At 43.4% G+C, this 142,942-nt stretch overlaps 1 protein-coding gene across 1 annotated transcript; it reads right to left on the bottom strand.

Moving 5' to 3' along the window:
* Positions 1 to 23,865: 23,865 nt before the first annotated feature.
* NOTCH1 (notch receptor 1) lies at positions 23,866 to 107,926 on the bottom strand. The gene is made up of 34 exons (XM_040324109.1): positions 107,652 to 107,926; positions 94,809 to 94,881; positions 71,486 to 71,748; positions 69,998 to 70,330; positions 58,201 to 58,323; positions 56,566 to 56,799; positions 55,324 to 55,479; positions 55,035 to 55,220; positions 54,831 to 54,944; positions 53,785 to 53,898; positions 51,104 to 51,337; positions 49,940 to 50,050; positions 48,622 to 48,814; positions 48,283 to 48,428; positions 47,660 to 47,773; positions 43,206 to 43,325; positions 42,730 to 42,882; positions 41,842 to 42,070; positions 41,012 to 41,213; positions 40,734 to 40,887; positions 40,047 to 40,231; positions 39,800 to 39,932; positions 39,287 to 39,544; positions 39,085 to 39,197; positions 37,238 to 37,806; positions 36,575 to 36,994; positions 34,620 to 34,768; positions 33,815 to 34,034; positions 33,418 to 33,508; positions 32,461 to 32,626; positions 31,950 to 32,248; positions 30,559 to 30,706; positions 30,346 to 30,443; positions 23,866 to 25,411 (listed from the first exon to the last, which is right to left on the bottom strand). Exons 1-34 carry the CDS (start codon positions 107,707 to 107,709, stop codon positions 24,023 to 24,025), a joined length of 7,548 nt encoding a protein of 2,515 aa, XP_040180043.1. The 5' UTR covers positions 107,710 to 107,926; the 3' UTR covers positions 23,866 to 24,022.
* Positions 107,927 to 142,942: the final 35,016 nt, after the last annotated feature.

Below are 142,942 nucleotides of genomic sequence, written 5' to 3'. Positions count from 1 at the left end.
TGATGTAAAAGGGGGTGCTGTGATGTAAAGAAAGCTGTAATTTAGAATGAGGGCTGTAATGTAAACAGTGGGACTGCAATATAAAGGGGGGCTGCCATGTAAAAGGGGGCAGTGTTGTATATTATGGTTGTATTGTAAAGGTGTACCATAATGTAAAGAGGAGCCCTGCGACTTGGGACTGGAAAGTTGCAGGATAAGTCGGACCCAATGAGAACCGTTCATATCTGTGCAACTTCAAGTCACAGCGACTTCGAAGTAGTCCCTGCATTACTTTTGTCCCACTTTGATGTGACTTGAGGTCCATAGACCTCCAGAATACACAGGCATTGCTTCAAGTCGCTGCAAAATCACCGCAAAAAATTGTGGCAGAATCTTGCGACTTTCAGGCTAACACAGTCTGAAAGTTTGATGCAACTTAAAGCAATGCCTGTGTATTCTGGAGGTCTATGGACCTCAAGTTGCATCAAAGTGGGACCAAAGTAGTGCAGGGACTACTTTGAGTCGCTGTGACTTGAAGTCGCACAGATATGAACGGTTCTCATTGGAAATCATGGGGTACGACTTGTCATGCAACGTTGAAGTCCCAAGTCGCAGGACAAGTAATGCAGTATGTCTGCAGTCTCTGGTAATCTTGTGCTGTGTGACCGCAGTCTCTGGTAATCTCGTGCAGTATGTCCGCCGTCTCTGGTAATCTTGTGCAGTATGTCCGCAGTCTCTGGTAATTTCGTTCAGTATGTGCGCAGTCTCTGGTAATCTTGTGCAGTATGTGCGCAGTCTCTGGTAATCTTGTGCAGTATGTGCGCAGTCTCTGGTAATCTTGTGCAGTATGTCCGCAGTCTCTGGTAATCTTGTGCAGTATGTCCGCAGTCTCTGATAATCTCATGCCCATTTAGAGTCCTTCATAACTAACAGTGTAATTTTTTAGTTTGTTTGCGCCGATCTGTGCTGTGATGCTGAGCTGTATACTCCTGACACTATGAGTGGAAGCAAGTGGAATACAGGGGACAAAGTGGGTGTATTCTATAGGGGGTGTGGCTTATGAGAAGTGGGAGGTACCAAATGTGGAGGGGCGGGGTCTTGCGCCCCCCCATCCTAAAACTTCACCAGCCGCCACTGGCAGGTTCCCTATCTGTTCATGTTATGTGCAGAGCTCAGGACCCTATACCAAGCCTCCTTATGTATAACTCCCAACTTTCCCTCACTGTCCTCCATTTAAGAACCAAATCCCCCCCATCTGTCTTTCCCCCATGTTGTTTCTTTTTCTGGTCTTGGATCTTAATAGAAAAAATACAATGTAAATCAGAATTAAGGTCTATCTTTAAAAGACTACGAGCAGGCAGGCTGTTTGCAACAGACATAAGCTACAGTATTTCTCTTCTGTAATAAAATAAATGTACCTACATGCACACAGTCTTTTTTAAAATGAACACTATATATTCCAGCACCGTACCCAGAGCCACCGTTAGAAATTATGGGTCCCCTTCAACCCCCCCTGGCCCCTCCTCTGGCACTGCCTCAAAATGATAGCATGGGCCATGACAGGTGACACCTGGACAACTGGATGCTGCCGGCTGTTTAGGGGGGTGGTGTCAGGACAAGTCTGATCATTGGAGAAGACTAGGCTGAGTTCCCAGCATGGCTGGAGAACTGACCATGTTGTTCTTTCATGCCTAGTGTGGTTTGTTTCTAATAAAACAGAGGGACTAGCAGAACAGAATACTTTTTCAAACAAGTACATGGTACAGCAGGCACAAATCAAGAATATGAAATCTTGGGTTTACATATTCTTTAACCTCTTCATGTTTGCCGAACGCACAAATGCGGCCTCTTGATGTGTGGGCCTTCATGCTGAGCGGCTGTATATATGCGGCCCTGTGTAAAACACTTACCATGCTGAGCGCAATCCCATGTGCTCCCAGCAAGGTATCCACTGGTTACCAATGCATACTAGCGATTGGGAGCTTTACGATCATGTGATTGCTGTGACAGACAAACACAGCGGTCACATGACCCGAATGCTCGCCTCTGCCTCTTGGCATTTAGAGCCCTTGAAGGGCCGGGAGGGGGTCGGCGGGAAGGGGTTAAGACTCAAGCAAGATGGAAGCTAGCATTCTTTTCCTCCATTTAGGGGGCAATTAAAATGCTATGCTACGGTCCTAATGTGATCATACTGCTGCTTTAACAAACACACCTTTATAAATCACAGTGGTATGATTTAGGCCTCGTACACACGGCTGAGGAACTCGACGTGCCAAACACGTCGAGTTCCTCGTCGAGTTCAGCCCTGAAGCCGCCGAGGAGCTCGGCGGGCCGAGAGCTCCCATAGAACAACGAGAAAATAGAGAACATGTTCTCTATTTTCTCGACGAGTTCCTCGGCGGCTCCAACGGGCCCGAAAGTGTACAGACGACAGAGTTTCTCGGCAGAATCCGGCTCTGACCGAGTTTCTCGCCGAATTCTGCCGAGAAACTCTGTCGTGTGTACGAGGCCTTACAAATGCATTCCACTACCTTAGGGAGCTTTTAGTTGGTAGATCACAACAGATGTGAATGGGTGTAGGGGGAAGAAAAGACTGAAGGAAAGCCCAGTCATATGAAATATCAAAATTACAGAATAAAAAAAAAACGTTACCCTTGCATCCACTCCCCCTTTAAGCTGCAAGGCTTAAAGCGGAGCTCCACCCAAAATTGGAAGCTCCCCTTATCTGTCTTCTCCCCCTCTCCGGTGCCACATTTGGCACCTTTCGGGGGGGGGGGGGAGGAGCGGGTACCTGGTTTTGGCAAGAGGCCATGGTGAGATCACCACTGGAAGTTCGGCCACCCTCCTCCTTCCCCCCGCCGCCGGGTCATTGAGAAAGCACACATGCTTTGCGCATGTACAGTAGGGAACAGCTGTGAAGCCGCAAGCAATGGCGGCGGCAGCATCCGAGAGCCGATGGAAAAACTGGCAGGGGGGCCAACATTGCTGGATTTTAGAACAGGTAAAAATCCTTATATTAAAAGTCAGCAGCTACAGTATTTGTGACTTAAATTATTTTTTTCTGAAGGAGGCACACAGCGGGTGCCCTTGAGGAGAGAATGGGGGCAGGGCCAAGCTGTGGCTCTCTGTCTGAATGGACACACTGAGCTATGGCTCGGGTGCCCCCATAGCAAGCCATTTCCTGTGGGGGCACTCGATAGGAGGGAGGGGCCAGGAGCGCTGGCGAGGGACTCGAGAAGAGGATCTGGGCTGCTCTATGCAAAAACACTCCACAGAGTAGGTAAGTATGACATGTTTGTTATTTTTAAAGCCCCCCAAAAAAAACAAGACTTTAGGATCAATTTAAGGTAAGAAAAAAACAACAAACCCACTAACTGATCCCCCTACCCCCCTCGTCGAAACACTTACCCGAGGCCTGTCAGTGATCCAGTGCTGTCCACGCTGCGGGTCTTCTCCCTTCACTTGCTGGTGTCACAGGAGACTCAGACAGCAGCAAGATCCTATGGTCAGTCAAATCCTGTGAGCTGCTATTCACTCTAAATGAAATACAGTGTATCAAAAGTGACTTCAGAAATAAAAATGTTTACTCTAAGGCCCCTGAAGAGGATACACAGACAAGATTTGAAGGTAGAAGAAAGGAGATTTAATCTTAGATTGAGTAAAGGGTTCTTTTCTGTAATTTGCAGTCCAGGGACCTCGCCTGTGGAATGCACTACCAACCACCATCCGACTGGAGTCGGACCACTTGGCCTTCAGGAGAAAGATTAAAACCCATCTCTTCTGAGGCTTTTGGCCGGGAAAACTGGCTGTGTGTATGCTCCATGGCAGTTTTCCCGACAGGAAAACCGCCGGGAATCGCGGCAGGAAAAATTAGAACATGTTCTCTTTTGCGCTGCTGCGATTCCCGGCGGTCTTTTTCCCGGCAGTTTCCCTATGGGAAACACTGCGGTGGAGCATACACAAGACCGGGATTCCCGGCCAAAAGCTGTCATGGCAGTTTTCCCGACGGGAAAACCTCTGATGAGTACACAGGATAAGTGACCGAGCAGGTTCTCAGTTTTTACCGCCGGGTGTCCCGATCATGTGTACCGGGTATGAGAGAAGATAAAATATGGGACTTCCTCACCCAGGAAATGGTACTGACAGTGTGAACAGCTTTAAACTGATTTAAAGTAAATCTGTTATTTGCTCTAGAAATAGTTCACTTCAATGTTATTCAGCAACGTAATTTTTTTCATCTATTATCTACTAAACTAAACTATATCGAAATATATAAAATACAAGTGGATCAATCAACCTTGGTTAAAAAGAATCCTCTCTCCCAGCGCACAAAACATTTAATTGTTACTCCTATATGTTATTTCTAAAATATTTTATACACAAAAAGCAGCTACTATAAATATACAATCTTAAAAAAACTCATATGATCTAAAATATACTAAAAACACTTAATAGAATATTCTACAACATTAGCAGCGCTATGTGGGCTAAAAACTTCAACCCAATGTATCCTAAATTAGTCAAGATAAAATTATTCAATGAAGTTCAGTCCATCAAATATATGTTTCCTCAATGCAATATCTGAAACAATCCATGGTTCCCGTCACCGCACCTCGTGAATCCACTCCCTTAAGGTGTTCGCACTCACCAGAAAGATAATTATTATTATTATTATTATACAGGATTTATATAGCGCCAACAGTTTGCGCAGCGCTTTACATCAGGGAAGACAGTACAGTCACAATGCAATTCAATACAGGAGGGATCAGAGGGCCCTGCTCGTTAGAGCTTACAATCTATAATCAAACAGTGCTTGTATAGAAATCCTATTGGAACTCCGGGATCACCATTCAAATTTTAGAAGCCCTCCCAGCACCCTAGATGTCCCAATTTCAGAGGTGCTGTAATATTATTTCTGTACTGGAGACAGTGGCCAGCAGTGCAAATACTGTACATAGGGTGAATCTGCACAGCAGGGACACAAAGAGAAATAAAAAACGGACAAGAGTTCTAATTGTTCCATATTCCATGGAAACCTAAAAAAAATTGAACTTTACATATTGCCTAAAAAACTCATTACTGCTAATTTACTACTAATAATAATTACGCTGTAGGGTACAGATACTGTCTGTGGTAGTTCCCCTGACTGGCCACTAGATGCCACAATAGATGGTGCATGGGCTATGATGTTAGGAGTCACTGGGGTGAAGTGGCAACCCTGCCCCTGCCAGGAGAGGGGCACTATGGAAAGACGGTGATAGATGTATTGCTTGGAGGGAAGCTGGTAGAGTACAGTCCCATCACTGGGAAAAGAGGTCTTCTGCATTCCCTGTGTTCAAACCATCAAGGCTTTTACTGCAGTGCTTCCCCTGAGAGGGGGGGGGGGGGATGCCGGGTGTTGCGAAAGGACTTTATGGGATTACCCGCATTCTTCTGTTTTGTGAATGCTAGACTCTGGGAATCTTCTATAAAAGTAATTCGCACCATCGTTGTTGCTCTTCATTTTTTTTTATGTATTGCAAAATCCACAGTGTACACATCACAATACAGTAATGCCCCGTACACACGATCGGAATTTCCGTCGGGATAAACTCAGATGGATTTTTCTGACAGAATTCCGTTTAAGCCGTCTTGCATACACGCTGTCACACCAAATTCCGACTGTCTAAAACGCGGTGATGTACAAAACTACGACAAGCCGAGAAAAATGAAGTTCAATGCTTCCGAGCGTGCGTCGACTTGATTCTGAGCTTGTGTGTTTTTTACAAATGAACAGAATTTCCAGATCGAAATTTTTTTCATCGGGAAAAAAGAGAACATGTTCTCTTTCTAAGTCCGCCGGACTCAGATGGGGCACACACACGGTCGGAATATCGGATGAAAAAATTCCGTCTGACTTTTTCCATCGGCAATTCCCATTGTGTGTACAAGGCATACGTTGATGAGTTTCAGTCTACACGGCTTTAGTCATAACTAATGTGACTGTTATGACTAAAGCCATGTAGACTGAAACACGTCAACTCGCTGTATGGTGATTTGTACACCGTGGAATTCGCAATGAATTATACGATTTTTAAGAACGGCAACAGTGGTGTAAATTACTTTTATAGAAGATTACTAACAGCCGTGTGACTGCAGATTGGACACCTGTAAGCTCTATCACTATTGCGTAACAAATTGGATGGGTAGTAGCACTATACACGTGGCTATAGCTGGTAGACTCCGGGATACCCCTTCCGTAGATACGGTCCTCTGCTCTTATCTATAGACTCTCTGGACTCTACTATGGACTGTTTGTAACCTTAAACTTTGTGCCATCGCCCCTCATGGAAGGCTGATCTGTACTTTAAGTTAATGATTTAGTAAACCATTGAAAATACACGTTCTGGTGTGGACTGCACCTTCTTCTAACGTACAGCACATAGGAATATCTCCTGGAAGTGGCACTTTCCATTGGGATCAGAGTGGACTGCATTTCCGGTTAAGCCTAGAACAGATGTGAGACTATCTCAAGGAGAGCTGGTTAGGCCAGGCTGGGTTGTCCTACAGGTGTCCCCTGAGTGACCAGTGTTGGGATCCTAAGGATTATATTTAGAAAGTACTCAAGTGGATCAAGGTAATCCAATGTGGGCCCAGGCAGGAATAGGATAAAGAGCCCATGTGCTCCCCTACTGCATAACATTGGTTATTATATATTTTTTTCCAAATAACTCAATGGAGTTTTGTTATTATTACTAGTACACACTCTCTGATAGCACCTGAACTAAGTAAGTTATACAAAAAAATCACAATGGCAGTTCTTTAAAGAACCACTAGAGGGAGATAATGTAATACAAATAAAAGTTATCACTGCCCATAACACAAAATCTGAACTCTACAGCAAGTTTAGCGAGCGTTGAAAAGTTTGGTGTTGTATTGGTACCAGGGTTGCCAACCTCCCGCATCATTTTTTTTTACTGACAAAACATGGAAAAAGTACTGGCGGAGCAAATTTTTTACTCAGAACCTGAGAAATTACAGAACTCCTATTAAAAACTAACACAGTGAATATTTGAACAGTATAAACATGATATGGAAACACTGACAATACCTATAACAAAGTAATTTACTGGATTTACACTTAAAAAGTCAACACAGCGTGAAATTATCAGCCCCTGATATTTACTGGCAGTTGTAAAAAATCACAGATTTTTACAAACGGTCAGTAAATGTACTGTCGGTTGGCAACTCTGATTGGTACATGTAACTGCTTGTGTTCTAAAGTTGAGTTGAACAAATGTATTTTCATAAATTCCAGCAGACTCTTCCTTTATGAGAGAACTTGTGGATTCAGAAAGACTTAGGCTGGCGTATCAGTAGATACGCCAGCCTAAGTCTGAATTTGCGCCCGCGCTAATTTAAGCGTATTCTGGTAACCAGATACGCTTAAATTAGGCTCAGATACGAGCGGTGTAAGTGTCTTACACCCTCGTATCCTAAAGTGTAATTTTTAGGCTGACCGCTAGGTGGCGCTTCCATTGCGGTCGGCGTAGAATATGTAAATCACTAGATACGCCTATTCACGAACGTACGCCCGGCCGACGCAGTACAGATACGCCGTTTACATAACGCATTATCAGGCCTATAGTTATTCCATCAAATAGCTGGAATAGTAATGTTAAGTATGGCCGCCGTTCCCGCGTCGAAATTTGAAAATTTTACATCGTTTGCGTAAGTCGCCCGTGAATAGGGATTTACGTAATTTACGTCCACGTCGAAACCAATAGGACCGTGCGGCGTACTTAGCCGCAATGCACACTGGGATATGTAGGCGGACGGCGCATGCGCCGATCCAAAAAAACGTCAATCACGTCAGATCAACCAAAATTAACATAAACCACGCCCCCTCAGCCTATATTGAATTAGGCGCGCTTGCGCCCGCCGCATTTACGCTACGCCGCCGTAACTTAGCAGGCAAGTACTTTGTGAATCATGTACTTGCCTCGCTAACTTACGGCGGCGTAGTGTAAACACGATACACTACGCCGCCGCAAAGTTAGGGCGGGCTTTCTGAATCCACCTAATAGTGTTTTATTTTTTTAGAGTTTTAGGCAGCATTGTTGTAGTAATACACTTTACAGTGCTTTTTTTAACCCTTTTTTTTTTTTTTTAAGGCACTGTGTTAAAGTGGTGGTAATCTAAGAATAAAAAAAAAAAAAAAAAACGCAAGGCAATATCATAATGTGCTAGTTAGTATGCACGTATTTGCAAATGTGTGCAATCTAAACCCCTGGTTTTAATGCATAGTCTTAGAATAATCCGGTTGGTTGCAGGCTGGTCGGTAAATTGAGCCGGGAATTTCTTTGGTTTTGTTTTGCATGCGTTGCCTTTCCATGTGCTCCTTCCTGCAAAGGCCATAGGTGGGGGCGGTGGCCATTTGTTTGTACTTAGATTGTAATCTCCTTGAAGGCAGGGACTGATGTGAATATACATTATATACTATATGTAAAGCGCTGTGTAAATGTTAGCACTATATGTAGTACCAATAATAAATAACACACTCCCAGCTGCTGTAGAAGTTGGAAGTGTGTCTAAATTTATAGAACAGGCAATAGGCTCTAATGCAGATTGCTGTAAAGGCGTCCAATCACTTCTACAACCTATCAAATGTAGCACTTTGCACTCCACCTGCCTAACTGACTGGGAATCAGCCCAGTGGGGTCATTAGATAGAAGAGAGGGAGAATAGCTGATCTCCCCTCCAGCGAAGGGCTAAGGAAGCAATTTGTATTGCGTCACCTCTGGGGTCAGTTGTCATTTTCCTTAGGCTGCTTTCACATTGCAGCGTGGAGCCGCGGTGACGGTATAGCCATGCTATTTGTAGCGCGGCTATGCCGTCGTGTTTACCGCGATATTCGGGCGCTAGCGGTGAGGTTTTAACCCCCGCTAGCGGCTGAAAAAGGGTTAATACCGCCCATTGCGGGCCGTATTACCGCGCTTTCCCATTGATTTCAATGGGAAGGCGCGGTATAGGAGCGGTGAACACACCGCTCCTATACCGCGGTAAAGATGCGGCTAGCAGGACTTTTGGAGCGCTCCTGCTAGCGCACCGCTTCAGTGTGAAAGCCTTCGGGCTTTCACATTGAACACTACAGGGCATGATTTTTCATGCGGTATAGCAGCGCTATTTTTAGCGCTGTACCGCATGAAAAACGCCCCAATGTGAAAGGGGCCTTAGCTGCTGTGGCCAGGGAACAAGCTCATGCTGCACGATCTGTGCTCCATTAGCTTAAAGTGGAACTTTAATCAGAAAATTAAGTCGTGCTGGATCACTTTAGGCTGGCCCCTTTTGCAGGTATAGCTATGTGAGGCATTAAAAATACAGTTATGCCGCGTACACACGACCATTTTTCGGGTTCTAAAAAATGACGTTTTTAAGGGTGTAGAAAAAACGACTTTTTTTTTAACTCGATCATTAAAACGGCCTTGCCTACACACAATCGTGAAAAAATAAATGCTCTAGCAACGCGCTGTGACGTATAACACATACGACGGCACTATAAAGGGGAAGTTCCATGCGGATAACGCCACCCTTTGGGTTGATTTTGTGTTAGTAAAAGACGATTCGCGCTTTTCAGTCTGTTACAGCGTGATGAATGTGCTTACTCCATTACGAATGCTAGTTTTACCGGAACAAGCTCTCCTGTCTCATAACTTGCTTCTGAGCATGCGTGGGTTTTTCACGTCGTTAAAGCCCACTCACGACCATTTTTTACGACGTAAAAAACAACGTTAAAAACGACTTGAAAAATTAGAGCATGATCGAAATTTTTAATGGCCATTTTTAACATCGTGAAAAATGTTCTGGAGCCCACACACGATCATTTTTAATGACATGAAAAAAAAACGTGATTTTTTAAAACCCGAAAAACGGTCGTGTGTACGCGGCATAAGTGTTTATACTGTTTAAGATCCAGTAATACACCGTTTTACCCTGCTCTGCACATGTTTAGAGCATGTGCAATGAGGAGAAGCTCTGCTGTTTTTATTATCCAATCATGTGCAAGCTAAAATACTGTTTTTTATTTTCCCTGCATGTGGAGCCAGTAAAGAGAACCTATCACAGCAACATGGCACCACAGTGGTGTAGTGGGTAGCACTTTCACCTACCAGCAAAAAAGGGTCGCTGGTTCAAATCCCGACCACGACTCCATCTGCCTGGAGTTTGCATGTTCTCCCTGTGCGTGTTTCCTCCAGGTACTGCGGTTTCCTCCCACACCCTAAAGACATGCTGGTAGGTAAATTGGATCCTGTCTAAATTGGCCGTAGTATATGTACGAATGCGAGTTAGGGACCTTAGATTGTAAGTTCCTTGAGGGAAGTGACTGATGTGAATGTACAATGTATATGTAAAGCGCTGTGTAAATTGACAGCGCTATATACCGTATTTTCCGGCGTATAAGATGACTTTTTGGATGCAAAAAAAATGCATCCAAAGTCGGGGGTCGTCTTATACGCCGGTGACAGTCTCCGTCTGCTGCGGGCGTCAATGATTTGAAAGCCGCGCCTTCTTCTCAGACTGTCCTGTGATTGGCGGAACACAGATTTTCCCAGCAGCGCCTCTGTTCTGTGTTCCTCCTATCACGGATGCCTTCTCATCCTCGGACGAGAGGACGTCCGTGATAGGCGGAACACAGAACAGAGGCGCAGCAGCTGGAGACTGTCACCGGCCTGGAAGCCAGAAGCTGCAAAACGTGAGTGATGGCACAGTGGGGGGGGAAGTGATGGCACTGTGGGGGCAAGTGATGGCACTGTGGGGGCAAGTGATGGCACTGTGGGGGCAAGTGATGGCACTGTGGGGGCATGTAATGGCACAGTGGGGCATGTAATGTAATGGCACAGTGGGGCATGTAATGTAATGGCACAGTGGGGCATGTAATGGCACAGTAAGGCATGTAATGTAATGGCACATTTGAAAAAGGGTTGTTTCTGTCAGCGGTTGTTCTGGCTACCCTCCAGAAAGACTAGAAGGAAGGGGGTAGTCTTATATGGCGAGTATATCCCAAAACCAAAATTTTTCCTGGAAAATTAGGGGGTCGTCTTATACGCCGGCAAATACGGTAAGTACCTGAAATAAATAAATTACATAAGGTGCTATTTCCCCCCCCCCCCCCTTATGTGATGGCAATTAATTTCACTGTAAAAAAAAAAAGAAAAAAAAGAAAAGATTAAAAAAAAATGTAAGGGCACTTTGACACTAGTTCGCTTCAAAACTGCCAGTAAAATGCTTATGCGTTAATGGTGATTTTTTTCACCGCAATGAAAGCGCACTGCACCAGTGTGAAAACATATATTGATTTAAAAGTGAAGCATTTTTTTTAGGCGCTCAGTGTGTAAAGGAGAGGAATCGTCAGAACCGAAATATTCTTCAATCGCCCACAGGACCAATCGTATGTAGCACTTAGTCCCAACTACAAGTACCATGAGACATTGCAAGACCCTGAAAATCACAGGCATGACTCCTAGAGGTAGAGGCATGATGGGATTTGTAGTTTCACCACAGCTGGAGGGCTGAGGTTGCCTACCCCTGCTTTACTGCATATACAGACTGATTTTACTGTTGTGCGTTTAGTAACACGTTAGGCACTGGATGACCTCCTGCCACCCTATGCGCCTTCCTGTTGGTCTACAAATGCGATGGGTGGCCTCAGAAAGGCCGGCTACTCAGGCCATAGCATGACAGCTGTGGTCAAATCACATGCAATACAGTGCCTATGTTTTTGTGAACTCTGGATGATAATCTAAAGATGGAAGCACTTGGGGGTAAATTCTATGGACCCAGAGTCATATTACAAGGTAAAATTTCACTATAAAGCAGAGCACCAGCCAACAATGAATAGTAGAGGTTCACCCAAAAAATAATTTTTTAACCACTTGAGACCCGCGCTATTGACAAAAGACGTCAACAGCGCGGCTCTCAAGTGCCAACTGGACGTCTTTGGACGTCATTTAAAAGCATTACCCGTGCGCGCCTCTGGGGGGCGCGCAGCGGGTAAACACTGTCCCGGCGCATCGCTGGGAAGCCGATGTGTGTACCTGGCGGCCGCGATGTCCGCCGGGTACACGCGATCGTCGGTAAGACGTTAACGTGGTAAACACAGAGCTCCACGTGCTGTCAGAGGAGAGGAGACCGATCTGTGTCTCTTGTACATAGGGACACCTCCCCCCACACAGTTAGAACACACCTAGGATACACATTTAACCCCTTCCTCACCCCCTAGTGTTAACCCCTTCACTGTTGGTCACATTTATACAGTAATTTGCATTTTTATAGCACTGATCGCTGTATAAATGTGAATGGCGCCAAATTTGTGTCAAAAGTGTCCGCCATAACGTCGCAGTCCCAATAAAAATCGCAGATCGCCGCCATTACTAGTAAAAAAAAAAAATCAATAAAAAAAAAATCATAATTCTGTCCCCTATTTTGTAGGCGCTATAACTTTTGCGCAAACCGGTCGCTTATTGTGTTTTTTTTTTGTTTTTTTTACAAAAATATGTCGAAAAATACGTATCGGCCTTAACTGAGAAAAAAAATATTTAAAAAAAAAAAAAAAATTGAGATATTTATTATAGCAACAAGTAAAAAATATATATATTTTTTTTAAATTGTCGCTCTTTTTTTGTTTATAGCGCAAAAAATAAAAACCGCAGAGGTGATCAAATCTATTTGTGGGGAAAAAAGGATGACAATTTTGTTTGGGAGCCACGTCGCACGACCGCGCAAATGTCAGTTAAAGAGACGCAGTGCCGTAAGCTGAAATTTCGCCTGGGAACGAAGGGGGTTTATGTGCCCAGTAAGCAAGTGGTTAACATTACATTCAGCCGAGTTGTCCTAATGACAATCGGCTGTTTTTTTTTTTTTTTTCCTGTGCATACCGTATTTTCACCGCCGCTTCCGGGTATGTCTTCTGCGGGACTGGGCGTTCCTATTTGATTGACAGGCTTCCAACTGTCGCATACTGAGCGTCACAAGTTGCCGAAAGAAGCCGAACGTTGGTGCGCAGGCGCCGTATAGAGCCGCACCGACGTTCGGCTTCTTTCGGCAACTCGTGACGCGCTGTATGCGACGGTCGGAAGCCTGTCAATCAATTAGGAACGCCCAGTCCCACCGAAGACATACCCGGAAGCGGCGGTGAAAATACGGTATGTACGAAAAAAGAAAAAAAAAAAACAGACGATTGTCATTAGGACAACTCGGCTGAATGTAATGTTAACATTTTTTTTTTGGGTGAACCCCCACTCTAACCGAAAGATGTGTCAAAATCTGCCAAAATGTGTTATTCCTGTTCAGCAAGTCCCGACATCTACACAACCATACCATACTGGGATGACACTAATATTCATAATTGCAGCTTCCTATGTTATCTACATGCTTGAAGGATAAACAAAAAAAGGAATTACAGTCAGGTCTAGAAATATTGGGACAGCGACACAATTCTTTATGGCTCTATACACCACCGCAATAACTGCAGACTTCCAGATTTAATTTGAGGGTATTTACATCCAAATCAGGTGAATGGTGTAGGAATTACAACAGTTTGTATATGTGCCACAAATCCATTGTGGTGGTGTATAGAGCCAAAAAGATTAGAATTGTGTCGATGTCCCAATATTTATGGACCCCACTGTATGGGAAGATACTATTTTATGGCAGTAATACTACGTAACAATTGGGTGCTAATTATGACTCCTCGTGTTCTCTCAGATCATAATGTGATTTACAGTATGTTTCTAAGGAAATAATGTTCATTATCTCACTATGGGGTGGATTTACTAAAACTGGAGTGTACAAAACCTGGTGCGCTGTAGCCAATCAGCTTCTAACTATAACTTGTTCAAATAAACTTTGACAAATAAAAAAAAAGACTGGAAGCTGATGGTTTTCCATTTCTATGCAGAGTTGCACTCTCGGCTTTAGTAAATAACCCCCTATGTGACTGTAATGTACTTTGCGATTGCAGATTCCTGGTTACGTAACGTATGTATGGATCCATGGCTATATCGTACAATCCTGAAAATGTTTCTCAAAAAAAATAAAATAAAAAAAAATACATTAAGGTCATATTTATCAGTGACATTCACAACAATATTCGCTATAAATGAATTTTCCTGGTGCACCTGTTTCAAATTACAATTATTAATTAAATTCCAGTGAATGTCACATTCACTGCTTTGTAAAAGAAAAAAAAAAGTAGATAAAAGAACCTGAACATACTTAAAAAGGTTAAAGGACATGTGTAAGTCACTTACACTGTCGGATCTTAAATGTAATTCGCCGCCGGCCACTATGTGGCGTTTACGTTCAGGTCTCATTTGTTTATGCAAATGAGCCTGATACGCCGATTCCCGAACGAAATCGTGTCGCGTAACCGTCGTTTGCGTAAGCGTAAGGTTACCCCTGCTATATGAGGGGTAACCTTACGCCAGTCCCACGTATGCCATGTTAAGTATGGCGTCGGGTCCGCGTCGTGTTTTCCCGTCGGGTACGTCGTTTTCCTAAGTCGTTCTTGAATACGACTTTACGTCAATGACGCACACGTCGGCGTCCTTGACGTTTTCCGCCGAGAACTGGTGCATGCGCATTGGGCTATTTTTAGCCTGGCGCATGCGCAGTTCGATCGAAACGGGGGCGCGCTTAATTTAAATATACGCCGCCCCCTTTGAAATACGCGGGGATACGCCGGGCCTTTTACACTACGCCTCCGCAAACTACAGAGCAAGTGCTTGAGGAATACGGCACTTGCTCCAGTAAGTTGCGGCGGCGTAGTGTAAATAGCTTACGCGAGGCCGCCGCAGATTATTGGAGAATCTGGCCCATAATAGTTAACTGATTCCTTTTAAAAATAGATAAAAATCAATCATATAATGTACCTGCAGTTTAGTTTCATTTTTGCCTGTTGCTTCCTGTCTCTCTGATGTACAGAGCCAGAGAGCCAATAGAGGGCAGTGGTGGTTTGTAAAACGAAACTGATTGGTGCTGTGGGGTTTTAGACACACAGTAATCACACCTCCTTGATTAGTGACCACAGAGAGAAATCTCCCAGTACTGTGGTGATCAGGAAACAGACAACCAGGAAGTGTCCAGAACAGAGAAGAATTACAGCAACATCAAAGCAAAAACGAACAATGAGGACATGAAACCAGGACTGCAGTAAGGTAAAGGAAGCTATTTAGCAAAAAAAATGTTTTCCTTTAGTGACCCTTTAAGTCTGAGATGTACGACTGAGAAAAAAAAAAGGTTATTGCGTATGATGCAGCCATCGCTGCTCTGGTTGTTTGTTGCATCACATGATACACATCCCCTTCTATATCAATCCTGTGGCTCACTTCCCCAAAACAGGATGTTTGAGATTCCGACAGAAAACAAAAGCATGGAAGGACCAAAGTTCTGTGACGTTTTATTAGCACAATGACCCACTACATGCCGCGGATCTCTAGCGAACCTTAAAAGTAAAATTAGCAGGTGCCGTATCCTGTAAGGAAGAACAATACAACCTAAAAATTTACACGATCAAAAGGTTTTGTCATTCTAGAAGTAATTGATAGGGCCAGTAATATCAACCTGGCTAAAAACAGAACTGACCAAAACAGGAAATGACACACAACGCCCAATACAAAACATCGAACAGGAAGTGGTCAGCAAGTGCAGAGCAAGAATGAAATCGAAATCTTTTTGAACTGTCTCCAAGATAAAGAAGTAAAGGTCAATCTTATGAACAACAGGATATCATTTTGGTAAGACAAGGTGTTGGGCAAGCCACTTTCCTCCAAAGATTTAGTTTCCCATGAGAATGGTGTGTGCTATTCCCATTAGCACTCAATCATTACTCCATTTGCCACATTCAGTAGAACCTCTATGGAATATGAAAAATAAAAAACAAAAAAACACTACACACTAAAATGAGTAAACTACAAATTTATTGAGCAATGGGCTCAAGATCCACAGCATAAAATACCCCAACTTTCCTCATATAATCCTTGATTCTCCCAGATGTTCTTCCTCTAGTGCAGTGGTCTCCAAACTGCGGCCCGAGGGCCGGATGCGGCCCTTTGCTTGCCTTTATCCGGCCCTTTGAGCACTATCCCTCCCAATGATACAAGACACTATTCTGCCATCTGACACCAACTATGGAGCACCATTTCTCTCAGTGACACCACTAATGGGGCACTATTCCTCCCTATGATACCAGCAATGGGGCACTATTTCTCCCCCTAATACCAGATGTTTACTCCCACTGATGCCAGGAAAATTTTCACTCCCGCTGGCTAAAATCCAGCCCTCCAAGAGTCTTAAAGCGGGGGTTCACCCTAAAATACAACTTTCTACCATGCCATTCAGCATACTAGCGTGAGCTACAGTATGCCTTTTATTTATTTTTTTTGGGCTGTACTCACAGTTTAATCCGTTAGTTAAGTTTCAGACTCCCCGCGGGGAGTAGGCGTTCCTATGAAGAGGGGAACATGATTGACGGCCGGCTTTGGCGCGTCACGCTTCCAGAAAATAGCCGACTCGGCTCTTCACGGCGCTATACGGCGCCTGCGCATAGACTAGGAGCTGACTGCGTAGGCGCCATGAAGAGCCAAGTCCTATTTCGGCTATTTTCGGGAAGCGTGCCGCGCCATAGCTGGCCGTCAATCATGTTCCCCTCTTCATAGGAACGCCTACTCCCCGCGGGGAGTCTGAAACTTAACTAACGGATTAAACTGTGAGTAAAGCTAAAGAAATAAAAAAAATAAAGGCATACTGTAGCTCACGCTAGTATGCTGGATGGCATGGTAGACAAAACATTTTTTTTTTTTTAGGGTGAACCCCCGCTTTAAGGACAATAAACCGGCCCTTTGTTTAGAATGTTTGGAGACCCCTGCTCTAGTGTGTAGCGTGCATTCATATTTTTAGCACCCCAGTGCATTACTTGCATTTCCCTATATTGAACCTCATTTGCAATGTGTTTGCCCACCCCTCTATTTTTTCAAGATCTTCCTGTAGCGTTGCCCAATGTTAAATGGTCCGTCTCATCTCTCACTGCCACTTTTGCTGGGCAGCTTGGTATAAAGGAAGTTGAAAAAGACTTACTGGCCAGATCATCAGGTAAAAATAAAGGGAAAAGGCAAAAAAACTAAAAAACAAAGCTACCTAATTAATCTAAGGCTTGGCATACATTATAAAATGTTCTTGTACATTTTCCCTAGATTTACTAAAACTATATAATATAAGGTCAAACTTAAACACTTTCAATTTGTATGCAGTCAGGCAGGCAGGCTTTTGCACTACATAGTTGAAGGTAAATCTAAAGGAAATTGAATAAAAAAATTATTGTATAAATGTATGGCCAGCTTAAAGCGGTAGTTCCCCCTCTTTTTTACCCTTAGATTGATGCTCATTTTGTCTAGGGGAATCGGCTAGTTGTTTTAAAATCGAAGCTGTACTTACCGTTGTAGAGAGCGATCTTCTCCGCCGCTTCCGGGTATGGTGTTCGGGTATGGGCGTTCCTTCTTGATTGACAGTCTTCCGACAGGCTTCCGACGGTCGCATCCATCGCGTCACGAGTAGTCGAAAGAAGCCGAACGTCGGCGCGGCTCTATACGGCGCCTGCGCACCGACGTTCAGCTACTTTCGGAAAAGATGCGACCGTCGGAAGCCTGTCGGAAGACTGTCAATCAAGAAGGAACGCCCATACCCGAACACCATACCCGGAAGCGGCGGAGAAGATCGCTCTCTACAACGGTACGTACAGCGTAGATTTTAAAACAACTTGCCGATTCCCCTAGACAAAATGAGCATTAATCTAAGGGTAAAAATTTTTTGGAGGGGGAACTACCGCTTTAAAGAGGAAGTAAACCCTCTATTAAAAAAAAAAAAAAACACACCCTGCAAGGCAAAAGGCATAATGAGCTAGTATGCATACTAGTTCATTATGTAGTACTTACCCGAGATCGAAGCCCCTGCAGCGGTCCTGGGTGACCTCCTCCGTCACCACCATGATACCCAGAGTGACTTCTGAGTATCGCTGCTCTGGTGCTGTGACTGGCCGGAGCAGTGACGACGTCTCACTCGCGCGCAGGTGCCACCACTAACGTCATGATTACCATTAGAAGCGGCACGCTCAGTGCACCCGATGTCTACGGCGCATGACATCGGTGCCCGTATTTTCTGCAAATATCTCCTAAACCTTTTAGGTTTGGGAGATATTTGTTGCACCTACAGGCAAGCCTTAATCTAGGCTTACCTGTAGGTTAAAGTGGTTGTAATGGATTTACAACCACTTGAAGAATAGGTAAGCTGCAATATCATTTTTCTGTTTTGGGGTTAAATACAGCTTTATTGCCATTTTATGAAATACCTTTCCATTTCAATCTGCAACCACTGTTATTTTCTAAAACAAAAAACAAAAACACTGCACTTCCTTGCACCAAGGTAGACCTCTGACATTCTGTACAGCATTCTGCATGATTAGAGGTCACCCCCAGTCCACTAATCAATTTTACAACTATTCCCAAACTATTATTCCAAGAGGAATTACCATCATCTTTCAGGACTGGTTCACAAGAGCAGTGCCTGACAAATCTTTACACTGTCACACATTTCGAAAGGCATTACAAAGCAACATTATGCATTTTTAACACCTTTTAGAGGTTTTATTGGCGAACAAGTCTACAAAGCGTGAAATAAAACTTGCCATAAGAGAAATACGAGTCTGCCATTGCTGAGCTCTTTGTAAAAAAAAAAAAAACACACACACACACACACACACACACAGCCTGCCAACTAGCATTTTCAGAAGTTCCCAATGGCAACCTCCACACTTCTCTCATGAGCCATTTCCTTTCAGATAAAATATCAGTTTCCCTCCTCTGTTTATCTTCTGTACTGCTGATCTCCTTCCTGCAGGCACTTCTTATGTGCATGCAGTCCAGCATTTCTCAGGGCAGGTTTTCCGATTGTGACAAAACATGTCTGCGTAATGTGCAGTGAAACCAACACTTGTAGTCTCCCCTAGAAACCAGTGTCAGGGTGACAATACAGGAGCACAATTGGAAGACAGGAACAGGGTGTTATCCTATTACAAAGCAAGGGCTTGAAGAAGGCAGGATCGCTAGGTATTAATGATAATGAAAACAATGCTGTAAAAAAAACAGATTAAAGATTTTAGTGACAAGGTTTTAGTTCAGTTTAGTTTAACCCCTTCCCTCCAACAGTACGCATATATGCGGCCTTACTGGACTTGGATTTTTTCCATGGGGCTGCATATATGCCTACTTCTTTTAGAGCCTCGGGTCTCGTATTAACGGTCACCTGATCACTGTGATAGCTGATCATTAGCTACCACAGTGATCACTAATCAGTCACTGTGAGCCCATGCCTGTGTTTACTTCCCTTTCTAAATGAAGCAGTGGCAGCTGGTGCTTAAAATTTTTAGGGGGGCGCAAACAAATGAAAAAAAAAAAGACAATTGCAGCCTCGCTGTGCCCATCAAAGGCAGCCACTGTGCCCATTAAAGGCAGCCACTGTGCCATCAATTGTCACCACTGTGCCATGCCAAACACAGTCACTGTGCCATGCCATCAATTGTGCCCACATCAATTGTGCCCACTGTGCCACCATCAATTGTCCCCACATCAATTGTCCCCCACTGTGCCCACATCAATTGTCACCACTGTGCCCACATCAATTGTCCCCACTGTGCCCTGTAAAATGCTGCCAGCCAGATTCCCCCCCCCCCGCCCGGCACTTACCTTTCTGGGGTTCGCCACCCTCCTTCCACGGTCCCTCGATGTCTTCTGCCGCCCTCGATGACGCTTCAGCCAATCAGGTTACTGATGACCAGAATCAGTGAAGGGGGGGCCCCTCGTTTCCTGTTTTCTCTTTCTTTTTCTCAGTTTCCTCCTTCTCCTCTTCCTTTCTGATATGAAGGCCATCAATGTAGACCACTGTACTCCAGGGTACAGAGTAATAAAGTCTATGACATATGTCTAATTTTCAACCTGGTCCTCTATGGCCCTGGTATTGCTTTACTTTAATGTTACTCATTACGCGTTCACAAGCTGCTCCTTTACATACCTGTTCGAGGTCGCGCTGCGTGGGCAAACCATGGTTCGTTATGACTTTTGAAACTCCCCAAAAAAATATTGAAACAGAAAGGTTGCGGTCAGAGTCAGTATATTTTTTGGCAGCATTTTTTTTTTTTAAGGGCCAGTTCCTACCAGTCGCAGTTCCGTACAGTTTAGTGTGCATTTTTTTTTACTAAAAAGGGGGGGGGGGGGAATGCTCACCATCGCTTCTGGACCTTAATATGGGTGCAAACAAAAAAATACACACACATATGTGATATTACTGTGATCACCAGGAGCAGCAGAATTGATTTGGGTTATTCTTTGGTGGGAAATTACAGTAATAGCAAGAAATATACAGCTAAATAAAAAATGTTTTACCATCGTGGGCTATTTTTCCTTTGATTATAAAAAAAAAAAAAAAGAAGGAGGAGAAGATATCTGTTACCATATATCAACAAAAGAAACCCTAATTTGTCATGAAAAAAAACAAGGTATAATTCACCTGGATACACAAACTAGTTGTAAGTATATTTACAGATTTACTAACACATATCTAAGTTGCAAAATTGTGTTCAGGCATTAACATTTGTTTTAACCTCAGGCACTAAGGGGTTAGGCATTGCCAGTGTAGGCTCCTAAAGTTCTTGATAAATTAACTTGGTGAATCAATGTCTGAAAATGTGTGACGATGCACAATTTTTGTGCATTTAGGTCTGTTGAGCAAAGGCCAACTACTTTTGTTACATTATTGCTTAAAGTGGATGTAAACCCCTCTCATCCTTTCTAAACTACTGTCATAGTGCTGATCTATAAGGATATACATAACTCCTGCATGTATCCTTACCTATCAAATGTTTCCCCTCGGTCTGTTATAAGAACTAAAAAACTGCAGATTCTGTGGCTGGATCTGTTGTCTGGAGTTCGGTGGGTGGAGTCGTGAAGTCAGTAGACTTCCCACCCACCTCTACACTCCCCTTGTCAACATACATTTTTTCTTGTGTATTCCTTACACTAAATTCTGCTATGATCACGAACATCCAGTCAATACCCATAAAAGTAACCACATGGCTTCAGAAAAGGAGTGGGGGTGGGAATAACCTGTCACTCACAGCAAGGGGGCAGAACGGACTAAGGTTTTTCTCTGTAAGTCCGTTTTATTTCACTGAACAATAAAAGAGGATTGCTCAGAGCTGGATTAACTCTGTGTGGCAAGACTGGGCACAGATGATAGGAAATCTTATACTGTACATTGTGACATCAAAAAATAAAATAACATTTTTCGGGTTTACATCCACTTTAAGAGCCGGTTCACACAGGGGCAGCACGACATGCCGAGCGACTTTGCAAGGCGATCTGCACACGATTTCAGAGGCGACTTGCAAAATGACTTCTGTATTGAAGTCAATGCAAGTCGTCCCAAAGTCGTACAGGAACCTTTTTCTAAATCAGAGCGACTTGAGTCACTCCTTTTAGAACGGTTCCATACAGGGCTGGACTGGGACAAAAATTTGGCCCTGGACTTCATCCAGACCGGCCCACTTTAATTCAATAATATGCTGCCCCCACCCCCCCGAAAAATCACGCCCACCAAAAGGCCCCTACATCCATTATTGTATATCATGAGAGGGTGAGAAAGAGAGCGAGAGAGAAGGGGGTGAGTGTAAGAAAAAGAGTGAGTGTAAAAGAGAGGGGGTGAGTGTAGGACCCCTTTTTACACTGAGGGTTTTTTAGGCGCTTTTGGGCTAAAAATAGCACCTGTAAAGCATCTGTTTTAAAAAAATGTCCCACTGAGCCATCGGCCCACCAGAAAACTCCCTGTAGTCCCTATGGCCAGTCCATCCCTGGTTCCATAGTACAGAACGGAGCGCGACTTGTCGCCCCTGTGCAGGGCTGGACTGGGACAGAAATTTGGCCCTGGACTTCATCCAGACTGGCCCACTTTGACAGGTCTCTCCCATGGTGGCCAGATAACTCCAGCACCCCCCCGGCCACCCAAGCCCCCTTTCCCCCTTCACTAGCCATTCTACTTTATTAGAGTAGAACAGCTGGTACTGGTACTCTTATAGGCAGTACCAGTGGGGAAGCTAGACATTATTTCACCCGGGGCAAAGAATCAGTTCGGTGCCCCCCTTATGGGAGAAGATTAGGCAGAAGGGAGAAACTCCCAGGCCATAGCTGTTGAGTCAGCTGTCTGTCCCCTCCCCCATGCTCCTATGTTGCCCCCCTGCTCCTCTGGTCCTCCCTCTGCTTGTTTTCCCCCCAGGTGAGCGCTGCGGGAAGGGAGAGACAGAGGAGCGGAGGGGGGCGGCGGTCCCCTGTCACTGAGGCCGGCCCACTGAGCCATCGGCCCACCGGGAAACTCCCTGTAGTGCCAATGGCCAGTCCATCCTTGCCCCTGTGTGAACTGGCATTAAGTTGTAAATTCATGAGGAATGGGAAAGCCTTTGGATACCTTTTCTAGAATACAAAGTTCTGTATACATTTCTTAAAATTTTGTTTTATATTGTTTTTATTATAACAAACATCCGTTTACAAAGCATATTAAAACAAAATACATTGTATTTGCAAACTACAACTTTGCAGGTAAATACATTTGGGTTTTTTTCAGCACTACAATCTAGAATTACATTTTTTGTCTTTTATACAAATATGACCCCTGGTCCTCCTGATACTTATCAACATATCACATCAGATGTGTAGAAGAGATTGACAACTGCTGCCAACATTTGCATTTGTACGCAATGTCCTAAACTTATCCGGTGCAAAAGACACAACTGAAGATCTTGTCGCAGTTTTAGGTCCCAATAAAGTATTTGCTGAAATTAGCATCTGATGGTTAAAAAGTCTTTGGGTTGGAGTAATGGTTTTAGGCATCCTCCTTCTATCCAGAGGTGTTGAGCACATCCAACCTGATAAGCGATATAAATCAGGACATTCACAAAGATTTTTTAAACAAAATCTACCATAGATATGTACAGAAATTCTCATGCCACAGGCTTGTACCAAAGACCACTTGTCTTGTGTTTGTCTTGCCGAGGCACCAGCCCCAATCGGAGGGACAAGAGCTTCGAGAAAATGATGACACCCATCATAAAACAAATTAATAATACACATTTCAAAAAGGTGACAAACACAACCTGTTTTAGTCCTTTTTTTTCCCCCCAAGTTGTGTTATTTTTGCTCTTTACAATTTACAGTATAATAAAAAAACAATGTATTTCGGGCTCCAAACCAACTTGTCTGATGCAAACGTTTTCTTTTTTTTTTTTTTTTTTTTTTTACTTGGCAGCATGTCCAAAATGCAATCAGAAATAGTTTGTGTTTTGTGACAACTATTATTCTGTATTTATAAAAAAAAGGGAAAAATATTTGAAAGACATTCTAGTTTACTTAACAACCTGCCATAATACTGGAAAAGTTGATAAAAAATCCATAGGTAAAACAAAGGTCAAAGAAAACATGGTTACATTTTTTTTTTACAGTTTATAAACATGTACACTCTTTTCTTTTATATATTTATGTATATATGTCCAAAATATTGCTTTGCCATGTTGTTTTTGACTCATGGATAAAAATACAGAATAAATAGCCACATTTTTTTTTATATCAGGAATCTCTGCTAAATTTCTGCCCAGTAAAAAAACAAAAAAAACAAAAACAAATCTAATTTCTATTTTATTTTTACTTTAAGGCAAGAATATAATAAAATCCTAAAAAAAAATGGAATAAGAAAAAGGTTAAATTTTCTTTACAAATTAAAAAAGGAAAAAATATATAAATAAAAAAGGGCAGTGTCACAAATTAAAAGAACATAAATAAATAAAAAAAGCTGCAACTGTTCAATTCTCTTATATATAAAATTGTATAAAAATGTCCTTCAGTCTATCCCAGTGTCTTAAATTTGCCCAAGTAAAAAAAAAAGAAGCTGTCTTTAAGATCTTAGTCTTTGCAGTTTATTTAAAAGCCTCTGGAATGTGATTATGCTGGGATTGTATATTTGTAGGCGGACTGGATATTCCTTCTGACCAATCAGACATATTGGAATGGGGGGAGGAACTTGACCACTGGTCAGGTGACTCAGGAGACGGTGTCAGAAATGGGTGATCTGGCACCTGTAACTGGTGGTTTGGAGAGTTGTCCATTGGGGAGGAGTAACTGTGCTGAGACGGTGGCGTTAAGAACTGAGTGGTTGTCATAGACTGTGTGAGAGGTGCTGGCAGTGAGCCAGTCAGTATTTGTGTGTCCTGGGGGATTATAGAATGTAGGCCATTGCCCGTCATCTGCTGCATTTCTGACTGGGTCATATCACTTCCACAAAAAGGAGCACTAATATGACTGCTGGATGCAGAGTTTGGATTGTGTTGCTGTTGCATACTTTGTTGCTGCAGCTGCAAATTCTGTTGCTGAATTTGTTGTATCTGCTGAGCTTGGAGAAGGTGAGGTTGGTTTGTCATTCGTGTGTTTGGCATAGCCTGGTAGGTCATCATTTGCGTCAAAGCAGCTGGCAAACCATTGTGCAAAGACGTCATCAGGCCATGCTGAAGAGCCGATGCTTGTTGGTGGTTGCTCCTCATGGGATTATACTGGTTTACCATCCCACTCTGCAACCTTGTCAGCCAGTCACACTGCCCATTCATGGCAGTTGCACTGCCCACAGTAAACTGCATGGAACCACTGTTTAGAACCGCACTGGGACTGGACACGAGATGAGTAAGACGGGGTGCCATAGCCTCAAAACCCATTCTGTTGGAACCAGCATTCATTTCTTGCTTGGCAGTCATATTTAAATGACTGAGGCCAATGTGAGAATCTGACATATTGGTGAGGTGGTTGAGAGGCATTGACGGAGACTGTTGAAATGGAGAGGTCATCAGAGGAGGAGAAGAAACATCTGACAAATACCCATGCGGTGACTCCAACGAGTCAACTGGAGATAGCACCCCAGAGCTTCCTGAATCCAGAAGTCCATTTTTCCCATCCTGAGACTTTTTCCTCCTAGCCTTCATATCTTTGGAATCTTTGCATCCAAGAGCCTTGGTGCCAGGCTTTCGAGTCTTCTTCCCTTGTATCGCTTGTTTCATATTGCCAACATAGCCATTTGGGGAACAGATGGGAGGTGATAAGGTTGGACCGCCCATTGGACCGTTATGCATTTGAGGACTCCTCACTAGGTTGTATTCATCCAGTAACCGGACAATGTCATGATGCATGCGTTCCTGGGCGATGTCACGGGGAAGCCTATCCATATGGTCAGTGATGTCTCTATTCGCAAAGTGATCCAACAGCACCCTAGCAGTTTCGTAACTTCCTTCTCTTGCTGCCAGGAACAACGGAGTCTCCTCCTGAAAAAATGGATAGTAAAAATTACTAACATGGCTGTACTGGATATGTCTTTCCTTTATATGTATTCAGAAATGTATTAATGTTACAACAAAATTTTATTTTAAAAACACCATTTTGTCACAAGAAAACAAACGCAAAACAAAAAAAAATTGCACTGTGTTAATAGGTTGAATGGCAATTAAAGGGCCAGTCCAATTACCCCCTCACATTTTTGTAAATATTTTATTACATTTTTTTAATGTGACAACACTGAAGAAATTACACTTTGCTACAATGTAAAGTAGTGAGTGTACAGCTTGTATAACAGTGTAAATTTTCTGTCCCCTCAAATAACTCAACACACAGCCATTAAAAATTATCTAAAACCACTGGCGGCAACAGAGTGAAAATGGCCAAATTGGGCCTAAAGTGTCAATATTTTGTGTGGCCACCATTATTTTCCAGCATGGCCTTAACCCTCTTGGGCATGGAGTTCACCAGTGCTTCACAGGTTGCCACTGGAGTCAGGGGCGTAACTAGAAATCACAGGGCCCCATAGCAAAATGTTGTATGGGCCCCCCCCCCCCCCCCGGATTTACTTCCTTTGCCGCCCCAAGGCCGGGTCCTTCAATGACGCCCCCCCCCCCGCCCAAAAAAAACTAAAAGTCCCCCAACCCTGAAAGCGCACGGAAAAATCATACGGGTGGACCTACATATAAAATGTATAAGGATTGAGGGGTGAGCTGTGTATGGGGGAATTTAGGGGTGATCTGTGTACGGTGTGCAGGATTTAGGGGTGATCTGTGCACATGCAAGTACCCTCCTTCCCAAGTACAGAGCTCTCCACTTCCCAGATTAGTTTGGAGCCCACCCTCCATCAATACACATTCCTCTGGCATCAACCCCCCTTCTTCCCCCTTTCAGTAGTGAGCATTCCGGTCACCCAACTAACATCAGAGATGGGCTGCAGAAGAGAAGCTGTAACTCACTGCATGTCCGTGGAGCATAGGGTGACCACGTGTCCCGGATTGCCCGGGACAGTCCCAAATTTTGCAGGTCTGTCCCGGGCACCTTCATTCTAGGACAATACAGTGTCCCGGAATGAAACTGACACAGCCGCCTCCCGGGCCAATCTGATGACCCCAAAAAAGGCCGCCACATCACCGCTTTACTCACGGACGGTACTTGCCCTGGCCGGGAATGCCTGGAGGAGCACAGTCCCCGCCCCCCTCTTGTGATTGGAGAAATCATAAATCCCACCTGATTTTTGGGAGGGGGGGTGTCCCTGAATGGTAGTTTGGAAATGTGGTCACCCTTGTGGAGCAGCTCCTGTCTGTGTATACCCCCCACCCCTTCCCCCGTCCCCTCTCTGCTTTCACATAGAGATAGATAGACAATGTGTTTTGTAGAGCAGAGAGGGTTCTAAACGGCTGTCGGGAGGAGAGCGCTGTCACTTGTAAATACAGCAGCGCTTCTGTATTGACAAGTGACAGTAGAGGATTTTTTCACCCCTGTGTTGCCGCAGCGCCCAGGGCTGCTGTTAGAAATCACTGGGCCCCGTACAGCCTACCTGACAGGGCCCCCCTAAAAAAAATCAAAACAAATATTTTTGCTAACAATACACCACAAAAATCATTTTTAACATACACAAGCACAAAAAAAACTTATAAACTTACAGGGGAACTGGGCTAAATATACAACAGGAAAGACAATTCCCCTCTTCCTTCACCATCAGAGTTTCTGGCTCTCTTCTGGTGCTTTGCAGGGGTTAAAGAAGGATCCCGAGGTGGAGCATCTTACTACTGCTACTTGTGTGGGTCAGGGATGTGTACTGCGCCAATCACATGGGATGAATAGGAGAAGAGGGTCAGCAGGGATTGGCGCAGTACACAGTACACATCTCACCCACACAAGCAGCAGTAGTAAGATGCTCCACCTCGGGGTTCTTCCTTAAGCCCTAAAAAAAAAAATGGGGTGGGAATGAGAACCATGGGGTAGGGGAGAAAAAGGGTGGGGGGTATGAGATGGGGCAGATAGATCGCTGTCAAGGAGACTGGAGAGGGATAATCAGAGATGGGCATGGGGCATACTCTCAGCTGGTAATAAATAGCCATAGTATAAAAAGTAAATGGGCTGTCTGGCAGGAAGGGGAGAGGGAGTGATCTCTATTGCCTAGTAAAGAAAGTGTTGGGGGTGTGCAAGGTGGGGGGGGGGTTCCAGACATTTGTAATGTTTGTAGATCCTGGGGGGGGGGGACACACACATGTGTGAAGGTAAAGTGTCCGCAGGGGAAAAGTCAGGGAAGGGAGGGGGAGAGATAACAAGCATCTGAGAGGAGCAGTGTGACAGGCAAAGATGAATGGATCTGTGTGAGGACGACAGGGAGCAGGACAGCCAGATAGTGTTTGAGGAGGGGAGGAAGATGCCAGGGAGAGAGAGCATTGCAGACACAGCCAGATAACAGAACTGACCTGTACACTGTAGCAGAAGAGAGCCAACGTGAGGAGATGTTACCACTGCTGCCCGAACCTGCTGGGAGGAAACTTCAAAGGCCCCCCATGCACCTAGGACCCCTGGGCAGTTCACAGAAGTGCCTGTGCATTAAGACAGGCAAGCCCTCCCCCGCTCTCACAGTGTCCTGACGAATCTCCCAGCTTTTAGGGAGAGGAAAACAGGCAGCGCTGGGGGGAGACCAGGCACCTATAGGACATAGGAGGATCACATGTGGTTAGAACAGGGAGGCAGATCGGTGCGCTGTGACAGAAATATTGCCGACAGGAGGGAGAGAAACACAGCATCGGTTCTGTAACTGTCACAGCGCACCGATCTGCCTCCCCATCGGCGGGCCCCACTCGGCTGCGGGCCCCATAGCGCCTGCGTGGGTCGCTATGGCGGTAGTTCCGCCACTGACTGGAGTCCTCTTTTACTCCTCTGTGATGACATCACGAAGCTGGTGGATGTTAGAAAGCTTGCGCTCCTCCGCCTTCCGTTTGAGGATGCCCCACAAATGCTCAATAGGGTTTAGGTCTGGAGACATGCTTGGCCAGTCCATCACCTTTACCCTCAGCTTCTTTAGCAAGGCAGTGGTCATCTTGGAGGCATGTTGTTTGTGGTCATTATGTTGGAATACTGCCCTGCGGCCAGGGGCATTGCTAGGTCTATAAAAGATCTGGGGCTAGAGCCCATAGCAGCAAAGGGTCCCCAAACAACTCACCCTTGTCTGTAGCAATTATAAAAAAAAAAATTCTGCTCAGCTGGGGGCCAGAGGAAGCAAAATGGCCGTTTAATCCCTTTGTTCAAGTGTTTACCTTGTGTGGTGATCCAGATTGGACCGGGCTCTGTGCTTCATCTGCTCAACTGGTGGCCGGGGGAGGAACAGGACTAGTCAATTATCAGGCACGCGGTCATATTTATTATTTTTATTCAGCAGTTCCGACAATTTAATCATTGTCCCGACATCCACTTCTTTACCAATCTGCCGACAATGTAATTCCCGGGAACCGCAGCACAAGGATTACTCCGTCTGAGCCCAAAAATAAATCAAATTCTCCCTGTGGAGTAATCCTTGTGCTGTGGTTCCTGGCAATGTAATATGTCATTTACATTGCCCGGCAGATTGGTATAGAAGTGTACGTCGGGACAATGATTCAATTGTCGGAACTGCTGAATAAAGATAAGAACTGTGCGCCTGAAATGTAACTAGTCATGTTGGAGACTCTAGGTAGGAGACTCTGGGTTTTAACTCCAGTAGCCACCCCCTAGCGACGCCACTGCCTGCGGCCCAGTCTCCAAAGGGAGCTGATCATGCTTGGCTTCAGTATGTCACTGTACATGTTGGCATTCATGGTTCTCTCAATGAACTGTAGCTTCCCAGTCCCAGCAGCACTCATGCAGCCCCAAGACCATGACACTCCAACCACCATGCTTGACTGTAGGCAAGACACGTTTGTCTTTGTACTCTCCACCTGGTTGCCGCCACACATGCTCGATACCATCTAAACCAAATAAATTCATCTTGATCTCATCAGACCACAGGACATGGTTTGAATAAACCATGTCCTTAGTCTGCTCGTCTTCAGCAAACTGTTTGCAGGCTTTCTTGTGCATCATCTTTAGAAGAGGCTTCTTTCTAGGAAGACAGCCATGCCGACCAATTTGATGCAGTGTGTGGCATATGGAATGAGCACTGACAGGCTGACCCCCCGAACCTTCAACCTCTGCAGCAGTGCTGGCAGCACTGATACGTCCATTTCCCAAAGACAACCTTTGGATATGATGCTGAGCATGTGCACTCAACTTCTCTGGTCAACCATGGCGAGGCCTGTTCCGAGTGGAACCTGTCCTGTTAACCGCTGTATGGTCTTGGCTACCATGCTGCAGCTCAGTTTCAGGATCTTGGCAATCTTTTTTTAGCCTAGGCCATCTTTATGTAGAGCAACAATTCTTTATTTCAGATCCTCAGAGTTCTTGAGGTGTCATGCTGAACTTCCAGTGACCAGTAAGAGAGTGAGAGCGATAACACCAAATTTAACACACCTGCTCCCCATTCACACTTGAGACCTTGTAACAGTAACGAGTCACAAGAAACCAGGGAGGGGAAATGGCTAATTGGGCCCAATTTGGACATTTTCCCTTAGGGGTGTACTCACTTTTGCTGCCAGCGGTTTAGACATTAATTAAATTCACACTGTTATACAAGCTGTAGAGTCACTACTTTACATTGTAGCAAAGTGTCTATTTTTCAGTGTTGTCACATGAAAATATATAATAAAACATTTACACAATATGTGAGGGGTGTACTCTATATATATTATACACACACACACATACATAGAGATATATATATATATATATATATATATATACACACACACATATACACACACACACATATATATATATACTACAGACCCCATTCACAACCAACGGCAAGCTTTCACGGTTTTCTTCATACCTTATTATTTTGCATGTCCTTATTGGCACCATTTTTCAGCAGGACTGATGCAGCATCCACATTATTTACAGCTGCAGCCCAGTGCAAAGCAGATTTTCCTGAAACAAATTGAAAGAAAAACTAAATAAATAAAATAACATTTTAACATTACTCAGAATGCACCAAATCAAGTACTGCAGACTGGAAAGAGGACACAGATCACCAGGTCCTCACCTAACTCGTCAATTGCATTCACATCAGCATGAGAGTTGATAAGTTCTTCAACCATGCCTTCCACAGCCAGGCGAGCCGCTAGGATTAATGGCGTCGTACCATCACACATACGGGCATCTAGATCTGTTGCTCTGTTCCGAATAAGAATCTGTTCGACAGAAAGGAAGATCGAAAAAAAAATGAATAACTTGAATATCAATGATTCCACAAGAGTTATGCCAATCATATGGCTGTTATGCTGACTTTCAGGATTTATCAGAAATCTTAAACAAGTATGCCCTTTTGGAAGTCCTGACTTCCCATGTTGCATGCTTGCTCTAGGCCACCCATTCAAAGTATTAGGGCAAATACAGCCAATAAATTTGGTTTTTAGAGGGCATTTAGCACTGGCAACCTTCATACTGCTCTCATTACAGGTTTTCTTTACACAAGAATGCTAGACTTTTGAAAAACCTATTAGACATAAGAATATGCATAGCTTCATGTAAAAAGTCTTATCGTAGAGAAAAAAAATTGTTTGTAGTTATACGTGAACATAAAAAAAAAAGACATACACAGTAAAAACCTTGGTTTGAGAGTAACTTTGTTTGAGAGCATTTTGCAAGACAAGCTAAATTGTTTAATACATTTTGACTTTGATATACAAGCGATGTCTTGATGTACAAGTAGCATCATGTCACAACTGAGTATAAAAGAGAAGAGAGGCGCCTCCAAATGTAGCAATATGGTTACATTTAATGAAGGTAAAACATTTAGAAACATATTGCTACACTTGGAGGTGCCTCTCTTCTGTTTTATACTCCTGTAGCTCCTGATGGATTTTGCTTCCAAATTGTGGAGGCTTCCATTTGTGGATGGACATTGTATGGTAGTTTTATGGTTACACAACCTATCACATTGCTATAATCTTTTTATATATAATATAAACTGAAAGACCGATGAATAAATAGTTGGAACGAATCATTTGAATTTCCATTATTTCTTATGGGGAAATTTGCTTTGATATACAGTACGTGCTTTGGATTACAAGGTTTTACTGTACAAGTTAAAACCTTGGAGAGCTACACAGTGATTGCACCTTACTGTTGTTCACCCTGCAGGTCTACCAGTCTAATTAGAGTGACTACCGACAACAGGCCTTCCATATTTATTGTCATCGATTAACAGGGTTGCAGCGCTAACTCCCCATATACACGGAGAGACTCTACAGATCTCAACATGAGAGAGCAGCATGAAAACATGGCCATAGCAAAATCACATTAAAAGGTCAATTTTAAATAGTCCTAGTTCAATATGACAATTGCAGCTTAAAAATTGCACTCACAAAAGTACACCTTTCCTTTAATCCAAACAATAAACCAGCCATTATGAAATATAATAGAATTATCTACCTGAAATACGCCTTGGGCATCTGCAGCCACAGCGGCATGAAGAGGAGTTCGCCCCATGTTATCTTGGACATTGGCATCTGCACTGGATTCCAGTAATCGTTTGGCAGCGTCTGCTCGGGCATATCGGGCGGCCAGGTGGAGTGCCGTTTCCCCGGTGCGATCAGTTTGGCTATGTAAGCTAGCGCCCTGTCCAATAAAGTCCGAGATCATTTGGCCAGAGGCATCTTCATCCTCTTCGCTGTTGCCAGTTTCCAAGCCTCCTCCACTGCATGCTGCTATCATGAGTGGTGTGAAACCATCTGAAATGGGTTAACAAACACAGTTACCTATTAGATTGATGCCAGAATTCATATCTTCACATTTCATCCATAGGACTGTTACATAAAACTGTATGCCATGCAATGGACCAATGCGAATAGCCAAAAAGGCAAAATGACTACCAAAGCTATTACTTTGGTCTGGTAACCCTTATACTATATAGAGGAAAGAATGGTCTGAATGGTCATCATACCTGGTCCGCGTACATTGACGTCCATACAGTCAGCATCAATTTCCCCCTGTGGCGGTGTGGGTGCCATGGAAGGTGCTCGGAGGTCAGCTGCATCTAGATGTTGTTGGGTCCACTGTCTGTGATCAGTTTGATCACCGACGTCAGGAAGCATCACTTGATCTTCAAACTTAGCAGAACAAAAAACACGGGTTAAAAGGACATCACATTACCAGAATGCTAGCAATAATTTAAAGGTCAACTACACTCAAAGCTAGAATAATGCTTGTAAGTGAAAACTGCTGTGTTGAAACTTCAGGTTGTTCCAACTCTTAAAAACTCCAATGGCAATATTTCCCTGTGGCAGTTTGGGTCTTTGGCTCTGCCTTAATGGTGAGATTTGGGATTCCCCCATAGTAGTTTGTATCTTTTCCCCCTCCCACAATTGGGATATTTTCCTATGCACTTTGTGTTTGCGCCACTCTTACAATGTCAACATTTCTCTGCAAAAGCCTATGTCCCTGCCCCACCAGCAATCGCAAGGTTCCCTTTAAGTAGTTTGTGCCTCTGCCCCTCCAACAATGCTAGGGTTCCCCTTTAGTAGTTTGTGTTTCTGCCCCTCCCACAATGGGGGGGATTTTTCCTGCAGTAGTTTATGTCTCCGACACCCCCCCCCCCCCCCATGAAAAAGGTCTCACACTGTTGTTGCTCCTCACTTATAAAATGTGTTCTATATTACAGAGAATCCATCAGGAGAGGGTGACACCAACATGGTTGGTCACAGTGGTTGAGCAGATTTATGACAAGCAGATCTTACTACTGAAGGTTGCCGAGTAATTCGTACAGCTAATATGCAATTTAACTAGCCAACAATCATGCAAAGACTGAAAACAGCTGCTTTGTGTTTAACTGAACTCTGAACGTGTGTAAATCTAAACATAGTATCGATTTGAACAATCTGCAGAAGTTAAAAACACTTACTCTGAATCTCTTGCTGTCCAACGTTTCTTCATCACCCCACTCATTCTGATTGTCATCCATCAGGGAACCATCTGCACTATTCTTCAAAGGCCTTTAATGTTCAAGGGGGGGACAAATTAGACAACATGCTGTGGTCGCATTAACAGATTAAGCAACAGAATAAACAAATTCTAAATGATAACTGTGAAGAAAATAGACTTTATTCTGTATTTTCTCATAGGTTCTGTTTGTTTTTTTAAGAACCCCTGGACCGATCTGGGTGAAATTTGGATATGTTGGTCCCCCAGATCGGGGCTATGTAATTGTAGGGATATGACAACAAAACATCCCCCCCCCCCCAATGTCACCTCTCCCCACCCTTTTGTTAAAAAAAAAAAAATATATAGTTCTCACTTACTTTAAGCCCACAGAATCTTCCCCAAGGGGCTCTCTCCGTTTCTTTGTCTTGTTTGACTCTTTCACTGCGTACCCCTCAGGGAACCAGAGGTGCCCGTGCTCTCTCCGTCTCTTCTTGTTCACGATGACCCCGGCCACAAGGAAGATCAGCAGGAGAGCGACGGCTCCAACAACCAAACCAGGATACAGTGGAGAGGTGGGTGGCGGAGGTCCAGTTTCACCTGAAGGAAAACAGGACAGACTTGGTAAGACAGACATTAAAGCTGCATTTCACACCGCAGACACAAGGAAAATGAAGGGGGAATTTGTTAATAAAAAAAAGAAAAAAAAAAAAAAAAAGGAAGGAAGGAGTACTTCAGAAGAAAAAAAAACTAAAAATAATGTTATTTTCTCTTACTCATCAGAATTGCAAATTACTGTTAAAATTCTCTTTTGCCCCAGCAGGCAGTATCAAGAGACAGGTTTGCTTTACTCCTTTAAGAAAACGGATTAATGAACTTCATATCACTGCGCTCTCATTGAGCTGTTAAGTCAGAGGATTTAAGTGGGATTTTAGAGATACCGTTTCCACCACCTCATGTATGCGATTGATCAATTTTTCTCTCTTCTCCTCCCCCCCACCCTTAAAGCATTAATGATCCTGATATAAATCTAGGGAAGCCAAAAAAAAATAAAAAAAAGGAAACATAACAAAAAGGTATACGATTTACTCGGCTGGATGAAAAAAAAATACGTTTTGGTATTTTAGGTCATTAGATTTTAAAGAGTATGAAATATGTTCTTATCTATTTTGGCATCCCACTTACTTTTTACAGCTTCGATCTTATACGGGATGTCTAGATTCCCAAGAGAGGCCAGCGCCCCAAGGAAAGCTGCTACGTCTGTTGCGCTGTTAAAGCACTGGGATGAAGCCTGGAAACATTGGCGATTATCGATTTCCAAGTATACAATTGACCTGTTAAGAAAAAAGGAAAAGGGTTATTCACACATAGCGGTTTCTAATTCTAAGACATACACTTTTTTATAGTATTAGACAGGCTAAGAACAGCAGTCAGGTTTCTAGTGTCATGTTTACACTGGGGAAAGGTCTCCACCAGTAATCCCAGTCCTTCCCAACTCCACCGTTATGCCGCGTACACACAATCGGACATTCCGACAAGAAAACAGTGAATTTTCTTCAGACGGATGTTGGCTACAACTTGTCTTGCATACACACAAATGTTGTCGGAAATTTAGAACGTCAAGAACGCGGTAGCGTTCGACGAGCCGAGAAAAGTTAAGTTCAATAAGCAGTGCGGCTCTTCTGCTTGATTCAGAGCATGCATGGAATTTTGTGTTTCGGAATTGTGTACACACGATCGGAATTTCCGACATCTTTTGTTGTCAGAAAATTTGAGAACCAGTTCTCAAACATTTGTTGTCAGAAATTCCGACAGAAAATGTCCAATGGAGCAAATACACGGTCTGATTTTCCGACAACAAGCTCACATAGAACATTTGTTGTCGGAAATTTTTAGACTGTGTGTACGCGGCATTAGGCTATGAAATTTTAGCATTGTAGGAGAAGCATGAGACAAATTACTCTGGGAAAATCTCACTATTGTGGGAGGGGCAGAGACAAACTACTGTGGGGAAGCAATGCAGGAGAATCAGACAACTATGACAAGAAAATCTCACCATTGTGGGAGTGGCAGAGACAGACTCCTGTGCAGAATCACTGCAGGAAAAATCAGAGACACCTATAGCAGGGAAATCTCACCATTGTGGGAGGGGCAGGGACACGCTAGACTCTGCGAAATCACTGCAGGAGAATCAGACACACCTATAGCAGGGAAATATCACCATTGTGGGAGGGGCAGAGACACGCTAGACTCTGCGAAATCACTGCAGGAAAAATCAGAGACACCTATAGCAGGGAAATCTCACCATTGTGGGAGGGGCAGGGACACGCTAGACTCTGCGAAATCACTGCAGGAGAATCAGACACACCTATAGCAGGGAAATCTCACCATTGTGGGAGGGGCAAAGACACGCTAGACTCTGCAAAATCACTGTAGGAGAATCAGACACACCTATAGCAGGGAAATCTCACCATTGTGGGAGGGGCTGAGACATGCATGACTCTGCGAAATCACTGCAGGAGAATCAGACACACAACTATGGCAGGGAAATCTCACCATTGTGGGAGGGGCTGAGACATGCATGACTCTGCGAAATCACTGCAGGAGAATCAGACACACAACTATGGCAGGGAAATCTCACCATTGTGGGAGGGGCAGAGACACACACACGACCCTGCCAAATCACTGCAGGAGAATCAGACACACCTATAGCAGGGAAATCCCACCATTGTGGGAGGGGTGAAGAAAAAGTGCAGGGAAATCTTCTAGGAGTAGACACACAAACTACTGTAAGGAAATCTGTGAGGAGTACAGACCCAGACAAATGCAGGAAAGTTTCATTATTGTGGGAGGGTCAGAGGCACAAACTACTGCAGGGGCGTCCCACAATTTTGAGAGGGGTGGAGACACAAGCTACGGAGGGACAATTCCATCATGGTAGGGGGAGTTCCGGCACACTAATGTGGAAAAATCTTACCATTGTGGGAGGAAAAAAGACAAACCACTCTATGGAAATCTCACTACTGTGGATGTTTGATTGATATTCAATTAACATGTGAAAAACCCTTGTCGAAATAGCATATTTGATAAAACAAAAAATGCAAAAAAAAAAAGATTAATAAAAAAAAATAAGGTTTTACCCTTTTACTTCTAGCTGGTCCAGTTCTCTCCTATATCGTCCGGGGATCAAGGAATCCTTCAAACTGCTGAATAAGGCGCTGGGGGCCTCAGACCATTCTGGCACAGACCGTTTAATGTGATGTTTCTTAAGCTCCTCCTTGTTTCCATAGTATGGAAAGATCTTTAAATCACCATTTTCATTCTTCTGTAAAACAACATTGGTGTGCAGAATTCGACTTAGCTCTCTGAGGAAATTAAAAGAGTTGTTTTTCAGCTGCTCTGGAGTCATCAGGACCACAACAACCAAGGTGCCATCCGCTAATTTCTCAGGCATGTTATTGGCGCAATCCAAACCATCCCATTCGCACTCAGCATTGTTGCAGCCTTGATCACAGTGCCCATCCTGGAAATGGTCTTTGCAGTATTGGTCATAAAGAGGACTAGAGAAAAAGAGAGAAAGGAAACACAATAAGAAAATGTCTTTTCCAAATTTAAGACAAAACAAACATTTTGTACCATGTGAGATAAATGTGAAACATTGCTTATGAATACCTGATTTTTACCTATGGAGTTTCGCTTTAATGCAATCTTACTAGAATACATGGCTAGAGCCGGTTTTAAGATTTCTAAGCATAACTTTTTCATTTACAATAGGTTATCATTTACTTTTATAATCTACTTACTTGCACTGGACTTCAAATTTCTGGCAGTCAAAGCCATCATAGAGGCAGCCTGCATTGTTGCACTGCGAGTCGCATTTGTCATCGTTAAAGTACTTCCAGCACTGCAGTGCCTGCGAGCAGTTCTTCCACGGGTCATTAAAGTCAAGGGAGCAGTCTCCTCCGTCCCATCCACAGGCATTACTGTTACACTCAGCATTGCAGATCTTGTTCCCGGCTTGGGCAGCGCACCAGTCACTCTCACACTTCTCACTGATTTTGGGTGGGATGATGTCCTGGCCTGGACCACCTTCAAATCCGTAGTTCAGGATGTGGCAGAAGAGACCGTTAAAATGCCTGGGACAGATACACTGATAAAACGGCTCCTGGGGAAGCGACTTGCATGTGCCACCGTTATAGCAAGCGTTTTGACTACAAGAACTGCCGACTGTGTGTTGGCACTCCAGACCAGTAAACCCTTCAGCACATAAACATTTGGGGCTTTTTGGAGTAGATATACAGGTTCCACCATTCAGACACTGCAGGTTTCCGCACATGCGAGTGTCATATTCACAAGTAGCGCCATCAAATCCCTGCAGAAAAGACATTCAATAAACAGGTTTAATTAATTTAAAAAGAAAGTGCAGACTTTGCATTATTATACAGGATCGCTTTCTCTCTCTCTATACACCTATTTATCTATATCTGAGTTAGGCGGGAATTTGTGGGAGGAGTATCGCCTTAAAAAGCCCTTAATCTTCCCTTGTTGTCTGCGCTTCTGCTTGTGTTAGCCCACCCACCTGCTCCCTTTATTTTTATTTTTTTACTTCTTCCTCATTTCAAATTACTTATTTGGTATGCCCCCTTTTAGGCATACTGCCCTCGTGACCATGGCACACCCCGGGTCACTTTTCAACTTTCCTTCTATTGCCTTTCCTTAGTTATCCAGAGCCTCAGAGTACAAAAAATAAATACATACATACACATTATATATATATATATATATATATATATATATATATTATTATTATACACACCATATTTATCTGCATATAACACGCACCCTAACTTTAAGAGGGAAGTTTCAGGAAAAAACGGTTCAATGGGCCACTTGACTGGACTTGCCCCCCAGGCCTAAGGCTGCCAGCCCTCCCCTGGTGGGCAATATGATTAGATTGTAGAAGCCTGCTCACAAGAACTGAAACGTGACACCCAGTCCCCTCAGATTCTGTTAAATTTAGCAAGGCAACCTTTGGCCTCATATGCCAGTTGGGTTCATTTTTACCTTTACAGACAAATTACTGCAATTATCATAAACTTGGGTACGCATGTACCAAAATTTAGCCGGTTCACCGTTGTCCGTTTAACAGAAGCTGGTCTAAGAATTGGTTTCCGTTGAATGGTCATGCTGGAAAACCAGCATTCAATTAGCACTTGCAGCCAAGGGCTGCTGTCCAGTTTATTCTGGTGAGTGGGAAGTCCTCGCTGTCAGAATACAAAGAAACAGCGGGAGAGATCCCTGCATTCACATTGCTTGTGTTGATGCAGGGATCCGAGTTTTTTTTTTGTTCAACCTGCTGTTTTTTTTTTTTAAGCGTATATACACCTCGCTTTTGATTTAAATTAACTATGTGAAAAAATTAAATAGGTTCTCCTGTTTTGCTTGATTGGCCAAGGGAAATGAGACACAGTTGCATACTTTGATAAACAATATCCCCCAAGTAAACAAGTCACGAAAGTAGAAGAAATGTTTCCTGTGTGACTATAACATTGGATAATGTGCTCCAGGATTTAAGAAATGAGAATGAATTAATCCCCACCTAGATTTAGCCCATTTATAGATTTCACACACTAAACCCAATTATACTTACCGGTGGACACTTGCAGATAAAACCACGTTCCATATTGCTGGCGATAGAGCAGGTTCCTCCGTTTCTACAGGGTTTAGTTTTGCATCCATCAAGCAGCGACTCGCAGCGTCTCCCTAGGTGAATAGTAAATAAACACTGAGCTCAAAAACCCAAATCAACTGCACAAAAAAGGGTCACAAAATGCACAAGTGTGGTGTCTTACCTGTGAACCCCTGCCTGCATTCACATCGGTAGTCATTAATGAGCTGCACGCAGTTCTGCGTTCCGCGGACATCACAAGGGTTAGACAGGCACTCATTTACATCTCCTTCACATCGCTCTCCGACAAAACCTGGCAGGCAGTTACAGTGGTAGCTACCTACCCGGTCAACGCATTTGCCACCATTGAAACATTTAGGCTCATGGTTTGGTCCTTCATAAAATGGATTGCAGTCATCTATGTTAATTTCACAATGAACACCTGGAAAAAGAAAAAAATCAAAAAATACTTTATGAAATGCGGAAGTCATCTGTGTAGTTTTTATTGTCAATAAATCAGAATAACTGGTACTCTTTGCAAGCAAATATGTTTCCCCCCCTACTATTAGCAACAGAACACTTCTTGAATGCAGTTTTCAGTAAACGTGGAAGAAAGTAATATTCTATTGACAGAGGACATCCAAAAATACATTTATTAATCAAAATGAATTTCAAAAGGGATCTTTTCCTGACTCACCCTGTGTTCCTCTGGGACAGGAGCATTTGTAAGTGTTGATAAGATCAATGCAAGTTCCTCCATTCTGGCAAGGGTGAGAGTGACATTCATTGATCTCCTCTGAGCAGTTAACACCATGATATCCGGCTTCACACTAGAAGAGGGAAAACAAATATGTAATTGGTATCATTCAGTCTGCTCTAATAACCCCTGACATGTTAGGAATCAAGTTTTGTATTGCTGGTAAGAAATCAAAGAGATAGCATACCTCACAGGAGTAGCCTCCTAGGTAGTCCGTACATGTAGCTCCGTTCTGGCATGGATTGGGAGAACATTCGTCCACCTGTTCCTCACAGTAACTTCCTGTATAACCAGGCTGGCATAAGCAGTAATGAGTATTCCCAGTGTCCCTACATGATCCGGAATTGCGGCACAGATTGTTAACATCAACCTCTAAAAGAAACAAAAATGTTCATATTAGTGGGAATGCTGTGGATAGAGAAACCACCCTACTGAATTCATTATTAAGGCCCAGCTCAAATCCCATTTTTTTTCTAAATTTTTGATATAGTAGGGAAGAGTCAGAACCTCTCTCAATTCTATTGTTGTGACCTCACTTGGAGGATTTCTCCTTGCTTCTAGTCTGGGTGACACCATAACAAGAAAAGAGAAATCATGGATACCACCTGAACAGAAAGGACACATACAACAATAAAACCCCAATGTGTTTTGTTGCTGCATCTAACCCCATCAGAAAGATATCCTATTTATTTCTCTCTTTGTGACACCCCGCCATCTGAGCCAAAAACTAAGGAAATATCTTCCCAAATGGGACACACAGCAATACAAACAACTGAGGCTCCAGACCTTCCACAGGCTATAGAAAAATTACCAAAAACATTTTCCCCTGGAGTTCGGCTTTTAAACTTATGCCACTACTAGGTCCCCAACTCACTTTGCTGTAGGGCAGCAACCTCGCACGAGACATTGGGCACGTCGCAATACAGTCCAGTCCAGCCACTGTTGCATTCACATCGATACAGATTATTCGTCTGCCAGCATTTTCCTCCATTTTTACAGGGCGAGGAGTCACACCAACGAACCAAATTCTGTTGAAAGTTTAAACGAAACCCATTGCTGTTGGTGCAAATAACTCAAAAACACATAAAGTTGATAACTTTTCTGGGTTTAGAATCTTTGTCCACATGGTTAAACAAGGGGTTCCATACGTACCTGGCAATTTAGCCCAGTATACCCCTGAGGGCAGGTGCACTTGTAGGTGCCATAGCTGTCCTGGCATGTTCCCCCATTCATGCAGGGTTTGGAGTCACACTCATTTATATCGTGTTGGCAGTAGATCCCGGTAAAGCCAGGCGGGCAGCGGCAGGTGAATGTGTTGATGCCATCAATACAAGTGCCACCATTGAAGCATGAGCTGGAAATAGGAAGCAAAGTTTTGCATAATTTTATTCACAAGTTATTTATAAAGTCACACGCAATAAATCTGATACTTCCATGTTTGGTGGTTACTAGAGAGTTAAACCCTTGAGTTCTTGAGTCTATTTTAACGCTACAAATGCAGATTTAGGCACCATGTCTTAAAATAATCCCGCTTAAACTGTATGTTGTTTGCTTCTAGGAAGCCTACCACCTGGTATACATTATAAAAAAAATAAAAAAAAATAATCATCATGCCTACCAAAACTGAATTTGTCATCTGTTCCTCAGTTTTCTAACCTGCCCTCTCAGCTGTTAACTATTATTTGGCTGTAAGCCCACCCACGGGGCAGTTCAAACTAAATTCAAGGCCTTTTTGCAACTGTGTGAACCTGACAGGTAGATATGAAAAATTCAGGAAATTATGATCCTTCCTGCCTTTGAATAAGTATACATCTGCTAGTAGAGTTAAATGACAAATTCTATATAAATTAAAAAATAAAAAAGACAGTGGTTATAGATCATCTTGGTGGCCAAATTGGAAGCATCTACAGAAAGACCACTAAAATAATCTATAATTTCTACTGAAAACTCACAACCAATAATAATGTCAAAGAGAGTGGTACCTTTCCGTGCAATCAGGTGTGTTGATTTCACAGTGGATGCCACTAAATCCAGATGGACACGTACAAGTGTAGCTGTTGACACAGTCCGTGCAGTTGGCACCATTTTTGCATGGGTTGCTAGCGCACTCATTAATGTCCTCGTTACATTTTAGACCACGGAAGCCCGGCAAACAGTTGCAGAAAAAGTCGTTAACACCATCAGTGCAGGAACCTCCGTTGTGGCAGGGATCTAAAAATTGGATACATGAATAATGAAGATGAGATGCAAAACGCCACAAAAGCAAAAAAATAAAGTGTATGTCAGGGCACAAAAAACGATTTAAATATTCAATACATCTATGCAATACATGCAGACCCCCTCATGCCCCAGTGAAAGATTATAAGTACATAAAAATATGGGTTGATCTGCCAGAAATTCGGTGTGCTACCAATTTAGCATTTGGGCTTACAAGACACTGCCTCTGTTGCACTGCAATTCCAACCATTGCTCTCAGCCCTACCTTATGGGCTACAGAACCTTACCTATGCCCCAACCCCTCATTTCCTCCTCCACTTGCATATATTGACTGCTTGGCAGAAAATACAATACTGTTGCCCCGTCTCCCAAGAATCTGCCCATGCATAGTGTGTAGGGAACACTCCTAGGGATCGAACACCCAGCAGATGCTCCTACCAGAATTTTGCAAGCCCTGTAATGATGTCACAGGGAGTAAAAAGAGCCGTTTCTCCCTACCGAAACAAGGCAAAAGAAAACAATGCTGGAACATGCTCTAAATTGGAACAAAAAGGTGCGTGGGGTAAATGGGTGTATCGTCTAGAAACATCAACAGAATTCTCCTAAAGGGTAACAGAACAATTTCATTTTTGAACTAATCAAGTGACACTCACTTGGCAAACAGTCGTTGATGTCTGTCTCGCAGTTCCTGCCGGTGTAACCGGGTTTACAGTTGCATTTGTAGCTTCCGTTAGTGTTCTGGCACAAAGCACCGTTTCGGCAAGGGTTTTTCACACATTCATTGATGTCAATCTCACAGGTTTGCCCTTGGGGGAGAAGATGGACTGATTTACAAAGAGGAAAAGAAGTGTACATTTTGATTTTGGCATTAAAGAGTTTTAATATTTTGGGTTGCAGGTGGAAGATTAATAGAACTGCAAGACTTTCCATCCAAATATCTAGGTCTATGAATAATAACAAATTAAACGATCATCTAAAAAGGACCACACTACACATGCTATAAGCGAGCTCATGTTGGTGAGGTCAGCCATTTTGCTTTATATTGAGAAGTCATCAGCTTTGGTTATTTTATTACTTGAATAGTATTATGGTAGGTGTAAGTGAATTAGTAAATGATTTATACACAAACCTTGCCATCCCATAGGACATATGCAGGAGAAGCTTTCATAGTCTTCAGACTCCTGACATCTTGCTCCATTCTTACATGGGCTGATACCACAAGGTGCCAGAACATCTTCACATGTTTCCCCTGGCAAGAAAGCAAGCTTTACCTTAGTATGCAGAGCAATTAAAAAACAACAACTATATAGCAAACAAAAAAGCAGATCATCAACTTTTTCTTATGGTGTAAGGAAAAGATAAGTATCTCCGTCTAGGTTTTATTAATGTCGCACTTCATGCCCTGGTGCAGGTCAGAGGAGTTTTAACAATCACATCTGTCCCAGGAAAGGTGCCCCATTGGGAGATTTGCCCCTACTTCCTGTTTGTATTTTATTGGGATTTTTTTGTAATAGACCAACACAAAAGTAGCATATAATTGTAAAGTGAAAGGAAAATTATAAATATTTTTCTTTTTCAAATAAAGATCGGAAAAGTGTGGTGTGCATTTGAATTTAAGTCAATACTTTGTAGAACCACCTTCCGCTGCAATTAAGTCTTTTTGGGGACTATCAGCTGTCTCCATCAGCTTTGCACATCTAAAAAGTGACATTTTTGCCCATTTTTCTTTGCAAAATAGCTCAAGCTCTGGCAGATTGGATGGAGAGTGTCTGTGAACAGCAATTTTGAAGTCTTACCGCAGAATGTATGTTTAGGGTTGTTGTCCTGCTGGAAGAACCTCCACCCCAGTTTCAAGTCTTTAGCAGACAGGTTTTCTACTAAGACTGCCCTGTATTTGGCTCCATCCATCTCCCAAATCAACTCTGCCCAGCTTCCCTGTCCCTGCTGAAGAAAACTATCCCCACAACATGATGCTGCCACCACCATGTTTCACGGTGGGGATTGTGTGTTCAGAGAGATGTGTAGTGTTAGTTTTAAGCCAAAAAGTACAAATTTTGGTCTCATCTGACCAGAGCATCTTCTTTCTCATGTTTACTGTGTCCCCCACATGGCTTCTCACAAACTGCAAACAGGAATCCGTATAGCCTTCTTTCAACAATTTCTTCTGCTTTCTTCTTTCCACTCTTCCATAAAGACTTGATTTGTGGAGTGCACCACTAATAGTTGTCCTGTGGACAGATTCGCCCACCTGAGCTGTGGATCTCTGCAACTACTCCAGAGTTACCATGGACCTCTTGGCTGCTTCTCTGATGAATGCTCTCCTTGCCCAGACTGTCAGTTTAGGTCATGGGTCTTCAAACTACGGCCCTCCAGTTGTTCAGGAACTACAATTCCCATCATGACTAGTCATGTCAGTTTTACAATGCCTCATGGGATGTGTAGTTCTGCAACAGCTGGAGGGCCGTAGTTTGAGGATCCCTAGTTTAGATAGATGGCCATGTCTTGGTAGGTTTGCAGATGTGCCATACTCTTTCCATTTTCGAATGATGGATTGAACAGTGCTCTGTGAGATGTTCAATGCTTGGGATATTTTTTTTAAAACCTAACCCTGCTTTAAACTTCTCCACAACTTTATCCCTGACCTGTCTGGTGTGTTCCTTGGCCTTCATGATGCTGTTCGTTCACTAAGGTTCTCCAACAAACCTCTGAGGGCTTCACAGAACAGCTGCATTAATACCAAGATCAAATTACACACAGGTGGTTTTGATTTACTAATTAGGTGACTTCGGAAGGCAATTGGTGTCGCTAAATTTTAGTTAGGGGTATCAGAGTAAGGGGGCTGAATACAAATGCACATCACACTTTTCAGATATTTGTAAAAAAAAAAAAAAATATTTAAAACCATTTATCATTTTCTTTCCACTCAACATTTTGTGTTGGTCTGTCACATAAAATACATTTACGCGTTTGGTTGCAACATGACAAAATGTGGACATTTTCAAGGAGGTATGAATACTTTTTCAAGGCACTGTAATGAAAAATAAATGAAACCCAGCAGAGCTGGAGGGAGACCATAATAAAAGGAATAGTAGGTGTGCAGAACTCAGAATTTAGGACAGAGATTTCACCAATAGAGTCACTAAGACAATTCAAGGGGGTTTCTATTTCCAGCAACTTTTAGGCGCTAAACAATGAATTTAGTATGTATGTACTGACCTATTAACTATCATGCCTGCAATAATACATGAAAACAAGTTCCGAATGCAGGTATGTGTGGTTATCACAAAACAGGCAATTTGCTTTTCTGCTAGCGACTCTCTAGACGGCAGTGGCCACTTTCCAAAAACTCCATGATCCCGTTTGTTGCCATGGAGACCAGGATCAGTCAGGAAATTCATTGCAGCTTCCTGCAATTGTCCGTACAGCCATTTTAATGGAAGGGGAAGCAGGAAGCAAACAGGCAGGATCTGACTGGGACCAGTTCCCAGCCATTGCATATCTGTCAAAATAACCCTTATCCGCCCCATGGAGGCCAGAATGGGTACTGTGGTTGTTGGCCTCTGTTGCTGTCAAAAGAGCAGAACAAAATATGCGCAGAGGCGATTTTTCCACCCAGAGGCCCCTGAAAGTATCTCGGAAGGATTTCCAGCCTGTTTTCATGAAAAACAATGTAAAAAATGTTGCTGGAAAAACAGCACGAGACTCCACGTCTTTTTCCAAGCAAAATATTTTCCTTCTATTTGGTAAGGGCAGAACAATGAACGCTGCCCGGAAAACAAGGCTTGGCTTTTTTAAAGCGGATGACTCTTTTACACATCCCACAGATAAAGCTCACGATCAATAAGACTCAAAGCTCACCTGTTATGGACCTTACTTCACTATCACAATATGTAGTGACAACATGTCACACATTTCTCCCAGGATGTAAAAACCAATACAATTTTGACAGTAAACAAGGGCCTGCAGTGCTGTGAGGCTGCATCTAGTTGTTGGGAAGGGAATCACACATGAACCATTCCTTCTGACATGGCTCCCCAACTCAAGCTGTGACTTACTAATTTCCTAGCTATTATTCTGTCTTTTGCAGTAATATAATAATATATGCAGGGAATGTCTGATAAATAGCTTTTGCATACAAAACCCATGTAAATGCTTTAGGTAAAGCGGCTGCGGTTGTAAAGGTACAATTATTTTTTTCCCTAAATGGCTTCCTTTACCTTAGTGCAGTCCTCCTTCACTTACCTCATCCTTCCATTTTGCTTTTAAATGTCCTTATTTCTTCTGAGAAATCCTCACTTCCTGTTCTTCCGTCTGTAACTCCACACAATAATGCAAGGCTTTCTCCCTGGTGTGGAGTGTCATGCTCGCCCCCTCCCTTGGACTACATGAGAGTCAGGACGCCCACTAACACACAGCTCCTTTATCTGCAACGTACAGAGCGTCCTGACTCTCCTGTAGTTCAAGGGAGGGGGCGAGCACGACACTCCACACCAGGGAGAAAGCCTCGCATTACTGTGTGGAGTTACAGGCAGAAGAACCGGAGGTGAGGATTTCTCAGAAGAAATAAGGACATTTAAAAGCAAAATCGAAAGGATGAGGTAAGTGAAGGAGGACTGCACTAAGGTAAAAGAAGCCATTTAGGAAAAAATAAATAAAAAAATTGTACCTTTACAACCCCTTTAGGACAAATGTAAGCTCTAACAAGCAGGGCCCTCTGATACCTCCTGTATTGAATTGTATTGCAATTTTATTCCCCTCATGCTGTAAAGCGCTGCGCATACTGTTGGCGCTATATAAATCCTGTATTATAATAATAATAATAATAATAATAATAATAATAATAGAAATCACATTGGCAGGGTTGAGACTGTTGTACTTTTTTACTGAAGAAAATACTATCTATGCAAAGAGAACAGCATGCCCGCCAGTGACCAAGTAAAATAGACCATGCAAGCCCAGCTCCAATTTCTGCAACAAGGAGGCCGCAATGAGTTACTTTAACATCGGCAATAATCTTTGCCACATTTTTTCTGCTTTAAAGTGTTACTAAACCTAAAAACTTTTTTTTATCTTAATGCATTCTTTGCATTAAGGTAAGAAACGTTTTGAGTTTCTCCGTGCCCCCCCCCCCCCCCCTCTGTGTGACGGGGAAGAGATGGGTGAAGAGATCATCTCTGTGCACAGCTGCATCTATTCTACACTCTTTTCCTCTTTACACAGCATTCGAGCAGCAGCAGGAGCCATTGGCTCTTGCGGCTGTCAATGAGATGCAGTGAAGAGGAAGTGGGGTCGGGCCTAAGTCCCGCTGTGTAAGTCTATGGAGCGCGTCTCCATAGACACACAGGTCAAGAGCGCACAGACTACGCTCTGCCCATAGCCAGCGGTTGGCTATGGTAGTCCCAAGAAGAAGAGTAGAAGACAAGATCACCACCAGGGACCCCAGAAGAGGATGACCGGGGCCACTCTGTGCAATTCCCCTGCACAGAGCAAGTAAGTATAACATGTTTGTTTTTTGAACAAAATATATTTGCCGTTGGTAACATTTTACTTTAATGAAGGATCTTTCCTGGATTGGTGACTTACCAGTATAGGGGAGCGGGCAAATGCACTTGAATCCGGCAACCCCATCTATGCACGTGCCTTGGTTTAGGCAAGGATTTGAAGCACATTCATTAACATTAGTCTGACAGTTTACTCCTGTAAAAACACAAAATTGTACATAGATAGGTCATTGGGATAAAAAAACAATACAAAAACACACTTGAGTTAATCTGAAAAAAATAAAAACAAGCCCATAGTTTGCAGAAAAAGACAGAAACCCCTTATAAAATGTCTGCCAAATTTCCACTTAAAATGATTCCTGATATCCAAAGTATTAGTATACTCCCTGGATAATTATTCTACAGTGTTATTATGAATTATTAGTAGCTGTTGATATTTGGTACATTTAGAAACTAATCCCAGTCTTTCACGAATCAACCTGAGTTGCTATAACCATTTCCTATGGAAAACTATTCTATGTTTTCACAGCTGTTACGGTAAAGAACCCTTTCAATATGCAGATGTTCCTCCTGCAACAAAGAGTGACCTCATGTATTTTGTGAACAACTTTACACTGAGCTTATTATATGAACCATTTATATGCATACATGGTCTGACGATTAATCCAATGCCACAAAACTGCCTTTGTGAAGTTTTATACCCACCAGTGAATCCTTCTCTACAAGAACAGATGTAGCCGCTAGTCATGTCCTTGCAGGTGCCTTGGTTCATACAGGGATTGGAGTCACATTCATTGTTGTTAATGTCACAGTTCGTGCCACTCCAGCCTGGGTCACAATCACACTTGTACCTTTAAAAGCAGACAGTAAACAGTCACTGCTGAAACTTAAAATACAATAGAAGACACTGTGCACCTATTTCTAGATGAACATTCACATATACACTTTAAACATTCCTAGGGAAAATTGGTAATGGTAAAAAAAAAAATGAAACCTCAGACTAATAAACTGCCTCTACATAGCCTTATATTATTGTCAAATTACCCGTTGACCCCATCGTGGCATGTCCCATGGATGCAAGGGTTGCTGCGGCACTCATCCACTTCCGACAAACACGTATGTCCCTGGAAGCCCTCAGGACAGATGCACTTGAAGCCATTGACAAGGTCTTCACAGGTCCCTCCATGGCTGCATGGGTTGCTGACACATTCATCGATGTTCATGTTGCACATTTTCCCTGTAAGAGAAAACATATTGAATTAAACAAAAACATTCTTTTTTTTTTTGCGGTTTGATCTCAAAATATAACCTGGAAGCCATTTTATTTCCACTTGTGAATATATATATATATATATATATATATATATATATATATATATATATATATATATATATATATATATTTCTAATTTAAACCCAACATGCTGATTTATTTCCATAGCTGCTGACTATGGAAATTTGTAATTTTATTTAAGCTGAATAATTTGTCTGTGCCCACCCACCACAGAGGGGCAAGGCCTGCTGAGGTGGAGGTGTGGTTCCTACTTTTATTATATCTGCTCTAAGTTTGTAACTGCTGACAATTCTGCCGATTTTTGTTGGGGTTATGTCTGGCAGTTATTGAGATAAAATAAGCCACATTTAGATCCTAAAATTACAAAAAAAAGCAACGCAATATCTCATCGAATTAACTTGTTTGGAAGGTAACTTGTCTTCTCTGTTCCTCAAGTTACCCTTTACTCCTATTCTCCTGTTACAGAGGCCTCCAATGGGACATACACACCAAAATAAAAGCGTCTATTGATCACAGGACAGATGAAGGACAGTGAGGAGTGTTCTATACATTTAGGCTCTGCACAGGTGATTGGTGAGCCATAGAAAGGGGTCTTGCTTAATTAAAGAATCTTATTAGCTTCCCCTAACCACACACCGGTCAGACTAGCTTAGAAACCTGATCCTCTACCTGAGCTGAATAGTCTGGAATCCCTAATGGCAAACTTCACTCCCTACAGCAATCCTCCATCCAGCTGGGTTCACAGACACCACTTCCTGGGACTAATTAAGGCCTCATAACTAAACTAAGCAGGAAAACGATATGAGGTTTCCCTTCTCCATTTAAATACAAGCTCTGATAAGAGAGATAAAGAAGAGGGAAAAAAAGAAAAACTCTGTCCATCTGCTTTCTCAAAGAGGCAACACATTACTGGGTAAGACGTACTAATTGTGCAATCTGCTTAACATCTTTAGACTGGATTGTATACAAATTGAATAGGATGTTTAGATACGCCTTCATATTAAATAGTTATGATAACTCTAAACATATCATATATTGGCACTTAAATTGCTCAATTTAACACATTACCTGTGTATCCTGGTTCACAGGCACAATCATAGCCGTCAATTTTATCAATGCATTTGCCAGAGTCACATGGGTTACTGGCGCAGTCGTCCAAATTGATCTCACAGTTTGTCCCTTAAAAAAAAAAAAAAAAAGCCATTGGTCAGAGGACATAAAAAGGAGAAATAAGTTTTATGTGAAGTTTGTTAAAATTTAAGCAAAAACTGCTGTACCCCAAAGCAGCCATTTTTCAGTCTCCTGTAGATGTACATTTGACTTATTTGCGATTGTAAAAAGGTTGAGAAGGAATCCTCCCTGCAAAGAAAACCCTTAGTTCCCTACCTGTCTCATGCGCCGTCCCTGAATTTCCCGGTGTGCATTGCACCCACCGACGTCGCTAGGACGTCAGTGGTTTCGACGCTTACGTAAACGACGTCCATCCGTATTCGAGAACGACTTACGCAAACAACGTAAAAAAAATTAAATTTGACGCGGGAACGACGGCTATACTTAACATTGGCTGCGCCTCATAGAAGCAGGGTAAGTATACGCCGGGAAAGCTGCTACGGAAACGTCGTAACAACACTGCGTCGGGTCCGCGTACGTTCGTTAATTTGTGCATCTCGCTGATTTACATATTATTCAACGTAAATCAGCGGGAACGCCCCCGGCACCATTTTCAAATTTAAAATAAGATCCGACGGTGTAACACAGTTACACCTGTCGGATCTTAGCCATATCTATGCGTAACTGATTCAATGAATCAGGCGCATAGATAAGACCAGTGTAAGCCAGTGTAAGTCAGAGATACGACGGTGTATCAGGAGATACACCGTCGTATCTCTTTGTGAATCTGGCCCCAGATCTCTGTGACACGAGACCTATCCTCACTCCTGCATGCATACACAGGCTTGATTATGTGCTTTTGCATGGTATTCTCTGAATGCACAACACTCATGTGTCTCAATTGCACAGCTGTCAAGGTAGCAGAGAACAAATCTTCCCACCGAGATCCCAACCAATCAGAACCCAGAAGGGGGAACAAGCCCTAACGGCTCCACCCAATAAAAGGGTTAATTTGCCTTTTTTTAAACATTAATATTAATTACATTGCAGATTTCACTATTGCTCTGTCTATAATATAATAAATGGAAAAATGAAAACTGGCAGATCGATGAGGACACTTACCTGAGGTCCCCTTTAGGCACTGGCACACGTAGCTGTTAACCTTATCAACACATTCGCCTCCGTTCTGGCAAGGCATGCTTTGGCACTCATAAATGTCAGTGTCACACAGCCGCCCGGTAAACCCAGGGTTACACTGGCAGGTGAAAGTGGCAATGCCATCAATGCAGGTACCATAGTGGCAGGGGTCTGGGTAGCAGTCATCTATGTCAGTGTCGCAGTGTGTCCCAGTAAAACCTGAAAACCAGAAGTATCACACATCAGACATGCATCTCTAGGTTTACTTACATTAAAGCTGGGTCACCAAAGTGACAATAAATGTACAACTTGTTCCTAGATTCTTTGCTTTGCTTCCAAACACTAGATTTCTGCATACTGCAGCAGGTATTCCCTGCCTTCTATGCATTTACTCCTTGAGCCTGCCTGGCTGACTCCTAAACTCTACAATCAAAAAATCAATCACTTTTTTTTTTAAATGTAGAAACAAGGATCCTTTAAGTCAAAGTAGCCAATCTAGTATATACCATAGGTACATTTATTTATGAAACTATACAAATTATTAAAGGACTTTTGCTGTATAAACTGCAGAACTAGGATGTTTACAAGTTTAATTTAATGTTAAAAAACACATGGAAATTAAATAGTTAGGGCTCGTGGCACTCTTGTCAGATGCTGCATTTGATATTAAAAGTAAACAGAATTTTGATGACCCGTATTTGATGTCTGTGTGTCAGAAACGCACATAATACACAGGAAACCACCACCTATGGCCATGGGCTGTGGTTGCATGTAAAAAATGGCAAATACATAAACATAACATTTGGATGATGTTACAAAATACTTTAGAAAGTTTTCTCCACTCACTTACAGTGGACAAGGTAAAACCCTGAGGGCTGTGAGTGGATATAGCAGCTTTCATAGCTCACTTGCTGGCATTCATATGAGCCTGATTAGAAGTTATTCAGCTGTGAGCCATCTCCAGCATGAGCTGCACAACAAAAGCGCCATTATCCCCCCTTCTCAACTCATGTCATTGAAGCAGCTCCGCCTGCAGCCCTGAAAGGCCCTTGCCGATTTCTAAAGCCGCCCCAAACTTTTTCCCGCGTCTTTTTTGTCTGTGCATGGAAAAGGCTCACAGCTCCAGGGAGAAAAAAAGGATGAGGCACAAAAGCAGAATAGAATAGGAGGCCTCTTTGCTGGCGACACCTTTGCCCCGCACTCCACTTGGAAAGCTGTCTGCTTTGGCTCCAATTGTGACACTAGAGCCGGAGACATCTGCTGCAACAGATCCCTTTCCAAAAGTGCTACTTGGCTTATAATCTCCCGCCTATTACTGCAAATAACATGGTTTTTGGCAATCTGGCTGTTTAAAAAGGTATTAAACTTAAAACCCAAATAAAAAAATAATAAAAAAGAAGCAGGTTCTTGATGAAATGATTTTTTAGGTGCTGATTTACAGTATATTGGCATGCATGTTTGTCCTGGCCCCCAGAGGACAGTGCAATATTAGCACTATCTAAAAGGCAAAACGTTTTATTTTTTGGGGGGGAAAGAAAGTGGATTAAACCACTGTTTGTTTCAAGTTGGGGAAATTCACTCTCACACACACACAAAATAAAGGTAGGTGACGTCACTCGAAAACAAGGGAAAGTCCTTTTTTTTTTTTACATCGTCATCACCAGAGCAGGAGTCCCTATTGGAAGATTTGCCTTCTATTCCTGTTCCGGTGACCATTACAATTTTAATTTTCTGTTTAGGTGACAATGGTGACCAGGACAATGGAGAGAGTAAAACCCCACAATATTGACACAGACAGTAACAAAAACCAATAGCTCTATCCCTTAAACACCTTAACCAAAAAGCACAAAAGGTTTTGGCTTTAGATATACTTTAAAAGAAACATACATCAAGTATGTAAGAAAAAAAAACTGACATCATTAACTTATTATTTTATAGCTGCTTTGCTGTCATGCTGATCCAAATGCCCAAGTACCCTCTAAGCTACGGACCTGGAATACTTAAGGAAAATCTAAATCCTAACTTCATTCCTCCCTTTGCTAGCTGCATGCTTGTTTCTGGTCAGAGACACAGTACAACAAATGCATTTCTTTTAAATCTGACTAGTTAAACCTTTGAGTATGATTGAGGGCAGAAATCCATAGAAACACTGAAGAACATACAAACTCCATGCAGACTGCTCAAAGATGGGACCCCATAGCTGAAATTGCACCTTGGTAATCGCCAAGTCATCATAGTCAAGCCTAGTACACATGGGCCAAATTCCAGGCGACATCAGCTGATTTAATAAAAACCGTGCGTATGGCAGCTGGTTTGGCTGGCTTCTGTTGGGTGAGCCAACAGAAAACCAATGGCTAAAAGCACTGACCTGATTGTTCTGGTGGGAAGGGGGAGGGGGGCATGCCCCTGTCAGAACACAATAACTCAGCAGGGGAGAGCTTTGTACCAACATCAGATTGTTAGTACAGTGGCTCTGACCTGAGCTGTCCATTTTTTTTCATTTAACCAGCTGGGTTGAATAAAAAAAAAATGGATGGTGTGCACTAGGCTTAGGGCAGACCTGTCCTTTAAACAAACAGAAAAACACACACACACACACACACACACACACACACACACACACACACACACTAGATTTAAGGGCAGCTGCAAAACAGATGTGTTACCTTCAGCACACTTGCAGGTGTAGGTGTTTGGCCCATCCAAACACTTGGCGCCATTCTTGCATGGTGTACTGGCACATTCATCTATATCGTATTGGCACTGGGGCCCATTGAAACCTATGGGAGGAAAAAAGTACATTAATGCAACCTTCCATACAATATAGATCAACAGCTAAAAGCTACAATGAACATAACTGGAGGTGACATTTGTTAGGACAAGAATTTTGCTTCAAAATCCTATTTGTAATTAGTTATTTTTGGGATCATTGTGAACGATTAGTCCAGAAGGTAAATCAAAAACAAGGCCAGAATAAAGTCTTCCACCTTTTAACTTATTTTTTTTTGTATCATACATACATCACAGTTTGTAAGCTGTTAAACTGCCTCTTGGCCCGAGGTCTGTCTCTCAATAAAAGCTTTGCATCCACAATCCTACTATGAATGCTCTCAATGGTTTCTCTGGGATTTCAGCTTTGCTGATCCCCTCAGACCAGACGGGGCAAAGTGTGCTCTTTATTCAGACATTTTGAAACTTGCTGTGCGTTACCATGGTGATGACCACACAGGGAAATGATAGGTATAAACATCTGACCGCGCATTCTCAACATCTTATTTAAATCCTCAGTAAAGCATTATCCCTTCCAAAGATTAGCTGGCTATGACCTTCCAACCCAGGCAGCAGTTTTGTTCAGGAAAATCCACAGGAAACTGAATGCCCCCCTAACTGCCATCTTTCAAGCTGCTGACCTGTACCAACAATGAGTAGTCGGGGAAGTCATTTAGTCACAGGGAACCACTTTACACAGGGAATGCAGAAAACATGTAGTTGTCACACTGGCAGTTAAGAGTAATAATAATGCAATTTTATTTCATGCCAGCCAGCAGAAAATCTCACTGTCTTACTAATCAAGCGTTAGCAAGACAGAGGAGAAAAAAAAAAAGATGAAAAAGTGAGATTCTCCTATTGAGAACTGATAAATAACTGCCCAAGGCTGAAGATTAACCACAACCTTGCAAAGCAAAGCCGCTTTATTGATCTCTTCTCTCACCTGTAGGGCATTCACAGTGAAACTCGTTGATTTTATCGATGCATTTGCCATTGTGTAAGCAGGGGTTGCTGGAGCATTCATCTGTATTGATTTCACAGTATGTGCTCTCATAGCCTGAAAATCAGAAGACATTAAAGATTGAGTACTAAAAACAGACACATTACTGCATAGTTGAAGCTTCTGATAATTATATAATGCTTGTACCTGGCATACAGATACACTGGAATCCACCAATCTGGTCAAGGCACGTAGCATCATTCTGGCAAGGGTTCGAAAGACATTCATTGACATCAATTTCACACCGTGGCCCAGAGTAGCCTGAGAGGCAGTTGCATTGGAAAGAACCCTGAGTGTTGATGCATTTTCCTGCATGTTCACATGGATTGGCACCTGAACAATAAAAGGGACATTATTAATATTCTGCTGCTTTAGTAAACAGGACAAAAAGATATCCATGTTGACCAGAACTTCACATTTAAAGCCTATGCCTTACCTAGCGAGCACTCATCCACATCGTGATTGCAGGCAGGACCGCTGTAGCCAGATGGGCAAGTGCAAATAGCTTTGCCATTGACAGGGTTGGTATCACAGTTGGAGCCTTCATTGCATGGGTTGCTGATACAAGCATCTTCAAGGTGACAGAGAAGACCTAAAGAAGAGGGGACATTCATTTTTAGATGAAATATTTAGCTAGTTATTGCCCTTTGGATCAGAGCTTATATTAAAAAAAGACGTCTCCTCAGTACATTTGTATTGTAGAATCATTTTTGCTGATAAATTAACCATGATCTAGTAATTATAATAGTAGTAAATGCAAGCTTTTGGTCAGAAGTTCTTGCAGGTTGGCTACTCCACCTGGCCAGTGTATGGGTCACCCCATGTACTTGTACTACATACTGGGCCTCCACACACTAGTCTACCTTTGGTGTGTGTGTGCAGTGACTTTATTTTTTTTTATAACATTTGTGACTGGTTGTAAAAATAAACTTTTCTGTTAAAAGACTACTTTGTGGTCCTGATGAATGATGAATTGTGAGTAAAGTCCGTGAGTCAGCTCGAATCAAACCATGTGATTTATTATACACACAAAACTAGGATAATAAGTACAATAGTTGTACATTAATACAAAGCAAAAAAATCTGAAAAGCTTGGGAGGAGCCGCTTTACCAACTACAGCCATCTCCCCAGCTGAGATATTGCGTTCTGACAGGATGAGAACCTTGATCGGGTGCCGTTCGGCGACTGACGGACTGGCTGCCATACACACGGGCCAAATGTAGGCCGGATTCTTTTAAGCCTGCCAATGCCGCCCGAAATTTGGCCCATTAGGCTACATTTGAGCATCTTTATGACAAACATTTTATTAGGTTGCTAGTCATACATTGTTGATTGAATTTCCTCAAATACCAAAAGCCACAAAGTCGATATTTCTACACAGTACATCTATAAAACTTACATCTGAGAAACTCAATTTGCCAGTGTAAAGGCAAAGACCTAGAAATTACAGAGACCATCCCTTATAATTCTGTTCTAGCTGATCAAAAGCAGCAACCATCTTTTAATTAAGATGGCTCTAAAAAAAACTATTTATCTCATCAAACAGAAACATTGTTTATTTGGTGTGGCTTGGCTGAGAGTTTGGTTAAGATCAGCCAAAACATGAAAATAAAATAAATGTAATAACGAAGCCCCATGTTCCAGGCCTCTGGCATGATACACAATAGCTGGTTCTCACCTGTGCGTCCGTGTGGACACTCGCAGTAGAAAGATGCAACTCTATCGTGACAGGTTGCTCCACTGTTGCAAGCAGCATTGGCGCAGTCATCAATATTTTCGCTGCAATCCTCTCCCATCCAGCCGTTGACACAAACGCAGTTATAAGCACCATGGGTGTTGTGGCACGTTCCGCCATTCTGGCAAGCATTTGGCATCAACTGACATTCATCGACATCTTCAGTGCAGTATTGGCCTACGAGGAAAGATGATGAAAATTGCTTTACTACCATTTAGGGAATGTAGGTGTTCATTAGATGTTTCACTTTGAATATTTCAATTTTATAGGGGCCTATTATGAGGGTATTTGTGATTAATGGTCTACAAAAAAAAAAAAAAGGGGGGGGGAGGGATATCAAATGGGGCTTGCCATTAGAATTAGCTGTTCAAAGAAGGAGGAAAATGCTTAGTAATATTTACCAGCTGCAATGAATTTCCCACCCTGAAAAACTCAAATGTAAAAATAAAATGCTGTTACTAAAACCAATGTTATGCCGCGTACACACAACCATTTTTAATGGTCTAGAAAAACAACGTTTTTTTCAACCTGATTATTGTTAAGCATGCCTTGCCTACACACGATCGTGAAAAAAAAATGCTCTAGCAAAGCGCGGTGACATACAATGCGTTCGATGGCACTATAAAGGGGAAGTTCCATTCAGATGGCGCCACCCTTGGGGCTGCTTTTGCTGATTTTGTGTTAGTAAAAGTTTGGTAAGAGACTATTCACGCTTTTCAGTCTTTGTGCTTTTCAGTCTGTTACAGCGTGACGAATGTGCCATCTCCATTACGAACGCTAGTTTTACCAGAACGAGTGCTCCCGTCTCATAACTTGCTTCTGAGCATGCACTTTTTTTTCACGTCGTTAACGCCTACACGCGACCGTTTTCACTACGTGAAAAACGACGCGAAAAAATAGAGCATGTTCTAAATTTTTAATGCCCATTTTTCACATCATGAAAAATGCTCTGGAGCTTACACACGATCGTTTAAGGACATAAAAAAATGACCGTTTTTCATGACGTGAAAAATGCCGTGTGTATGCGGCATTAGGCTGCATTCACACCTGGGTGTATTATTTTTTTTAGGCAGAAAATGGCGGGATTTTGCAACAATTTTGTACAGGGCTAAAAGGTCACCAATGTAAAAAGCAGAAAAACGGGCACAATCTGCCTAAAAAGAAGCTCATGTACTTTTTCAAGCTTCAGGAGTTTTGCTTCTGGTGTTTTAAGAGCAGTTTACGAGCTGAAACCGCTCAGATGTGAATGTAGCCTTGCAGTTTACTTTGCTCATGGGTTACAGTTTATAGAGGACATATTCATCAAGGCCTCAATGGCAGTCACATCTATGTAGTTTTTGTTGAGGCACAATTCCCTGGCAGGTTAGGACAAGTTCAAAACACTTCATAAGTCTAATACTTTTTCCTAAAGAGTTGCACGATGCTATACATGAACACTTTGAATCTCGCTACACCAACTTGTGTTTGATATGCCTGACTGAAGGCCAAACGGTCACACAGCCGAGTTATGGGAGAAAAAAAAAAAGGTGACAGGATAAAAAAGTAGTTGAGCTTAAATGTTCCTTATATGTGTCTTACCAGTCCACTCAGGGGGACACTGGCAGTTATAGGTGTTCACGCCATCCACACAGGTGCCTCCATTCTTGCAGTTGTGTCCAGGACAATCGTCAATGTTCTCCTCACAGTTCTGACCTGCAAATCCTATCAAAACATAAAATCATAGTAGTTTTTAGAATTTGTACTAAAAGTCCATTTGCCACAATATGGTTTAAAAATGCAATTGTCAAAAAAGTTATTTTTGCGACAGGGATACAATAGGCGTTTTTCATATGTAGTTTGGAATGGGCAGCTTGGCTTCGCCCTCTCTATGATGTGAGGGGCAAGCTGGTGGAGCCCAATGCAGGAAGGAAGGTCTCGTGGGGGAGACACAAGCCAAGTTTTTGCTCAATGATTTAGAACTGGTGTGCTTAGAAGGTGAATAGTTCAAATTTGGCAGCGGTTTCTGTAAACATTGGAGAAAGAAAGGTTACTTTATATGATCCAGGGAAAGGACAGGAACAACAATAGTTAATCCTTCAAAATAGCCGCATTAAGTGGACAGCTGCATTATCAAACTTCTTTATTGCCCAACCACTTTGGCTCCTGTTGAGATTAAATTACAACAGAAACACTATTTTGTTACTCCAGTTCAGACTGTAACCACAGGTAGAATTCAGGGCTATGTACATTTGACACAAGGAGTTGATTCTTTTTTTGTTTACAGCAAACACACATAAGGCAAACCGTTTCTACAGAGCAATTACACTGCTTGCCCTCTGCAATAGTCACAATTTAAGTGGAAGAGTGTGCTGGATCACCCGCTGAGCCTGGAATCAGATAAAGCCATTTAGCTGCAATCACAGGGAGAGGCCCTGTAATATAACCGCAATGACCGTGGTTGTAAAAGTGACTTGTGAGAGCCGCCTTCAGTCACTACCGCCAGGCTGATTATGGAAATCTTGTCCACAAGACCAACATGTGGCGGGTTACTGATTAAACACGCTACTACTGCAGGACGGCGGCACTTATGAAGAGCGTGGCTTGGAAAGAAAATCAAGGCCTGGCTTCCCATAGCTTATTACTTCTCCCTGAATGCAGCAGAACACTGGACTGTTGAGATTAAAAAGACAGTCATACTTTACCAAAACTGGAGAGTGCAAAATCTGGTGCAGCTCTGCATAGAAACCAATCAGCTTCCAGGTTTTCTTGTCAAATCATAATTGAACAAGCTGAAGTTGGAAGCCGATCGGCTACCATGCACAGCTGCACCAGATTTTGCACTCCAGTTTTAGCAAATCATCCCCCATGTATTGCCTACTTTGTCAGTAATGCCGTCTATGGCCCTACTGGGGAGATCACACACTATCCCTCTCCTTCCCTCCTGTTTGACTAACATCGCCTCTCCCGGTGACAATTTCCCCCCCCAATTTTGAGCGATCTCCTCCAACGTCATGTTGTGTCTCTTGGACATAAAATTATGGGAAATCCCCTCAGTAGAGCACAGACAAAAGAAAAAAAACGTAGGTTTTTACCCAGTTTATGCAAAACTAAAATAAGCTGCTTTTAAGTCATACTTTAAAGTGTATCCAGCCCCCTAAAATGTAATACATTAGTGCTTACCAGCTCTTGTGTTGGATGCATTTGTTTAGGGCTTTTTAGGTGTATTTATATCTGGTAATCCTGAAATTAACATGCTTCTTTTCACTGGGTGGCTACACTCACTCACTCCACTGTAGCTATTGCGGAGCCATGATTTTCACCCCAGGCTACTCTTCTGATTTGAACTACAAACACATCTTCCTCTCTTTTACTCACTTGTTCATTCCCAAGGCAGAGACGCGCTCTACCTCTCTGCCCATTCTCTCCGCTCTTGGTTGGATAATTGATAGCAGCGCAGCCATTGGCTCCCGCTGCTGTCAATCAAATTCAATGACGAGTGTGCCAGGGGTGAGGTCGAGTCCGGCATTCTGTGTCTATGGACGCTAAAGCCGGACTCAGGAGCGCACCTGTGCGGTAACCCCCGGGTATATCACTTCTCATAGGGGGTTTACTGATGTTGGGAGGAGCCGATAGCACTGCCAGGGGGCTATAGAAGAGGTGGATCTGGGCCACTCTGTGCAAAACAAACTGCACAGTGGAGGCAAGTATGGCATGTTTGTTATTTAAAAAAAAAATGCATTCTATGCATTAAGATAAAAAAAAACCTGCATGCAGCAGCCTCCCTCAGCCCCCCCCCCCCAATACTTACCCAAGTCCCATCTCGATCCGGCGATGTTGCATGAGAGACTCGGCTGTCCGGGACTCTCCTGATTGACTGAGACACAGCAGTGGGCACCATTGGCTCTCACTGCTGTCAGTTAGTAAACCAATGAGGAAAGAGGTGGCGGGGCCAAACCATAGCTCCATGTCAGAATGGGCACGCAGAGCAGCGGCTCGGGTGCCCCCATAGCAAGCTGTTTGATGTGGGGGCACTCGGCAGGAGAGAGGGGCCAGGAGCACCAGAGAAGAGCAGAATCTCGGCTGCTCTGTGCAAAACCACTGCACCGGGCAGATAAGTACGACATGTTTGTTATTTTTAAACCCCAAAAAACAAGACTTTAATATCACTTTAAACTGAAAAATGTAAACGAATGCAACCACCATATCCAAAGACTGGCAAGTTTTATTATATACATTTTTGTTCTTAGATTTGGATATCCTTCAAGGTTAGCTTGAACTCTAGATGTTCGTGTATGCAAAGCTGAATACAATGGTTTCAGTACATAAAAACTGCAGAAAGTTGTCCAAAACTGGGAAGATAAATACAATCATTAAAATGTTCCCATGTGAAAAATAAACATCTTTTTTGTTACAAGGAAATTCACACACTGTAACAAAGATAAACCGGCAGAAGGCAATTTGTCAGGCCAGGCTGCTCAGCTAAAATTGTGTAGTGTTGTATCCAGTTTTCCTGGATCTTTGTGAGGTGGATGGGGACACTCCTATTCACAAATCACTGCACTCCAAACAGTGCCGTATTTAGCTTTCTTATCTGATAAAGGCAGGATTTATACAGCAAATACGCTCTGGAGCTGTCTGTTTCCACAAGGAACGAGTGTCAATTCTTCATCTCAGCCCCTACCTGGCAGGTGTAGGAGGTGCCCAATGAAGATGCAACGCCAGCGGTCCAGGCAGACCGCCTTCTCTGTTTTGGGTTCACCTCGGCTATGTTTACTGTAAACACACAGCAAATTCTTTGAGCCTGAAATGAAATCGCTGTATGCCAGGTTAGGAGGAGGAAGGGTGGGGGGGTTGCCTTACGGCCTTGTTCTACCAGCAGGTGTAATCTGATCTGTACATATTTATACAACAACAAGAAACAAGTCTTTCTGAAAGTGTTTCTAAATCACTTGGCTGGGACTGCGGACTCTTAATTCTCCATATTAAAGAAACTGGTTAAAACCGACTTTCGTCATCCACAGCTACAGAAATCTAAAAGATATACAGAGAAATTTCTAGCGTACAAATAAAAGTAAAGAAGGTGACAGCTGATAATCCTGGAAATTTAAAGAGACAGCAGTTATCGTGGAGTGATAATGTAAAGGGTACACAGGTCATACCGCCATCACCTGCATTATCTGTGGATATTTTCTGTCCGTTTATTGGATTGGAAAGCTTTTTTGGTTTGCTGCATGATTTTCTTGGATTTTACAATTTTTTGTTGGACTTTTGATTTTGATTTTTATTGCTGAACTTTGTTTGGAAAAAACTTTTGTTCAAAGTGTTATTTTATCCAGTGTGTTCACTTTTTTCAGTGACACAAGTTTGAAGTTTTTTCATTAAAACTGTAACTTTTTTACACTATGTGGAGCTCTCTTTTTTTGCTTTTTCCACATACTCTGTTGTGATCAACCACTGATTCCATCACCTAAATTTTTTTGGAGAACATCTGTGTCCTTTTGTCTGTGAGTATAATCTTGCACCAACCACTATCTGGAGACCACATAAAGCTGGAGAGGCCTTGAGAGAAAACACATCGCAAGGGTAACCAGAGAGGGCAATCGGCCCGTACAAGCTTTGGAGACCCACCCATCGTAAGATGAGGAGTGGGTCAACGTGTTCTGGTAAGAGTACCCAGTTATTTCTTCTCTCGTAAAAGTCTGATTGAAGCGTGCTACTGAGGATATTTATACAATCAAAAAGGACTATATATATGCATTATTCCCAACAGGGGATTGGACTATATATAATTTATGTGAAGTTAATATCATCCCATATGATTTAAGATGTTCCCCCAAAAAAACTTGTTTTGAACCTATAGCTCACCTGCCTTTGCAGATTAATTGCTGTAGTGTGTGTTTATTTGAGAGTACCATCATCTCTCTCCTGAGTCCCTAACAGGACTTAACTGGCAACAGGTGCATGTTGATCCTCTGAGGTTCACATTCACATTAACATCCACACAGGAATATTTGTCTCACAGACTATTTTTGCATTATAGGTGTTTATTTTCACTTCACAAGTTTTATTTATTAATTTTGAAGGATTTACAAAATTCTCAATTATAAATAATTGTCACTACACCTCACGGTGTTAAGTACACATTTGGATTATTTCCAATCTTATATTATCTCTCTCCTTTTGGTTCTTACCAAAGTAGAGTTGAAATATATTGGCGCTACACTTCTTTTTACACAATACCTTTACAAATATTTTTTGTGTGTTGGCCGCCCACCTTTTTCACCTTTTATAAGTTTGCGCAATATTTTCACACACACTGATAATGTAAAGGGCAGGTCCTCTGATGTTACAGCCTTGGGTGGGCTCTGCTCCCTGGATGGACTACCTCCAGGGCCGATCACTCACACGTGTGATCAATCCCTGCATCAGAGATTACACGCGAGTGTCCGCGGTTAGCTGCGGGAGTGGCAGCTTCCCATTGCTTTCAATTAAGCTGCCTCTCACAGCTGATCGCAGGAACCACCTCTGGGGTTCTCACATCGAAATCACCAAGCGGGTGCATTCCCAAGTATGAATGTTCCCCTACTTACAGGCACCACTGGTGAAATATACTTCTGGGGTGCCTGATACTTCCTGCGATGAAGAAAAATTCTCTCATGACTGGACACCCCAACAATGCTGCACTATTCCTCCAATTGACCCAAACTATTTCTCCCATTGGCGCCAACGATGGCGCGCCATTTCTCCCATTTGCGCCAACGATGGCGCACCATTTCTCCCATTGGCGCCAACGATGGCGCACCATCTCTCCCATTGGCGCCAACGATGGCGCACCATCTCTCCCATTGGCGCCAACGATGGCGCACCATTTCTCCCATTGGCGCCAACGATGGCGCACCATTTCTCCCATTGGCGCCAACGATGGCGCACCATTTCTCCCATTGGCGCCAACGATGGCGCACCATTTCTCCCATTGGCGCCAACGATGGCGCACCATTTCTCCCATTGGCGCTAACAATGGGGCACCATTTCTCCCAATGACGCCAACAATGGGGCACCATTTCTCCCATTGACGCCAACAATGGGGCACCATTACTCCCATTGATACCAACGATTGGGCAACATTTCTCCCATTGACGCCAACGATAGGGCACCATTTCTCCCATTGATACCAACGATTGGGCACCATTTCTCCCATTGATACCAACGATTGGGCACCATTTCTCCCATTGATGCCAACGATGGGGCACTATTTCTACCATTGATGCCAACGATGGGGCACTATTTCTACAATTGATGCCAACAATAGGGCACCATTCCTCAATATGACACCAACAATGGGGCACGATTGCTCCCACTGACACCAACGATAGGGCACCATTTCTCCCCCTAGTACATGTACTAGGTGGAAGAAATGTTTGCATTGTTTACTCCCACTGATGCCAGGACAAGTTCTACTCCCAATTTCCACAGTCCAGCCCCCCTAAAGGCTGAAGGACAGTAAACTGGCCCTTTGTTTAGAAAGTTTTGAGACCCCTGGCCTAGTCTAGTGTTCATTAGTGGAAGGCAACACTGCCATTCAATGAGATTTCCAGAAAGGTAAAGTATAAGGTATGAGGTAGAAACGGCCTTCATGCTCTTTGTAGATTCAGTGAGCTGAATCATCTTCTAGTTTTTTATATCTCTTGCATAACCTCTCAATCAGTACTGCTACCTGCCAGGGGCATTTTCAAGGGGTCTAAAATCTCCCTGCTGGGTCTGCAGTGTGGTGATCATGTTACTGGAGGCCCTGAGACATAAAAAGCCCCCTGGGTTATTTGGATCATCAGCATCCATCCACCCAGAACCACAACATCAAATTGTGAGTGATGTGATCCTGTAAAGCACAGCTGGGGAATCTGCAGCCCCTTTGCTTAAAATTTGCCATTCAGAAGGCCCAGGATGCCCGCTGCAGGGAAATAAACTGTGCAGGTATTCAGTCATTTGCTCTTTGATCTTTTCAGGCGTACGTAGGTGTTTTTCTTTTTCCTTTCTTTGATAATATATCTGAGGCAGCCTGTGCTATATGAGACACCTGCTAGGCAAGCCCATAAAAACTCCGGCTACTATTGTTTGAAAAGGCTTCAAAGTACCATCGAAGTTAATGTTTGCCCAGTTATAACATGCCTGGCCGCAAGCCTCCAAAGTGGAGGGGAAAAAAAAAAAAAAATTGATGATTCAAACTCATCCCATGGAGGGGGTTGGAATCACTGAGGAGTGAATAGATGCTTGTAAACAGAAATTATATGATTCCGCCCTGCGAGAGATTAAACCGTGGAAGCTTGTAGATATAGTTAAAGGCACAGGTGGCGAGTTTGCACAAAAATCTCTGAGTATGAACAGTTGTCACAGATCTGCTGGCTTTTGAAAACCAAATTTGCCAGCATGCTGAAAAATGCACATAGTGGTAATATTAGACACATAATGAACCAGGCCAATGAAGACATTTTTCCGCTGATAAAGCATAAAAAATCTACAGGTTTAAAAAGAACATCAGCTGCATTTCCCTATTCTCTACATATAGTCATATAAAAGTAACATTAACGACAACGCTCACCTTAAAGAGAACAAATAATAAATGCTCATTATTTTGCAGGGAATTGGATAAAAAAGGTGATCAGAAAAACACCAGCTGCAGTAAAAACTTGCTAAAAAGCAAATGAGCAAATGGCAATATGAAAACAATTTGCTGCGCTTACTGTTGATCAAATTCATATATAAACATAGAAAATGTTTTGTATGTTCAAGTATGAATTTGATCAACAGTAAGCGCAGTAAATTGTTTTCATAGTTCTGGTGAAACACAAATTCCCTGTCTTTGGAGGGATTTCCTCACTTCCTGTTTTGACTGTAGGACAGGAAGTGATGTGAAATCGCCAATGAAAGACAGAAAAAAAATCCTGACAGGGGTTCTAACCCTCCCTTTCTCGAACCGAAAAAAAAAAAAAAATGTTTTGCCTTTAGTTACACTACAAGTCCTATAAACATGGCAAACCTGCACTCTGGTCAGGTGCCTGCAGTAACCGCCCCTCCTACCAACACTGAGATCTTGGAACTGGACATAGGGTTGTCACTTTGTCTAGAAGACAAACCCAAACACTTTAGCAGCGTTTTTTTTTATGTTAGCATACACTATAGGATTGTAACAGACCTGAGATACCTTTAGGTACTAATGTGGCGTGCATAGTGCCCCCTCACCCTCTTATCAGGCCCTGTTCTGAGCCACATTTCTGTTTGAATATTGTGTCCAGGTGTCAGACAGACTGAAACCTGGACACATGATTCAAAACCCACATTTTCCAGGTGAATCCCGGACAGGTGGAAACCCTAACTGGACACCATCCATACATATAACACATGGAAAGTTTACAATATCTCATAAAGCACTTTACAATTCAGCAGTTTAAATCTATATTGTACTCTTAAAGGGGTTGTAAAGGTTTTTTGTTTGTTTTTTCTAAATAGGTTCCTTTAAGCTAGTGCATTGTTGGTTCACTTACCTTTTCCTTCCATTTCCCTTCTAAATGTTTTTTTTCTTTGTCTGAATTTCTCACATCCTGTTCCTCCTCAGTAAGCTGTTCTGGCTGACTAACCCCCAGCCAGATGATGGGGGCAAGTTTACTGAGGAGAAACAGGAAGTGAGAAATTCAAAGAAAAAAAAACTGTTAGAAGGGAAATCGAAGGAAAAAGGTAAGTGAACCAACAATGCACTAGCTTAAAGGAACCTATTTAGAAAATAAAACCTTTATAAATGTAACAACGATATGGAAACGGGTTTGAAATGTTTAATTGTTACTGTTTAAAAATGTCGTAGTAAGACTATTTGCAGAGAATGCTTAAATCAGCGACTTTAGCCCAGAGTTAGTCATCGAACATACTTAATGAAACACTATGCAACTTCAACTTTGGGAGTGTTAAATCACAGAAAAGTATCAGGTGAATTGTGACTTGTTAGAGCTTTGCAGATGCTTCAGACGCGTCCCAACATGCGGCAAACAACATTTGTACAAGGGTCCGCTGACGGCACGGAAGAACATGGAGATCGCAGAGCATAGACGGAAAAAGATACTTTATGTTGCTGCATGGTGTGACAATAGGACTTTTTTTTTTTTTTACAATTTACTGCTTATTGTGAGTTGAAGAGGAAGGAATACATCCGTTTAGTGCAGAGCTAAAGTTTCCTGTTCAAGTTTTTTTCTTTTTTTCATGCACGGCTCGCAGTGTCATGATCTCTCTTCTCAGAAATTCAGACATGCTTAGCAAAATCTTAGAGTAATGACGTTTGAAAAAAAAAATGCTTCCTTGCAATTCAGGAAAATAATGTTTTCTTTTTATAGAAGCCGACAAGAAAAGGAGTGATCTGCAAATTTTAATGCTGCCTCAATGAACTCTCCAATCATCCAATCAGGTTCTGAAGAGAATGCCTTATCCACCCCACGCTATGACCATGGCCAGTAATCTGCCCATTGTGGGCCACCTTAGAGAATAAGAATGTTTTAGCAAAACATTAGTGCTGTTAAAATGTCCAGACAAACAAGTAGAAACTGCAAAGAAAACCTTTTGCTTTTCCCTTTCCCTTTTGCTTTTCCCTTGCAAGATCTATCATTCAAGACCGTACCAGTTCACTTTTGCTCTTAATTTATTTATTTATTCCTCAGGTGCCACAATTGGCACCTTTCGGGGGGGGGGGGGGGGGGGGGTTGTGAATTTAAATGTTTTTTTTTTTTTTAAATTGCAAAAGGGTAGGTTCATACCAGATGCGGTGGGACTGTTGGGTGGCTATACCAGCACAGTCCCACTGCATGGACAAGGTAAAATGCCTCATCTCCCTCCTATGTGCTCAGTTTACAGTGGTGTGTGAGCACAATGCGCTGAAAATAAGTAATGCATGCAGTATGTTCTTTCAGCGCACTGATGTTTGAGGCAATCCACTGCCTCACACCATGTGGCTGGAAACTGAACTTTATGACATGCCTGTGGGACGACTTAATAAAGTTTGTAAAAAAAAAAAAGAGGGGGGGGGGGGGACGAGAGCGTGATCCATCAAGCTCAATGGTGCATCATCACTGCAGTGATCTCAGCCAGATCGCATCGCAGTGATGTGGGAGGAAACCCGAATACCCAGGGAAAACCGACACAGGCACATGGAGAACATGCAAACTCCATGCAGGCGTGTGAGAAACTTGTATAGCGCAACACATGCGAACTGAATCGCCTCAGGTAGTGCGGACCTTGGGATTCAAAACAACCCTAGTGCTACTATTCGTGGCTCCTGGTATGGAATGAACTAAATCAAATAAGGTGTACTTATGAAGACTATCTGCAACTGTTGACCATCTATACTGTTCAGCCTTTTTGCTGGTCCTAGATTTGGTTACTAAAGAACAACAAACCCCATCAAGTTCCAAGACCAACAAAGAAAACTTCGAAGACTGCAAATCCAACACAAGTACTTTTTGGTTAATAAAACCAGCAGTTTAAAATTCCCTTCACCCGAGACCTACCCTCGCCTCATCCCTCTACAAAGAGGCTTGCAGGCCACACACTCCAACTATTTGTCATTTTATGAACAGACAATCTGGTACTCCAGGGCAAAAGTTCAAAGTGAATGGGTATATCCTCCTATTGTGGAGTAAGGTAGCGAGTAATTGTTGTCTTGAATAAACAATTTGCTTCCTGTTGCAAACACAAGAGCACAATCTAGGAGTTTAAACCCAGAACACACAAGAAGCAGTTGTACAACTCAAGAGGACCCGTCTTCTGGATACATTGGTTTAAAAAGGCTGATAAGACCCTTAACATTACCCAGGTGAAGAGACGATCTAACCAGACTAATAGCCAGATTCAGAGAGAGTTAGGCCGGCGTATCAGTAGATACTCCGAACTAACTCGGAATCGGCGCCGTCCTAAGTTTAAGTGTATGCTCAAACTGATATACACTTAAACCTAGCTAAGATACGACGGCTTGCGCCGTCGTATCTTAGGGTGCAATTTTTCCTTTGGCCGCTAGGTGGCGCTTCCATTGAGTGTGGCGTAGAATATGTAAATGCCTAGATACGCCTATTCACGAACGCGCCCGTCGCAGTAAAGATACGCCGTTTACGCAAGGTATTTTCAGGCGTAAAGTTACTCCATCAAATAGCTGGACTAGTCAATGTTAAGTATGGCCGTCATTCCCGCGTCAAAATTTAAAAATTTTACGTTGTTTGCGCAAGTCGTCCGTGAATAGGGCTGGACGTAATTTACGTTCACGTCGAAACCAATACGTCCTTGCGGCGTACTTTGGAGCAATGCACACTGGGATATGTACACGGACGGTGCATGCGCCTTTTGTAAAAAATGTCAATCACGTCGGGTCACAGTTAATATACATAAAACACGCCCCCCACATCCTCATTTGAATTAGGCGCGCTTACGCCGGGCAATTTACACTACGCCGCCGTTACTTAGGAGGCAAGTGCTTTGTGAATACAGCACTTGCCTATCTAACTTACGGCGGCGTAGTGTAAATGCCATACGCTACGCCTGCCTAACGTTGCACGCCCCTACCTGAATCTAGCTAATAAAAGCTGAAATACCCCTTCCCTAATGGCTATTTTTGGAGGTCAGACAGTTGCTCTGTGTAAACTCTTGGGGAGATTTACTAAAACTGGAGCACTTAGAATCTGGTGCAGCTGTGCATGGTACCCAATCCGCTTTTAACTTTAGCTTGTTCAATGAAGCTTTTACAACACCACCGATTGGTTAGTATGCACAGTTGAACCAGATTCTGAGTGCTCCAGTTTTAGTAAATATCCCTAGCTATATGACAGGAATGTTCAACTCCAACTATAACAGTTTTCTCATTTTTAAGCCTTTGTCAAATTTTTCTTCTCTCATTCACCATTCATGAGCGATACCCCCATGCCCTACCCTGGTCACAGGGTGCAGCAGAGACAAGAAACGATCTCTCTCTGATAGAAACGGCAACAAAAGCACAGCGATTTAATAAAATAAAGATGGGTGGGTCATCTCTCAAGTTGCTGGTACTGTCCGTCTTCCTGCCCCAGTGAAACCAATTTCCCTGCATTTTTTCCTTTGGTGTCACTAGGAAAGGAAGTGAGGATAAATCTCCCCAATTGGTACCAGACAGCAATAAAAATATTTCTTCCCCCACTCTTATCTGGAGTTGAGCTTTAAAAAAAATTATTTCAAATGTTGATAGTCAACTGTGACGTCTAACATGCAATATCAAATCATTACAAAAGGCTCCGCAATATAAATCATCTAAAATACCAGCAACAGAACACAGCATGGCAGAAGTTCACAAATGCCAAAAAAAGAGAAAAAATAACTCAAAGATTATGGAGATAAATACCTGGCAAGCAGGTGCAATCATAGGAGGTGTCGTCGGTCTGCCGGCAGGTGCCCCCATTTTGGCACGGCGAAGGATTGCATGGCACATATGGGTTCTCGCAGAAATTGCCAGTGAAACGACTCTTGCACAGACAGGAGAATGATCCAAAGCCGTTATAACAGGTTCCACCATTTTTGCACGGATTCTGTTTGCATTCATTGACATCCTGCTTGCAGGTCTCTCCGTGAAAACCTTCCAGGCATTTGCACACATACTGCGAGTCGAATGGGACACAAGTTCCACCATTCCCGCAAGGGTTGGAGGCGCATGGATCAGCCTGCTGGCAAGTGTCTCCTGCAACGTAAACACACAATTTAGAATATGGAATGATTGACATTGACATTCTTGCGGCTCGTTAACACCACTTATATTTGGACGCTTTTTTTTTTTAAAGACATCCTGAGAACATACACAGTAAAAACGATATTTTATAATCAGCTCAACACACCCCATTATGCTCGGTTCCAGGACTTTCACACCAGAACACATACAAACCCATGTACAAGCAATAGAACATACATACAAAAGACATTGTCTGCCTAGGCACATCCCTCCACCTATGTGAGCGGGTTTTAGTGATAGTTGGAAGCACTGGTCGGGAGGAAGATTTCTGGAGATTAAAGGCCAACTCTGGGCACAAACAAAAACTCATCAATACTACAGTAGTTATACATTATTTATTCTACATTGGTCAAACCTGCCCTTTAAAATGTGGAGGGTGGGAGTTCAGCACCCAATGTACATCCATGCAGGTCTCATAGACCTCAGCACTACTTTCACATCTGTGCTCCCCTCTCATTCAGGCCATTCACAAGACGAAGACCGGAGCGGTGTGTTTTATGAATGTATAATTACTGTAATACAATACAATACGATACAAGAAACAATCTATCCCCTTGTGATGTCTATGAAGACTAACTCCAGCCAAAACTTTTAATCTAGTTATGGATAGAGTAGGGAAAGGTTACAGCCTCTGTCTGGTCTAATAGCTACTTCTATATCTATTGGACAGGTTCCCCCTTCTTTCCGATCAGTGTGCAGGGGAAAAAAAATGGAAAAGAGGAAAGGAAAGAAAAAAAAGAAAATACCCTGCATTTAGTCAAGGAAAGGTTTAGAACTTCTGAAAACATCTTCCCGCATCTCAAACTTCTTGTACGTGCATCAAAAGGGACGGGAAGAAAAGGAAAATGCCCCTGAAGAGGTCATGGATAGATATATATATATATATATATACACATACATACACACATATATATATACACACACACACATACATACATACATACATAATGTACATACACACACACACATACATACATAATGTACATACACACATACATACATATACACACACACTTTCCCACTCACTTTTGACCCCTATTTAGGACCCAGTTTCTAACTGCAGGCAAGGTATTTTAAATCAATAATTTCTCTGTCTTCCGTTCATACCTGTCCACCCTGGAGGGCATCTGCACCTATAATTCTTCTCATTTATGACCAGCTCACAGGTTCCACCATTGCGACAAGGGCCACTGAGGCATGCATTGTCCTTGCGGGTAAGGCAGCGAGCGTCTTGGTATCCTAGTGGGCAGGTGCAGGTATAACGAATGCCACCTCGGAATTCAGCATTGCAGGTTCCTCCATTCTGACAGGGAGTATTAGAGCATGGGTTGGGGTATTGGCAGCGCTCTCCAAAGAAGGAACTGTGGCATCTATGGAAAAAAAGATGGCAGAAAATTAGACTTTCAGCATTCTATATATTTGGAAAAAAAAAATACAATCATAGGGGACCCGTCATGAGAGAAACATCCCACACTTTTCACTGACTGCCAATGATCATAAAGCAGAACGGGAACAAAAGCAACATTTTGTGTGTAGCTTACAAAATTGGCTAATGTGCGTATTATGAGCCCCTCTTATCTGCAGAAGCATTGGTAAAACTAATAGGCTAGATTTGTAGATCTATATAGTGCTGCCTTAAATTTAAATAACATATTACATTAGAGCAGTAATAAAGCACGGTAACCAGTTGCCAGATCCAAGTTACCTGCAGTTTGATGACTTCTGCATTTTGCACACTGTTTTGCTTTATAACAGAAGCCCATTTTACTTCCTCCAATTCAATTGAGGCTAGAATTACTTCTAGATGTAAAATCTGGGTTTAGTACATTATTTAGGATGGACATTTTCCTGAATGACTGAACGCTTACAGCTGCTAATCCTGTAATGTAATTTCAGAGCTTGGCCTAAAAGGCATGAAATGGCTTCTCAAAACTCTTTATGCCTTGTAAATGGACGGGGGGGCTGTGATGCAGAAGTGTGACCCGATATTGCCACCTGTTTCCAGCACGCTGCCCACCAAAAGACAAGGCCTTGTAAATTATCACTTTAATGGGAGACTTTCTGGGAGTGTGCTGCCCCCACAAGACGCCCAAATAATTCTTGTACGGATCAGTGCTTGCGGTTTTTCCCAAAAATGAAAAGTCAACAAAGTCAAAACCAAGAAAAACACAGCCCGACGTCCCACTCTCAGGCAATTAAAGATAAAGGACCCAGCGTTGCCTCCATGACTTTAAGAGGTCAAATAGGGTCTCCAATGAATGCAGCCAAAAGATTTGCTAGTTGGTAAGATTTAAGGGCCTGCTGTATGGAAAATTCTGCCTAAAAGGTATGGCATTTAGGAACTTTAACAGCTAAATGAATGCTAGCTTATTATAAAAAAAAAAAACTTTTGTATGTGTATTTCATATATGAAGTATGACATTTATAAAGTGCTTGTATGATGTCCCATGTTAGTACACATTTCAGAACATCAAGATTTCATCAACTCATTTCCCAAAATCAAACAATTAGACTACAACATATCTAATGCCCCGTACACACGATCGGAATTTCCGATGGACTTTTTCCCCCCATCGGATTTTCCGTTCGTGTGTAGCCCCATTGGAGTTTTTACATTGGAAATTCCGATGAATTCCATCGGAGTTTAGATATAGAACATGTATTTTTTTCCTGCTGGAATTTGATGTGATTTGGCCGGGCAAAAGCCTGATCGTGTGTACGCAGCATAACTTGTAAAATTCCATCGCATCTTCACCAGTAGACAATCCTTATAATAGGCCAGAGAAGTTAGGTATAATAAGAAAACTTTGAAATAACAAAGAAAAGGAAATTTGGCATACAAATTTCAGCTACCATCTGCTTGTCTTAAGCCAAATAGTCTCAGCCATTTGTTGTGCCACCACCAGAGCAAGGCAGCCTGGGAATGTTTGTTGGAGTTGTCAATGGGCTCTTAGACTCAACAAGAGACTCACAAAGATGGGGAAAAAAACAAAGAGAGAGGAGGAGGAGGAGATGGTGGACATCTTAGGGCGAATCCCGTCTTTGTCAGCACATGAAGTGGATCTTGGTGACAACTGTCCCATCTGCTTGCATATTTGTACTAATAGTCCGAAGGGCAGAACTCATGCCTCATTTGTCCTCACACCTTTTCCACAGGACTCATGGAAAACACAAGTTGCAGCCGCTTAGATCGAAGGTGGCTTCTTTATCCCCACAGAGCTGTAAAGTTTCTTATAAAGAAGTTCAGAGGAGACCATCTGTCACTGCTCTAGAGCAAATAAAACAACTACAAAAAGGCAGACGGTTACAATCTCTGTCCTTCAATCATTACTTTTATTAAATACATACAGATTAAAAAGCTGCAAGCTTATGTATTTGATCATTTATTTAAAGTGGATCTGTGCCTAAATAGTAGCCTCCTTTCCTGCACCATTAACTGTTAATGGCATACTTTCCTGCACAAAATAGACCTCAAAACAGATTAGTGGTCTCTGTCACACAGGAGGCTATTGCCCGGGAAATGCCACCAATGGTTAAAGCGGGGGTTCTCCCTAAAAAAAAATGTTTTCTTCTTCTAGCATCTCATTCAGCATAGTAGCGTGAGCTACAGTATGCCTTTATATTTTTTGTGGCGCCATACTCACTGTGTAATTGCGTAGTAAAGTTTCAGGGGAATGGGCGTTCCTATGCAGAGGGCTCGTGATTGACGGCCGGCTATGGCGCGTCACGATTCACAGAAATAGCCGAAATAGGTGTTTGCTCTTCACGGCGCCTATACGGCGCCTGCGCACAGACATCGGAGCTGACTGCGCAGGCGCCGTATAGCGCCGGGAAGAGCTGAGACCTATTTCTTGAAGCGTGACGCGCCATAGCCGGCCGTCAATCACGAGCCCTCTGAATAGGAACGCCCATTCCTCGCGGGGAGTATGAAATTTTACTACGCGATTAAACAGTGAGTACGGCGCCAAAAAAAATATAAAGGTATACTGTAGCTTGCGCAACTATGCTGAATGAGATGCTATAAAGTTGTTTTTTAGGGTGAAACACCGCTTTAAGCGACTGACTACCCAACTGCAGAAAATGCATTTTTCTTGCCTTGGTTACCGCCAATGAGTATAATGGCGCAGGTCTATCTGGAAGGATGCCTTTAGGCATCTAGATGTGGCGAAGACGACTTGCTCAATTTCAAACAGAGCATTCGAATGGGGAAGAAAGGTGATTTAAGCGACTTTCAACGTGGCATGGTTGGTGAAAATATCCAGCGAGCAGCAGTTATGTGGACGAAAATGCCTTGTTGTCATCAGAGGAGAATAGGCAGACTGGTTCGAGATGATAAAAAGGCAACAGTAACTCAAATAACCACTCGTTACAACCAGGGTATGCAGGATACCATCTCTGAACTCACAACAGATAGAATCTTGAAGCAAATGGGCTACAGCAGAAGGCCACACTGGGTACCACTCCTGTCAACGAAGACCACGGAAATGAGGCTACAATTCGCACAGGCTCACCAAAATTGGACATTAAAAAAATTGTAAAAAAAGTTGCCTGGTCTGACGAGCCTCGATTTCAGCTGCAACATTCAGATGGTAGGATAAACAACATAAAAACATGGCTCCATCCTGCCCTGTATCAATGGTTCAGGCTGGTGGTGGTATAATGGTGTGTGGGGGGGTATTCACTCGGCACACTTTGGCCCACCTTAGTACCAATACAACAGCCTACCTGAGTATTGTTGCTGACCATGTCCATCCATTTATGACTACAGTGTACCAGTCTTCTGATGGCTACTTGCACCATGTTACAAAGCTCAAATCATCTCATTTTGGTGCAGCTATCACCCCCCCCCCCTTCGCTGTGCTAGTGTATTCTGACAGGGGGGACTCTTTCCTCACCCCCCTCAACAAAGTGATGAGAAATCCAGAATTTTTTAATTGTCACAATTTCTTCTCTGGATTTTTTCGGACTGTAAATCCCCCTTCTTTGAAGAGATCTCCTCCTACTTCCTGTTGTGTGTCTGGACAAGAAGTAAAGAGAAATTTTCTCTCTTGACAGGACACAGACAAAAAAAAAAAAAAAGGACTGGGTCTTCACTTCACATACACTTTAAATGCATCTCAACTATAGCAAAAATGAAAGCCAGTGAAAGCAAACAATACAACTTTTTGTTAGTATTGTATTGCAGAAACTATTCATAAAAATATATATACATATGCAGTTTTAAAGCCAAACAAGTATGGATGCAATGTTATTTCTCAGGGAAGGGTGAAAAAACTCCCTCCAATTTTGTCTGCTCAGGGTTGCTTTGTTGAGGGATTGTGAGAGAATTTGTTGGGTATCGAAGATATTTTGGGTTAATGAGAATGCATTATCCCAGCCAGAGAAAGAGTGAAAAGAAAGCACAGAATTAATCGGGGCATCTGCCGTCCTCACAAAAGGCCCAGAGAGAGAGCAGGTGTGCATATTAATGAGGCGAGCAGCTGCCTCTCGTGCTTGGCGACCAATCAGGGATGGCATAGAGGGGAAGAGGAGGTTAGAATAGGTTTGGGGGGCTTCTGGGTGGCTGGTTTTTACTGCTCCCAGTCAGAGAATGCATCAAGCTGGGCTGTGGGGACCTGCTGCTTTCATGAGAGAGGCCTTTGTTCCATCCCGAGCCCCAGTGATGGCATGTCAGCCTCTGAAGTGTCCATTCATGTGTTAAGTCCACGCTTTTAGGACTTTTGCAGTGGCGTGCGAGTAATAAAATGCTGCCAGCCCCCGCCTGTGCTTGCTCTCTCACCCATGTCAGCACACTGTCCACTTCCAAGGCCAGTCTTGGAATTGGCCTATCTGCCAATGTTCGGATAATCGGTCGGCTGTACAGCCGTTTGCTGGTCGTGTGGACAAGTGGCTCAACAGGGCCTTCTCTAGCCTGAGATGAGGGAAGATCCAGGACAGCCAATTAAAATCAAAATCCACATTTTGTTCAATACTCTAGGACAGGATTGTCATCACTAAGTCTCAAGGTGCACAGTGGGTCATACCTTGGCAGACATTCCTAGTCAACTAAGGGGCTGCAGCAGTTTCTAGTAATCTCTAAAGCCTCATGCACACTGGACGTTTTTACAGCGGCTCGTTTTGGCTTCAGACATTTTTTCTGCAGCCAATAAACCCCCCAGCATGTTTTCCTATGTGTCCATACACCAATAGGCTGTTATCGGCAGTTTTTGGCTGTGGGGGACATTTGTTTCCTTATGCAGACCCTGTCCCAAATAAGTTTATGAATCATCTGATTGACAGTTTCACTTTTTCCTTAATTTCTATGGAAACTTAAAGCGGAGGTTCACCCTAATTTACAAATCATCGTTAATCTCACCGGCTCAGTTTCAATCTTTAACCCCCCTGACGGTAAACCCGAGCGCGACTCGGGGTTGGTTTTACATGTTAGGATCGGCAAACCCGAGTCACGCTCGGGCTGGACGGGCTTACCTTTCGCTGGATCCACAGGCTTGGTTTACTCACCTTGTCCCTGGATCCAGCGATGCCACCCGCTGTGTGAGCGAGCGGGACCTCCTCGCTCGATTCACAGTCCCCGTGTGACGCCGATCTCCGTTCCCTGCGACGTTACGACGCACGGGGACGGAGAACGGCGCCAAATTCAAAAAAGTAAACAAACACATTACATACAGTATACTGTAATCTTATAGATTACAGTACTGTATGTAAAAAATACACACCCCCCTTGTCCCTAGTGGTCTGCCCAGTGCCCTGCATGTACTTTTATATAATAAAAAATGTCATTTCTGCCTAAAAACTGTAGATTGTCCAAAAGTGTCCCTTTATGTCAAAAATGGTTTTAGATCAGCTAGAAAACAGCGATAATAAATTATAATCACTTGCAGAATTGTGCGATAGCGATTTGCGGGGAAATTCGTCATAAAAAAAATAAAATAATGACAGCGACAATTCTGCAACTGCAAATTTCAGTGATTTTGAGTTGATTACATTATTGAATAATTTTTATTATAATTATATTATTATTTGTTATAATTATTTATAATTATTTATTATATTATAATTTATAATTTTGTTTTAAAAAAAAAAATCATACCCGGGATGCCTACAAGACTCTTGCTTGGTCAGATTTAAGTGAGTTATTTCTAAAAATTACAGGCCTACAGTATAAAACGCCAATTTCCTTGCAAAATAAATGTACCGCTTTTGGTACGTAATTCCAGACAGAATCATACCGCCAGGGAGGTTAAAGTGGGCTATCAATTTTTTTTTAAAATAAATCCCATACCGTGTTTACGATGTCTGAACCAGGAACTTCCTGGTTTAGGTCCCGCGGGAGTGGGCGTGTCCGTCTAGCTGTATTCCCCCCAGTGATTCTTGGGATTACTTTGCAATGTCTCCTGGGAGCACAGCGTGACGCTGCCCAGGAGATGATTCTCTAGCTAACAAGACGAACTATCGCGTGATTTGACACGTCACATGACGAGGGCGGATACAATTCCGCCATTTTAATTCAGGGCAAACAGGTCAAAACGCCAATATTGTGTAGTGTTGACGGCGCCGCTCGCTGTCAACACTGCACATGTGCGGGATATAGCGGTAAATGCTGGGACATCAGCATTCACCGTATCCCGGAAGGATTTGCTTGTGGGCTTCAGAGTGCCCACAAGCAAGATGGAAACGTTCAGCCAAGATTTTTATAAAGTCTAGTTTTCTGCAGAATGTCAATGCGGAGGGCTAAGAAAATAGGACACGTGAGTAGACTTAAAAGTACATTAAGAGCGGCAGATGCAACTGAAAAAAGAAAAAAAGTTTTCCCGCGGAACCCCCGCTTTAAAGTAGCACTACAGCTATGACAGCTTGCAGCTTCACAGCTGGGTGCCCACTGTGCATGCGCTCTGTGACTGGTCCCAAAGTCTTCTAGGACCTGTCATGTGTCCCAGAAGACTTCAGGAAGGAGAACTTCAGCTTCCGATTAGCAGGTACCCACTAATGGGTGGAATTCCGCTTTAAGCGCACACCAAAAAAAAAGAAAGGAGATTTAAGGAAAAGGCAGCACATATTGCTAAATATCTCATCTGATGAAAATACCATTGAAGTTTACCAACATGGTACAAAACACCACCTCGCCATGAGCAATGAAACACAGCAAAGGTGTGCTTTCTAATGGTAAGAAATGGTATAGGTGTTTAAATGCCAACTTATTTTCTAAACAAAGGATCTATTACTGGTTTACCACTGATGGGTTAAAGGACTTAACAAGCTTCTTGTATCTACCACAAATATAAAATTATAAAAAAAAAAAAAAAAAGGGGGGGGGGGGGTTGCCATCCGTGGCCCTCTGGGCCCTTAAAAATTTATATATATATATATATATATATATATATATATATATATATATATATATATATATATATATATATATACACACACACACACACACACACACACACACACACACACACACACACACATATATATATATATATATATATATATATATTTCCCCCTGATGGCGGCCCTTTATGGGAGTCCCCAATGTTTATTCCACATTATAGAGATTCCAACAGATGAGGGTGACATCATTTGTCTTATTGTTTTGTCTGTAGTGGGGGACAATTGTGCAGACGTTTTTTTAGTCCCCAGGTTATGCTGGGACTTCCAATCCTACAATAGCTCAGCAGCCTCTGCTTATCCAAGCCTGTGCCGTTTAGACATATCTTCTGGGCCCGTAACGCCACCACCCAAGCGGTTTTCAGAGCGTGGGTACAGACCATCACACCCTTAAGCCATTTATAAACAGGACACATGACTTGTCTTGTGAAGGGCACAAGACCAGCTCAGTGACGCTCCGGGATGGCACAAGCTTCGAAGTTTTAATTCAACCAAAGTGTAAACTAAATCCTCTCAAAAGTCAAATCATCTAAAATGGGACAAAGCTATTTTTGTTGGTCAGACCGATCTGCTGTCATTTTAAAAATATTACAAATAAAACAGGAAAAATAACAAACCGGATAATGCTAAATTTAGACTATGACCTCGCTCTTAAAAGATGGATCTCTTGGCTATAAAAGATAAGAACAAATGCAAAATGCAGAGCCCAATATACACAACGCATATAAAAAGCAAAGATATTATCCGTAAAAAAAATGGGGGGGGGGGGGGACTTTCCACACCTGGGGGGTTTTGTATTCCTAGCAGATAGATTCCAGAGGGGCCATAATACAGAGCAAAAGTGATACTATGAATTCCAAGCGGTTATGGAGTTCTCTCTTTGATCGGTTGGGATTCTTATCTGGAGACCAAGACAGTAAAGAGACATCCACCTACCCTTCAACTAAAGGCATCCACACATGGGGTAGAGGACTGTTAGATGCCAACCAGATGAAACCCAAACAGCATTTATTGGTGAGAGATTTTGCGCAAAACATAAAATAGCAAGATGCACAGTCCCAGTAATAATGGGAAGATTTAAACTCCCATCATTCTCAATGCCAGACCTGTTCAGATATGGACAACCTAGAAAGTTGCCAAAGATATAAAATAAGCAATGCCCAGTCTGGACAAACTTTGACAAAAATCAGGTATCAATCCTTCGCTCATCCTATGCCACCAGTATGCATCAAACATCCCTAGAGAGCCAGCTGAAGTTAAAAACAGCATTTGAATGTACTGGAAATTTCTAGCTGATCAATACGTATAGTCTGGTATAAACTTGGGCTAGGCGTCCTTCAGCATATAGACCGATGATGGTTAGATGCCAACAGGGCCGTCATCAGGGGAGTACAGGCATTACACCTGTAAGGGGCCCGGTGGCCCCCTGTTTTTTTTTCTCGTCTGACCCCCCCCCCCCCCCTTTAGCAACTCGTTTTTTTTTATTATTATTTATTTTACTCTGACTTTAGCAACTCACAGCAGGCGAGAGAAGAGAAGACTTGACTTTGTTTTGTTCGTCAGCACCAACCCCCCGCTTATCTCGCGGCAGGAGAGAGGAGGGGCCCCCCCCCCCCGGTTCTCTTCTCCAGGGGGGCCTGCCTAAAGCTGTGTAAGGGGCCCCAAAATTTGTGATGGCCTGGATGCCAAATTGTCTTGCCTCCCTCAAATTGAACAAAAATATAGAAAAGCAGGCCGTTTCTCTGCGCGGTTATAAAATTGTCACAAGCTGCAAGGGTTTAATTTTCCTCCATGTTATGAATTACCCGATTGAATGATTTGCCTGTGTAAAAATAAACTCGTCCTTCAAAAACAGAATATATCAGCTGAACTTCAGCTTGGGGCAGGAGGCTGTGAAATGTATAGACACAATACCTAATGTTTCATATACATGCTAAATCCATAGACAAGAAGCCTCATATGTGCCTGCGAATACAGAAGCATACCATCGCTGGCTTCTGTGAAATTCTTCTCCCAGGCTTAAAAATGACTTTCAGAGAGCAGGGTTAATGAGAAATGGAAAAATAAAAGTTAATTGTGCCTGACGCTTTGCAACATTCTTTGCACCCTCAAGTGAGAGCTTTAACTAAGCTCAGGTCTACTGGAAAACCAACAGCTACTATCAATAATACCAATAGCTATTGGCCTTGTGAAGACCCTATGCAGAAGAATTAACCCATTGCAACCAGCCCAGGCAGATCCAAGATGATAGCTTGGAGCCAATTCCTGTTTTTCTTAAAATCTGTCAGCCAAAAATGCTTATAGATTGTGGAAAGACAGCTGCAGGCTTGTACTGTGGACTCTCTGAAAGAAATGGTAAAGAAAAGACACTAAATTATTTACAGTTTCTATCACATTCTCTTAAGTAGTGGTGATGGGCGGGGTTTCAATAATTTTATAATTAAGAGGTTCCAGAATACTTCAGCAATATACTATAGATAGCAGTGATGAATGAACACTACAAAAGTCATTCATATGACAAGACCCAGTCTGAGCATCACCAAGCAATGAGCAGTAAACAACTTCATAAGTTCCACAAACCGGAATCTGCTAATGCGACTGATCAGCCCCCTCAAAAAAATGTTCCCCGGCTCTGCATTGCACAACAGCAGATGTTTCATGGCGACCTCTGAATTCAGGCTCCTAAAATTCCTCTTGGCCTTAGCTACCATCTGCCATCTTAAAAGCAACAATGCCAGAATAAGCCTTAGAAACACACAGTAATCAATACAGACAAAAAGCAGTCCAGACCTTATTTGCATTGGGATGAAGTCTGTCGTGGGCCTTTAGGCACTGTGGGATAATTATAACACAGATGGAAGTGGGTTGTCTCTGAAAATTACTAGAAAACTTCACTCGGTAGCCATAACAAAGACCATTTTTTAGGAAACAGGAGCCAACAAGACAATAAAACGGGTCCCAATGAAGTTAATCAATGGATCACACTTGTAAGGTAGCCATATTGGTAGCAGCAGAAGTTTTGTGAGCTGGCCCATCATCCAAGCCATGAATAAACCAAGAGCTAGTGGTACCTCGTGGTTACTATTTTTGAAAGCAAACCTATATCCTTCTGACTCTCTCTCAACATTTTAATGGATAAAAGGCAATATATTTCATAGGCTTGATACACTGCTGTATGTGGAAACTGTTCTGTACAGGGAACCAATATTCAACCATTTTTGAAGTAAACAATATCTAGGCAAATGTCTCTAAACTAAGGATATCTTGGAGGCCTATGGTATGAATATGGCCTTTTGAGTCATTTTGTGTTGTATAGAATGAAACCCATATTCTGACACAGCTAAACTTGTTTTTTGTCAGGTGAACCTCTGCTCTTTTAATTCAGAATGTCCAGTTTTTCAGCTACTGATAAAGAAACATTTTCTTCAATGAACTGCAGAAAGCTACAGAAAGGCCCACAGCTGTGCCGACACCTACGTGGAGGCCATGACACAAGCAGAGACAATTAGGGAGGCCCATGACACTACCAAAACCTATAGGAGAGACCCAAGACCATGGGTCTTCAAACTATGGCCCTCCAGTTGTTCAGGAACTACAATCCCATCATGCCTAGCCATGTCTGTGAATGTGAGAGTTTTACAATGCCTCATGGAATGTGTAGTTCCACAACAGCTGGAGGGCCGTAGTTTAAAGCGGGGGTTCACCCTATAAAAAAAAAAAATCGTATATTGAAGATTCCGACTCCCCGCAGGGAATGGGCGTTCCTATTCAGAGGGAAGGTGATTGACGGCCGGCTCTGGCACGTCACGCTTCTCCGGAAATAGCGCCGTGAAGAGCCGAGACCTACTCCGGCTGTCTTCGGGGAGCGCGACGTGCCAGAGCCGGCCGTCAATCACCTTCCCTCTGGATAGGAACGCCCATTCCCCGCGGGGAGTCGGATTCTTCAATATACGATTGCACAGTGAGTACTGGGCTAAAAAAATAAATACAGGCATACTGTAGCTCGCGCTACTATGCCGAATTTTATGCTAAAATGTTGTTATGGAGGGTGAACCACCGCTTTAAGGATCCCTGCCTAAGACACTGCACAGTGCAACAGGGAGGCCCAAGACACCATGTAGGCCTTTTGGTGGCAGTCTTTTTGAGAGTACAGGATTCTTTGGAGTCACGTTTCCCATTGAGTTCAGATTCCAGAAAATAAAAACAGAATTACAGCATTTTACTACTACCATAAAATTTTCCCTTTTTTACCAATCACAGAAAGGTCCACTCTGTATTTACAAATGTAATATAAATCCCGACATTCCATAATCAACATGGTAAAATGTGCTCTCCATGTCTCACAAATCCTAAAAAGCAACATCATCCCCCTCAACCTATTTTAAAAGCCATTTTACCATCGTCCCATGGCGCCCGCTTCCTCTAACTTGTTACACTGCAAGTAATGTTTACCGTGGGAAAGGAGCATTAAAAAGTAAGAGGGTCATGACTTTAATTAGCTTCACCTCCTTTGTCTCCAAGATTAATTGTAAAGTATTCAAGAGCTTGTCTTCGCTGTAAATGCTTCCAGGTGCTGCTGACTGACAACAAGGCAAAAACAATCCCAACCCTAAGCACGCTGTCCAGGTGTCAAGTGATACTACAAATCTTAGCCCAATTATAGAACCCAAAAATAAAAACGCTTTTCATTGTTTTAGGTTAGTAGGCAACTGCAGTTAAAAAAGGGAGACACATGACCATTCAGTTACAGTATAGCTAAAAACAAAACTAACCATTGTTAGAGACTTGCTGCTTTTTGCAACATAACATTGACCCAAAGTATACCAAACCCTTTCTCTAGGATCATGTTGGACAATCACTTATTTCGCCAGAGGAAAGAAGTACAATACACTTAAAAAGCATGATAGTTTAATAGATCTGAACAAAATCAACACTGTGCCTTGCTAGTTATTCAGCTGGCAGGGACAAGAAATAAAGCACAGCTATAAAAATGGACGCCGTCTTTCCATTTGGGGGAAAAAAACGACTACACAATACTCCACATTCTGTCCTTTTTCTTTCTTTTCATCTCTCACGTCTTCAAATATATAGCTCAAGCTATCTCATTATATAAAATGGTAAATGTGAATATGTAAATACGATATTTAATTTTGCTCCTATTGTTTTAATATTTAACATGAATAAGATCTTCTCCCCCCTATTTCGGCCAGTTTTTAAACCGATTCATTGCTAAAATTACAATTGCTCCATAGCTATAGTTCATATCATAATTATATCCGGTTCCATTTATATCACAATATTCTATAATATTTTATATGAGTTCAAATGCAATAGACTAACATGATTGGTTTGACTATAACCTGCTTTAATGATTCCTTTAATATTCCTCATAGGATCTACAAATATTTATTGGATTTTTCTATGTTTCAAATACTCTTATTACATGATACCATTTTTATTTTTCTGTAATCTTTTATTGTCAATTGTATCTACTGTTTTCTCTTTACTTTAAACCCAATAAACTAATTTGACAAAAAAAAAAAAAAAACACACGACTACACAAAACAGGCAAACACCCCAGTATCTCTTCTCACTGCTGTGTATCTTTTCATATACACTTCCAGATACTTTACAGCATGGCCTGTGCTGTACAAAAGCAATGATTTTGAGGCCACTGGCATAGGTTCAGCCAGTAAAGTGGTATTAAACCCAAAAGCAAACATATTGCATCTTAGAAAGTTCTTAGCTGGGATTGCTGCATTTGTTTTCTTTAGGCTTTCTTTGCATTTTCACCTGGTGATCTGGCCAGTAAGTATGTTGTCTTTCAAATAACAACCTCTCTAGCAAATGTATCAGTTACATAGATGAGACAAATCACTTTGTCACTAGCCTGACGAAGGGGCTCTGCGTGGCTCCAGAACGTTGTTGTATATTTACTATGTGACCACGAAAATAAAGCTTTGGACCCTTTTGAGAAATCCTCGGTGTGCCGATGATACTTATTTACTTTGTATGCAAGTTAGGGACATTAGATTGTAATGAGAGTAGGGACTGATGTGAATGTGCAATTTATATCTGAGACGCTGCATAAATTAAAGGGGTTGTTTTGTATTTTCTAAATAGGTTGTAGTCCCAAGGGAGGGGGGGGAGCACACTGACTAACCCCCAGCCAGAACGGCTCGGATGATGGGGGCAAGCTTACTGAGGAACAGAAAGTGAGAGATTCAGACAAAGAAAATAAATATTTAGACGCGAAATCGAAGGAAAAGTAAACCAACAATGCACTAGCTTAAAGGAACCTATTTGAAAAAAACAAAAAAACAAACAGACCTTTACAACCCCTTTAATGGTGCTATAAAAGTACCTGTAAATGAATGTATTCCTGTCAAACCTTTATCCCAAGAGGGAGAAAAAAAAATGGTTGTCTGTAACCGCTTATAAAGTATTAGCTGAAGTTTGGCTTTAATTTGTTAGTGTATTTAAATCCGCCATTACACCCAATGTTCCCTTCCTCCCAGAACAACAATGCTGCTGCCCCCTGTTCCTTCATCCAGAGTAGGGGCACTCTAATACAGGAAGTGTGTTACTGGCAAGTTCACCGGGGGAAATTCCTTAAAAAAAAAAAAAACGAATGAGGTCACCACATCTAACGATTACATAATTACAAATTTGGTTCTGGCTTTGGGTTTAATACCCACTTTAAGTGACGCAACAAAATAAGTATTTTTTTTTTTAATTTGTAACCAAGTTGCAGCTATTCTTTAAGCCAACTGGTTTAAACATTTCTAGCAGAGCCAGTTATCTCTGTAACCTTCCAAACAAGCGCTTATCGCTGCCTTGCATCTGCCAGATAGATGTGGGACAAATTGAGCAGATGTAACCATGGTCCTGCTCAGTTGTCACAAGGTCCAGGACACCTGCTTCCATAAAAACCACATGCTCTCCGTTTAACCCACAAAACGCCCCCATCATCAGCCCTTTCCCTGTAACCAATCCACAGCGGGTCTCAGGACATTTCACCCAGAAAATCCACCTGGAGGGGAGTATCTTGTGGTTTCTGAACATCTGTTCCAGCAACTGGAAGGCAGCAATCAAACAGGCGCAGAGGGGAAGTTAAGTAACATAAGAGGGTTAATTAGGCTCAAATAAGAGAAGTAGGCAGCCCATGGGACTGAATATTACTGCTAATATGGCTAATAACTACTGGTTATGGCCAGTGTTAAACACGCATGAAGAAACAAGAGACTGAGTAAAATGTAATTAGAGGGTGAGCAGGCTAAAATGGATCAGTGGGAAATTTTTGACAATTCAAACCTTTGCATGTTCACTATGCCTAGCTGTAATGCGTGTTTAATTACCTATTAAAAAGTCACAGGTTTTTGGGGACAAATATTGGTTGCAGTAAAACAAAAGCTTGGTGTATATTTTACTACCGTAATTAAGGGGCCAGATATCTGCTCTTAAATTCCCAATACGCCACACCTTCTGTGGTCATTGTGAGGGGCTCTCACTATCCCTGCTGGATTTGTATTTATTATAGATTTTAAAGAATACTAGAACACCCAAAACTCTGCGGAAGTCAGGAGGAGAACTAGGAGATCTCGACTAACTCAGCCAAACAGGCACCATTGATTGGGTGAAATGAGCCTTAAGCTTACACTTATATGAAAGAAACCTATAAAATGGCTGAAGGGGCAGCTATTCTGTACCACAGCCCCCACCGGACAGGGCAAGAGCTCCCATTCCCACACCAACTCAATTTTTGAGGACGAACAAAGGTCATCAGGTTCACGTCAAGACACACTACATTTTCGTCATGTCCCACGACCAGAAGTTGATGCCAAGGTCACCAAGCCAAGATAAATCTCATGCAGAGAGATACGTGCCACTGGGACAACTGTAGCTTGAAATAAACGGACTTGCTGAAGATGAATCACTGGCTTGCTGAGAGTGTAGGCCTCAGCCTTAGGGACATTCCTGGTGGTTCTTGACCCAGGAGATAGGAATGATGGATGAAGTCTCCGGAATTCAGCATACTGGCCCACGGTCAGGTCACCATCAACAAGCTTCGAGTGGTTGATCACGGACAATAGATGGAAATTTACACTGAAATTATGAGATCACATTCTTTCTCCGGCTGCTGGGACACCAGGCGGAGAGAAAAGTTCTGCAGAGGGCCATGGACTTAATTTTCAACAGAAAAAAAAAAAAAAAAAAAAAGTCTCAAAGGAATATGATGAATCTGTTAGACGTTCCTAACTTGTCCACAGGCTACGGCATGCCAGATTTTAGAACAACATTCAAAGACAGCAACAGCCTGCGGAAGAAGTTGAATAAGGATAACTGAAAGAGATCGTCACTGGTCACAAGACAAGCATTCAGTGGTCTCATTGAGGAACCTCTCCTCATGAAAATGCCTGTCTGTCATAATGAATCGTTGGCTACAGTTCTTTCTCAGTCACTTACTCTGGACAAAATGGACCTGGTGTCCCAGCATTTATTTCATCCCACTGCCAACAACATTAAGTGCGAATAACTTATTTTATTTTTACCTTTAGTGAGAAATATAGGTATTGCCATGGCTGAACTCTCCTTCCAAAAAAGCATGTTGCCTGGCTGTTATGGTGATTCAACAATGTCAATAAGCACTACATATTTTTATTTACTGTATGCCCATTTCTTGTTAGCAAGGTATGAAAGACTGCCAGCATTTTCATAAAAGAGCTTAACATTTGTTCCTCCCAAGATCTCTTGCTCTCTAGCTCCTTTGTCACCTCCTCATATGCTTGCCTCCGGAACTTTTCCCGAGCCTCTCCCATCCTTTGGAATCCCCTACCCCAATCTGTTCAACTATCTCCTACACTATCCACTTTTAGGCAATCCCTGAAAACTTTTCAGAGAAGCCTATTCTGCCTTCACCTAACTGTACTTTTATTTTCTCCATCAGCTCATCCCCAACAGGTATTACCTTTTGTATCAATTGACTCTTTTTTATATTGTAAGCTCTAATGAGCAGGGGCTTCCGATTCCTCCCGTGTTGAATTGTATTGCAACTTTACTGTTTGCCCCTATTTAAATCCTGTACAACAACAACGGCCTACCCTGTATCTCTCCTAGGATGTTTAGTTCTTAAAGATGTGTCAGTGAACTAAATTGACATTTCTCCAGCCCTGCTTGACCTCCAAAGCACATATCAAAATAAATGCATAGTTTTAATGCGCACGTCCTAACACCTGTTGAACAAAAAATGTGCAAATGAAGTGCGCCAATAACCATCCTATGAGACACTTAAAATGTATGAGGCTTTTTAATAAATAGCTTGGACTGAAACATTAGCTACTTCCTCTACAGCCTGCAGTGCCCTGGGGGGGTGCATGGTTTGCTCAAGCCACTGAACAAACCATTAGCGACTTATGGCCTGTGAAAATTCCCACCTCTTTTTGATCGTTAAATTCTGGCAGACAGTAGGGAACAAAAAGGGGGGGGGGGGTTGGGCTGGCTTAGGACAGTAACACTCCACTGAATGCCTGAACAACCCACCATACAGGTAAGCCATTTGTGAGTTTAGCCCTGACTTCAAAAACACAAAGAAAGTCCCAACATTTTCTATTGAGCACAGGGCAACCCTTAAACCTCCCTAGCTATTAAGGAACTACAAGAAACAGCATGTTTAGTCTAGTCTAATGGCAGGTACACAATGAGATTATCGAATGATCGTACATTTTTTATTCATTTTTTGCATGCTAACCTCATATAACCCCAGGCCACTGGTTGGGCACCCCAGCCGTAGGACATTCGGCCCGTGTGTACGGCTGGGCCAGCTTCTTTCGAAGGGGCAAGACTGATGTCCTGATCAGTGTTCTCAGCCAATGGGAGTGTTCCCTCTGTCGGAACACAATAGCACAGCAAGGGGGATCGCTGTACTAACATTGTATGATAATCTGGTCATTAGTATACATATTTTGAGAGCCGATCACAACAGTTCATGTGAAATTATCCGAAGGGACAAACGCCAAATGTTTCTCGTACCATACCAGATCGTACGATTTTCAATTATTACAGTTTTCGTCCCCAAAAGAAATAAATAAAAAAAAATAAAAAAAATTCGCAAGAGGAAGACCATGCATGCTCGGAAACAAACAAACAAAATATGAGACTAGCATGCAAAAAAATAAATAAAAGTATGAACATTCGCCCGATATGTTAATTGTGTGTACGATGCTTAAAGTGGTTGTTAAGCCACAATCTCATCCCCCAGATAAAAACCTGTAGCCTAGTGCCTGTGCTTTATAAAAAAAAAAAAAAAAAAAAAAAAAGCTGATTTCTACCAGTTTTAACAGTATCTTCTAGCGATTACGCAACTCCAGGCTCTCTACTCTCTCTGTCCGATATTTCCATGGACAATATTCCTCAGCTGACGTCAGCCTGGGAGGAGAGGAGCAAAGAGCCTGGAGTCACGTGATCGCTGGAAGATGCTGTGAACACAAGTAAAAAAAAAAAATCGACTTTTTATAAAGCACAGGCACAAGGATACAGCTTTTTATATGACAGAGGGGATGGTATAAGATCAGACCATTTTGACGCAGCAGGGAGAAGAGCAGAGAAGCATTAGTGAGAGCCGACAGGCAGGGAGGGGAGCGGGAGGAGGACAGAGGAGAGCTGCAGATACAAACATATGACGGAGGCACGTACTCTGACCATGGTGTCAGGGCTCAGAAGCCATTATATATCATAGTCAGCGCACAGAGGGGAAGGGTAGAAACTTGCAGGATCAGCCAGGTATTTCTGGTGTTAGAGGGGACCAAATGACACATCAAACACTGTGCTGTATAACATGCTTTAAAAGAGTAGGATCCACTTTTTTTTGGGGGGGGGGGGGGTTAACAACTAAAATGGCTGATAAGCTTTCTGCGCCTTCAAAAAATGAAAAATTTCTGACTTTGAGAGGTGTGTGTTGAAACCATTGATTGAACTTGGAGTCTTGGGTCTTTTCTGGAGAAAGGACGGGTACAGCAAGTAAATTACAAAGAGACAGCAGCCAAGCACTTCCATCAGACTCGTATGAGGAGTCAATGTAGAGAAGGCATTGGGTGGAGGGCGTCTATTAGGCTAATCTACTACCCTTGTTGACAGCAGCAGCCAAACAAAGGAGGTGGGAAGGATTGCTTTGACCAAACATCTGCTGCATCTAGAAATGACAAGACAGATGGACAGAGCCAAGTTGCACCTCTGTGGGGTCACCTTTTGGAAATGGATGTTATTTCAGCAGGAGAGCGCAGCAGCATCAGCATAAAGGATTTTAAGGAGTATATTTAAGGAAATAAAGTAGATTCCTCAAGAAGTGCAGAGTATGTCAGAAGAGTAAAATAGTGGAAGAGCAGAGTGCTTCAGCAGTACATGGTATTTAAAAAAAATAAAGCGTTAACCAGATATGCCATGGGGCCGCTAGTTACTATTTCCCGCTTTGTATTAAAGTTCATTCTCTCTTTCAGTTGCATCTAAGTAGTCTCTGCAGTGATGGTGGAACGGAAATCTTCGTTCCCAAGTCTGGTATGTATTTCACTTGAATTTCTAATTGGATGTGCTTTGGAAATAATGGAACCTTTGTGGCCAAACCAGAAAGCAACAGGTGACCTGGAGCCATGGCTACCAGCCAGCGTGGTGCGCTTTATCTAGCCCAGCTCAGATGCCACGCTATCAGCTCTGCCGCTTATCAAAGCCTGGCGCTGCGATGACAGAGACGCCAAAACTACGAATCAGGAAGGGAGACCTTCTGTCCCGAGAATTCAGAATACCAGAAATATTCTTTTATCCTCTGCTGTGAACCTTCTCTTCATGATCCCAGTCATCATCTACTCAACATTAACAAACGATACGCTTGTTTAATTGGTGCAATTAGTGTCACCGGTCTCCCGTTAAGGAGACGGCTTCCAGGGGAAATGGCGGCAATATGCAGAAACATAGGGCGATAATTACACTTTATTATTTTTTTTTTCCCTGGTGGCCCCCTGGGAAAAAAAAATAAAAAATCACTAGAAGAGAAATTGCTCTGCTAGTTAGCATTACACAGTCCCGTACACTTGTGAGGACTCCTAGGAAAACATGAATCGGAACAGTTGTGTCATTCACATGCCTCTGGGGAGCGAGGAACCATCTGCCTGCAGATTATAGGGGCACATGCTCACTTTGTCTTGGCGGGTTTGTTTTATTTTGTGCAGCTTGCCGTGGCTGCCTGGCTTATCCAGCTCCTAGCGACAAATTACAGTCAAAAAGTACACAAAAAAATAAAAAAGCCTCAAGATGGGCCAAAATTGACTAATTTGGGTACAGCTGTCCCCAGCCCCCTGCTGCTTATTTTACTCTGCATTTTCAGTGTTTTGTCTCATTTTACAGCTTTCTAAAACTAGAACTCCATTCAGGGTATTGACTGACCAACCAACCAATTAATACAACTTTACAGACTTGCCAAAGTTCTGGAGTTATACTTTCCGTTGAAGAAATCTGAATTTTTTAAAGTTTGGCCACAGGGCACGGAAGAGAGCTGCTAGCAGTTTTAATGAAGCAAAAAGTTTGTGCAAAAACTGCTTTATTGGGTCTTTAACAGCAATTTTATTATAACATTGTAAACTTAAATGGCAAAGGCACAGTAGGATTATCACGGAAGTAATAGAAAGAGAGCTAAATAGCAGATTTCCAGACTCAACAATATCCAAGCTGTGATCTAATCTAAAAATGCCCAAGCACCCCCTACTCAACCCTTCTCGAAGCACCTTGTCAACTCAGCTGCTGCTCTCTATACCGAAACTTATTTGCCTTGGGCTGTCCCAAAAAATTTGAGGTGTGGAATCTTTGGATAAATTCAGACTCCACTATATAGATGATCAAGGCGTTGGAGGGGTTGGACTTCCCATCTCATGGCAGTAGTATATTAGACCCTGGTTCGAGATGAACCTGTGAAGGTGGCCTCTTAAATTTCTGTATATCCGTGAGACTAGTTAAGGAAATACTATTGTGATCCATTAGTCCTATTGTATTTTCCTTTTCTGGTGTAGACCTGAGCAACAGATTTATAGTTAACAATCGCTCGGTTTTGGTTTGCCATTAGTAATGTGTAAATGTACCTATAAACTGGGGAATGCCCTGAGGCTATGTTTTATACTTTTTACTTAAAAAGTTCTCAATAAAGAGAAGTTGTAAAAAAAATTAAAATGGAAAAAAAAACACTGTCAAGGACCTAATTCTGATGTGTGGCGAGTGATAAAAAAACAAAAATAAACAAAAACACACACCTTTTCGCAATTAAAAAAAAAAAAAATTACTCCCTGGTGTTATACATCCAATCCAGTGACGGTTCATTGCGCTTCCAAATATGCTTATTGCCATAAAAAGGAGCCCTCCTAAAAAAAAATATGAAAAAGAACCAGAAAAATCCAAAAGCGGCTGCTGCTTTATGCTCCCGAGTGCTCCTCCTGAAAAATGAATCTCGTGCTGTAGACAAGTTCATGTTTGCAGTGGTTTATTCCTGCCATCTATAATGCACTGAAAGAGTTTTCTCCTAGAAAGGAACGAGAGTCCTAAGCCAAAAGAAAAATTCTTGCCTAGCTTTTTAAAGAAAACCTACAGCGTGGCGATAAATGTTGGTAAAATTGCATTCTGGGATATTCCCCATGAGTAGTCACATAGCGTTAATCTGTCTTGCCAAACAAAAGCGGCCAAATTTTCACCAAACCCCAGCTGTCTCTTTTTCAATGAAAGAAGGCGAGATTTACAGCGTCCAGCGTCCCTGCAGCAGGAGTATTATTTAAAAAAAAAAAAAAAAAAACACACACACACAACACAACAAGCTGCCTGAATTCATTAAGTGCACACAAAAGAGGTGCCGGGCTCTGTATGCCTCACTCCTCGCAGCTCTGAATAACTTACCAGCGTTCAATAGGAGGACAGGCATGGAGGCAAGCTGCCGAATCCACAGGAAACTTCAAGGGAGCCCCCTCCCCCCACCTGCCTGGATACTCAGCCACTTGTACTGCTCAGATGACTTACAAAAATACATGGCTAGACTTACAAAGTCTAGCCATACACGGACAGATCAGGTACTGATCTTAAAAATTTCCAACTCCTCCCAACATTTCTGCGAATCAACACATTTTCAGTTTTCCATTGCGCAGAAGTAACCCTAATTAGCTGTAAACATTTTACAAACAATGATTCTTAAAATAGGAGGGTTGTTCTGTTTTTTTTAATTCATTCACTAGTCAACTACTCAACTAGTACTCTGTACAACCAGAACTGCGGTCACCAACCACGAGAAAATGTTGGCGATCTCCAGGGGTTATGCATGCATGCATTGATAACCGATGCCTCCTCCATAGTTCGGGCACCTCTGAGAGGGAGGTGTTAGGAGTAGTGCAGAGAGCAGGAGGTGAATAAGGAGGAGACTTCCAATGGCAGTGCCGATCACAGACCAATGCCACGTACACACGATCCGAAAATCGGACGACAGATCGTCCGACTTTTTCCATTTACCAGTCGCAAGTAGAAATTGAATAGGTTGCTAAAGTCACGAAAATTTTCGTACGACAGAAAAAAAAAAAAAAATCGGAAGTGATCAGGGCTCAAGTCCTGCGGGAACGTGTGGGAACGGAGTCCCTGCACTTTTTTCACAGCAGGAACGCAGTTCCCTTTGCAGGACTAGAGCAGTCGAGCCGCCCGAGGCAATCCTTCAGTAAGCGGCGATGCCCAGCTCGAGTCACTGTCAGGCGAACCTTAGTAATCCTTTGTTACTGGCCGCTTCCTGTATATGGATTCATCGGGTAGTGTGCGGGTATTCCGTCACTTCCTCGATACCGCAATGAATCCATATACAGGAAGCGGACAGTAACATAAAGGATTACTAAGGTACAGTGGATCGAAAAAAACAAAAAACATGCGGTTTAGTAATTATGCATATGAGCGTATCATTTTGAAACTTGGGTGGAAGTTCCCACACTTTTTTCCCCAGGACTTGGCCCCTGGAAGTGATGTCATGTGTTGTAATGTATTTTCAGACGACAACTGTACTGACCAAACAAAAATCGTACGATCTGGTATCATACGAGGAAAATTTTCATGCATGTCCGATAAAATAATATCGGATGAACCGTCATGATCGGCTCACGGAAGCCCTGTACCAACGATCCGATTATCGGATGATTCTTCCTCGGACGACATGTTTCGTACAATATTTGGATCGTGTGTACGTGGCATAAGGGAGGGAGTATGGAGCTTGAGCACGTGGCTGAATCAGGAGGCAAGATCCAATGATGAGCCTGTGTAAGGCCCCTTTCACACGATTAGTTTTTCAGGCGTTTTAGCGCTAAAAATAGGGCCTAAATACCGCCTGAAAAACTCCTGCCCTGCAATCTCAATGTGAAAGCCCGAGGGCTTAGACACTGGAGCAGTGTGTTTATCGCTCCTCCACCGCTTCTTCCCACTGAAAGCAATGGGAAACCGCGGCAGTACCGCCGTGAATGCGCCTCTGCAGAGGCGCATTGCGGGCGGTATTAACCCTTTTTCGGACGCTAGGGGGGGTTAAAACCTCACCGCTAGCGGCCGAATACCACTGCAATTCCGACGGTATAACGCCACTATACCGTCAGCGCACCTCCCGCCCCAGTGTGAAAGGTGCCTAAGGCAGCAGTGTGTTGCAGAGTACGGGGGATAAGGGTGAGTCAGTGTGAATCAAAATTGTGAGTTTAGTGGTCCAAAAGGTTGGCAACCACCGATTTAAAATGTGGTCACCAGTTGATTGTGCAGCCACGATCGGTTTTCCTAACCCAGCAACACTTGGGCCAACAAGTGTAGGCATTGTAGCAGCTTTTCTACTACACCTTCCTACATTAGGACTAGGCTAGTATTTACTGCACTAGAGACAGACAAGCACCCCAAGAGACATAAATAGCACTTGTACTGTATGTGCAAATCATGTATGCCTTGAAAACGCCACTTAGGACAAACCACCACCAAATCTGCCTGAGAGTGACAAAAAATGACATCAACCAACCTGCATTCTGTCCCGCTGGAGTCACACTTCCCATTGTTCAAACACGTTTCGCCAGCCTGTGTACACCTTAAACCTGAAAAAAATAAAAAGGAAAAATATAAAATTAGAAACATTTAATATCATTTAATCATTTTTAGTCATGTGTTCTCTAATCAGCTTGTAAGGTTTTTGGTAATGGTCATGTCTAAAAAATGTGACTTTTTCCTCTTTTTAATCTTGCTGTCAGCGGTTTGAAGATCTCCCGTCAAACATGGAAGCTACTGTTCAGGAACTGAACGAATACGGTTAAAATAAAAAATTTACATCTGGAATATTTTTTTCCCCGGACCATGATATATCTGCAGTTTGGTCATCCTTACTGTCTTCATAGTGTACAGAGTCAGTGGACATATATAGGTTCAGAATATAGGAACATTCAGTTTGCTTAGAGCCGAGGCCTTGAGGTTGTTCGCTCTAGGCAGCAACCCAAGGTGTGAACACAGCTCTACCAAATCTGCATACAATTTCAGGATTGCAAGGTGTGAATGATCTAGTAAACTGTAATGGACTTTTATCACCCTGAAACTTCTCACTAATGTGCTACTTCCTGCAATAGTGAAACAAAACAACAAAGATAAAAAGAAGAGGAAGTGGATAATTGACCACCAGGGCAGCCATGTTTTGGTTTGACACCATGAAAAATTTGTATATTTGTCCATCTTTTTAGCCCCCCCCCCCCCTCCCATCAAGTACTTTGATTTTCCACCCCATTCATTTCCAAACAGAAGTAAGCTCTTGACGTTTCCTTCACATTCTCATGTCTGAAACCACAAGGATGGAACCAGCAGTTTTGTTTTCAAACCACAGACGAAGCTGCTCAGATCTACCTGTATGAAGAACACTATTGTACAGGAAGTGTCATGGCACATGGGGGCTGAACACAACCGTCAGAATACAAGTTATATTTACAGAAAGTCCTCACGTGTTTGACCTGCCATGCTAAAACTTGAAGACCTGCAAGAGCTGGTTAGGCACAGGTTTAACAGTATACAAATGACCCATCTGTTCCTGTAAAGGGGTCGTAAAGCTTTGTTTTTTATTTTCTAAATAGGTTCCTTTAAGTGAGTGCATTGTTGGTTTACTTACCTTTTCCTTCGATTTCCCTTCTAAATTTTTGTTTCTTTACTTCCTGTTCCTCCTCGGTAAGCTGTTCTGGCTGACTAACCTCCAGCCACAACGGCTCGGATGATGGGGGCAAGCTTACTGAGGAGGAACAGAAATTCAGACAAAGAAAAAAAAATATAGAGAAGGGGAATCGAAGGAAAAGGTAAGTGAACCAACAATGCACTAGCTTAAAGGAACCTATTTGGAAAATAAAAAAACAAACCTTTTGTAAATTGTAACCCAGTAGATACTCCAAGTGGTCTCTGCTTGTATATGGCAATGCCAATAGACACTCAATATAGCCAAAATCACCCAATTACCACAGCTAGCTGTATACACCTAAATCATTCATTGATACAACAAGGGTGCAGAACTGGCCTCAGTCATTAGGGGTTAAATCCATAGTCATTGTATTCGCATTCAAAGCGCATCGATAACTGCCCAGCAAAATCCCATTACATTCCACCAATCAGTACACATGGCATTTCAGGGGCTGTGTTTGACCCACTTTTCATTGCTCTTCATTTATTTTGTTGCAGCATGTGTCAAGGCATGTTTAACTGCAGGAAAAACATTGCATTTTTATGTCAAATGCTGCATTTTTGTATTTGAATGCAAAACATGTTTTTTGACTAGATTGTCATCACCATGACCCTTACACTTATAGTCATATGGCACATGTATTGTGTATATTAGGTGTCATATAATAGGACTGTGGACAGTTATTTCCTTTTTGACAAGCGATCTAGACGTTTTTATAATCCATGCCTAATCTTGCACATGTGATCACTCATATATGACTGCATCATAGTGCAAATGCCATCCCTTCCCTCTTCTTCTTATGCATGGTGCAAAGTACTTCCAAAACTTGCAGAACTATTTCAAACACTACGCATGGCCGACACTCATAAAAGTGACGCGACAGCACTAAGCAGATATACAGACATCCTATAGGCCAGTGTTTCCCAACTCCAGTCCTCAAGGCACACCAACAGGTCATGTTTTCAGGCTTTCTATTATTTTGCACAGGTGATTTGATCAGTTTCACTGTCTTAGTAATTACCACAGCCGTTTCATCTGAGGGAAATCCTGAAAACATGACCTGTTGGTGTGCCTTGAGGACTGGAGTTGGGAAACACTGCTATAGGCAACTTAGATCACAACGACAAATACATTAACCAACCATATTGGTCTCACGGGCTGAAGCTCAGTTGGTTTGGATTTTTTGTGTTCAGTTCCTATTAGGCTGACCTACACCAGATTTTCATCTGTCAGATCAACATTACCTTCTAAAACTGAGTTTTTGGTTGAACTAGATGGACTTTTTTTAACCTATGTATACTTCTCAGAGCATGGGTGCTAAACATGTGCCCTCCAGCTCGGGAGCCACAAGTTTAGCACCCATGCCTTAGAGCTACCTACAGAAATAGACACCAACAGTCCCAATAATAGGACCATGACGGTCTTTTTAAAGGGGATTTTAGTCTTGGGTGTGTAGGTACGTTTATCCTTGAGATAAGGTTTAGGACTGTTCAAATCTTTTGACGTGCTTAATGGAGCTATACGAAAATGCACGGCAAGATTAAAAAAAGAAATATCGCCTTGCATTCAGATTATCTGTGGCTACTTTTAGAAGATAAGGCCCATCTCTTTGGTGCCTTGACAATCTGTCCTGAAGTGCCCATCACAAAGGGGTGGGGGAGGGGGTAGGGCACGAGCAGCCACCCCCACCCCCCATTTCCCTCTAGGCTACTCCTGAGAAAAACGCAACAGCTGCACAGCGAGTCCCATTCTTCGCCACCAACAAAGGAGAGGAATCAGAGCTGGTCATTGTGAACAGTGAAACACACCTCTCCGGCGTATTGTTCAGCACAGGGCAAGTATCCACGTCCACCTCCCCTGTCACTTAATACCTGCCACAGCGAGATGGGGGGTGTAATGACCCCCTGTTATGTGAACACACTGCCTCCTATGTCTGCCTTCTGTGGAAGGGGGGCATCAAAGAGGGAACCTGCTCGAGCAGGAATAAATCCCGCCACAAAAACTTTTCCTTGCTGGCTGACAACTTTTTAAGCTGTAGGAAGCATCAAAAGGCATCTTTAATCAAAAGTCATTCAATAAAAAACAAACCAACAATGGGTACAGAACAATTTGGATCCAATTAAAAGCAGGCCAGTGATGGCAATATTGAGATTAGCAACGGATGAGCTGACACCCTATTATAATGTGCATGCAAAGCTTTTTTTTTCTCAGCAGGAACACGGGGAACGCAGTTCTGAATGTATGGAAGGAGTGCTGAAGCATCTACTGATGCCGACTGCTGGGGGATCTATTGTAGCTGGAAGGGATCCATTTTTGCACAGCGGGCTGGGGATAGATTGGGCCTATTGTTGCTGGGGAAGTCTATTGTTATTAGTGGGGGAGCTATTGTTGGTGGGGGTGGGTGTAATGTTGCCAGGGGGTCAGTATTTGCTGGGAAAGATCTACTGGCAAAGGTATATTGTGCTGGGGAATTTCTTGATGATGGTGGTCCATTGGGGGGGGGGGGGGCAGCTGTTCTTTCAGAACTGGCTGCATGTACAGTAAATATCTCATACGGTGCATGTTTAGGAGATGTTTACACTACCTATAGGCAAGCCTTATTATAGGCTTACCTATAGGTACAAGTCAGAGATGGGAGTTTACTCCCACTTTAACAAATCCCATACAAGTTACTTGGCACAAAAATATTGGTTCTGTATTCTCTAAAAAGGATAATACTGGGAGCTGAGCAAGGGGTGGAACCAAGGAACGGTCCTCATAGGTGGGTAGGTGGGTAGAAAAAAGGGGCGATTTAGAAAGGGGGGAGCTCCTGCACCTATTCTTTGAGAAAAAATGCCCTGTGTGCATGTGTCTATCTCCTACTTCCACTACATCACATTGCCTGCATGGTATCACAACAGAACTTTTGTAACCAGTTTAGACTTGCTCAGTGATAGGATGTTTAGAAAATTAAGTGACTTTAGCTTTTAGAATTTGGGGATCAAACTTTTTTAATCCACAAAAACATTGTTTGCAGCCAGATACAATGTCAATGGCGTTTAACCCAAACCTTTATTTTTGTGTTTTTCAAAAACAAAGCTGAATAAATAAGCGCATTGATAAAATGAAATGCTAATTAACATTCAACCAATATGAAGATTCTGGATTTATGCTCAAACGTTTTCAAAGTAGTGTATAATCTGATATCACGTGATAATCTGGGTGTCTGCCACAAATGGAAGATCTGCTTGGATCTGAGAATGTGTGTAGAAGGTCGGTCAGTCATTTTGAAACAGCAGTTAACTGTCTACAGTCAGACAACTTGAAAAAAAGAAAACACAGCCAGTTTTTGCAAGCTTGAAGATTACAGATCTTGCAGGAACAGATAAAAAAGGAAGGAAGGTACACATGCTTGATTTCACTTCTCTCCTCATGAAAGATGCCAGAAAAGACCAGAATAAAAAAGGGTCAAGTGAGGTGCCAGGGAGACCACAGGCAAGGGCTGATGGTGCTGGGGAGATCCCTGGTGGGGCAGCAGGTGCCGACGAGAGCCCTGGAGGAGGCAGCAGGCGCCGGGGGGGCCCTGGAGGAGGCAGCAGGCGCCAGGTGGGGGGCCCCTGGAGGGGGCAGCAGGCGCCAGGTGGGGGGCCCCTGGAGGGGGCAGCAGGCGCCAGGTGGGGGGTCCCTGGAGGGGGCAGCAGGCGCCAGGGGAGGGGGGGGCACAAAGTAGCAGCGGGTAAGAGCTAGGCACTCACTGCAACATATCCATGTGCCGCAAATTCAGCCTTTACCTTCAATAATTCTCCACCTCCCCTATTGTATTAAAAAAAGTTTTATGGATGTTTTTTAACGTGATAAAAAAGCTGTTGTGTTATAGACATTTGATGCTTTGGAAAGCCAATTCCCTCACATTCCAATAGATTATCATTATCTAATTATGCAAGAAATTGTCATTTCCTGCACTGTTCATGAATATTTCCAATATACAGGCCAATCCTCCTGCAATTTAGCTTCACTTGAACTTTGACCAGTCTTTGTATGAAAACGTTAAAGGAAATCTCTGAAACCCTTCCCTGGAGACGGCCATTGGTGGCAATGCAGGGTAGGAAGCATCACTTCTAGCAACAGGCCTGACCGAATCTGGCATTGCTTGGAGGACTGACCATGATGTCCTCCCATGTTGGGTGAACTGACCAGGATGTCCTCCCATGTTGGGTGAACTGACCAGGATGTCCTCCCATGTTGGGTGAACTGACCAGGATGTCCTCCCATGTTGGGTGAACTGACCAGGATGTCCTCCCATGTTGGGTGAACTGACCATGATGTCCTCCCATGTTGGGTGAACTGACCATGATGTCCTCCCATGTTGGGTGAACTGACCATGATGTCCTCCCATGCTGGGTGAACTGACCATGATGTCCTCCCATGCTGGGTGAACTGACCATGATGTCCTCCCATGCTGGGTGAAATCCTAGTCTAAATCTCATTAGTAAAGTTATGACAGATTCCCCTAGCGATTTAATCTGCAATGCTCCTTGCAGCCATGGAAATGAACACGCCTGAACGCAGCAATGAAACTTGATGGAGATAACTTGTGCCGGTCACAGTTTCATTGGAACACACAGGCAGGCCCTCTGCTTGCCCGCTAAATCCCAGCTTAGCCATTAGAGAAAATGCTTCTTCTTACCACCCTAAACAGGGCGTAAATCACCTCTAAAATAACAACCTTTTCTAAAATGGGACATAACTGGTGTCTCTGTGTATGCCAATTCTGTGCTGTTTACACTTTACACAAGACTTGTAGCAAGGCTGTTGTTACTAGAACCAGTCTGAAATTCCTTCTAAACTGCTAAAACAACTCTGCCATTAACCCCCGCTCTGCTAGATGGAACAAGGTATACTACATTTCTTAAGTTCAGGGCTGGGTGGTCTACACTCTAGCCATAGAGGAGCTTACAGGTATTTGGGCACTTGTAGTTAGTGCCAGGACAACGCCATCTAAAGCTAAGGGTGAACATGCCAATCTGCGCCCATGTATGAGCTTTGTGTGTCAGCAAATATCCCCCCACCTCACAAAAAAATTATTGAGCACTAATCGGCAAACTTACCCCTCATAGAAAAATTCCCCCTCCTGAAAGAACAAATTTGCCCCCTGCTGAAATCCACCCTCCCAGCACAAATCTTTGCCCTCCTCATTCCCCAAATCCTCCCAGCACAACCCCCACACCCCAAAACAAAAAAAGAAGATCACCCCTTGTAGTACAAATCCTCTACCCTTCAAAATGTCACCTCTGAATATTTATCCTCTACGCCCCCCCCCACCCCAATTAAAAAATCCCCCTCCCAGCACAAATCTACCCCTCCTAGCACAAATTATCCCCCCCCCCCAAAAAAAATGTCCCCTCCTAGCACAAATATCTCCGAATCATCCCTACCAGCAACAACCCCCCCCCCCCCACCAAAAAAATAAAAAACATTCCCCCTACCATATCATCTCCTCTAGCCCAAACCAGCCTATACCACCACTCCTAGCACACCTCTCCCCCACTTTTTTTGTTTCCTAGAATAACCCTTACCCCCAGCCACCCCCAATTTCCCCCATCCCCCTCCCTCCTTGTGGTGCCCCCTACCTCACATGATACCACAGTGCCCAGGGCAGCCCCCCCTCTTGCTCACCCCTTGTCCCAGCCTTACTTGTAGTTCTTCAAACACTGAGGATTCTCAGCAAGGCACTTCTCATAACGTTTTCAAATTCTACAAATAATTCAAGCCAAAAATCACCCAACTTTCTTCTCCAACATTACGGACTTTCTAATCTTGGCTTGGACAGTTACATACCTCCCCGAACGGCATAAAAAAAAAAAAAATATTATGGGGAAGGTGTTTTGTGGTGATCGCTATTCTGTACATTGCCCCCTTGCCTAACCTCCTAATTGCACAAACCTGTAAGATACTTTTTAAAACTTGTGGCCTGACCACTAGGGGAGCTGTTCCATTACAAATCCCACGATTAGACAATTCAGCATGGATCTTCCAATCTCTCTATGAACACTATTTAAAGGGAAATGGAGACAGACTGGATTGTGTGCTACAGGATACATGAAGATAAAGTCAGCAAAATGGCTCGTTAGATAGTAATGAGTATATTCTCAATTTTAGTTTTGTCTACAGTCACTATGACTGGAAGCGAAAGTCTGAATGTCAGTACAGGGGGGGGGGGGGGGGGGCGGGCGATTTCTCGTCAGACAAATAAAAAGCAGAAGTAGTGCTGTCCCCTGGTCTCACTGCAGTCAGAAGAGACAGTACAGGAAACCCTCATAGGGGAGCAGACAGCCAATGCTCCTGCCATCTCTGCTTATACTGTCACAAGGCCACGTGATTAGAAGCATTAATTACCTGTCCAAAACCAGCCAATGACAAGCTTTGGCATCAAAAGTTATCTAGTTTATTTATCACTGACATATTCTGCAGCAGTGTACTGAGCCACTGACATTTTTCCTTCCAGGACTGAGCCTTTGTAATGATGTGTAAGCACTGCTAGGTCCAACAGAACTTCCTCAGGGGGTGTGTCCCTGACAGCCAGGGCTTACAGGAAGTGGTCATAGGTGTGCGCAAGTCTGCCGATATGGTTTCGGCTAACGAGAAAGCTCCCTTAAGGACTGCGCAGGCGTAATCCTTGCCGACGGAAATCTCCGAACCTCGGCCGGCATCCAGGGCGTCGTGGATTTTGAGGAAAGTGGCCCGCTCGCTCGGCCTCCTGGCTCTTTTTTTTTTTTTAACATCCTCCAATCCACAGGGATGTTAAAGAATGAGCCTGGATGCCGGCCGAGGTTTGGAGATTTCCGTCGGCAAGGATTGTGCCTGCGCAGTCCTTAAAGGAACTTTCTCGTTAGGGGAACCTTAACGACAAGTCACCGGCATTACCAAAAGGTCAAACACACATGCCTTTCTCTGCGGCCTCAGCTGCACAGGGCAGTGAATAAAGGGGAAGTGCTCTGTGCTGAGCGGCTTCCTGTTCATTCACAAACTGAAGCATAGCAAACATTTTACTATGCTTCAATTATGAATGAACACAGTGAGTGGGTATGTTCTTTTAGAAAAGGACAGCACTGGTAAATTACATATGTACTAGTGTCTTCTCCCACTCCCCATCCTGAAACAACCCCTGCAGCAGCCGGCAGGAGAGGAGAGAAGCCAGCAGCATAGTGGGGTGGAGTGGGGGTGCAACGCCTGGGCAGTAGGGGGAATCCACACTGCATGTAGTTATAAGGGTGTGCCCAAGCACACCCCTTGTGCATGCCTATGGAAGTGGGTTGTATGGAGCTGGCTGTCATTCAAGCCCAAAAAGGATTGGCAAACAGGTCTAGAATCTGCAAGTATATGGGGGTCAGTGCTGGAGAGGAGGTGAGATTGCAGCAAAAATAAATAAAAAAAGTTCAGGTATAAATACCTTTGGCATAATCTGCAGTGCTGTACAGAGAACACTGAAGGAGTCACATCAGTCTTTGCACTGGGGGAGTTTACACCTGATACATTTATATAGCGCTGACACGTTCTACAGATCTGTGCAGACAGCAGCCAATCAATCACGCCAGCCCAACATTTGATTATGGATCATGGCCAAAAAAATTACTAAAGGATACAGAAATTCTTCAGCACATTCTGGGCCTTCTAATAAGTTGCCTGAATGCAGAACTGTCTCTGTAAAGCACATTCTTTCTATCCTGTGTCTGGTGCAAGTTATAGAAAGAATTGGGGGCACAACCACTTGCTATCACCCAAAGAAGCAATTTTGTGCATCGCCCCCACTGTGTGATCAATACATTAGATGGAACACACAGCGCTGCATTCACATGGAACAATCCTTCAAAGTTTCCAAGCTGACCTTCCTTTACATGCTGGTCTCTTAGCCTCATACTCCATGGGTGCTCATCAACCTGTGGCCCTCCAGCTGTTGTGGAACTACAAATCCCATCATGATTTTTGGGAGTCAAGCTTGTAAGGGTCAGTATTGCAATGCCCCATGGGACTTTTGGTTCCCGCAACAGCTGGAGGGCCACAGGTTGAGCACCTATACGAGTCTAGCCAATGGTCTTTTGTCACAGTCACTAGTGGGTGATCAAGTACAGTTGCCTTACAATGACCAATCCAGTATTCAACATAGCACCATTTTGTGAAAAAAAAAAATGACATAGCACCAACATAAGCCAGAGTGCTGTACACACAGAGCCCCGCCAATCAGAAATATCACCTTTTGCGCCATCAAACGTGAACTAGATTCTGGTCCGTTATTAAAGTCAATGCAAGGATTACCAACTACTAGAGTGTGTTGTGTAATGTGTCTCCAGAACATCACACAGGAGGCCTGTGATCCCAAGAACACCAGGGGTTAAACCCTGAAGAGGGGGGTGTGGCAGGGCAAGTGGTTGTAAACCTTGGCACAATGCCAACCCTGAATACTACAGCAGATATAAATAACAAAGACTCAAGAGTGGCTTTTTAGTGTTGACACATCTAATAAAGACATGCAGAACAAGTCAATATTTCAAAGTTTTAAGACAACAAGAGACACAACTTTAGGGATACATGCACCTGCTCACAAAAGGGGTGCAACCACTCTGCTAAAGCCTGACAGGCATGCACGCACTTGTAGTTCTCCAGCAGCTTGCTTATAAAGAACATACAGAGATCATTTCAGAAAATTATTTGTCTGCAATATTTTGAACAGATTCTGCTACACAACGATGGCGGCGGGCCACAACGATGGCGGCGGGCCACAGCGATGGCGGCGGGCCACAGCGATGGCGGCGGGCCACAGCGATGGCGGCGGGCCACAACACTGCTTTTTGTTCCTAGAAGCTGCTTAGAACTCTAGGAGTAGATGAGGGCCAGACACATCCACAGGCCAGGCTGCTGACAGGACTTATGTTTTCTACACTTTATCATAGCCAAAAAACAAAAACATGCCTAGGACTGAACTGACTTCTGGCTCTTTAGTCTACATAACTGTCTACACTTAAAGGGCCAGTTCACCCAGATCGGTACTCCATTTATGGAAGGAATAGAAGTAGATTGGATCATCACCGATCTTGGGATTCTAGAAGATGAACAATCTACAGCAGTGGTTCTCAACCTCAGGCAGCCCCCAACAGGCCATGTTTGCAGGTTTTCCTTTATCTCGCAGAGATGCTTTTAACCAGAAATTCCCAAAACATGGCCTGTTAGGGGTACTTGAGGACTGAGTTTGAGAACCACATCTACAGAACCGTCCTCCATAACAATGAATGGAGAAATGTCATCAGCACACCGAGGATTCCTCAGAAGGGTCCAAAGATTTACTCAGATGGCCACAATGTACAGATAGGCAACAATGAGGTACATGAAAAGTCAGGTGCATGGGAGGTGGTGAGACAGGTGAGGAGATCTTACTGCAAGAGTCCCTCAAGATACAAGACATTTGACTGCTCAACCATCAGTGTGCCAACTTAGATGCCAATTTACAATCACTGGGTAAACCATCAGAGTGTGTTCATAAGCCCCATCTCTCTATGACTGCTACAACTGAACCCTGGGACTTGGGCAGGGCCGTCTTGAAAGCATCATGGGCCTCTGGGCAAAGCAATGCTCTGGGGCCCCTACAATGATGAGAGTGAAGGTAAACAGACATCAAGTAGGTAGGAGGCAGACTGCATCCCCTGTGTATCTATCACTCTCAGTGCCATCATGGGGGCCCCAATTTCGGGGCAGCGTGGGCTCAAGGACCAGCTGCTTTGGGGAAAGCGCAGTGCCCAGGTGTGCCCTCTCATTAAGACAGCCTTGGGGCTCCCCAAAGCAAACCTATCTAAGGACTCCTGGACAGCTCCGGAGACACCATGCACACAGTCTGACACCCCCCTAATCTCTGTTTCACAAACGTTGTCAGCGACCTACGGGAAGAAACACAACGAAAGCAGCACACGGCGCAACCACAAGTCTCCTTCCCAGCGCTGTACTTTCCACTCCATCTCAGCAAGTCAGTCCTGAAAGTCACAACACCTCCAACATGAGGCACAGGACAGAAAACCACAGGCAGACAAGATTTCAAACTACACTGAAGAGTTTCCATAGGAAATGGGGACCACTGGATGCTGCACAGGTCCTCAGATCAGCAGCATTGCAGTGAGTAGTAGATACCTAGAAGGAGGTCCCAGCAAAGGTAAAGGGCCACTAAGCTGTGATAGACTAAAGATGGCCACACACTATACAATCTGAATGAACAATCTCTTTTAGATTTGCCAGAACTTTGTGATAGGAGGGCACACCTAAACATCAGATTTAATGTGTATCCAATCAGGCAGGCCCTTGTACTACATAGTGGATAATGGTGTGTGGTCAGCCCCTGATGGACCAACTTCATCGGTCTGCTTAGATGTCTTACTGCAGGTAAGTAACTAATAAGACTGTAATCAGGGGAGATATATATATAATAGAGATTAACACATTTGCTATGAATAAATACAGATGAAACCAATATCTAAGAAGCCCCCAGGTCGCAGTGTGCCACCCTCTCTAGATCTCAGTGTGCCCCTCCTCTCTAGATCTCAGTGTGCCCCCCCTCTCTAGATCTCAGTGTGCCCCCCCTCTCTAGATCTCAGTGTGCCCCCCCTCTCTAGATCTCAGTGTGCCCCCCCTCTCTAGATCTCAGTGTGCCCCCCTCTCTAGATCTCAGTGTGCCCCCCTCTCTCTCCAGGTCGCAGTGTGCCCCCCCTCTCTCTCCAGGTCGCAGTGTGCCCCCCCTCTCTCTCCAGGTCGCAGTGTGCCCCCCCTCTCTCTCCAGGTCGCAGTGTGCCCCCCTCTCTCTCCAGGTCGCAGTGTGCCCCCTCTCTCTCCAGGTCGCAGTGTGCCCCCCCTCTCTCTCCAGGTCGCAGTGTGCCCCCCTCTCTCTCCAGGTCGCAGTGTGCCCCCCTCTCTCTCCGGGTCGCAGTGTGCCCCCCTCTCTCTCCAGGTCGCAGTGTGCCCCCCTCTCTCTCCAGGTCGTAGTGTGCCCCCCCTCTCTCTCTCTCTCTCCAGGTCGCAGTGTGCCCCCCTCTCTCTCCAGGTCGCAGTGTGCCCCCCTCTCTCTCCAGGTCGCAGTGTGCCCCCCTCTCTCTCCAGGTCGCAGTGTGCCCCCCTCTCTCTCCAGGTCGCAGTGTGCCCCCCTCTCTCTCCAGGTCGCAGTGTGCCCCCTCTCTCCAGGTCGCAGTGTGCCCCCCTCTCTCTCCAGGTCGCAGTGTGCCCCCCTCTCTCTCCGGTTGCAGTGTGCCCCCCTCTCTCCAGGTCGCAGTGTGCCCCCCTCTCTCTCCAGGTCGCAGTGTGCCCCCTCTCTCCAGGTCGCAGTGTGCCCCCCTCTCTCTCCAGGTCGCAGTGTGCCCCCCTCTCTCTCCGGTTGCAGTGTGCCCCCCTCTCTCCAGGTCGCAGTGTGCCATCTCTCGCTCTCTCTCTCTCTCCCCATCTCACACAGTGCTGGATGAGATGTTGCCACTGTATAACTTATTTACAAACAACTAGAAAATGTTTCCAAATCCTCCATCAAACTTCTACAATGTTGCTCATCCTCCTCCTCAGCTCAGGGTTCACGTCCCACAGACATGTTACAACATCAGCACAACGGTCACCCAGCATCAGATTGCTAGCTCTTAGGTCCAGGCTCCTTAGCCATACCTTGTGTGTGGAGGACAGTCAGTGATAGCAGCAGCAGTGATCCCGCAATGTGACCCATTCCTCCTCCTGGTAGTATTAGGGTGACATAGGTGTACAATGTATCCAGCAGCAGCAGAGTCCCCGATCCCCAACCATCCACAGACAATCCAGCCCAGGCTCTCCTCTTCTCTCACTACTTCCAATGTCTCCAGCCACACTCCAGCACGAATCAATCCGCCCGCTCTCGCTCTCTCACTCGTGCAGCGCTCAGCGGGTGAATGGAGAGGCAGGCAGCTGTGCGGGGCAGGCTGTGTGCGCGCTGCGTCCCGTCTGCTTCCGCCAGCAGAGGGGGGAGGAGGGACTACTTCCCCTGAAAGTTCACAAAAACTTTTGGTGCGCTGTGTGCAGGCGGAGGGATCCGGAGGGCTCATTAGCATGTGAATGGGAGTGTGGAGGGCAGTCGCCAGGCAGCTGCTTGTGGGCATCTTGGTGGCTTTTGTCTTGTAAGAGAGAGGGGGGAGGGGGTGTGTGGAGTGCCGCACAGCTTCTGGGGGCACAGGGTAGGCTGAGGACAGCTGACCTTCCCCCATCATGTCCTGAGCCAGGGGACACCGAGGTCCTGGGGGGCTTTTGTCGCAGCAGATATATAAATGTCTTCTGGAGCTTTGTAGTGGTGGTGGATATTATATATATATATATATATATATATATATATATATATATATATATATATATATATATATATATATATATATATATATTGTATTATTATATTTAAATGTAAGATTTATTTAATGTTATGTACCTTATAAATATATAATTTATTTTATATAACTTATAAATAATTTTATACAATTTTCTTTCCTAATATTATGTATTTTTTAATAATAATATTATTAATAATAATAATAATATATATATATATATATATATATATATATATATATATATTTAAATAAATTTAGCTTATGCAAATATAATATTTGTAATATTTTATATAACTTACGAATATATAATATCTACAATATTTTATTATATTTAATATAATTTATATAACTTATAAATATCTAATATTTATAATATTTTATATAACTCATAAATAATCTTTATAGTAAGTATTTTAAATAATATTGATTTATATTTTTAAATAACTTAACAATATATATTTATAATATTTTATTAATATATTTTAATATATTTTATATAACGTATGCATATATAATATTTTATATAACTTAAATATACTATTTATAATATATATAGCTTACAAATATTATTAAAATTTTATATAACTTATAAATATATATTTATAATATTTGATTTAATAATATATTCCTAATATATATATATATATATATATATATATATATATATATATATATATATATACACATTTATATAATATTTATTTATAATATTTGATATAAATAACTTTGTATTTTTTTTATACGGCTTTGCATTTTATTTACAGAATATACACAGCCAAATGAACAGTCGTGCTCCATGCAATGCATGATTAGACCTATCAGAACGCATGTAAACGCATCCTGACCCACATCTATGAGAGAACTTTGCCATACATTTCCATTGATTTCAGTGGTCTCAAGCTGGGTTCACACTGGAAATGCATGTAAGTCGCACATGTTTCCTGACATGTGGGGGTGTCATAGGATGCATTCACGTGTGAGTAATGCAGGAGCATCATATATTTTTTGGCATGGCATAGAGTTCAGCCTATTCACCTAAATGGGCCACCCAATCCCCCGAAAACGCAGCTAACTACCTCTTGTACCGTTCTTAGGAGCCGGCTTTGGCACATATGTGAATATTGCGTTTTGTCGCGTAACAATGCAGGTTTCTTTAGCGCATTTGGGTTCCCCTAACAATAAATGGCATCCAAATGTTCTGGAATTGCGCACAGAATCTCACGATTCCGATAAGCTCAGATGGGATTAGGGCCTATTTTTTAATGGCACTTCCATGCATCGGAAAACGCAGAGCGTTTATAGGTGTGTGAAGCTGCATGCTGTAGCCACATTTTAGAAAAAGGTCAGACTTTTTTCCTGTGTTTTCAATCCAATGAATTGGGTGCTGTGCCTGCACCACCCACAGTAGTGTGAACCTACCATCTGTCATGCCAGGGTTGTGATTTCCCATCATTTCCCATACACCGCTCATCTGGGAGTAAAGAAAGTGTGAGATAAGATCAGTAAAGGGGACTTAAAGTAGAACTAAAGGCAACACCTTTCGTTTTGAATAGAGTGGAGATGGATTAGAACCCCTCAGTTTTTATTGCTGTCTCTCTTGCCCTCTCTATTTGTCATATTTACTGTTATTGAAAGTAAAAGGAAATCCCAAATTTTGGTTTGACCCAAAACAGGACTAGAGGGGATATCTTCCAGTGGGGACACTCGTTCTGATGACAAATCAGCAATTCTTTTATTTTGGAGGAATCTCCCCTCACTTCCTGTTTTTGCTATGGGACAGGAAGTGAAAGTAAATCTCCCCAATGGGATTCAGATGGCAAAAAAACTGACACGGATTATAACCCTCTCTTACTTTATCTAAAATAACTAGAAGAAAAAAAGTGGAACTAAAGGCATTTTCTTTTGGATATAGTGGAGAGGGACTAGATCACCTGTCAGTTTTTTTTTTGTTGGGGAGGGGGAGATTCCTTCTCTAATTGTCTGTCTTGGGGAACATTCTCACTAAGTGTAAAAGGAAATCCCAATTTCTGAGTGATCACCAGTAGGGATGAGCTCAGCGGGGGTCAGACACAAGTAAAAGAATGCAATGGGAACCCACCCACCTGAGCTATCCTAACAGGAACAGGAAGCTTTCAAAGCCGACAGCCAATCCTAGTTAGCAGAGGCATTCCCTGCCCTGCAACCACATGTATGCAAGGGGCGTGTATACAGTATGTGTGACTGCAGGGCAGGGAATGCCTCTGCTGTCTATGATTGGCTGTCGGCTTTGACAGCTTCCCAGCAGGTAGTTCAATTGGGTTCGCACTTGTGTCCAATCATATCGGATCTCATCACTGGTCAACATTACAGGCATAGAAGGGAATTCTTCCAATGGTGACTACCAGGGATTTTCCTTACTTTGGAGGGATTTGCTCTTACTTCCTGTTTTGGCTATGGGGCAAGAAATTAGGAGAAATCTCTCCAATGGGACACAGATATATATAGAGTAACCCTCCATTACTTTATAGAGTAACCCTCCATTACTCTATAAAAAATAAAAATAAACTTTAAAAATGTAATGTAACGACATGCTGGCTTTGATCCTGGGCTGTGCAGCTACCTGCATTGGAGGTCCCTGTGATGCATACCTCTATCTCTATCTGTGCTCCAATATACAAGCCTTTGGAGGGTGCTCTTTTACTTGGCACATGCGCTGTTCATACCATAGTTAGTGCTCATGATGCTTGTAACATTTTCTGTTTTTAGGTGCAATGTTAAAATGTTAGTGCGCTTTATTGGACTGGATGACACAAAAACGTCATAGAACCACATCATACACGATAAGTATCAGAGTATGCTTTGCTAGGTTGAAATGCATCTAATGCCACGTACACACGATCGTTTTTTCCGTCTGATTTTTCCGACGGAATTCTGCTCAAGCTGTCTTGCATACACACAGACACTCCAAATTCCAACCATCAAAAACGCAGTGACGTACAACACTACGACGAGCCTAGAAAAATTAAGTTCAATGCTTCCGAGCATGCGTCAAATTGTTTCCGTGCATGCGTGTTTTTTTTCTCTCCATTGGAATTTCATGCAGATGAATGGAATTTCCGATATAATGTTCTCTTTCTAAGTCCGTCGGAATTTCCGGCATAAAAAGTCCGATGGGGCATACACACTACGCCTGACTTTTTTCATCGGAAATTCTGGCCGTGTGTACATTAGTTAATTTTTGATCATTTTGAAGAGAGTAGGGAAGGGTGAAGTGGTATGACCCTCTATCAGGCTTGTAGTCCTGCTTTTGTTGGGGGCATACACCCTCTATTACTTCCGATGACCATGATCACCAGAACTAAAAGGAACAGTAATCCAACATTTTATGTGGCCAACAGAACAGGAACAGAAGAGAGATCTTCCAATCAGGTGAAAACTGTCCTTTCACATCCTGTTGGGTCTCCAAACAGGAAATGAATGAAGATGGGGAAACAAAGTATATGCCTTTGGGTAGGATTTCACCTGATTTATCAGCCAAGTTCCAGTGGCTACGACCAAGAAATGGGGGCGTTGTGCAAAGTAACACAAAGCAGGTCATTTAAAGTACAACCCAGTAAGAGGAATTGAAACTGCAGACTTGTAAGTACCCTTCAGAAGAAAAATTGCAAAAAAATAAAGGCCACCTATATGGTCCATTCCATGCGTTGTGTTTTTGAAGATACCCGTTTCAGATGCCTCGACTGGAAAAACTTTTAATGGACTTTTTTAGAGGCGCTGTAAACATGACATCACTGCTTTGACAGTGACCAATAACTAAGGAACAAGGCGAGAGTGGCTTCCTTACTAATAGCAAGCAACACCACAGATTTCAAATGTATCTTTCCTTCTAGAAGGCGATATCGAGCAATAGAGGAGCCCAACATGCTGGAAAATGGCTTAGCCAGTAGGGTTAACCTTTCATTTGGTTGCAGTCGGAGGAGAAGGTGCATACTGAATATGTGCCATTGTCACCATGGACCAAGAACTGGGCCTGTACATCTATGGGTCCATTTAATTTCTTGCAGTCCATAGCATGGTGCTATCTGCCGAGCAATGTGGAAAGTGATACCGGGGATAATCAATTTTGGCACACCTGCCCAGCCAGCCAAATGTTTTTTTTTTTTTTTTTCTATTAAATAATTACAGTGCCATCATCCACATACAGAAAGAGAAGAGACCATGTACTTAAACAGTGTGGGCCAGATTCACAAAAGAGATACGACGGCGTATCTCCTGATACGCCGTCTTATCTCTGTGATCCGCCCGTCCTAACTATACGGCTGATTCATAGAATCAGTTACGCATAGATAGCCCTAAGATCCGACAGGTGTAATTGACTTACACCGTCGGATCTTAGGATGCAATTCTAGGCTGGCCGCTAGGTGACGAGGCCATTGCGGTCGGCGTAGAATATGCAAATGACTAGTTACTGCGATTCACGAACGTCAATCTAAATTTACGTTGTTTCCGTCGAGATACGCGTCATAAAATTAGGGCTACCTCCTAGGTGTTCTAAGCAATGTTAAGTATGGCCGTCGTTCCCGCGTCAAAATTTTAAATTTCACGTCGTTTGCGTAAGGCGTCCGTGAATGGCGCTGGACGCCATTTACGTTAACGCCAAAACCAATGACGTCCTTGTGACGTCATTTAGCGCAATGCACGTCGGGTAATTTACCCGACGGAGCATGCGCAGTACGCTCGGCGTGGGAACGCGCCTAATTTAAATGGATCTTGCCCCATTTGAATTAGGCGGGCTTGCGCCGAGCGGATTTACGTTACACCTCCGCAAGTTTACAGGTAAGAGCTTTGTGAATCAGGCACTTACGCTGTAAACCTGCGGCGGTGTAACTAAAATGGGATACGTTACGCCGCCGAGGAGTAACGTAATTGTACCTGAATCTGGCCCTGTGTGTTTAGTATCATTTTAAACTTAACCAAAGTGTATGTAAAGCCAAAACATTTAATTACCCTTGGATAGAGTAGAGAAGGGTTTGGGCCCCTGTCAAGGTTTTATTGCTGGCTGTGTCCTAGCTAGGGAGATTCACCCTCTCTGTTTGCCCTGGAGAATTTTGTCACCAAGACAAAAAGTGAAAGGAAATCCAACATTTCAGACCTGTCGGCAAATCACTGGGTGAGAGTAAATCTTTCATTGGGGGACACCTGTTCTAGTGGCAACTGTCTAAGAGGAGAATTCACTCACTTTGTAGAGATTTCCTCCGACTTCCTGTTGTATCTCTAGAACAGGAATTTAGGGGAAATTTCCCCAATGGAACACAGGCAGCAAAATTAAACTGTCGGGTATTTTAGCCCTTCCCCACCATATCAAAAACTAAAAAGAAACATTTTGGCTACATTTTCCAGAGAACAACTGTAATATGTTTACAGCATATAGTAGTTTCACAGTGAAGGCTGTCATTTATTGAGGTTTGTTTCTTAATTTATTTTTAAATGAATCTTCTTTCATATAAAAGGCACAAATATTACAAGATCACGCAATGGAAAACAAGTAATACATCACTGCACCTTTATTGTATTACTCAGAGCAATGATACAAATCAAATCTTCTAAGAAATGAAGCCAGAATCTTCAGTTCTGAATTTAGGCTCAATTCACACCTATGCATGTTGCTTTTGAGCATTTTTGCAGTGCTTTTTGCGGTGCTTGCTGCGTTTTTTGACGTGCGATTTTACAGCGATTTGCGTTTTTTTGGTCTTTTTAGCCAGCATTTTTTATTTTTATACATTTCCTTTAACAACCAGCTATAAACAGGTTAAAAAAAACGCAAATCGCGGTTAAAACGCGGTCCTTGCGTTTTTGATGCAGGTCCATTGAATTCTATTGCAACTCTGCTTTTTGCAGGAAAAAAAGTCCCTGACCCTTTTAAAAAACGCAGAGGCACAAAAAAGCATTGATGTGAACATGTTCCACAGGAAACAACGTTAAAAAATTTCCCTGCATTTCTGCAAAATGCATAAAAAAAAGCATTAGTGTGAATGGAGCCTAAGAGGGGAGGAAAGTGACTGGCAGGTCTGTGAGCTGGTGTGTTTTTGCTCTTTTTTTTACAATTATGCAGTGAAAATATAGGGCCAGATCCACGTACAGTGGGCGCAACTTAATTTTTGGGATTTAAGTTACACCGCCGCAAAATTTCTACCTAAGTGCCCGATCCACAAAGCACTTACCTAGAAATTTTCAGCGGTGTAGCTTAAATCCGTCCGGCGCAAGGCGTGCCTAATCTAATGGGGCGAGTCCCATTTAAATTAGGCGCGCTCCCGCGCCGGACGTGCTGCGCATGCTCCCGACGCGATTTTCCCAACGTGCTTTGCGCAAAGTTACGTTGCGCTGAGTTTTGTGAATCGCGCCGGGTAAAAAAAGTTGCGTCGGGGAAAAAAAAGAGATGCGGCGGGAAAAAAATAATTTAAAAAAAATTTGACAGCGTCGTGGGAAAGAAGGGTCTACTTTTACATGGTGTACTAACTTTACACTTTGTAAAAGCAGCCCTAATTTTGCGTTTGCAAACTAACAACTTACGGAGACTTCACGAAGGGAAACCGCTTTGTGGATCTCCGTAAGTGCTAATTTGCATACCCGACACGGAATTTCGACGAGAAATGCCCCCAGCGGCGGCCGAGGTACTGCATCCTAAGATCCGACAGTGTAAAACTATTACACCTGCCGGATCTTAGGAAAATGTATGGGTAACTGATTCTCTGAATCAGCCGCATAGTTAGAAACAGGTATACGACGGCGTATCAGCAGATACGCCTGCGTATCCCTTTTGAGGATCAGGCCCATAGTGTACAAGAGGGACCTCAGGGAAGGCAAGGAGGGCAGTAAAAATGTTGCCAGTTACAGTGGTGGCCTGTCCATTAGGGGCGCCGCCCCCCTAACTTATATATGGTTTATATAGCGCCAACAGTTGCAGTGTGCAGTGCTTTACAATATAAAGAGAGTTACAATACAATCAAATACAAGAGGGTTAAGAGGGCCTTGCACATAAGAGCTTACAATCTAATAAGAAAATAAAGTTTTCCAGTAGTAGGTGAGAGGATCTTGTATGTAAATACTTTATATGGGGGCTCTGCACTCATATATGCTCAATTGCACACATACAGAAGGCAGAGTGACGTAGAGCCCCCATGCTGTTACCTTATGAATGGGAGGGTTGGGAATACCATCTGCCACGCCATACACACTATCCCATCCCCCTCTGCACTGCCTTATGTTAGGTCACCACTGTGAATCCTTATCAGGAATGAATAGGAAGAGGCAGAATGTACCTCCAGGACCAATACCTGACACCATGGTGGATGCCAGCCATGCACATGGCGACTTTGTGACAGTTTTAGAAGCTTTCCATCAGCTTTAAATAAAAAAGTCACATGGAACTGAACAGTTTAAAACAACACAGTTTGAAATATTTACCGGTTTTGAGAGATCAAACAGATCAATAAAAGTTAAATCAAACCAATTTTTTGTTATTTGGGATTTCAAATCTGGGAAAGAATTGAAGCCTTGAGGGGCAGATTGCTGTAGAGCACAGGTGTCAAACACAAGGCCTGTGGGCAGAATCCGGCCCTGCAGGCCATTTCATGTGGCCCTTGCACCTCTCCTGTAGCCGCAGGAGAGCCCCAGCCCTCCTCTGGTCCTACTCGTTACTTTCTGCTTTCAAGCAATGCATCCAGCTTCTTCCCAGCAGCAGCATAAGGAAAGGGGGTGCACTGTGATGTAAGGGAGAGTGGGGGACTCAACTTCTGATGGTGGGTGGCTCTTGACATCTAATGTAAAGGGGAGGGGATGCGCTGGACATCGAATCTTACAGATACAACCGGCAATCATAGAGGTGATGCGGCCCACAATGAAATTGAGTTTGACACCCCCTGCTGTAGAGGGTCTAGTTGCAGTTTTTTTCCCTTTGGACAGCATTTGGAAATTGCAAATGTTTAAATTTCCCTGAGAGCCCAGTCACATCACATGCTTTGGGCTGCATTGCTCAACATCAGCCAAAAGCAATGAAAACCTATTGTTTGCAATCGGCCTAGGAGGTAAGAAGTCAGTCTTGCGCAGTGAAACGGATGTTTTCTCCTCTCCATATAAAACAGAATGGTCCATTTTTTTGGTGCAGACGTTTTCCTAGATGCTGGAAACGCTCGGCCCAAGGTCAGCAGTTTTAGTCTCCAGTATTTTTAGGCCAGCTCCATTCTAGTCTATTTCCTCGGTGGGTGTCCTAAATATTTGACTATTTTTACGCAGCAGACAGAAGGACAGGAACACGAGGGGCTTGCAGCCTTTCTGAAGGAAAGACAATTCATTCTATTCTGATTATGTGTCGGCTTTGATCCTGGATATGTCCGTTTCCTTCTCAGCAATAGTCATAGCTGAGACACTTTGCTTTTACTATAATATAAAGTTTACACGGAGAGTTATTCAGCCCACCTCACAAATCTTCTAATTTCCTCCAAAAATGTTATGGAGAGTTATTACAAGGGGCCTTTGTGTGTTTTAGGGATAATTTGTCTAAAACAGCAAATCTTTCTGCATTAAAAATAGTACTATATTTGCTAATGCTCTGAAGTTTTCTTTTTGTATTGTCTCCTCTAAGACTCGGGGGCTACCCTGTGTCTAATAAAATTGTTATTTGAAAAAAAAAATAGTACTATATTTAGATTCCTAATATACCAGCCAATTATCTCCAGTGATGTGGCAAATCTCAGCATGGGTGCTGAAAGATCTCTTCTGTGCATTCTTCAATGATTCCCTGGGAAAAGCCAAATGCCTCTGAGCCCTCCAGTCACCATGAAACAGCTAAAGTTGCACTAAAACAACTTAAAGTGGAAGTTCACTCAAAAATAAATTTCTAATAATACCTTAGCCGACTCTATACGGCGCCTGCGCAGCGACGTTCGGCTTCTTTCGGAAAGTCGCGACGCGCAGTATGCGCCGGTCGGAGGAACGTCCATCAACTAGGAACGCCCAGCCCCGCTAGAATCGTACCCGGAAGCCGAGGGATGAAACACTGCTAACAAGGTATGTATGAAAAAAAAAAAAAAAACAGCATCCTCGCAGTATAACCGGTCAGCTCAAGGTATTATTAGAAATGTATTTTTGGGTGAACTTCCACTTTAAGCTTCGTACACACGATTAGAAAATCGTACGAAAAATACCGCTTTCGAAGCGATCGTACGATAATCAGATCATTAGTACTACAGAGCTTTTGAGAGCCAGGACAGTTTATCCGATATTATTTGATCGGACATACACATAAAAAAATTTGTACGATGCCAGATTGTACAATTTTTCGTATAATCAGTACAGAGGTCGTTTGAAAATACAATAAAAGATGCACTTCAGATTCGATCTGAGATTAGCATGAAAAAAAATCCAGACGATCATTCGTCCGATAATCTCATTTTGTGTACCGTAGGGGATGCCGCCATAAGTTGAAGGGTCTTCATACATTATAGGAGGGGAAAATGCATTAAAACAGAAGATGTTCATATAATCACTGTGATCACAGGTCCAGAGAAGCAAGGAAGTTAAAGTATGTCCAAGGCCCAAACTTTTTTTTTGTTGTTTAGTATGGTTATTTTTTTTTATTATTACATTTTTTTGTCATCTGAGTCCAACTGGGGAGAATTGCCTTTACTAGCTCCTGCATAGATACAATAGGTAGTAAAGAAGGCAATTCATGGATTTAAATTTGGCCGGTACAGCAGGGACCAGCTGGGATTCAATCCAGGTCTGGGCAGGCTGATTGTACCCAAGTTGATCCATAAATTGAATTGGGTTCAACCAGCCTGTCAGATTTTTTGCATTAAATTACTACCAGCTATAGCCGCTAGCAGTATTCACTGTGTTCTGTCGACAGAAGAAGGCTCCCTGTCCACACTGACATTCCCCCATCAACACTGACTGTGTTGATAGGGGAATCAAATGGTTTTCTTTCCTTCTACCCATGGTAGAAGAAATAAAATTCAAGTAATCTACGAGCTGCTTAAGGGAGACATTCCCCCAAAATAAGGAAGACCCCCCTCCTAGACTGACATCCACAGAACAAGTATTCCCATTGGAAGATTCCCATTGTATTCCTTTTCCAGTAACAACTCAAAATATTGGATTTGCCTCACTTTCTGTACCTGTGACAATTGTCAACAGGTCACACAGAAAAGGCGAATCTCCCCTGGGAACATAGACAGCAATTAAAAACCAGGGAAGGGTTCTAACTATTACATACTCCTTGCAAAACTAAAAAAAAATGGCTTTCGATGGACTGCACCTGACTTCACCACTTTCAAATGTCACCTATCCCAGTGTTTCTGTGTTCACTCTAATCATTCAACCATATGTATTTTTTTTATTATATACCTTCTAGGCCAGTAAAATCAATACATCACATACACTAGGTGAAGCTCCAATACTGTCCACCTGGCTTGAAGCCAGTTCAGGAGAGGAGAATTATATATAGAAAGGAGCAGAATACTTCAGCAATGCAGAGTATTTCAGGAAAAAAATAAAGGAGCAGAGCCTTCTAGAAGTGCATAGTAATTTAGGAGTGCTGAGTTAGAGAGAGGAAAGGAGCAGAGTTCTCTAGCAATGCAGAGTATATTAGGAAAGGACAGTTGGACGAATAAGTGGAGTTCTCCACCAACCAAGAGTATTTTATAAATAGAGAATAAGATAGTGGAAGATATAAAGTCCTCTAGTTTTCCAGAGTATTTAAAGAAAGGAGAGTAAGGCCCCGTACACACATGCTCGTCGAGTTCCTTGTGAAGCCACCGGGGATCTCGGCGAGCCAAGTTTCTTCATTGACTAACGAGGAAATAGAGAACATGCTCTCTATTTGGCCCGACGAGATCCTCGTCGGTTTCCTCGGCCAAAAGTGTACACACGACCGGGTTTCTCGGCAGAATACGGCTCCGATCGAGTTTCTGGCTGAATTCTGCCGAGAAACTCGGTCGTGTGTACGGCGCCTAAGAATGAAGATGGAAGGAGTAGAGTCCTCCAGCATTAAAGATTCTTTTAGGACTGGTGAGTAAGATAGTGAAAAGAGTAGAGTCTTCCAGCATCCCAGAGTATTTTAGGACTGTGAGTGAGATGGTGGAAGGTGTAGAGTCCTCCAGCAGTGCAGAGTATTTTAGGACTAATGAGTAAGATGGTGGACAGTGTAGAGTCCTCCAGCACTGCAGAGTATTTTAGGACTGATGAGTAATATGGTGGAAGGTGTAGACCCCTCCAGCACTGCAGAGTATTTTAGGACTGATGAGTAAGATGGTGGAACTTGGTGTAGAGTCCTCCAGCAATGCAGAGTATTTTAGGACTAATGAGTAAGATGGTGGAAGGTGTAGAGTCCTCCAGCACTGCAGAGTATTTTAGGACTAACGAGTAAGATGGTGGAAGGTGTAGAGTCCTCCAGCACTGCAGAGTATTTTAGGACTGATGAGTAAGATGGTGGACAGTGTAGAGTCCTCCAGCACTGCAGAGTATTTTAGGACTGATGAGTAAGATGGTGGAAGGTGTAGACTCCTCCAGCACTGCAGAGTATTTTAGGACTGATGAGTAAGATGGTGGAAGGTGTAGAGTCCTCCAGCACTGCAGAGTATTTTAGGACTGATGAGTAAGATGGTGGAAGGTGTAGACTCCTCCAGCACTGCAGAGTATTTTAGGACTGATGAGTAAGATGGTGGAAGGTGTAAAGTCCTCCAGCACTGCAGAGTATTTTAGGACTAACGAGTAAGATGGTGGAAGGTGTAGAGTCCTCCAGCACTGCAGAGTATTTTAGGACTGATGAGTAAGATGGTGGAAGGTGTAGAGTCCTCCAGCATCCCAGAGTAATTTAGGACTAATGAGTAAGATGGTGGAAGGTGTAGACTCCTCCAGCACTGCAGAGTATTTTAGGACTGATGAGTAAGATGGTGGAAGGTGTAGAGTCCTCCAGCACTGCAGAGTATTTTAGGACTGATGAGTAAGATGGTGGAAGGTGTAGACTCCTCCAGCACTGCAGAGTATTTTAGGACTGATGAGTAAGATGGTGGAAGGTGTAAAGTCCTCCAGCACTGCAGAGTATTTTAGGACTAACGAGTAAGATGGTGGAAGGTGTAGAGTCCTCCAGCACTGCAGAGTATTTTAGGACTGATGAGTAAGATGGTGGAAGGTGTAGAGTCCTCCAGCACTGCAGAGTATTTTAGGACTGATGAGTAAGATGGTGGAAGGTGTAGAGTCCTCCAGCATCCCAGAGTATTTTAGGACTGATGAGTAAGATGGTGGAAGGTGTAGAGTCCTCCAGCATCCCAGAGTAATTTAGGACTGGTGAGTAAGATGGTGGAAGAAGTAGAGTCCTCTAGCAGTGCAGAGTATTTTGGGACTGGTAAGTAAGATAGTGGAAGAACTAGAGAGCAGAGTATTTTAGGACTGGAGATTAAGATAGTGGAAAGAGTAGAGTCCTCCAGCAGTGCAGATTCATTTGGCAGAACAGTTAGATAAAGGAAGATGCAGAGTCTTCCAGCAGTACAGAGTGTTTCTTGAGATTTATATCAGATAGAGGAAGGGAGTTCTCAGCAGTGCACAGTATTTCAGGAGATAACAGAGGGAACACAGTCCTCCAGCAGCACAGAGTTTGTCAGGAAAGAAGAGTTAAGCTGGTCATATGTACATTCCTCAACAGTGTATGGTCCTGCAGGCACCACTCCTTTCAATGAAGAGTGAATGTTCAATTGACTTTTGTATCACAAGCCTGTTGGAATACTGTCAGTCAAACAATGCCTGGATCCAATCAGATGCAGGCATTGTTAAGTTACTCTGAATGCTGGTGGTGCAGGCTGTCAGAAAACAATAGCTGGGCAGTGGGGATTTTTCCATCCCAGCTGTTAGCGTGGATGGAAGAATCTGCTAGATTTCTGTCATTCAGTCCAACAGTTCAGACAGCAGAAGGAGGAGAGTACTGAAACAATTTGTGGGGCTGGAAGCTTCTGCTTCTTCCACTGACAATTTTAGGAAAGTGAGAATATCGAAGGGGCAGAGTCCTCCAGCAACACAAAGTATTTCAGCATGTAGGCAGGTTGTAATGTATTTTGATTTAACTAAGTAAGCAGCTGACCCAGGCTGGGTGAAAGAATTGGTTATGTGGGCTCAGTTCCTGAGATTTTTGATCCCAGCCAGCCCACCTGTGGTATAAAAAATGGGAAAAGCTGAGGTTCAGGGTCCTGGCTCTGGAGAACTCACCGCGCAAGACTGACTCGTAGTTTTGAGACTGCTGAACCTTGCAGTCCACTATAGACATCTGGGCTTCAGAGGACATCCACGTCATGGAGAAAAGCAGCATGGACTACCACCTTGTAGAGGTATGGGTGGGCAGCCACACAGCTATAGTTAGGTTTATGAAAATTCAATGGTTCATGTTGAACTGTGTTATAAATGTTTTTCAGTAAAGTTGTATCAACTGTTCTAAGTCTGGTCTGAAGTTATTCAATGGGGTGCATGTTGGTTTTGGCGTATCAAAATAGCTTGGGTCTGTAACGTACTGTACAAAGGGGTATGAAGTAACACCAGTACAAAAGGGTTAGAGTAACCAAACATAAACTCAAGACACAAAGCAACTAGTCATTAAGCGCGGTACCTGGTAAAAGCGACAAGTCTTCCAGTAGCGAGGGGGGGGGGGGCGATGTTTAGGCTCCCTTTCTAGCGCTCGGAATCCAGCAGTAACCAGAGCCAAAACTGCATTACGAAAATCCATGGCCTGGTCACAGGGTATGTAAGTGAAGGGGTTAATAGGAGTACGCATGAGGCTAAGTGCTTAGGGTAGAGTGACCAGACATCCCCGGTTTCCGGAAACAGTCCCTGGAATGAGGACACTGTAAATAATTACACCCCGCCCTCACGCTCTGCCGCTCGTACTAGCTTAGGCGGGTGTATTTTTTCCATCATCTGTGCCCCTCTCTGATTATCATGTGCTGGTCGGAGCGAAGGGAATATATTTCTTTAGTTTCGGGTGCATGCCTATTCAGCCCCGCTCACAGGTTCTTCTGCCTTGGCTCAAGTCCCGGCCAGCCGTCTGCCTGTTTATCTCCTTGCCTTTCCTGGCGGAGTGATCTTCCTCCGCTCCCCAGCCAGTAGTAGCCGGGGTCCGGAGATTAAGGCCCCTTCCACACTAGGCGGACTCCGTTTCAGCGGAGTCTGCCAGCTCAGCGGGAGATCTCTCTGCAGATCTCTGCTGAGCCGGCGGATGACAAGTCCCTCTCTGCTCACTGAGCGGGGAGGGGCTTGTGCGGCACCGCTGTCTCCTATGGAGAGATCTGATGAAAACAGACAGCATGTCCGTTTTCATCAGATCTTACCCGATCCGCCATGAACGGATGGAGACGTATCGCCATCCGTCTGATTTTAGCAGATTGGATCGGGTCGGATGTCAGCGGACATGTCTCCGCTAATATCCGATGCTCCATAGCAGTGGCGGTTCGTTCATAAAGGGCGCTGGAGCGCCGCCCCCTCTGGCTCTCACCGCCACTGAGTCTAATAACATAGATTTATGCATTGCACAAATCTATGTTATTGTCGCCGCTGCCGCTGTTCTATTCAGATGGCCGGACATAGAGCCCCGACCATCTGAATAACGGCAGCTGGTTGACTGTACGGAAGTGCCTATCAGAGCCAGCGGCTCTGATAGGCTTTCAGAGTACAGCCCTCGGATCCCCGGAAGCTTATCCTCAGAACACAAGGAGGGTGCGTTCCTTGGATAAGACTGACAGGCGTCTCAGCCAATCAGGTTGGCCGGTTCTGGCTACCGGTAACCTGATTGGCTGAAGCGCCATCGAGGGCGAGAGAAGACGTCGAGGACTTGGATGGCTGACTCCAGTAAAGGTAAGTGCCGGGTGGGGGGGCATTTTACAGGGCACAGCGGCGACGAAGGGCACAGTGACATCAATGGGCATAGTGCTGACAATAGGCACAGTGGGGACAATGGGGACAATTGGCACAGCGGCATGAATGGGCACAGTGGCGAAAATTAAAGGGCACAGTGACATCAATGGGCACAGTGGCGACAATGGGCACAGTGGCGACAATTAAAGGGCACAGTGGTGACAATTGGCACAGTGGCGACAATTGATGGCACAGTGGCTGCGTTTGATGGCATGGCACAGTGGTGCGAATTGATGGCACAGTGGCTGCGTTTGATGGCATGGCATAGTGACTGCATTTGATGGCATGGAACAGTCGTGACAATTCATGGCACAGTGGCTGCGTTTGATGGCATGGCATAGTGACTGCATTTGATGGCATGGTACAGTGGTGCGAATTGATGGCACAGTGGCTGCGTTTGATGGCATGGAACAGTGGTGACAATTGATGGCACAGTGGCTGCGTTTGATGGCATGGCACAGTGGTGACAATTGATGGCACAGTGGCTGCATTTGATGGGCACAGTGAGGCTGCAATTTTTTTTCCGTTTGCGCCCCCCCAAAAATGTTGAGCACCAGCCGCCACTGCTCCATAGAGAAGTATGGAGTGGCCGTTCAGGTCCACCGACAAATATGACAGATGGACCTGAACGGTCCTACCGTGTGAAAGGGGCCAAAGACTTGACAGGCTGTGAGGCAGGCGGCGGCGGAGACGGGCAAAGAGTCGATGATTGCTGCCATTACTAATAAAAAAAAAATATGTCCCCAGATTTTATTTTAAAAATCTGGTCACCTTAGCTTAGGGGGACCCCATTACTGGGAGTGAAGAAACACTGGACTGGTGGAGTGGGTGCAGCACATCCCTCCTAATGCAACCTACATCAAGTCACAGTGTGTAGGGACAAAACTCTTCACAGAGGAACTCTGCATGTTTTATTACTGCACATAGTGAAGGCTCATCTCTAATTCAGGGAACTGCTTAATGTAATATTCTTCCAATGACTGCAGTCTCCGCCTGATCCCGGGCATTGATGAGTGCCCAAAAGGTACCCTCTAGTGCAGGGCGAGCAGGCCCCACCCACAACTTGGTGTAGTTGGAAAAGAACCGCTTACAACTAGAAGAGAGTTAGGCCCCGTACACACGTCCGAGAAACTCGATGGGCAAAACACATCGTTTTGCTCGTCGAGTTCCTTGTAAAGCCGCCGAGGATCTCGGCGAGCCAAATTTTCACATTGACTAACGAGGAAATAGAGAACATGTTCTCTATTTGGCCCGACGAGATCCTCGTCGGTTTCCTCGGCGAAAAGTGTACACACGACTGGTTTTCTCAGCAGAATACGTCTCCCATCGAGTTTCTTGCTGAATTCTGCCGAGAAAACCGGTCGTGTGTACGGGGCCTCAGAAGAAGGTGCAAAGTTACCCAGCAGCAGCACGTAGTATCTCAGGAGAGGAGGGCTATGGAAGGAGCGGAGTCCTCTAGCAGAACATTGTCCCTAGTTACAGTTTTTCACAGTCTTGCAGCTTTTTTGACTTGTTCAACATAACGTCAATATTACGGCTTAAGAGTAGCTGTACGTTACACAATAACAAAAAATAAAAAACAACACACAAGAAGGCAGACATATGTTTATAAACACTGATTCCTCCTCTCTTTGAATGAATGCTCATAAGTACACAGATGTTGCCCGTGGTTGTATCCGGTGTCTTCCCATGGCTGGAGGATAGAACATCATTCTCTGATGAATCATTAGGAAAAACTTAATGAGTAATGGTACATTGCCCTGGAAGAACAAACATATTTTGTCTTGTCATGCCAGAGAAGAAATCTTTTGAATTTGGGATACAAGCAGAAAGCGAGGGGGAACCATTCTACCGTTGTCTCAGTCAGTGATAAAACCATGAAAAAAGTTGGAATCTATCAAGAACTAAAAAACATTTTTGGCTAGAGTTCCACTTTAGGCCCCTTTCACACGGGTGGTGCGTTCGGGTCCGCCTGTCAGAGCACAATAGCTTAGCGATGAGATCACTGTACTAAAACCGCATTGTTAGTACAGCGGCCTCCTCCCGTACTCCTCAGGCACTAGTGACCTCTGCCTGCACAGTATGCTCCGTATGATGCATACTGGTGGTGTGTAGGGATGGTGAGATGCATTTTTACAACTCATTTACTATTTTTCTTAAACTTTATGCATCGCAGTGTGACACCCTGCCTGCGGAGCATTGACATGCATTGAGCTGTGTAAAAATGCAGACCACTGCACATGTATAGGTAGATTCACATACCTTTAGGCGGGCGTTGCGTATCTCCTATACGTTACGGCGCCGTAACTTTGAGAGGCGAGTATGGTACTCTCAAAGATTTTGCCGCCGAAGTTACGGCGGCGTAGCGTATTAGGGCCGGCGTAAGCCCGCCTAATTAAAATGTTGAAGCTGTGGGCTTGTTTTATGTATATTAAGTGTGACCCCACGTAAATGACGTTTCGATCGAACGACGCATGCGCCGTCCGTGAACGCATCCCAGTGCGCATGCTCCAAATTACGTCAGCAAATCGTCAATGCTTTCGACGTGAACGTAAATTACGGCCAGCCCCATTCACGGACGAGTTACGCAAACGACGTCAAATTTAAAAAATTTGACGCGGTTCCGACATCCATACTTAACATTGGCTGCGCCATCTTTTTGGTGGTTTATCTTTACGCCTGAAAACCCCTTGCGTAAATTGCGTATCTTTACTGCGACGGCCGGGTGTACGTTCGTGAATAGGCGTATCTAGCTGATTTACATATTCTAGGCGTAAATCAGCGTACACGCCCCTAGCGGCCAGCGTAAATATGCAGTTAATATATGACGGCGTAGGAGACTTACGCCGGCCGTATCTTAGTAACATTTAAGCGTATCTCAGTTTGAGCATACGCTTAAAGTTGCGACGGTGTGGATTCGGACTTACGACGGCGTTTCTACTGATACGCCCGTCGTAAGTCTACCTGAATCTGGCCCGTAAAGCGTAAAACAGGGCAAATAGATACAGTAAACATTGTTTTCATGTGTCCTTGCGTTAAACCTATGTTAACTAATGCAACTTAATGTAGCTCAATGTCCTTGGTGTGAACAAGCCCTTTGCCTGGACAGCAGGGTGACATTAAACCATGCTCTCCTCCTGGGTTCTGCTTAATTACTCCATCCACCACTCACCTGAAAACATCTAACACTGGCCATACCGACATTCTAACAGATTCTTCCATTCATGCTAAACCGTGCCGATGGGCAAATCCCTGTTACAGCTATTGTATTTTGACAGCCATCCTTGTCGGCTGTCAAAATGAACTATATTACCAAAAGTATTGAGACGCCTGCCTTTACACGCACATGAACTTTAATGGCATCCCAGTCTTAGTCCGTAGGGTTCAATATTTGAGTTGCCCACCCTTTGCAGCTATGACAGCTTCAACTCTTCTGAAAGGTTTGTCCACAAGGTTTAGGAATGTCTATAGGGATGTTTGACCATTCTTCAAGAAGAGCATTTGTGAGGTCAGGCACTGATGTGGATGAGAAGGCCTCTAATTCTCTGCTCTAATTCATCCCAAAGGTGTTCTATCGGGTTAAGGTCAGGATTCTGTGCAGGCCAGTCAAGTTACTCCACCACAAACTCGCTCATCCATGTCTTTCCGGACCTTGCTTTGTGCACTGGTCCAAATCATTTGGTGAAGGGGGGATTATGGTGTTGGTTTTTTTTTCAGGGGTTGGACTTGGCCCCTTAGTTCCAGTGAAGGGAACTCTTAAGGCATATTGGATAATTTCGTGCTCCCAACATTGTGGGAACAGTTTGGGGATGGTCCTTTCTGTTTCAACATGACCAGTGCACAAATAAGGTCCATAAAGACATGGATGAGCAAGTTTGAGTCCTGACCTCAGAAGAGTTGGAGCTGTTATGGCTGCATAGGGTGGGCCAACGCAATATTGAACCCTACAGACTAATGCCGCGTACACACGATCGGAATTTCCGACAAGAAAAGTTCGATGTGAGCTTTTGGTCAGAAATTCCGACCGTGTGTAGGCCCCATTTGACTTTTTCTGTCGGAATTCCTGACAGCAAAAATTTGAGAGCTGGTTCTCAAATTTTCAGACGGGAAAAGTTCTTGTCGGAAATTAAAATCGTCTGTATGCAATTCCGACGCGCAAAAAAAACACGCATGCTCAGAATCAAGTGGACGCATGCTCAGAATCATTGAACTTAATTTTTCTCGGCTCGTAGTAGTGTTGTACATCACCGCGTTCTTGACGGTTGGAATTTTGTGTGAAAGTGTGTATGCAACACAAGTTTGAGCCCAAATTCCATCAGAAAAAAATCCACGGTTTTCATGTCGGAATTTCCAATCGCGTGTACGCGGCATAAGACTGGGATGCCATTAACGATCATGTGCATGTAAAGACAGACCCAATACTTTTCGTAATATAGTGTACCTGAACAGTGCTGGTCTCTGATTGGATGCAGGTGCTGCTCAGCTGACAATTTTCCACCTGGCTTTGTCAATAGATGTCGGGCAGGAACATGCTGACCGGACCATACACTGAGCACATTTTGTCCAGTTCACCAGGAACTGACTGAAATTCGCTCTGTGTATGGACAGCACAATACAATGAAGCCTGATTTAGCTCAGGTTCACACTGGGCTGCGGGAATGAAGCCGTGCGTGTTCAGCTGAACTCACAGGATTTCACTCCCGCTTGTCAGTCCAGATTTCAGCCGCGATTACAGAGACATGTGTGCAGGTTTCTGTACAGATCTCAATGTACATCGCGGGCCGAAATCCCAAAAAGTACAGAAACGACTTTTTAAAAATCGTTGCAGTGCCGTAGATACGGCGTTGCACCGATCAGGACGGTGCCATTGCCGGAAAATCGCATGTCAAAACGCACCAGTGTGAACCAGGGCTCACTCACAGAGCTTCTCATATTTGGTCTGATTTAAAGCGGGATTCCACCCGCGATTTTTGTTTTTTTTAAAAGTCAGCAGCTACAAACAGTGTAGCTGCTGACTTTTAATAAGGACACTTACCTGTCCTAGGTGCCCACGATGTTGCCCCCCCCCCAGGCCGACCCCGCGATCCTGGAAGGTCCCGGCACCGCCATCCTTGCGGCTTCACTGCCCTTTTCCTACTGCGCATGCGCGAGTCTCGCAATGTTTTCTGAATGGGCGGCTGCTCTCTGGAATAGACACAGTTCCCAGAAGGTAGCGCACCCCATTACCCAGAAGACACCGCGAGTAGGACAAGGAAGAAAACCTGCCGAGGTGGAGGAAGAGGCAGATTAGGAACTTCGGCATAGCAACCGCCTTTTCTGGGTAATAACATTTTTTTTTCAATTTTTTTTCTATTTTTTTGCAGGATTTGTGTGTATTTTTTTAACTCCACTTTAAGCTGATAATATAAATATTGATGAAATTCAGCAAAATTGGAATGATTTTCTAACCCAGTAAATGCTTTTCTGATCATTGCAGATCTGGACTGCTAGGTGTTATTTGGGGTGATTTAAGACACTCTGACAACTGCTGGTATGCAGGGATGCAGCTGCGCTGCTCTTGAGGTAGAAAGCGGCATGTTTGTTGGATTGGTAACAAGTCTGGGCAAAGTACACACAAGCACGTTGGAGCTGGATAGTTTTGTAGTAATAGTTATGAATTGGAGGAAATGTTTTCTTTTCAAAAAATGCAGGTATTGCAATGCGGTTCATTCCAGATTCCCAACCAATGACTGCTGTGTGCTGACATATCAGCTAGTTTCAGGGACTCTCCCTCATTGGCTGATCGGTTTACAAACTGTCTTCACTGGAAACCAACAGTTTAAAAAAAAAATGTATACTCTTGGGCTTGTGTGATCAATGTGATTGTTTGAAATGATAGTTGCATCTTCCAGCCGCTGAAATCTGAAAGGGAATTGCTCAAGGAAAGAGCACAATGGCTCGCAGCAGTTCAGAAACAAGATACATGTTTCTGCTACATCCAAGTGCTCAGAATAAAAGAAAGATTTGCCATTGCTACTTCTCATTCTGAAAATGCTAGTTTCCCGGTTTTCCTCTTTTACCTACCTGGAACATGTCAATAAGGATGTCTGATTTTACTGGTATTGATATTGTTCCAGGTCAGTAACTCAAAGGGTAACTCCACTTTCAACAAAAAAAAGCTAATAAAAAAATAATAATAATAACATTGGGCCAGATTCACAGAAGAGATACGCCGTCGTATCTCTGTGATCCGCCCGTCCTAACTATGCGGCTGATTCATAGAATCAGTTACGCATAGATAGCCCTAAGATCCGACAGGTGTAATTGACTTACACCTTTGGATCTTAGGATGCAATTCTAGGCCGGCCGCTAGGTGGCGATTCCATTGCGGTCGGCGTAGAATATGCAAATGACTAGTTATACGGCGATCCACGAAGATCCGCGCATTCGTAGCAATCCCGTACGTCGTCGCTAGTAATTTTTACCCGTCGCAAAGTTACACCTGCTTTAACATGGCTTATCTTTAGATCAGCCATGTTAAAGTATGGCCGTCGTTCCCGCGTCGAATTTCGTTTTATTTTTTTTTGCGTAAGACGTCCGGGAATACGAAACGCCGTAACGCACGTCGCATTTCAAAAAAACCATCGGGGCGCCGTAATTTCGCGCAATGCATGTCTGGAAATTTCCTAACGGAGCATGCGCAGAACGTTCGGCGCGGGAACGCACCTAATTTAAATGGTGCCCGCCCCAGTTGAATTAGGCGGGCTTGCGCCGAGCGCATTTACGTTACACCGCCGCAAGTTTACAGGTAAGAGCTTTGTGATTCGGGCACTTACCATGTAAACCTGCGGCGGTGTAACGTAAATGGGATACGTTACGCCGCCGCGGAGTAACGTAATTGTCTCTGAATCTGGCCCATAGTATATACAATTGCGACACAAGTCATATTGTAATTGAATGTTATTAAAAATTACCTTTCCTTTTCAATCTGCAGCTCTGTAATTTTCTGTAAAAGGCAATGCAATATGGCTACACAGAATGGGCTAGATTCAGATAGCCCTGCGTAATGTTGTGCGGGCGTAACGTATCTCCGATACGTTACGCCGCCGTAAATTAGGGCGCAAGTTCCGTATTCAGAAAGAACTTGCGCCCTAAGTTACGGCGGCGTAACGTTTGTGCTCCGGCGTAAGCCCGCCTAATTCAAATTTGGATGATGTGGCGTGTTTTATATAAATTTAGTGTGACCCCCACGTATTTGACGTTTTTTACAAACGGCGCATGCGCCGTTCGTAAAAGAATCCCAGTGTGCATGCTCGAAATTCCGCTGCAAATCGTCAATGCTTTAGACGTGAACGTAACTTAAGTACAGCCCAATTCGCGAACGACTTACGCAAACGACGTAAAAATTTCAAAATTTGACGCGGGAACGACGTCCATACTTAACATTGCGTACGCCTCATATAGCAGGAGTAACCTTACGCCGGAAAAAGCCTAACGTAAACGACGTAAAAAAATGCGCCGGGCGTAAGTACGTTTGTGAATCGGCATATCTACCGAATTAGCATATTCCTCTCGTAAATCGACGGAAGCACCACCTAGCGGCCAGCGTAAAATTGCAACTAAGGTACGACGGCGTAAGAAACTTACGCCGGTCGGATCTTAGTCAAATCTATGCGTATGGGAATGGTTGGTGATATTAACTTCCTGTTTGTGGCACATTAGTATATGTGAGGGGGGAAACTTTTCAAGATGGGTGGTGATCATGGCGGCCATTTTGAAGTCGGCCATTTTGAATCCAACTTTTGTTTTTTCAATAGGAAGAGGGTCATGTGACACATCAAACCTATTGGGAATTACACAAGAAAAACAATGGTGTGCTTGCTTTTAACGTAACTTTATTCTTTCATTAGTTATTTACAAGTTTCTGACCACTTATAAAATGTGTTCAATGTGCTCTCCAGTGACATGCGGCGAGTGCTACGCTGTGGGCTCTTACTGAATGAAGCTAGGACAGCCACTGATGTTTCTTCATTAGTGACAGATTTCATGCGTCCACATTTTGGCAAATCCAACACTGGCCATTTATCAGAGAATATGAATGATAACACACTTTCACTCATGGTTAGTGTTTGGCTGAAGCCATTTATTAACATAATGGCAACAGAAACTACCCAAATGACCCTGACCCTGGTGGAATCTGCATATGTTTTATGTCATAAAGGGTGCAGCATGAGGAATAATATTTTGGGAGCTCTTATGCAGAGGTCTCTCCACTATCTTTCCCACAAAACATAGAAACATTTATCTGTTTTAAAACTATAAAATATGATTTGCAGAAAGTGATTTTAATTGATTCAACCTGCATTTAGGGAATTTTCGGGGACAGAATCTTGTTGAGACAAAACTCTTTAAGACCACCCAGGCATAAAAAAAGACAGCATTTTTGGAGGACGGAAAGTGTCTACACCTCAAGTAAAGTGAAGATTAGAGGCCTTGCCAAATCATTTTTTTCCAGCTATATCACTTGGACGATGCCAAATTTTTAAATTGTTTTCCGCCTCTGAGTGGTTCCTTCCGCTGTGTGGATGGGGGATTTCCACAAACAGAAGTACAATTAAATAAATGAATTTCAAATGATTCCAAGCTTCTAATCTGCAAAATGTCAATGTGGGTGTGAACTTGCCTAGTGCTAGTTTAATAGAAGTATGGTTTGGCTCTGGGTACCCGTCTGCTGCAGATCCAAGTGGTAACAGCGTAGGAGCCGCTCACCGCAACGCCTCTCCAAATTCCCCAGGTAGTTCTGAGGGATCGTGACTACCCTCGGAAAAAAATCCATTTTTTTTAAAGCAACGCATATCATAGACACATGTAAAGGACCAATCCACCTAAAACCGATACTTCAATGGTTAGTGAATGGCGGAACCTTACATTTATTTCTCTCTCAGGCCCCGTACACACGACCGAGGAACTCGACGTGCCAAACACATCGAGTTCCTCGTCGAGTTCAGTGTGGAAGCCGCCGAGGAACTAGGCGGGCCGACTTTTCCCATTGACTAACGAGAAAATAGAGAACATGTTCTCTTTTTGGCCCGACGAGTTCCTCGTCGGCTTCCGCGCTGAAAAGTGTACACACGACCGAGTTTCTCGCCAGAATCCAGCTCCGACCGAGTTTCTGGCTGAATTCTGCCGAGAAACTCGGTCGTGTGTACGGGCCTCAGAGACTCTGTTGGTGAGATCTCTGCACTCAGCTCCTGGATCATTATGAGTGGTGTCCCACCATCCCTGCTGGAATTTTAATTATTCAATTGCTATATTCATTTTAACTCAGAAGTGAGAACAACTAGCTCCACCGCTCTCTCACTTTCTAGGTTTATGCAGAATGGCAGCCATCTGACTATGAGCATTAGTTCTGGCCCCAGATCAGCATACAGGTAGGTGACGATTGATACCGACCTCTGACCACCAAACAATTTTCTGTTTTGTTCCACTTAAGTCTGGGTTCACATCTAATGCCGATGCGGCTGACAGCAGGGGTCTGGTGCGTCCCTGTTCTCAGTTTCAGGGACTAATCAGACCCGCATTTTTGGCTGAATTCGGACCTGAAACAGAGCCAAAGATGCACAGGACCCCTGTGCAATTCACTTCGCAGCCGCACTTGAGATGTGTGAACTGGTTCCATTGAGAGCCGGTCACAATCTCCTGCATCCAATTCGCACTAGTGTGAACCCAGTCTAAGGCCTCATACACACGACCGAGGAACTTGTCGTAAAAGACACATCGTTTTACTCGTCGAGTTCCTTGTTAGGCTTGTCGAGGAACTCGACAAGCTTGCTTTGCGTACACACTGTCAAGACAAAATCTCCTCGTTCTCAAACGCGGTGACGTACAACTCATACAATGGCAGGGGAAGTTTGATTCCACTGGCACAACCCTTAGGGCTGCTTTTGCTAATCTCATGTTACTGCGTGTCAAGTAAAAGTTTGGTGAGAGACGATTTGCACTTTTCAGTCTGTTACATCTCCATTACAAACACTACTTTTACCAAAGGTGCGCTCCTGTCTCATACTTTATTCTGAGCATGCGTGGGTTTCTTAGCATACACACGATCGTGTTTCTCATCGAAAACCAGCCCGACGAGGAACACCACGAGGAAATTGAGACTCCCGTCGAGGAAAAAGGGAACTTGTTCTTTTTTTTCCGCGTCGAGTTCCTCGACAGTTTCCTCGATGAAAAATGTACACACGACTGGTTTCCTCAGCAAAAAAGCTCTACCACCAAGTTTCTTGATGGATTCTATCGAGGAAAACGGTCGTGTGTACGAGGCCTGAGTCTACAAAAAAAGGTCTGCTTGTTGGTAAGTGTGGTCCGTACTCTGCCACTGTAGGTGATGCTCAACTGAAGCGGCAATACAGAAAGGGTAGGAAGTTGTGAGGATTTTGGTTCCTCCATGATTTTCTATGGTCATCAGAGGAGCAGCTGTCCATTTGGACATCAGTTCCCCTCATGAGCTGCGCAGTCATCTTGGGTGAGGGCAGAGCTTATTTAAGGCCCTTGCCCCTGATTTGGCATGCATTTGCGAGTGGTTAGTGTAGGGACAGGTTTCCTGTGGACAGCGCATAGTGGCAGAGAAAGGTTCTAGAGAAGTAGGGAAAGTGCAGGGACTTCGCTATCTACTCTCAAGAAGCCCCCCATTTGGGTGTGAATTGGTCAGGCCGCACCCCCTTGCAGAAGCTGTTGGCATCATCTTAAGATACGCTCCTTGCTATTGTCTCGTAAATGGCTCTGGCCAGCTGTGCCTACCCACTGGGCCTAATTGTGCATTGGGACTTTCTGAGTGCACTGTTCTTATTTGCCTCTGTGTGATCTCTGCTCACCAACACATCACGCAGAACCCTACTCACGGGCTGGTGATACATCATAATTGCTCAAACCACGGGCCTCTGGAAAATACAAATTTTACCCAAATTGGCCAAATTTCTATTGCAGTACACATCCAGTGGACAAACCATTACTTTTTTGCAGGTTTAAAAGGAAACCATGCAGAAGATAATTTACAGCAAGCTGAAAAGTCTCTGTGCAATGTACCATTCCTGTTTGCATGTGCATTTTATTGCTTTACACAGCCCCGTTATTTTGATTATTCCTCAATCTGTGGCATGGTTTCCAAATGCATACCTCCCAACTTTCTGAGATGGGAATGAGGGACACCTATCAGCAAAAGTATGTAGGCATAGGACACACCCCTTGCCACGCCCCCTTAAAGGAGAATTGTACAAAAAAATAAGATTGGTTAAACCCACAAGTGCTTTTTTTACCACTACTATTTTCTTTATATTGGCTTTTGGAATTTACAAATGCAGCAATTTAGAAATCAGATGAAAGGTTTAGCTCTGGGAAACACTTTTTGATAGATAAAAAGTGCATTTTATATACATCTGTATAGATCAGACCAAAATGAGGGACAAATGAGGAGAATGAGGGACAGAGGGACATTGCTCCAAATCAGGAACAGTCCCTTGAAATCAGGGACAGTTGGGAGGTATGCAAATGGCAGCCTTATTCAACTTCCACTGTTTTAAATCCCTGACATAGATGTAGGGACCTGTTATCTGCACTGGTCACTCACATCATCAGCACCTACTTAAAACACTTTCAGATAAGAAGCCAGGGATGGAGCCCAGTCAGGACATGGTGTGACCTGCCACTTAAAGGGGGTCAGAGATTAATCCCCCTGAATCACAGTAATGTGTGGGAACCGCAAGCCACACATATGCCCACTTTGTTACTTGATACTTAGTTCCACTGGCCGGCAAAAGCACCCAATTTAATATCTGATTTAAAAATCTTAATGAAGCAGAGATTTTGCATGCCTTCATCATCAGATATAAGGAAGTCAGTCACTTGCTACTGTCAATATGCTTCAGATACTTTTGGATCACTTGCTTTATGCACTTTAGATAGTATCGGATCCCTTGTGATTACTAGTCGTATTGTATGTACTAACCAAAGTGTATTTTGTCGATATATCACAGCCAAGGTTTATTTTGGCACAGGAGAGAGGCAACTTTGTTCTTAAGATTATGAATGTTGTGTGATTATGTATTTGGTATAGGGCAGCTTATACTAATTTGAGAGGCAGAAATTGCTCATTGCTCCAGGAACTCCTAGCAACCTCTTGAGGGACACCAGAGTTCCTTGGTGGAGAAATACTAATTTGGGCCTTTTTCTTACCTGCACAGAGCAGGTAAGTATAACATGTTTATTATTTTAATAAAGCTTTAGTAAAGCTTTATGATCACTTTAAGTTGATGGTTAGGGGCCAGTAGTGAGGCTCAGTATAAGAGGTTGAGCTGGGAATTTCAAGCTAGGTTTTAAAGTGTCACTAAACCCACATCATAAAAAAAAACTAACAATAAATGGCCTATTACATTCTGTTCATACTCACTCTGAGATTTGTTTTCTGTATTCTGGTTGATCCTGCTCTATCTCCCCCTTCTATCCAAGTCCCCAATGCATCTAGAGATTTTGCAGAGCAGTGGCGGTAGCTCTGCACATTTTCATGAGTTTGTATGCTGAGAATTTCCTCCCTATCACATCTGAGCAGCCCATGTGACTATAGAGGCACACATGTGGGCGTATACTGTACAAAGTGGTAAGTGACAGCCACCCCCTCCTCCTCCTCCATGCCCACTAACCAGCTAAACACAAGCAAAACAAACACTGGAGCAGGATTTTACATTTTTACATTTTGATTGATGGAGGCTTCACCTTCCTCTTTATCTAAAAGACAGTCTAGAGGGGCGTGACGCTGCCTGTGACTGGCAGAAATCTGCCCACACCATGTTATTGCCAAAAAACAATATAGATTTAATTTCAAATTCATATATATTTTGTATTACAATTTAAAACAGTTAATTTTTTTTTTTTATTTATGTTTACTCTGTATCCCAAAGGCAGTTATTTTTTTTGAACATGTGACCAACAGCAGAGGACTAGATGTTCTTCCTGCTCACGTTTCCCTACAGATAGTCTGGCAAAGAGCTGGATCTTGTGGCAGCTGTATACCAATTATGGAAAAGGTACTTTGATGTTCTTTTAATTAAAAATAAGTACAGTGCCATCATCCACATACAGAAATAGAAGGGACAATGTAAATGAAACAGTGTGGGTTTTGTATCACAGTTTGCCATATATGGATAGATTTCTGTTATTCAGCATGCAGACTGAACAATAGAAAATTCAAATAATTGTAAAGCTTCATTTTTTTTTATAACAAACAGGTTTATACTTATAATTCCATTTCACAGAATGGCCCTGAATCTGTTCTTCGCAGATCTTTCACCGATGCTCCTCCCCTATGACAAGTGCCCCCATACAAAGCCGCTTTCTATTGGGGGCACTTGTGTGGGCTCACTCCTGAGCCTTGCTGTCTGTGTCTGTAGATACAGACAGTTTTTAGAAACCTCCAGAACTGCAGGGTAGGACCAAGGAAAGGCTGCCATGCATATTTACGAGGCCTCAGCCATTGACAGAGTTTACCTCATAAATAGACACGGCCATGTCAGCAGGGGCAGTCATGTGGAAGATGGAGATATAGTGCTGTGGAGGCTGTCGTGGCCTTCTGGGGCACACCCTAGTCTGGGGGGGGGGGGGTGACCTTGGGCCAGGGCTAGAGTGCTGGAAGGATCGTGCCACAACACATGGAGGAAGCCCGGAGGCATGGGAGCAGGTGAATGGACAGTGTGAGTAGAGCAGCACTACTGGGGACTTACAAAGGAGGGAGACTTCCATATGTAACCAGTTCCCCCCAAAGACTGTGGTGTGCCAAAACTTCATCACTTTCCCTGGGAGCCAGGTGGGTTGCCAGGTGGGTTCAGAGGTGTATTTAGGTTTTGTGCTGCCCTAGGCCTGATTAAACTCGCGCACCCCCTAATTTAAATTTGCCACACCCCTTTCTGTTTAAGACCCGCCCTAAAAAAATGTAGTGGGGACACTAGTTCTGAGGGCGGTTTGGGGGGGGGGGGGGCAATGAATTCCCTTAATTTGCATAGATTTCCTCTCACTTCCTGTTTGGCTATGGGGTAGGAAGTGAAGGGAAATTTCTGCAATGGGATGGGGATGGTAAAAAAATAAACTGACAGGGGCTATAACTCCCCCCCCCCCCTTAACCTATCCAAAATTAAAAATAAAGTGTAGCCTATAGTTCTACTTTAAGCACAAATTTCTGATAATTTTATGGAGAGGACTAAGAAGATATAACCATGACAATGGTGCAGCAGAACCCCCCCCCCCCCCACACACACACACAGTTGCAGAATGTCGGCCGCCTGCATACCAGAAGCAGTGCGGCCGCTTTATAGGGGCGCTAGACTAATTTGCCTCTCAGCCCAGTAGGGCTATAAGACTGCTGTTACACTAACAGTGTAGCGCAAGCCGGCGGGGACTCTTTCCGTGCTGCCCCCCTGCAAAGTGCTGCCCTAGGCCTGGGCCTTGTTGGCCTAGGCCAGGATACAGCGCTGGGTGGGTTGGCAGTGCCTGAAAAGGTGGTACAGGGACCAGTAACCACAGGAGGGAAAGTGCAAGCTGATCACTGTAATCTGCTACACAACACGGGGGCTTTGAGTTCCTGCCTGCAAAGGGCCATTGCTAAATCTGACTGTGCCTGTCAGATCCATTAACAGTGATCCAGCTGGAGACTGCAAGCAAGTGAAGTGCAGGAGGAGTCTCATGGAGACTGTATATAGACTATATAGGAAGTTGTCCCTGAAGTTCAAGAAACAAATGAACACTGCTCTAGGCAAACATCTCATAATAATACCCCTCCTGCTAATGCAGTGTTTCTCAATTCCAGTCCTCAGGCCCCCCCAACAGGCCAGGTTTTCAGGATTTCCATTATTTTGCACAGGTGATTTGATCAGTTTCACTGCCTTAGTAATCACCACAGCCTTTTCACCTGAGGGAAATCCTGAAAACCTGACCTGTTGGGGGGGCCTGAGGACTGGAATTGAGAAACACTGTGCTAATGAAAGAACAGGTTCTGCATGTGTAGATAAACCGAAGAAGAAGTAGAATAAACCGTTACAACACCTTTATTAAAGACGATTAAACTCATAGGATACAAGGATATCAGAGGCACAGGAACAATTAAAAACCTGACAAGTTTCACACTGTGGGGTGCTTAGTAAACACCCCACATGGGGTGTAACACATCATCTTGTCCCTGAAGTTGTTGAAGTCAAGTGGGCATCCCATAACCCCCATCCCTATCCAAGTTATTAACCCTCAATAAATATTAAAAACAAAGCTATGGGCTGTTCTCTGTCTCTGTAGTGCTGGTGAAGATTTGGTGTGCCTGGCTGTACAGGAGTGGGGGATCCCTTCTATCTGCAGCTCCTACGTGGGGTGTGCTATAGCTATAGTGTATGAAAACAAGGAACATTGTGTAAACCTTCATGTTAACCTTATGGGTACTGGAGAGTAACAAGTAAAAGGAAGGATTAGCAGGCAGGTTAGGAGAGAAGGCAGTAGTGGCCAGTGACAGAGGTTCTGTTGGAGTGGTGGACAGATTCTTCGACCTGATCTGTGGATTTATGCAGCTCCTCCAGAGTTACCATGAGCATTTTGGCTGTTTCTCCAATTAATTCTCTCCTTGCCCGGCCTGTCAGTTTAGGTGGTCAGCCATGTCTTGGTAGGTTTGCAGTTGTGCCATACTCTTTACATTTATGGATGATGTATTGAACAGTGCTCCATGAGATGTTCATAGCTTGGGATATTGTATTATACCCTAACCCAGCTTTAAACTTCTCCACAAGTTTATCCCTGACCTGTCTAGTGTGTTCCTTGGCCTTTATGATGTTGTTTGTTCACTAAGGTTCTCTAACAAACCTCTTAGGCCCCGTACTCACGACCAAACATGTCTGCTGAAACTGGTCCGCAGACCAGTTTCAGCAGACATGTTTGGCCGTGTGTTGGCCCGAGCGGACCATTTTGGGACGGATCGGACAGGTTTCCAGCGGACAACTGTTTCCCGGACTTGTTTTAAAACAGTCCGCTGGAAACCTGTCCGCCCGGACATGTACGGTCGTCTGTACAGACCTACCGTACATGTCCTGCCGCCCGCATCCCTCGCATGCGTCGAATGACTTCGACGCATGCGTGGAAGCATATTTAAGGCGGCCCGCCCACGTCGCCGCGTCATTGTCGCGGCGACACCGCGGACACGCCCCGCGTAATGTTTACGCGCGGGCTTCTGTTCGATGGTGTGTATAGCCATCGAACAGAAGTCCCCGGGCAGTCCCCGGCCAGACATGTCCGATGGAAACGGTCTGCAGACCGTTTTCATCGGACATGTCCTGCCGTGAGTACAAGGCCTTAGGGCTTCACAGAACAGCTGTATTTATACTGAGATTAAATTACACACAGGTGGACACTATTTAGAAGGCAATTTTAGTTAGGGGTATCAGAGTAATGGGGGCTGAATACAAATGCAACCACACTTTTCAAATATTTATTTGTAAAAAAATTATAATTTTTCTTCCACTTCACAATGATGTGCCACTTTGTGTTGGTCTATCACATAAAATCTCCAAAAAACACATTTACATTTTTGGTTGTCACATGACAAAAGGGATATGAATACTTTTTTTGTGGCACTGTATATAAATTAGGTGGCATGCGGTTCCCCCATGCTCCACCCAACAAGTTAGTTGGGGATAACTCTCCAGAGGGACACAGCAGTCCATAAGAGCCTTGCTTGGGTACAGCTGTACACCTCTCTGGAGTTACATACCACAACAGATTGTGATTGCCTCCCTTTGCTAGCCCATACAAAAGATGGAATTATCTACGTTGCTCATATGCAGTGATTTTTTCATCCAAAGTGCATGTAGTTGCTTGAAATAAGTTGAAGAGCTGCATGTAGGGTTGACACTCTTTCTTCAAGCCAAACTCGAACACTTTAGTGAAGCACAGTATTTTTTCTTTTTTTTAGTACACTATAGGATTGTAACAGACCTGGAACACCTTTGGGCACTCCAAAGAGAATAGTAATGCAGCACACATAGTGCCCCCTCACCCTCCGGTCAAACCCTGCTTCGAGCCACATTCCTGTCTAAATAATGTATCCAGATTTAAGGTTTACTGAAACCCAGACACATAATTCAAAACCCGGACAGGTGCATGCCACTTTCTTTCTTTGCAGCTTTCTGCATTTACCTTCACTGCAGCCTGCATGAGAAAGCCCCCCCCCCCAATGGCAGAGTCAGTGTAAAGGTGTGCGGCAAGCTGGGTGGCCGGTGGTCTCTGGACCCTGGCTCGGTTGGCATCCTGTGGTTTCGCACCAGCTGCCTGGCAGGATTTCAGCTAGCGCGCCTGTGAGAAAAACGTTCTTATTATAAATTCTTTGCTACATTTTTTTTTAGCAATAACAAAAATAAAAGTTAAGCCGGGCATTGTTTCCGCCAAGGCAGACGGGAAGGTTTTGTAAAGTTGTGTAAACACGGCACAAATATGTACAGACTCTTCACATCTGCCAAGTGTTGTTGTAACGTCTCTGGAGATCAGAGAAAGTGAGGGGGTGGGGGGGATCAGGCTGCGCAGAGTTATCACCGCCACAATTTTGGCGCAGCGCGGGCCTTGTGTGGAGTGTCAGCGTGGGAATGTTGACTTAGCCGCACGGTTGCCTTGGGCAGGGCTGGGGATGCAGTGTGTGTTAGGGCAAAATGTCGCTTTGGCCTTGAAGTAAACTATTCAGCTCTGTACAGCGTATCGGGCACCATGGAAGAGTTTATTTAGCTGTGATTTAGGCTTTTGGTCAGCGACTTTCACACTCTATAATTATCACCCATTAGGGGATTTCCTCAGTAGGCTCTGATTTTAACTTTCTCGCTGTTACTAATATTATCATGAATCGTGTCACCGTGGGCTGAGAAAAACATTTTTCCTGATTGAGCTGATAAGATTACGTTTTTTTTAGTGCTAAAGTCTGATTTTTCTTTTTCATATCACAATAGCCTAAAAATATGTAAAAAAATAAAATGTATTAAGTTGTAATGTACTGCTTTTCTAAAAAAAAAGGTTTGAAACTCAAAAAAAAAGAAAGTAAAATGTGTTTTATTAAAAAGCCTGGCTTATTTTTATATGTTTCATTAATTGATCTATAGTATCAACATTTGCAAAAACGTTTTATTTCTTTTAGATGAGGCTGACAAGGGTTAGTGACTCTGTAAGGTTTTACGGCCATCTTTGTTCTTATCGGAGTGATTTCCCTATCACTTCCTGTCAGGTCAGGAGGGAGTTACAACTCATTTTATAATTGTTATTGTAAAATGACAATAACGTTTTCTGATGCTGATTCAGATTTTTTTTTTTGAGTTTGGATTAGAACTTTTGGAAGTTATAAATGGTGAACATGCCTCCCTGTCCCAATGCCAACTGCTCCCTCCATTTCTTGATCCCACAGGGACAGGAAGTGAGGGAAAATCTCCCTAATGGGGTCACAGACAGGAAAACATCTGATAAAAGTTTTAACAATTTCCTGCTTTATCCTATCTACCAGATAGTGATTCAGATAAAAATGCATTTAATTGATAAAAAATATATATTATATTAGACATTCATACAATTGTAACTGTATACTTAACACACCCTGAATGTTGAACCAGTTATCATTAAAGTATATCTTAGTCGATTTTCTTTTTTATATATATAAAAACTCTTGTCAGTTTTTTTTACACCTGTAGCCCATTTTTTCCTTTAATTTCCTGTCCTGTAGGTAAAAAAGGAAGTGAGAAGAGTGGGAAATCCTCTAAGGCACCTTTCACACAGGCACCCCTGTGAAGCAGAATCTGTTTGCTTAGTGGGGGAATCTCTCCACTGAGCAGGCAGATGACAAGTCTGTGTCTGCTCCACTATGCAGAGCAGACACAGACACAGTCCCGCTCTCCTCTATGGGGCAATTGGATGGCATCCAATCCGCCGGATGGATGGATAATAGGACCACCACCGGTCTGTTTTTGGTGGACAAGATTGGATGGCAGTGGGTGTCCACCGCTCCACAAAGGACAATGTAATGTCTGATCAGGTCTGCCTGAAAAACTGACAGGCGGACCTGATCGGACAGCCCGTGTGAAAGGGGCCTAATGCCCTGTACACACGATCGGTCAATCCGATGAGAACGGTCTGGTGGATTTTTCCATCAGTTAACCGATGAAGCTGACTGATGATCAGTCGTGCCTACTAACCATCAGTTAAAAAAACTTTCGTGTCAGAACGCGGTGACGTAAAACACAACGACGTGCTGAAAAAAATGAAGTTCAATGCTTCCAAGCATGCGTCAAATTGATTCTGAGCATGCGTGGATTTTTAACCGATGGACGTGCCTACAAACGATCGTTTTTTTTTTCTATCGGTTGGGTATCAATCAGTTAATTTTAAAACAAGTTTCACATTTTTTAACCGATGGATAAATAAACGATGGGGCCTACACACGATCGGTTTGGTCTGATGAAAATGGTCCATCAGACCGTTCTCATTGGGTTAACCGATCGTGTGTACGCGGCATAAGAGTTCATTAACACCAGGAGCGGTGGGACTGCGCTGGAATACCTGCCCCAATGCAGTCCCACTGCACCTGGTGTGAATGGCAAAATGCCTTGTCTCCGGTGTGGCCGGTTTACACCACTTTGTTGGTGGTGG

This window comes from Rana temporaria, chromosome 9 (genome assembly GCF_905171775.1).
Source record: "Rana temporaria chromosome 9, aRanTem1.1, whole genome shotgun sequence".
Lineage (NCBI taxonomy): Eukaryota > Metazoa > Chordata > Amphibia > Anura > Ranidae > Rana > Rana temporaria.
Note: the sequence above shows the minus strand (reverse complement) of the source record. Positions and strands in the feature narration are given on the sequence as shown.

Bases quoted from the DNA above. Each gene is read 5' to 3' on its own strand.
- NOTCH1 (XM_040324109.1), bottom strand. From the start codon at position 107,709: ATGGGTCACATTGCGGGATCACTGCTGCTGCTATCACTGACTGTCCTC. The intron at 47,774-48,282 runs GTGGGTATAAAA...GTGTTTTTACAG, and splicing joins TTGTAGAGAAGGATTCACTG to GAGTAAACTGTCAGACTAAT. The intron at 39,933-40,046 runs GTATGCTATCTC...TCCCTCTTCTAG, and splicing joins TAGGAGGCTACTCCTGTGAG to TGTGAAGCCGGATATCATGG.